The sequence below is a fragment of the Ixodes scapularis genome, unplaced genomic scaffold (assembly GCF_016920785.2).
Source record: "Ixodes scapularis isolate PalLabHiFi unplaced genomic scaffold, ASM1692078v2 PGA_scaffold4__175_contigs__length_147842914, whole genome shotgun sequence".
NCBI classification, from domain to species: Eukaryota; Metazoa; Arthropoda; class Arachnida; order Ixodida; family Ixodidae; genus Ixodes; species Ixodes scapularis.
In genome coordinates this window covers 10,248,373-10,392,551 of record NW_024609879.1, presented here as the reverse complement: position 1 = coordinate 10,392,551, position 144,179 = coordinate 10,248,373, and the positions used below count along the sequence as shown (strand labels likewise).

Here is a 144,179-nt window from a genome sequence, read left to right as displayed (position 1 = left end):
ACCAGGTAGCTATGCTCCAGATTGACCTGGAAAAAGCTTTCGACCGGGTTCAGCACAGTGTAATGTACAAAATCTTAGACTATGTAGGAGTGGGTGAAGTTATAACTAGCTTTGTCAAGATGGCGTACACCGAGTGTACTACGCAAATCATAGTTAATGGGAAGCCGTCTGCGCGCATCAGCGTACAGTCGTCCGTCAAGCAAGGCTGCCCCTTGTCGCCCTTGTTATTTTGTATTTATTTAGAACCCTTTTGTAGAACTATATTGAAGAATAGATTAATTAATGGTTTTTCGCTCCACGGAAACGAAGTCAAACTACTTTCATATGCAGATGATGTCGCAATTTTTTGTAGAGACAAAGCAAGTATCGTACAAGCCGTTCGTGACCTAAAATATTACTGCGACCTGACCGGTGCGGCAGTAAATTGGGAAAAGTGTTGCGGGCTTTGGCATGGAACGTGGGCCACGAAGCCTCATGTATTTGAAGATATAAATTTTATGTCAACGCCTACGCAGTATCTAGGAGTACCGTTGCAGCATTATAAAAGCTCGAAGGTGTACTGGTCAAATGTTGTCAAGGAAACACGCGATAGGTGTAATAAGTGGGGTGGGTGGGAGTTGTCTATATTTACGCGCGCCACCGTCTGTAACATCTTTTTAATTGCAAAAATTTGGTATGTGCTTCAAGTCTTGGCGTGCGCGCGTGTAAATGTGCAAAAGCTGCACCGCGTTTTCGCTGAGTTCATCTGGCGGTCTAGATGGTAAAGGATTTGTAGGGACAATTTGTTTCGTCACGTCAAAGATGGCGGGTTTCATTGTCACACATTTTTGTCAGGCTGGTTGTGTCGCGCTTCATGTTTCTCAGGGACCAATCAAATCCATTTCTTCGAGCTGTAATTCAGACTAGACTGTCAGATGAAATTCCTTTGTTTGTCGTTTCATCGTGTTGTCGGAAACAGCGCAACATTGGTATTTTTCTTAGAGAAGTGGTGGAGGCGTTCCGTTTTTTGTCCGTTCGTTTCTCTCTTGAATACTTGTCGGGTGTCACGCGTAAGCGTTTAACGCGTGATATCATTGAAACTGTTTTCCCCGTCCGTTTGTATCGGTCCATTTTCCAGTCAAGTCCTGGGCAAGACGTGTTATCTCGGGTTAAAAAGATGGCAATCCCGCCTGGTATAAAAACTTTTTTCTTTTACTTACACACAAACACCCTCCCCGTGAAAGTTTGGCTCGAGCAGAAAAACATTTTTGTTCCATGGGGTGTTCATTGTTTTCTGTGCAAGAAATATGATACCATAGAGCACGTATTTTTAGACTGCTGGGACGCTTTTCTGTTCTGGGATGTCCTTCAGAGGACGATCAAAAAAGAGTTACCGTTAACGCCACAAGGCATTAGATTCCTTCCTGTTGACAAAGATGGTGAAACTCCTGTTGATTTTATTATGGTTTTGGGTTTGCACGCGATTTGGCAAAGCAGAATGGCTGTGCGGCACGCGGATGTTGATGCACGTCCTGTGTGGATGTATTTCGTGGAAACGGTCCGCAGACTGAACTCAGTTTATGCCACGCTGAAGTGCCCACCTGACTGTGTGTCAGTTCTGAATGTGCTAAAAATGTGAGAAATTTTTAACCCTCATGCTCGTCGGCCATCCGTCGTGCATGTGTTTTTATCCACATGACTGTGTTTGTGTCCTTGTCTAAACAGGCAATAAAAAAAAAAAAAAAAAAGATGGCTTAGCACCATACCTCGGCATTCTCACTCATGAGTGCGATCACTCACGATCACTCACGCTCACCGTCAGATTTGAGGTGATCGTGAGTGAGGCCGCGAGTCTCGGAAAATTGTGAGTGTGAGTGTGAGTGTGATCATAAGTTACGTGAACTCATGAGTGCGAGTGTGAGTGTGAGTCCTGAGAACTGACGAGCGTGAGTCTGACCGTGAGTGTGATCGCGAGTTCTGGGAACTAATGAGTGTGAGTGCGAGTGTGAGCCCTGCGAACTCATGAGCATGAGTTTGATCGTGAGTGTGATTGTGAGTTCTTAAAACTCTTGATTGTGAGTGTGAGCTTGAGCGCTAAGTGAAGTACTCATGAGTGAGTTTTGAGGTCTCTTGAGTGTAATTGTGAGTTTCGAGGCTCATGAGCATGAGCCTGAATCAAGACGTGAGTCTTAGGGTGGATATGAGTCCGGTGATCGCATTAGTCCGCGTGATGACGTGAGCCTGAGGACCGTGGCCATGATGAGTCGCGGTGAGCGCTAGTATTATCTTAGCTGGGTTGGTCACGTGAGCTCCCGGGCCGTCTTAGTGGGCGAGGAGACTACCGCTTCGCAACTACTGCGTGGGGTTCAGGGCTTCAGAGTTGGTTTGGGTGTCGCTCGCCTGCTCCTTCGCCATGTAAAGCGCGATCGAAACCAACGCTTCTTTTTGCGCCTGTAGGTCGTGCGGCTGCGGATGTGACGTATTTTCGTGACGTCGCGCCGCTTCTTCGCTCCTTCCGGGCGCGCACAAGAAAGTTGGTTGATTTCAACTTCTTTCTCAACGCGCACAAAAACGCGCGGTGACGTATAGGGCGCTCCTGTGTCCCGGCCAATCGGTGGAGGGCAAGCAAGTTCCGGCTCCGCGTTTCTCGCCGTCTGGCTGCCCTCTCCTCCCCCCCCCCCCCCCTTTTATTCTCTTCCAACATGACAACGCGATCTCTCTCTCTCTCTCTCTTTCTCTCGCCGTCTGGCCGGCCAGTCTGTCGCAGTTGCACTTTGCTTGTGCGCTCGTGCCGAAGTTTCGCCCGTCCAAACCAAAGCGCACGGTTCTGACTCAGAAAGCGCGCCCGGAAACAGACAAAACTTCACGAAATGCGTCAGATCCGCAGCCGCACGACCTACAGGCGCAAAAAGAAGCGTTGGTTTGGATCGCGCTGGCGCGCCGGTTCCTGTGGAGGGCGGAGGAGGGGGGAGGGAGGTGCTTGTTCTTGCAGGCTCCTCCTTGCCAGCGCTCTCCGCAATCTCTCAACCAGCTGTAGAGGGCAGAGGGGGTATGGGGGGGGGGGGTCGCTTTCGCCTTTCCTCGGCGTTCGCTCTTCGCTTCCCGGCAGATGGCGCGCGAGACGCCAACGGTCTGATGGCGCCTCGAGGCGGCGCGGTAACGTCGGAGTTGGGGAAGCGCTCCAAACGGTTAGCTCTCCTCTCTCTGTGGCATAGAAAAGCTCATGTGCATTTCGGCTCCTGTTGTCACGTTGGTGTCAGTGGGCGCAGAATTTTATGATTGCGTCAACTATAATGTTCGCACGGCTGCAATAAAATTAAATGACTCGCATTACCCTCATCAGCACCCGGAATTTTATTTTTCCGCGCACCTCAACGTACCTTTCGCAAATGAGTTATCACTCAGGAAGTGCAATAAAGGCGGTGTCATGATCGATCGAAGCTTCAATGAGGTCTTTCACATTGTGCGATATCATGCTTTTAAGTGTCGTTTGGGGCAAGATGGCGCAAGTGCATGACAGCCAGCCGGCAATGGCCAGGCGGCGCCACGAGAGTGCTGCATTCAGCGCCACAAGCGGAGGTGTGTGTGTTAATGGGTCGGCCAGTCTGCCCGTCGGGCCGTGGCGAGCGGCGGCGACCCCGATTTCAGCAGTCCCCGTGTGCACGTGCGCGCCATGTCCCTGTTTATTTTATGCGGTTTTTTAAGACCATCGGGAGCCTTGATAGGTCGAAGTGCTTAGAGCATAATCTGGAGTTGTCATTTGGACACCAGTTTGAACTGTCTTCGTGCACTTGCGGGGTCGCTCTATAATAATCGCTGCCCGATAGGTCTGTGCTTCGCTCGTCTCCCAGGAAGTGACACAACACAACGAGAAGGCAGCGAATGGGTTTACTGTACTTCCCGGTTGCCCGTCTTCGAGAGCCGGCAGTCCGGACGCGCCGACCAGGCTAGTTGTCACCTGTCGTTCATAGATCGCAGTCGCAGTCCGTGTTCACCTCTGCGGATCGTCCTTCCCACGCACTGCGTACGCTAGCTGTTCCGGGCTATCACAGTCAGAGTTTCGCTGCGGAACCACTCCTGGACCGTCATGGCCGAGGCCGACAAGGCCAGGCTCGCCGTTCCCGACGGTCCTGATCCGAAGTTCGCTGGTGGAATGCTCCGGGGACCGACATGAGCCGGACCAGCCAGAACGGCTCTATCGTTCCTGCCCGGCTCCAGCCTCGTGCAGCAGGCTCTTCCTCTTTCCTCGCCGGCTGGACCCCGCTCGCGCCTCGCTCGACCGTCCTCTTCTCCCGACGCCCCCACGACACTAGAATAAAATGTGGGCAATTAGAACCAAACTCTGCGTGCTAGAGAACAGTGCACAAGCCTGGTGTAAAAAGGCGACAGGCAAAAAAGTGTGCGTGTGAGAAGGATATTTACGATTCGCACGAGCTTTTCCTAGAAAAAAAAATGTGCATCCTGTTTTCTTCACGCCGTCACATTTGTTACCAGACTCAGCATTAAATTTGGTAGCCGAAACAAACAAAAATTTGTTCTACGAAAATCCACTATTTGAAAACTTGCATGCTTAAAAGGTCTTGGTTGCGACCGCGCGTGCCGAACGGCGCGCGCGGTGGCAACCAAATGCACGCCTACAACTACGAGTGCCGGAACAGGTCGAAGGGCATCTCGCTTGAAGACCTGATCGCCTGATTCTCGACGTCAAAGCGAAGCAACAATCGGCCCGAATTTTTCTACTGTATTTCTCTAATAGCTGTCTCAGAGACTCGTAAAACAACTTGTATAAATACGGTATTTTGCAAAAGGAGTCTGTCAGACCACTTTCCAAGCCTGCACATCTATTTTCGTTCACTTTAACAATTAATGTAAAATTCACTTACTTGATGCATCGCACTCCAGTAACCCACTTTGTCGCCATGTCGCTTCCCAAGATCTTAAAGGGACTATGAAGGCAGTTTCGAAGTTTTATTCGACGATTGAAATGGATGTCAGTCACGTCTCAGGTACTGTTGACCAAGTTCTAGCCCGAACAGAAGTTTGGGTGCCGCACCAATCGAGCAAACAGGCGCGGTAATAATAGCGCGGGGAACGATGCCTGAGACCCCACCGAGGCGGCGGCAGAAAGGTGAACTAAAGTGCGCCGATGCGTGACGACAACGGGCTCCTCGTTTGGCGATTGGTTCCAATGATAGGCGCGCTCTTGGTTTCGATTTCGGTGGTGAGATGTGATGAAAAAAGTTTATTTGAACGTTGGATAATATTTTGAAGTTGTAGTTGGGAATTAATAGGTTTCATACCGTGTATAAAAGCGTAATCTGAAGCGATCCCTCCGTTTGTCACTGGTTGAACGCATCCCGCACTGCTAACTCGAGCGCGTAACAAGCATCGAGCGACCATGGAAAAAAAAAAAGAAAAAGAGGTTCGAGCGCCGGGGGCGGCGGACTTTTGGCTTTGGTTTCGTGCGTCGTCTCGTGTTCGCTTTGCGAACTGGTGTCTCACCAATCATGCCGCGTTTATGTGCAACAGTAGGTTGCGCGAAAGGTTGGCTAAAGACGTGCGGTCGATCGGGCGACGTTAGTTTGCGTAAACTGCCGACCGACGCAGCAATGCGCAGCATTGCTGCATCGGTCGCCAATCCAGAGTTCTGCGTCCTTAGCAGCATCTCCCGTTCAGTCGGCGTGAGGTCGCTGAACGGGAGACCAAACTCGTTTGCGAGCGCGGCGTTGTCGTCTATTTCTTTCAGCTTTTCTTCACAGACCTCCGTGCACTAGAGCGAACCACGGGAACCACACTGAGTGTGCACTAAATCCTACCGATGCCGACAGTGCTCCCTGACGTCACTTCTCTTTCCAGAGGCGAAAAAGGGAAGAAATCTGAATGTTTGTTTCGGTTTCGCAAATTTATTTGCAGGTACAGAAATAAGAGTCACATCCTTCTAGGAAAAATTGTGTGACATGCCAAGACCCCAATGGTTGCGGAAACACCTTTTCTGAAAAAAAAATTAAATTGCCTTCATGGTCCCTTTAAAGGGAAGCGGTAAAGTCTGACGCTTGGGTAACCTTCGCGACTGTGGCAGTCTTTCACGCAGCAGTAGCGACGTTTATTTTTGGGGGAAAACTCTAGGCTTAGGGGAGATGTCACAGGAACCCGGAAAGGTCATAGAGACGTGAAGTTGACACTTATTTTTTCAAAAAAAAAAAAACAGCTCCAAAAAGGCTCACGCCGATCCAAACTTCCACGTTCACACGCGGTTTCTAAATGCGCCCGCCCGCAGTCCTCGCGACCCGGGCCGTCTTGGTCTACCCAATTTGTTTTATTTTTCAGTCGCTAGATGACGCAACGTCTAGTGCCAAGCTGCATTGCTGGTTGCCTATGGGCACACTTAGCAAACTGTGGAAGCTACGACTGAGTGGGGAATTGGAGCGTCTAGAATGGACGCCTGTGAGTTAGAGTATCTAGAATGGACGCCTGTGAGACGCTGTCACGTGCTTCACTCCAATAAATCTACTGGCTCATCGGGATTCGTAGAATTCGCCGTGTAACGTTTGCCTTCGATAACGGAGGCGCGCGGTGGCCGCAACGTCGCGGCACCTGCCGTGGCCGCAACCCGGTCACGGCGGGGTTGCCGGCGCGCCGGCTGGACGCGACTCCGAGGCGCCAATTGCCCGGGCTTCTCGGGCTTCGTGCATGACGCTGTGCTCCGCTTGGCCGCTGTTTATTCATGTTTCTTTTTTACGTTATTATGGTTGAATGCATAGGTACTCGGAGTGAGGCAAGAATTTCTTGTAAAACAAAAGTAATATATCTGATAACCAACTTTTTACAATTCAATTCTGAAACACTTCTTATCGTTGGAAGGCATATGACACATATTGCGATAATTCAAGTCCGTAATGAATTTTTACAATGATGTAGCAAAGGGCAAGATTTATCAGCGGGTCGTTGAAACGCAACTACTGCGTTGAATGAACACTTGTTAACCGAGCGACAGAGAATCTGTCTCGAACCGATGGTTACAGAAAGGCCGCGGGTTTGATAATTATGCTACATAAATTATAATATATCTTGTGAATGTGCAACTAAATGACTAGAGGAACCGTTTGTCATCATTTCCGCGAGTTACGAAAAAAAAAAAAAACAGTCAACTTCAACTTTTCGAATGTGCTGCTAATTTCCGGGAACTAAATGCGCAAAACAATGCTAAATATTGTATTTAAAAACACCGCCAGTTCGATTTTGATAGGGGCGGAAATTGTGCCCGGGAAGACACCTTGTTATTTTACAATTAGAATAGGATTCAGGAAATGTTGACAAAGTTATAACCTGTACTGACGCTTGTGTGCCGAACAAATCACTTAATACCCCGCTAGTATTCCTACCCGTGGCGACACCTGGAAAAGGCGAGAAGACCGATTTTCCGTGACGCTCAAGCGTACCATCGGAGTAGGCTCGTAAAGGCCGGTTCACACATCTGCGTTCCAAGCTACAGGAACGACAGAAACGACACGAACGACATGACACCGGGACAATCGTGACACATGATTGCTTGATAAAACTGCTCTTTGCATTATCTGTCACGCTCTGTAATAAGAACATAATCGTCCCGGTGTCATGTCGTTCGTGTTGTTTTTGTCGTTTCTGTCGCTCGAAAAGCAGATGTATGAACCGGGCTTGGGATAATAGACCGACCTCACCGCCAGTTTCGCAACGCCTTCTCTGTCGCAATGGTGGTCTTTCCGCACGAGGGTAAACGCCACATTGCGCGTGTCGATCACGAGCCGTCTCGTGCACTACCGCTGCCTCCTGTGAAGTAAAGCTACAGTGTACTAGAATACTTGGGTAGTGTTGGGACCGGAGCGGCTCGGCAACGGGAGCTCGTGAGGACGCGTGTATTGACAGTTCGTGGCGGCGCTGTAGTCAAGTTATCCGGCTCGCGCAGCCCGCGTTTTTTTTTTTTTTTTTTTTTTTTTTTTTTTAACGGTGCATGTAGCGAAAGCTAGGAGCGCGAGCTTATAGCGTTGGCAGCATAGAGTTATTATAATGTACGCTAGAGGTTCAAGTGGCGCTAGTGTGCTGACGCAAATTGAAGCAGACAGCAACCAGTCGAAAATTGACTTCCGGTAATGCATTTCTAAGGGAAAAAGTGAGTGCATTTTCTCTTTGCGCTCGATCATAGGAGCAAATATCCCGAATAATTCGTACGTACTAGTTAGCTTGGAACATTTCTCAGTCAGGCCGACGAAATAATTGGTCAGTTACGGTGTTTTTCTTTCAAATTCATCGCATTAAAGACGGTGCTAAAACAGCTTCGTACGTGTATTTATGTGCACTGTCGGACACTGTTAGCGCGAACACGACGTCGGCGCTTTTCAGCGTGGGGGATATACGTGCCAAACGAACGAAGAACATCTGGAAATTAAGAAAGACGGCAAGAACTACGCAGTAACACCGGATCAGTAACTACACGTGCATATTCGATCAAAATTAATTGAAGGCCACGTAATCTATTCCTATTTTAAATAAGTAAATACCGTTTTATTCTTTCTGCTCTGAGCGAAGCTGCTTGTTCTACGTTCAAAATATCACTCGCACGCTCGAAATCTTTGAGAACAAGTGCCCGATAAAAGCAGCCTGGCAGAGAAAGCAATACGAAGAGACAACTTTTATAGCCCTCGAACTTTATTCTCTACGTTTTGAATGTTTTTATCCGCTCATGCACGACGGGGTCATTTTTATATAGTGACATGACTGGCATATTATCAATATATAAGCGTCAAGAAGCAATGGTGAGGGTGCAGGCTAGCTGGTGTAAATTGAGCACAGTTGTAACCCGAGACTGGGGATACGGACAAGGGACAAAACACAGAACGACAGGGACGAAGTCTCAAACGCAGCTACAAACTTTATTTCACAGGACAAACATATATGTCACTCGCCACCCTCGTCCCCCTCTTTTTCCCTTCCTTTTCCCAAAACTCCACCCCTTCCCTCTTCCTTTTCCCAAGCCCCCGTACATTCCAGTCAAAAACAATTTTGATGGCGCCAACTCCAAGTTGCCGACAGATCCCGTGTCAACAGCCTACACCGCGACATCCCGAGGTCACTCCGGCTCTCCCAAACACAGTCGCAAAGACGCCGACAGAACCCTTGTCCCCCCACACACACCGTGAAACCCCGAGGTCATCCCGGTTCTCTCAAACCAGTCAGCCGCAAAAATTTTTCGGCTTCCGAACTTAAGTGGACGGACGTGTGACTGATGCATTCGGGAGACGTCTTTATTCTAATGGTCTCTCTCACTAATCTTTTCATGTCGTTGTTTTCTTTTTCTACAATCTTTACGTCTCCCCAGGCTGGAGTGCAGTCGGCACATTCATTCAAATGTTTAGCTATTTCCGAATTCGTATCATTGTTTTTTACATTTCTTTTATGTTCCGATAATCTGTCATTCACACATCTTTTGGTTTGACCTACATAAATGACACCACATTTCATTGGTATCTCGTACACTACACCGATCGCGCATACTGTAGACTTCTCTCTGTGCGCCCTTTTACACTGGTTGGGTGTTCTCAAAAATGGGGTCAACCGGTCCAATCTGAAATCCCTCTCAAAAACTACGTCGGCGCCGAACTTCTTTGCGCACGCCTTTAAGTTGTGTGAGATGTCATGGTGGTACGGGATAACCGCCCAACGACCCCGCCGGGGCTCTAGACTTCCTTTATTTCCCGAAACTATCTTTTTTATCTGTCCAATTATGCTATCACCCGAAAACCCAGCATTCCTCAGTCGACACATCTGCTTCTCCACTGCCTTACTAACGTAGTGGGTGCAAGATCGGTTTAAGGCATTGCCTAATAATGATCTAATAATGCCGCATTTAACTGTCCTGGAGTGGCAACTCGAGCGCGGCAGGATAGGTTTCGGCATGAGTTTTCCGTACTCCCAGCATATACCATTTTTCACGTGAATCTGCAAATCCAGAAACTGCAAGCTCCCAGCTTTCTCTCTTTCTAGCGTAAATTCCAATTCTGGTGCGGACTTCCTGACTATTCTTTCCAAATCTCTTCCCAGCTTTTCTTCTGCCGTACACACTAAAATATCATCGACGTAACGTCGGACAAAACCTACGTTCTCTGGCGTTCCTCCTAGAAAACTCAACACACTGGAATCTAGACTGTTTAAATAAATCTCCGACAGAATCGGCGCCACCGCTGACCCGATACATACACCCTCTTTTTGAATATATTTTCGTCCACTGTACTCAACCACTGTTGATTGCAAGTAATAGTCTAAAATACGTAAAAAACTGTCAACCGAAATTCCTGCTCCAGACTGAAATCTTACAAGATTTAGCTCCAGGTGGTCTTTGACCCGTTCCATCAGGAGATTTTTCTCCAAGGAATAGTATAAGTTTTTTATGTCCATTGAGAAAACAAACCGACGCTCATGGTGATGTTCCCCCAAAATTTCGATTAGTTCCGCAGTGTTCCTGAGCGATAACGCGTTCGCCAACGGCACAAAAGAAAACCCCTTCTGGATGAACCCCGATACAACTTTCTGCCACGTTCCATTTTCATTGATTACAGCACGTAATGGCATTTCCGGCTTGTGATCCTTCAGAAAAAATTTGATGCCCAATTCTGAACGCTGTGCGCCTCTGATTCTAGTGACTAATTGGTCGAATTCATACTCCTTAAGTTCTTTGCAAATACCTCCCCTCAGTCGTGTCAAGTTTTTGTCAGATTCATTAAATAGGCCTCTCATGGTGCACTCCGCCTTCTCTCTAAACATTTGAAAAGGAAGCACAGCAAAACTTCCCGACTTATCCGTTTGCAACAACTGTAAAGATTTTTCTTTCAACTCTCTCTCAACCACCCGGACCTCCCGAAAGTTTCTCTTTTCAATTGGATAATCGTCTTTCATTAGGTTTTCCATCCGGTCAAGTGCCTGATCAACAAAAGCAGGTCTTTCATCAACATCAATCGCCCTGGAGACCGTCTGGATATTCGAAAAAACATCAAGGCGCGCTGGCTTGACATTGACACAAAACTTAGGACCCTTCATCAACAGCGTTTTTGCACGTTCCGATAACACAGCCTCACATGGATTGACAATCCCATGTTCCGCTGCGCTGCCCTGGCCAATGTTGCTCTTCTTGGGGGCGAATCCCGTGTTCGATTTGCGTGCACCTATGCCTTCAAGTACAAGCCTTCTTTTCACGTACCAGAGTCTCTCGAAGTCAATCTGCCTGAGTCCAGTCCAATCTTTGTAGTCCTTCGCCTTTCTGAAGTCCTGTCCCAGGACGTTGCCCCACAACTGGTCACACACAACTCGGATGTTGCCAATTAAGTCGCTTGTGCAGTTCCTGTAAGCCTTGAGCAGCCTTTTCTTGTATCTCCACGGGATGCCGGTCGACGAAAGGTGTCCAAACGTAGTCGGGTCTACATGCTTCTTTCTTAGGCAGATCCCGAAGAAACACACATCTGCTTCTAATTCAGCCAAACGATGGCCCAACTTGCACAAAGTCAGCAACGTTTGCACATACACTGCCACTGGTGACGAGTGCCACAACTGGGTCGAAGAAAATGGGACGATGCCTGCCTCAGGAACAAGTAAAGAAGCAATGGTGAGGGTGCAGGCTAGCTGGTGTAAATTGAGCATAGTTGTAACCCGAGACTGGGGATACGGACAAGGGACAAAACACATAACGACAGGGACGAAGTCTCAAACGCAGCTACAAACTTTATTTCACAGGACAAACATATATGTCACTCGCCACCCTCGTCCCCCTCTTTTTCCCTTCCTTTTCCCAAAACTCCACCCATTCCCTCTTCCTTTTCCCAAGCCCCCGTACATTCCAGTCAAAAACAATTTTGATGGCGCCAACTCCAAGTTGCCGACAGATCCCGTGTCAACAGCCCACACCGCGACATCCCGAGGTCACTCCGGCTCTCCCAAACACAGTCGCAAAGACGCCGACAGAACCCTTGTCCCCCCACACACACCGTGAAACCCCGAGGTCATCCCGGTTCTCTCAAACCAGTCAGCCGCAAAAATTTTTCGGCTTCCGAACTTAAGTGGACGGACGTGTGACTGATGCATTCGGGAGACGTCTTTATTCTAATGGTCTCTCTCACTAATCTTTTCATGTCGTTGTTTTATTTTTCTACAATCTCCAGGGCGATTGATGTTGATGAAAGACCTGCTTTTGTTGATCAGGCACTTGACCGGATGGAAAACCTAATGAAAGACGATTATCCAATTGAAAAGAGAAACTTTCGGGAGGTCCGGGTGGTTGAGAGAGAGTTGAAAGAAAAATCTTTACAGTCGTTGCAAACGGATAAGTCGGGAAGTTTTGCTGTGCTTCCGTTTCAAATGTTTAGAGAGAAGGCGGAGTGCACCATGAGAGGCCTATTTAATGAATCTGACAAAAACTTGACACGACTGAGGGGAGGTATTTGCAAAGAACTTAAGGAGTATGAATTCGACCAATTAGTCACTAGAATCAGAGGCGCACAGCGTTCAGAATTGGGCATCAAATTTTTTCTGAAGGATCACAAGCCGGAAATGCCATTACGTGCTGTAATCAATGAAAATGGAACGTGGCAGAAAGTTGTATCGGGGTTCATCCAGAAGGGGTTTTCTTTTGTGCCGTTGGCGAACGCGTTATCGCTCAGGAACACTGCGGAACTAATCGAAACTTTGGGGGAACATCACCATGAGCGTCGGTTTGTTTTTTCAATGGACATAAAAAACTTATACTATTCCTTGGAGAAAAATCTCCTGATGGAACGGGTCAAAGACCACCTGGAGCTAAATCTTGTAAGATTTCAGTCTGGAGCAGGAATTTCGGTTGACAGTTTTTTACGTATTTTAGACTATTACTTGCAATCAACAGTGGTTGAGTACAGTGGACGAAAATATATTCAAAAAGAGGGTGTATGTATCGGGTCAGCGGTGGCGCCGATTCTGTCGGAGATTTATTTAAACAGTCTAGATTCCAGTGTGTTGAGTTTTCTAGGAGGAACGCCAGAGAACGTAGGTTTTGTCCGACGTTACGTCGATGATATTTTAGTGTGTACGGCAGAAGAAAAGCTGGGAAGAGATTTGGAAAGAATAGTCAGGAAGTCCGCACCAGAATTGGAATTTACGCTAGAAAGAGAGAAAGCTGGGAGCTTGCAGTTTCTGGATTTGCAGATTCACGTGAAAAATGGTATATGCTGGGAGTACGGAAAACTCATGCCGAAACCTATCCTGCCGCGCTCGAGTTGCCACTCCAGGACAGTTAAATGCGGCATTATTAGATCATTATTAGGCAATGCCTTAAACCGATCTTGCACCCACTACGTTAGTAAGGCAGTGGAGAAGCAGATGTGTCGACTGAGGAATGCTGGGTTTTCGGGTGATAGCATAATTGGACAGATAAAAAAGATAGTTTCGGGAAATAAAGGAAGTCTAGAGCCCCGGCGGGGTCGTTGGGCGGTTATCCCGTACCACCATGACATCTCACACAACTTAAAGGCGTGCGCAAAGAAGTTCGGCGCCGACGTAGTTTTTGAGAGGGATTTCAGATTGGACCGTTGACCCCATTTTTGAGAACACCCAACCAGTGTAAAAGGGCGCACAGAGAGAAGTCTACAGTATGCGTGATCGGTGTAGTGTACGAGATACCAATGAAATGTGGTGTCATTTATGTAGGTCAAACCAAAAGATGTGTGAATGACAGATTATCGGAACATAAAAGAAATGTAAAAAACAATGATACGAATTCGGAAATAGCTAAACATTTGAATGAATGTGCCGACTGCACTCCAGCCTGGGGAGACGTAAAGATTGTAGAAAAAGAAAACAACGACATGAAAAGATTAGTGAGAGAGACCATTAGAATAAAGACGTCTCCCGAATGCATCAGTCACACATCCGTCCACTTAAGTTCGGAAGCCGAAAAATTTTTGCGGCTGACTGGTTTGAGAGAACCGGGATGACCTCGGGGTTTCACGGTGTGTGTGGGGGGACAAGGGTTCTGTCGGCGTCTTTGCGACTGTGTTTGGGAGAGCCGGAGTGACCTCGGGATGTCGCGGTGTGGGCTGTTGACACGGGATCTGTCGGCAACTTGGAGTTGGCGTCATCAAAATTGTTTTTGACTGGAATGTACGGGGGCTTGGGAAAAGGAAGAGGGAAGGGGTGGAGTTTTGGGAAAGGAAGGGAAAAAGAGGGGGACGAGGGTGGCGAGTGACATATATGTTTGTCCTGTGAAATAAAGTTTGTAGCTGCGTTTGAGACTTCGTCCCTGTCGTTCTGTGTTTTGTCCCTTGTCCGTATTCCAGTCTCGGGTTACAACTATGCTCAATATAAGCGTCACCGGATTGCTGGCGAGCCTTGAACACACTCTACATTCCTTTCGATTGTAATTTTGCTTCGAATCGTCGCTTGTTTTTACACACCTGCTGCGGAACACACGTTTGGGACTGAAATGTAGCGAAGTTAAACATCGGTCACTGATGAAGAAAAATGCGCTAACTAAAGCAATTACACTTTTACAGTGTTAATCAAGGTACATACTATTCGGTACGACCCAAATAACCAAAGTGTTCCGTGTTATTTTCCGGCGAAGAGACAAAATGCACGCGCGCTTTCCCATAGGAATACACAGGAAGACTGGAAAAGTAGACTGGTTGCTGTCTGCTTCAATTTGCGTCACGGAAGTCGCATAGACACTAGCGCCAGTTGAACCTCTAGCGTACATTATAATAACTCTATGGCTGGCAGCTGCCCTTGGTGCACGGGAGCTCGTGCCGCCAAGATGTGCCCCAGAGCAAGGAGCTCGCGCTTGTAGCCTTTCCTGCGGTACAACACAAGGTGAAACAGAGTATAAGGCACGTAAAAAAAAATCGGTATTTTCAAATCTTTTTTTTTTTAATTTTTGCGGTAGGCAAAGGGTTAATGCAATGTTTGATGGACAATGTTGCAATTGCAGCTTTAAAGGAAGCCATCATTAAAGGCCAACGTAATTTAAAAAGTTCGCGAACGAACAACGAGCTTTGAGCGAAAGTAACAAGGCGTTCGTTTTTGTTGTGCTTGTCCGTACATTTTCGTTTCTTCCTCAAGCTTAATTATCTCTACCAACCCGCTCGTTCTGTCCTGAGATATTCATCGCTAAAATTTTGCCTTTCTTCACTTAATTAAAAAAACTGCACGCTGAAAGCGCAAATGAGGTTGTGCTGACATTGATGCGTAGAAGAATGACACAGTTGTTTCTGTCCCCTCGTCACTAACTCGACAGCGTTTCTTCGGTGGACTCGCCGGCGCCACACATCAAGACGACTAAGTTACTATTCTACGTATTATTTTCATAACGCGGTTTCTGAATCAAGCGAAGAAAGGCAAACTTTTACGATTAATTTTGTGAACCTCGTTGCCTTTTCGCGAATTGTCGAAATTGTATTTGCCTTTAATAATGACTCCTTTTAAAACTGCAATTGCACCATGGCCAATTAAGCCGTTAATAAACAAGTTAACTAACAGATCTTGGTTCATTATTAAACATTGCAACGGTTATTCACCCATTCATTGTCCACCGAACCCTACAGATATAACGAAAGACGGCATCCACATATCTGCCACGTCCTTTTTTTGTAATATATGTAAAGTTCTGTAAAGAATAAAACAAAAACACCCTGAACGTCTGCGTGAACCAGATACGCCCCCTGTGGAACCATGGGTGTTTCCCTTCGAATACCCAGCTCAGGCGAGACTTACCTGGTTGTCAGAAAGCAGCTGTCGGTTAAATGTATTGTTCTGAGCTTGTAGGTTTCAGATGGTTTACCCTCAAGAGGATAATGCGCTGCATATTGTAACCATGTATGCGCTGCACATTGTAGCCATTATTTCAATGCCGTGCTGTAAACTATTACAACATTTTCCTTGCCAGATCTACGTGTGCTGATGTTTTCTGCTCAAAATGATGTGAAATAGTTTCTTGTTTTCTTTGAATCTTATAAAGCATTACTTGTTCAGCCCACATTGTCTGAGTTTTTGGACTTAAGTTAAATGTTAAAACGCGTGATAAAAATTGTCACGGCTTACAAGTTATAAGCCATTTCTTACAAGTGAACGTCGGGTGATTCTCGGATGGTCGTGGCAGTCACGAAGAAATAGAAGATTCTCACCCCTTTGCGACCGTCGCTTGGGTGGTTCGTCGCATAAATGGACACGAGAATGAGTGACAAGTGAAGCGAGCTGATTAAGGTCAAGAAAAAGAAGACGGGCAGAAAAGAAGACAGAGAAGTTAACCTGGGGTATTAAAAACATACTAAAACAATCTCGAACTTTAGTATGTGCCGTTTCGTTCCGTTATAAAATAAGATAGGAAAAAAAAAACCGCTTCCGAGTTTTAGATATCCCTTTCAAATATCTAATGTTCGGCATTTGCGACCAAGGAAATGGCCATTTCATTTAAAATACTCACCATCCGACAAACCGAAACCGCTTCTTTAAAGTCGCAATTGTTTTTATGTAAAGGAAGCGCAATGTAGCCTGTACCGTCCAATACATTGAAGCATCATGTTGCTAACGATCGTGCCGCAGCGTAATTGATGCCGCGGTACGACCGCTGGCAGGTCGTAGCTGTATCAGAAATCCTACGTGCACTCCACCAAAGCGGCACCAAAGATTCATATTTTCGCGCGTGCAGCCGCGCATGCGCACACCTTCCGGATAAGGCGCCGGACCTGTCGCGATCAATACCACGCGCTTCAGGCGAGCCCCTTCGGTCCCAACACTACCCAAGTATTATAGTACACTGTAGTACAACTATGGTTGCGTCAGGCACGCTCCAGGCAGTTGGTGAGATCGGTCTATTGGTCAAAGTGAACGACGCTCTCTTTTTTTCTTTCTTTGTCGGGGGTGTTTACAGATATTGCGTTTTCCTGGTTGATAACATTAAACTATTGATCTGTTGGGCCTGAAATATTCACTACAGTACACACGAATGAGCACTATATAAATAGGATTACGCTTCCAGCGAGGGCTCGCGCACGTAGAATAGGTCAGCTGCCCTATGGCGAAGAAGACGACGTAGACGATTGAGGAGTTTCAGCGATGGTGTCACCGCCCTGGCGGCCGGTCGCCGAAAGAGAAAGAGGGGGATAGGTTCGCTGGGCGTTGGCTTTGTGTAAATCCGTTGGCCGCGAACGTAGGGTTATAAACTTCGGCAGCAAAAATATTACGTGGCTCCAGTGTTCCGGTACGAGCAACAGAGCTGACACGATCTACTACGACTAGCTACGACGACCCGCCGGAGCAATGCAGACGTCGAAGGAGTGCAACCTGTGTACTACGCAGTCAGTCGCCGTCGCCCGACGCAGATCGTTTGGCATTCAGGGCTTTCCGCCCCGGATTCTTCGTTTGTACTTGGAACCGAGTATTATTTCCTGTGCTTGCGTATGTGCTCAGCGGTTGGATATGGACCTCATAAAGCAGTTCTTCAGACTCAACAGCGACTCAAAGTTGACGGCGGAGAGGCTTGCAGCAACGCCTTCGATTGGTGCACGGGTGCGACGACTACACGGGTAAATTTTAAGATACCTGCTAGCATCGTGGACCATAGTCGCTTTATGTTGACACGATTTTAAGTTTAAGTACTCCGTGCAAAGGCGAATCTATCGCGTTTCTAATCCACCTTTGTTTTTGTTGTTGTTTTTATGACGCACGACCGACTACTAAGCAAATGCTTCTGTACCGATCACGGAGTGAATGACTTCGGCCTTAGATTGCGGAACGCCCAATAAAAAGTAATGTTCGTTCGGCGAGAAAACTTCCCTTTCGAGTGACCTTCTTTGATTGATCTATAATTTCTCCCGTATCTAGGTGCTTTATTCAACACGATCGATTAGGTTTGCTTCCCTAGTTAAGACATTTTGCTGCCACACGCTTGGCATGATGTATGCCACTGGTGGTATTGTGAACTGGTTTACTTCCAAAGCTAAAAGTGTAACAGGTGGGACCATTCAGTTTGCTAAAAATGTGATGATATGGAAATTTCGTTGCATAACTAGCGTTTTACGTTTAAGATTGATAAGAAACATGCTCATGTGATGATGCATGTCTACAGCATACGCTTTGCAGATCCAGAATGGGTGTGCTCGTGGCTACACCCTCAAGGTTTTTAATGGTCCAAATGGGTGATTACACGGCGATAAATATTGCGATGGAAAACTGCCCATTGACTCGGTGAGTTTTGATTGTGACCATTGGTGTGCTGTTGGCAAATTAGGTAATGGCAGACCTTTTCCCTGACCATCTGGCTTCATGGAACAACGCGTCTAGATGTGCCTAAATATGTTTATATCAAGGTTCACAGTTGACCCCTCTCCATCATTACAGGAAGGCCGTCTCAAGCCGCAACAAACTATAGCGAATATACAATGCATAATAACAAGCAGTGTCCAGGCGTATAGTCCGCAGAAGCCAATTTGAGCCGATATTTTTTTTTTTTTAGGTAGTTTGCATTTGGTTTATAATCCGCAGGGCCTGGTTTCCGCGCCCAATGCATAGTCCGCCAAGCTGGTGCGTTGTGTCTTCGCGCTTTTTTTCCTGGGTGGCATTTTCTTCACAAGTTCTTCGGCGAATGCTATTGAGCCTGAAGAACTGCTCTTGAGGCCCATATCCAGCCACTGAGCACAGACACAAGCACAGAAAATAACACTTAATGCCAAGTACAAACAAAGCACCTGGGCGGAAAGCCGTGATTGTCAAACGAGCAGAGTCGGGTGACGGCGACTGACTGCGTTGCACCGTTTCGACGCCTGCATCGCTGCAGTGGGTAGTCGTAGCTAGTCGTAGCGAGATGATCTTCACTCCAAGCAAGAAATCTTGCCATACCATAGTCATGATATGTGTGCAAGTTTTCGGCGACGTGGGCTCTCTCACGTTGGTGCAGTTGTCACCAAGAAAGGTACATATCAATAATGTTTAGCGTTTGAGGCTGAAACTATGACGCATATTTTATCTAAACGTATATTTACCGGTCTGCGGCTACAAACATTTTCGTTGACGTTGCTTAGATGATGTAACCATTCAGGCCTCACATTAAATGGTGTTGCGAACTCTTCGGTTGTATATGAACACCAATTTTTGCCCTAATAAAATACATTTTCAAAAAAACACGTGCCTTCTGCTGATACATATCTTCCAATTTACAATGAAGAGGCCAAAAAAAAAAATCAACTGTGTACATCTACCACTTAGCATAAGCACCTTTTGCCATCCATTCTTGAGCACACTCAAATATCAGCTTAGGTTGCTCTTGTTTTAGAAGCTTTGCCCTGTTTTACAAAAAGAAAAAAAAAAAAGTTAAAAAAGCTTTACCTTTGTTCTCCTTCTGGCATTTAATACAGACTTGTTTATTTTGCACATCACACACAGCAGATATCACCGTGGTACATACAACTCGAACGGCCGATGAGACTATTTCTATTACGATAAAGCTTTCCACAAAACCCATAAGGAGGCTCGTAGGGGTGCACAAGCACATCGAAATGAGATTGCCGCTTCCGGGGGCTTGTTTACATTATGCATAAAAATAGGACGATCGGCGACCAGCTGATCACAATATAACACCAACGATACTTATGTTTCCGTACATAGAACGCAGGATAAAGACCTCAATCGTCCCTTGTATGCTGTAGTTGTCATACTTTCCATCCAACCGCTTTTTAGCACAAGTAACTAGAACCGAAGAGTTGGCAACACCGTTTAATGCGAGGCCTGAATGGTTACTTCATCTAAGCAACATCAACGAAAATGTTTGTAGCCACAGACCGATAAATTTAGTTTTAGATAAAGTACGCGTCATAGTTTCAACGCGCCAACATTGTTGATATGCACCTTTCTTTGGACCCGCGTACATTCGGTTCAACTTGATGACAGCTGCACCAGCGCGAGAGCTTACGTCGAACACTTGCACACATATCTTGACTATGGCAAGATTTCTTGCCTTCGACTGGCTTGAACACTTCATTTGTAGCATCACGGTAGGTCTTGGTTGAAGCGATGATCGTCACGCACACGTAAGCAAACAGAGAACGACACGCTTTGTTTAATTTATACGCTACCGGTCTACGGGCGTCGCAAATCTATCCCCGTTTTCCGCCATGTTGGATCGATCGGAGCGCCCCCTATATTCGCTGAAACTCCTCATGCCCCGACTCTACAACAATACAAATACCTCGTTCATTGGACGTCTAAAGACTAGAGCACTATATAGCTCCTTCGGGGCAGAGTAGCGCAATCTAGAACGCCATCTCTCGGCGACTAGCGGCGAACGCCCGGGGTCTCCAACTCCGGTCAGAAATGCAAGGGGAACGTGAAAAAATCATTGTTTCCTCAATATTGTGGAGATGTGCGGAACGTCAATAGTTTTTGACATGATAAAAGAGCAGTTTAGAATAATTTGCGCTAAGTTGCGTGCCATGTAAGGACATAATTTAAAAAAAATTGCCTGAGCGGCATTATCCAGCAGACGACGCGGTGACGTCGCACCGTCCACGTGACCCGCTACGGCCAACCCAGAAAGTCCATCTCCGCTGCGTACAAAAATCGTCTGCTTCAAACGCCATTGCCTTGAAAATTGCCTTCTCAAAATTTTCACACGTATCCGATATTATAAAAACTTTGATAAAATGTTTAGTGCTTTACCAACTTCACGACAGACTAGTTTCGAAAAGTGTGAAGTTGGCGTTTATTTTTTAATCAGCCGTGTGGAGTCGATCTCCATGTATTCTCCCATAGGGCGGGCTGCCTCCTGGAACCCCGAGTACCACGTGACTCGCGCCGCGCTGCTCCGTGGGCCATGTTTTCGGCGAAACACGTGGATCAAAGGATTGCGTTACTCTGCTCCGTAGGAGCTATATTGTGCTCTATTAAAGACTACCGAAACCGACAGATTAATCTCTACGTCACTACCTATTTCGGAACACTTGCTAGACGAGAATGCAAAACGGTCAGTTTTCGTATTTCGCGTGCATTGCTGGGCACAAAATAAGCCTCACATGATTCTACAAAAAATTAGCGGTATACTAAGCCACCACTGCGTCGAGAAACACTCCTTTTAGAAAAAGTTTAAAATGATTCAGCATCTCGCGAGCTTTGAGTGTGCACGCGGCCAGAAGCAAGACGGAAAGCAGCAATTACGTCCAGCCGTCTGGCTACCGAGCGCCGAGCCTCAGCTTCCATATAGGGCACGCTCCTTACGTAAACAAATATCTGCTAGACAGGCCAAGTACGCGCCATAACGGCCATACGTGTGCAAAAGGCCGTCGCACCGCACGCACCACTCCAGCAACGTAAGCAACGAAAGCGTACAGCCAACACCACGCACAGCACACTGCACTCCATGCGTACAAAGAGTGAGGAGCATTTGCGCTTCCGCCACCTGCGCCCTGTCCGAAGCGGACACCGTAGTGCGCTGCGAACACGCGAAGAACGCACGATGTCAAGGGGCCAACGCCGCGTCGATGAAGAAGAGAGAAAGAGAAATGTCGTCTAGACGTACGAGTAAAACAAAACAAAAAAAAAGTGTCGACGAAATGTAGTAATATGGTGGCTGAGTAGTAAGCTCTGTCGAGCATCGAATGTCGAAGAAACGATCTTCGGATAACATATCGATGAAGCGAATGTCGAAGAAACGATCTTCCGATGAAACATTGCAGTGTCGCTGAAACAGTCTGTCTATGAAACCTTGTTCGACGAACTGATTGTCCATTATAAAACTGCGTGTTAAGAATGACGCGGCTTGCCGCATGGAAAGTGGCGCGCCCTACATCATCGAGAGCGCGACAAAGAGCCACATAGGGACGGCCCCAAACCCCCGAACCAAACCAAGCAAAGTCATGCCAAAGTCAAACCAATCCAAACGAAATCAATTCAAGGACGGCTGCATGTATCAAGATAATAAATGCTGACAGTATTTTATAAAGGCCGAGATGACTGAAAAACAATGTCGGCCAATGATTCCCTAAATTGTAGCCTATTCCGGCAAGCACGGTCGATCAACAAAAGCAGAAGCAACTCGAGTGAGAAGAAAACTCGGCCACCGCGGCCTCTGTTCATAGAATAGCATACGACTGGCACACATGTCAAAAGGGATTATGGTGAGATTTCAAACCGTCGTCATGTGAAACCACCCTACCTATAAAAAAAAGCTATAGGAACGATGGACTAAAGGCAAAAACTACGGACCGCCAGATCCAATCACGAGCCACTTAGAAATTGCGTGGTCTTTCGCTTCGATGCACGTGTTGGTGCCCGCGTGTCGGATCACTGATGAGGGGACGGGTGGACAGTGATTCGAATCGAGGAGCGCAGAATGACTCAACAATTTTACATCGCAAAGAAAGCCACGAAATCTAGGCTCTCTTGCAGCGTCAAAGCTATAGCAATAATGGGGCGCTTTTGGTTTCGAGCATTATTCGTCCAGCCCTAATCAGTGTTAAGCGTGTCACAGTATAGCGTGGAACGTGATTGGACCTGGCGGCCCGTGGCTTTGGCCTTTAGTCCATCATAGGGTGAGACAAGGTATAATATTACCGCTCTCTCCCCCCCCCCCCCCAGAAAAAAAAAAAAGGTCGATGCATATGTTTACTATGTATACATTCTGCATAAACTTCCGTAGAAGTACGTGTGGGTGGCACAAAAAAAGAAACGGGGGTAATATATGTAGTAATTCCTTATCTGTGTATAAATGAGCGAGGAATGCACAGCGAGGCGATGCTCTAATCACTGCGACGTTGTCTGTGTAACCTGTCGGAAGGCGCGTTTGTGTTTTTCCGCCGCCCTTGACAGTAGGCGAAAGTTAAACACACCCACTTTCGTCAGCTTGCATTTAGTTTCTTTTGCAATTCATCCAGGTTTACGAAATTTGGTAGAAATGTGCGGAGCATAAACATTAACATAGTACATTTCCTTCAAATTGGATTAGTGGCTCAGAAGTTCACCGTTTTGGGGTTGTTTCCCCGCCGCACGACTCACGCGAAGACAAACCAACGGCTTGAGAGAAACAAAAGAAAAGCACAAAGAAAGCAACCGGCAAGTGTGATGACCTGTGAGTGTGAGGACCTGTGAGTGTGATGAGCGTGAAGACCTGTGTGAGGACCGTGAGGACCGTGAGGACCTGTGTGAGTGTGAGGACCGGGAGGACCTGCGAGTGTGGCGACCGCGAGGACCTGCGAGTGTGAGGACCGTGAGGAGCTGTGAGTGTGAGGACTGCAAGGACCTGTGAGTGTGATGAGCATGATGACCTGTGAGTGGGAGGACCGTGAGGAGCTGTGAGTGTGAGAGCCGTGAGGATCGTGATGACCTGTGAGTATGAGGACCGTGAGGATCTGTGAGTGTGGTGACCTGTGAGTGTGAGGACCATGAGGATCTGTGAGTGTGATGACCTGTGAGCCTGATGATTCGTGATGACCTGTGAGCGTGATGACCGTGATGATCTGTGAGCGTGGCGACCGTGATGATGACGGCGAGTGAGTTTTGGTTTTGCGTTGAACCGTGAGGGTGAGTCCGGGTGATGACCCTATTTTGAATAAATCGTGATCGTGAGTGGGCGTGAGTTCTGATTGAGGAAAAAATGGTGATCGTGAGTTTGAGTGAGGACTGCCTAAAATGCCGACCTATGATCACCTCACGAAATCGAGGGTTTGTTAGCCTTTGCAATACTGTAATTTATATGAGGCTTTCATAAAAGGTTGGAGGTGAAGTGGACCCCGAGGTATTTGTATGTCGGAAGATTTTAAATATACGTATTGAACTGTGTAGATGTACGTTTGGTATAAAACTAGAGAAAGTTTGTTTTCTGAACATTAGTTTACACCTGCAACTCTTCACATCACGGTTCGAGACATGTAAGGTTGGTCATCCTGCGAAAGCGCACAATCATCCAGCCTTTCCATTTTTTGATAGACCACGCGGACGTCGGCATAAAATCTTATTGTAAACGGAATACAAGTTGGCAATTCATTCACATCAATAATAAACAGCAACGGATTGATCACAGTACCCTTAAATACACCTGATTTGACATTTAGTTGTGGTGAGTCTTCACCACTATAATAAACGCTTTCTGTGCGGGTAAAATAACAGTTGAAAAAAACTAAAACACAAAGGGCCTATTTTCAATGCACGAATCTTTAACCTGAGATGATGATGAAACACTTTGTCAAATGCTTTCCAGAAACTTATGGAGAGGGTGTGGGTTTTTGTGCCGGAATGCATGTTTTAATGTATGTCATTAGTAAACTTAAAAGGCTGTGTTTTGCAAAACTGTGACATTCTGAATTCCTGCTGGCCTACACACAAGTAGTTGAGCGTGCGTACTGTGTTTCATTATGTTTTAACACACTATATGGTCCACGAGATTATTGGGCACACTTGTCAAATATATTGGTCGATAGTAAAATAACTCATACTTCAAACCACTTTTATAAATCGGATTTACATGCGCATGCTTCCAGTCGTCGGGTATTTCACCAGAGTCAAGCGATTGTTGGCAAATCAAGGAAAGGCGAGTTGAACACCCATTTTTACCAAGTTTGAAAAGCCTCGATGTTATTTTGTCAGCCCCTGGTGCCGAGTTTGAAAGCAGGTCGTCAGTCAGATTTACAATATTATACGCGTAGATGGTTAAGGAGGTCTTTTTGTCGTAAAAAAGAAGGTTTAGATCAAAGACTAGGAGTGGAAACAGGACCCCTGAAAAAAACGTCCCTGAAATACCGACCGAACTGCTCTTATGTCTCATTAGTGCTTATCTCATTTCCGGGCGCATCACTGCAAGGGAAAGATCCTTAATTAATTTTTCTTTTTTCTTTTTTTTTTGGGGGGGAGGAGATTAATAACAGTCCAGAGCTTCTAGCTGTTGGTCCTCATAATTTTACAAAAATCATCATTATTTATTTCTTTTGCGCTCATGATTTTAATTTAGATGTTAGCTCACCATGGTTGTATCCTTACAATGCGTCTTTGGGAAGCTTGGAAGTCTTGTAGAGGCGCCTTTTTTCATTCAGCAGCCTCTCTAACCGTGCCGAAAATCAAGGTTTTTCAACGCAAGGCAGTGATAGTGGTGGACCTAAGATCAACGTACTGAAGACCACAGCTGCGACAACCTGTGAATGCGCGGCAAGTGAGTGACACATGCTAGCAGTGGTGTTGCGCCCTTTGCCCTTCTTGTTCCTCCTGAGCAGGGATTATTATAGTTTCTCTTGGTGCACCTCGCGGCACATTTGCATTAATTTCCCAATCAGCACACAGTATTGCGCCAGTATTGGCTTCGGATCGGATAAATGTGGCCAATATCATTTTGATAGGTCGATATAAGCGCTGGATCGTAAAGATCGGGCCAGTATTACTGTAATGTAGCCGATGTCGGCGGAAGGACACTTGGGTCGGCCAACGCATTGCTGAAATACAGTATCCAGCGCCGTTTTCCGGTAATTTGTCGGGTTTGAACCGGCTATATCGACGGTTATTAGAAATTCTTGACCGTTTCTAAAACGATACCAATAATTTGTAGGGTCTGAACCGGCTATATGGGCCGGTATTAGGGATTCTTGACCGTTTCTAAAACGATACTGAATCGGTCAATCACGCCGGCCAATCGCGGCGGCCGCCGCTGTCGCCACGGGCCGCGCCGAGGGCGTGCCCGGCAATCAGCGCTAGAACTGGTTTTTCTGTACGAACAAACGGGAAAAGAACACGTTTTGTAGTAATGTTTGTTGGAGGTTAGTACAAAACGGGGCGCGCGTGATGTTTTCTAAAATCTGTAGTTTACCAGGTTTTCGGCACAATTAATACTGTTTTTATACAACCATGTCTCAGCGGTGATTTCAGGTAGGGCGTCCCGACCTAGGCGCATCTCAACTTCGGCAGTTAATTCGCGGCGCGTCCGCTTGAGAATCAGGGGTGGCACCCTTGAAGCCCCTTCCTCCGTATCGGTATCGGAGCAAAAATGGCCGATTAAAGCCGAAATAGAAGTCTCCTTCAGTTCCTCGAGTGGCCTTTGCGGGAGAAATGGCGGCGTTGCGATCGCTATTAGCTTAGTTCTCGAGTACGAATTTGTGCCACTTTTTCATAGCAGGCTCAATAGCAGTTTCCCAACTGATCGGTTCATGGTAACGTCGGCTTGGTGCAAGTCTGATGACACCGTCGCGGCCATGTTAACCGATATTCGCCAATCTCTGCCCAGAACTCGAATTTTATCGCCGATTCTGACCCATTTTTAGAGCAATCGTTGACCGATATTGAGCCCGTGCTGGGCCGTTTTGCAAAATATGAAACTGGGCCAATATTGTGAGCAATATTTCCCCGGCGCTAGCCCGATGTCGGCGTGCTGCCTTTGTGCTTTTACATCATAGCCTGGTATGAGCCTTTTTTCCTCGAATGTATGTTTTCATGAATATTCTTAGTGAATTAAACAAAACCTTCGCGTTGCCTCTTTGTGATCTTGGAAAATTGTGCTGGTTTTAAAACCTAATATGATTAATAACTAATATGATTAGTACTGTCGTATTACTCGATGTCGCGAGATGTTTCTTATTTACGGAGTGGGTCCTCGCGACAGAAGGAGTCGCGTGAAAAGTAAAGAAGAAGACTGCTGTTTTCTGAAACCGCTACACGTCTCCATATTGTCTCGTCAGCTCCGGAGTCTTAGATTATAACAGTGGCGACGAGCCAGGACAATGAAGACACCCACAGCGAAGAGAATCCTTTGTCCATTCTAAGAGCGCACCAGTCTGCGGGTTTTTGAAAGACGAATCACCAGCTGCCAGAGTTTGACGAAGACGAGGACAAATGGAGTACGTACCTTATCAAGGTAAAGACCTACTTCGAGGGAAATGAGGTTACAAACGACGCGAAGAGACGAGCATTGCTCGTAGCGGCACTAGGTACGAAAACAGTTCGAGTACTCTCTGGTAGAGTGGCTCCCCAAAAAACTAATGCGCTAATGTATGCTGAGGTGGTAGCAGCTCTAGATGCGCACTACGATCTGAAGCCAAACGAAATATCTGAGAGCTTTAGGTTTTTCAATCGTTGTCAAAAAGGGGGAGAGTCGATTCACGAATTCATAGTGGAAATTTGCAGAATAGCGGATAATGCAATTTTTCTACGATGTTGGACAGAATGCTGAGAGACAGATCGTCTGTGGCGTTCAGTCAAAGAAGCTTCAGAAGCAACTGCTGTCAAAAAGGGTGCTGACATTAGCAGATGCAGAGGCGCTATCCGTACCGGCTGAAGCTGCTGAATTGGACGTCAAAAGAATGACTCGGGATGAACCCTCGGAAGTCTTCAGGATGAAGGTCCAAGGAAAGAGGTCCGAAAATTTTCGGCCACGACGACAGCGCAGAAGGGTTTGTGAGCACTGTGAAAGCCGAGAGCACGAAGGTAACCCCTGCCAGTACAAAGGAACGACATGTTTCCACTGCGGAAAATGTGGTCACTGGGCTCGGAACTGTAAACATCCTGGACCACAGAGGTCATATTCCAGGCCGCATGTACGTGAAAAAAGCACTGGAACCAGCAGAGAGCTCGTCGGAGGAAACGGAAACCGTAGACATGCAGATATGGAGCTTGAAGACCAAAACTGTGGATCTGGTTCCAGCGGCGCGGCGCAAGTTATCTTGGGGCGGAGTCGATCTGCTGATGGAAGTTGGCACTGGATCACCCGTCTGTGTCATCTCGCGGGAGGTCTACACTCAGCACCGGGAACGCTGGCCTAAGCTTCAAGCATCGCAGGTGAAACTGTCCTGCTACCTGGGAAGAATACCCGTGCTGGGTGAGCTGCACATGCAAGTCTCGTACCGAGGCACCCTAGTAGAGTGCAGTTTGACTGTGTTGAACTGGTGCGCTCCATGTTTGTGTGGACGTGATTTAATTTTCAAGCTGAACATGGCCGGCACCTCTGCGTTAAGCCTTACAGGCAATGTCGTGTCGCTGAGTAGCAGACCAGTCAACGTGGAAAATCTGGAGACGGTTCTCTACAAGTTTCAAGATCTGTTTACTCCGGGCATCGGGCTGATCACGGGACCACCTGCTCGACTGCACCTAAAGGAGGGTACCACACCGAAGTTTTGCAAGGCAAGACCGCTTCCTTATGGTCTGAAAGATAAGGTTTCAGCAGAACGTGACCGATTGTTGGAAGTCGGAATTATTTCGCCGGTCACACACTCAGAATGGGCTACACCATTCTCTAAGTGAGGCGCCAAAACAACGAGGACACAAGAAGAGAAGCACACAGAACGATGGGCGCTGCTTTTGGGGCTACACCAATCGTCCCGGTGCTAAAGAAGGACGGCTCGGTGCGCATCTGCGGAGACTTCAAGGCCACCCTAAACCCTGCGTGTGAAGTCGAGCAGTACCCCCTCCCACGCATCGAGGATCTGTTCGCATGTCTGAACGGCGGCGATTGTTTTAGCACCTTGGACCTACGGGATGCCTACAACCAAGTAGTCCTTGACGATGCATCGAGGAACATGGCTGTGATCAACACACACCGTGGGCTCTTCTGCTACAACCGCTTGCCTTTCGGAATATCATCGGCACCGGCGATATTTCAGCGGACGATGGAGACCATGCTTCGAGGACTAAAAGGCGTGCAGGCATATTTGGACGACGTGATATTGTCCGAACGAGCTGATGACAATGTCTTACAGATGAGAGCACTTCTACAACGTTTCAGGGATCACGGCGTGAAACTCCGGAAAGAGAAGTGCAGGTTCAAAGAACAGGAGGTTACGTACCTTGGACACCGTATTGACGGACAGGGCCTCCGTCCACTAGAAATGAAAGTGGAAGCCATCATGCAAGCACCGCGGCCCAAGAACGTAAGCCATCTGCGTTTTTTTTGGGAATATGCTGACGTTTTACGCCAGATTTGTTCCAAACATGTCAACCTTGTTGACAAGCCTCTACAGATTGCTGGAAAAGGGATCAGAGTAGCGATGTGGGCGAGTTGGTTCATGCTTAGAAATAATGGAAACAGCGCGCAAACGACAAGGACGGGAGGAAAAGGAGTACACAGGACGAGCGCTGAACTGACAACTGAATATTTATTGAAAAAGACCCAACGAAGAAAACACCCACAAAAACTCTCATGAACTCCAAGATGGGTTCTGCCTCCAGTATTAAGATTTAAAACTACAGTTCACAGGAAGTCACGTATGTTGGGCCTACCATCTTCGTACGAAAAAGCGACTTCTGCCCTTGGACTCCGCCCACTCAAAGCTCGTCAAACGAAGCATAGCGTCTTCGTGTATGCAGGCTGCCCTTGATAAGTCCTGTCCCCATTCTATGGCAGAGAGCTTTGAACAGCAGACAGTGCGGCTTGCAGCAGGGGGATACCCTTCTTCTGTTTTGCTGGCGGTAGCGGAAACGCTGTTAAAGAAGATTAAAGGGGGACCTCATCAGCGGCTGGATAGACCTAGCAAGAGACCTCAGGTTATCCCGTATCAGCACAGAATTTCCCACAACCTGAAAAAGGTGGCGGGGAGGTTTGATGTCCCTGTCGTGTTTTCGGCGCCTCGTAAGCTGGCACACCTTTGTTCTAAAGTAGCCGAGAGGAGGGGGGGTGGGAACCAATGCACTGTAAACCACAGAAAGAAGTACGTGAATTGTGCGATCGGAGTGGTGTACGGGATTCCGTTAAGCTGTGGAAGAGTTTACATCGGGCAAACGGGCCGTTGCATAAATGAAAGGGCACGCGAACATGACTGGTCGCTTAGTTCAACAGCAGGAGGGCATTTGCCCCTGCACTGCGGAACATGCAAATGTCATCCTGATTTCAATAAGATCACAATCATGGGGAGGGGAGCAGATAAAACAGCCAGGGAAATTTTAGAAGCGTATGGAATAAAGAAGGAGGGGGAACAGAACTGCGTGAGTCAAACTTCTGTGTATTTACATAAGAAGGAGATTACTTTCATGGACACGTGTTAATGCGAGTGTGTTTTTTGTGTGTGTTTTCTTCGTTGGGTCTTTTTCAATAAATATTCAGTTGTCAGTTCAGCGCTCGTCCTGTGTACTCCTTTTCCTCCCGTCCTTGTCGTTTGCGCGCTGTTTCCATTATTTCTATGGAAAAGGGAGCTCGCTGGACGCGGGGTGAAGCACAGGATGCGGTGTTCCAAAAAGCAAAAGAAGCTTTCAGCTCGGCAAAGGTGCTAACACATTTTGATCCAGCGAAAGAACTGCGACTAGAGTGAGACGCCTTACCGTACGGCATCAGAGCAGTTCTTTTTCACCAAGAAAGTGGAGAAGACAAACCCATCGAATTTCAATCAAGAACTCTATCAGCCGCCGAAAAAAATTATTCTCAATTAGAACGAGAGGCTCTCGCTCTAGTCTTCAGCGTAACAAATTTTAGAGACTACCTCTTTGGACACGAGTTCACCCTGGTCACGGATCATCAGCCGCTGCTGGGGTTGCTGAGATCCGACCGCCCGACTCCCGCCATGGCTGCCGCACGAATTCAACGATGGGCGCTGCTTTTGGGAAGCTACCGCCACAAGCTACAATACAAGCCTGGCCAAGAAATGTTGAATGCGAACGCCCTGAGCAGACTACCGCTACCGGCAGTAGCAACAGCAGAAACGAAAACAGGTGCTGAATGTGAGCTTCCCGAATATGTGCTTGCTATGGAGCAGTTAGAGCAGGGTGTCGTGACAACCAGGGAGCTGAAACAACTGACAGCTACAGACTCAGTGCTAGCGCAGGTCAAGAATTACATCATAAATGGATGGCCCAAATGTGAGAAGAGCCTAGACTCGAACCTTTAACCGTTTTACGGAAGGAAACTAGAGCTGTCGGTGGCACATGCCCTGGTATACTGGGGCCATCGTGTCATCGTGCCTGGGGAGGCTAGGGGGCGCCTCCTACAACTACTGCACGAGAGTCATCTGGGAGTGTCGGCTGTGAAAGCGATAGCAAGATCTCGATTTTGGTGGCCTGGCCTGTACAAGGCAATAGAGCACACGTCAGCGACCTGTGACGCCTGTGTCAAAATGTTGCCCATGCCAGCGTCAAAGGCACCAGTAAACTGGCCTGAAACACACGAAAACTGGTCCAGAGTACATGTTGATTTTCTAGGCCCCGACGCACACAGTATGTGGATCGAGGCCGTTCCCATGAAACCGGCCACAAGCGCCAATACTGTGTCGTGTTTGCGAGACGTGTTTAGCCAGTTCGGGATACCCCGCACTTTGGTCTCGGAAAATGGTACACCTTTCAGCAGAGCCGAGTTCTTGAAGTTCACGTCGAAGAACAACATAACGCACATCAGAACCGCACCATTTCACCCACAGTCAAATGGTCTGGCGGAACGCGCGGTAAGAAGTATAAAAGATGGGTTGAAGAAAATACAAGACGACGACATTACAACCAGCCTGGCAAGGCTTCTTTTAATTATAGACGCACACCATCAAGCTCGGGAAAGTCACCATCAGAACTGCTGCTAGGTTATCAAATTCGCTCGCGACTTGACACATGTTTCCCATCACACTCCACAGCATCTGCACAAGACGCAGACTGGACGATTTAAACCGGGGACCCGGTGTACGTCAGAAACTATGGGGCAGGAAACAAGTGGATTCCTGGAAAAGTCACGGCGACAGTGGGAGCACGCATGGCCACCGTTGAAACTCCGTCCAAAGTGATAACACGCTATGCTGACCAACTACGTAAGCGGCCGGCAGACATCAACGATGTCACGCTGGCTCCTCTATGGTCATCACCAGGCCCATCAACCAAGTCGAAGGATCATGGTGATTGCAGCCTACAACAGCCACCGGAGACCTCGAGTGAAGTCTGTGAGAGTGCACCCCAACGACGCTCCACTCGCGTCCGGAAGCCGGTGCAGCGCTTTCAGTGTTAAGGGAAAAGGAATGTTGTATTAGTCGATGTCGCGAGATGTTTCTTATTTACGGAGTGGGTCCTCGCGACAGAAGGAGTCGCGTGAAAAATAAAGAAGAAGACTGCTGTGTTCTGAAACCGCTACATGTCTCCATATTGTCTCGTCAGCTCCGGAGTCTTAGATTATAACAAGTACAAAAGTAATCAATTATACACGAGAATGCATGCATACTTTATGAATCGGTATCACACGAGCATGCTTCCAATCGTTGCGTACTTTAAAAGTGCCTACGCATTTTTTAAACGTAAAAGCGAGGAGATACTTGACAGTGTGTCATGATATAACAGTGTTATTTACTTTGAACAAATGTGTGTATTTCCAAGTAAGGTATGACTAATTCAATTATTTTCTCATTATGTGCAGTCTGGGAATGCCTCATGATGGTGAGATTCCGCAATGGCCTGATCCCGGAAATACGTGGACTCTGTGTAAGCCGTCCGATGAGTACTTAATGGCTCCAATCGATGGCGGCAGAAATAACGGACACTTTTCTCGCTGTTCGATTGCTGCATTTCGAGCCTTTGTTAAGTAAGCAGGCTTTTACTACTTACAAAAATGTTCTGTACCAACCGATTGCGGAAATATTTTTATATAGAGTGTTTTAAATAACTTTGTTACAGAAATCCCTAAATATAGGTTGGCTGACAAAAATGAACTCATTCCGGAAACAAACTGTGCTCCGCGTCAGACCATAGAGGTCGCAAAAAAAACGTTTAAAACTATAAATGTAATTGATTAATACTTATTAATTTACTTTTAAAGTGTGAGAAATGTTTGTTTTCAAATAGAAACCTGCTATGCATAATAAAAATTCACTAAATCAAATAATTTTATAAAACTCAATGACAGATGCGGAATTCTACAGCGCTATGAAAAATCCTTTGAATTGGACACGTTCATACACATCAGTTTTCTATCGGAGTGGATATTTGCGCCATCGGACCTGCCCCCCCCCCCCCCCCCCCCCCGCCCCCCCCTCCACCCCCGGGCCCGAGGCACGCAACTGACCTTCTCCACACCCCCTTACAGGCGGTGGCATCACGCGATCGTGTTGGAGCCTAGTCATAATTAAAATCAGAGCGAAAGTGCCCCTGGAAACGGCCGGGTGTACGGTAGGCTCTAAAGTTCTCTATAAGTCGGTAGGTTCTAAGAAGTTAGAGAGCAGACAAACTGCAACTGGCGAAGAGTCAATATTTGGAGTCAGCCAAACTAGCAAGGCGCAGACTATAACACAGGTCACCGCCTGACTCTTGAGCAAGTGTTGAGCCTTCGTATAATACTGAAGACGGGGTCGGGCTGTGTCGAAGGTTGTTAATGCGAAAGCATTAACTGTCTCATCGAGCGAGACGATGTCATCAGCTTTGGAACCATGCGAAACGGCAGCTTAATGAAACCACACGCAAAGCTAGCCAACGGCACATTTTACACTTCGGTCCCATTGGCTGGCGCGCGTCGACGATGCTCCCATTCGCCACTGCGCGTAAGTTTGTGTGGGGCCATCCTGACTGTGTTATTACGCTTTTGCGTTATCACGGATCACCGCGTTCGCTCGCCTCTTATCGGTTGTACGACGCGTGGCAATATATTAGGGATGCCGCGAACTTTTTTCGAATCGAAGTTTCGATGATCGAATCAAGCGGTTCGAAAGGTTCGAAAGATTTCGATTTTTCGAATTGTCTATATCGTAAAATTCGACGCAGGTCGAATCTTCGAACTCGTTAAGCTAAGAAGTTTGACGCTTTTCGAACCGTCGAACTTATTACGCTAAAAAATCGATCTTTTTCGAACTTTCGAACTTATTGCGCTGCAAGGTTCGATGCTTGTCGAACTTTCGACCTTGACTGACAAAAAAATTCGATAAATTTCGAACTTTCGAACTTATTTATCAAGAAAATTTGAAAAGTTTCGAACTTTCGAATTCTGAAAAGTCAGAAGTTCGACGAACTTCGAACTTATAGGGTAAAAGTTCGACGTTCGTCGAACTTCGAAAGACCGGCGGACGGTTTCATTTGATTTCAAGTAGTGGGGTACATTCGTAATTTTTTTTCTGGAACTTTTACACGCGGTGCTGCGTTCCTTACGAAAGACAATGTCATTTATTTCAATGTTCTGGCATGCTTAGGTTTAAAGAAATAAATCCCCGAAGGGGCGAGGACGGACGACGGGTTTTTGACGATTATCGTTTGTGCCAGATTTGAAGCACGCTGCAGCTGGAGCTATTTATGGTAGATATGTTATACTTTTTTTTAAGAATGATCTATGTATAGCGTAGGTAAGTGCCGTCTTAAGATGTGATTATTGTTATTCAACGTGAGTTTCGAAGAAATGTCCAAACATGTATCTGCATGCAATAATGACCTAAACTTGATATTTATTTTCGTCTAAGTTGTTTGAGGTATCGCAATTAAATTAACACCACAGACAGTACATATCATTGCCATCTGCAGAATACAAAATAATATATTTATTGTTTTTTCACGTTAAGGAATAAATTAACTCATGGCAGAAGATGTCTAGTAGTGTTCAAGTTCGGCACGTCATTAAAAGAAAACTTTTTTTTTTTCGCTTCACGTTCCTGGGACGTGTTTCTTTTAGCCTGTACACATTTTTTAGTTTTTTTTTTCTCCTGCTTTTTATTCCCGCATTTATTCTTTTTTTTTTTTTTTTTTTACTATCGGCACAGGTGTTTAGGTCGAAAAGACAGCTTTGAACTTCCGAACCACTAAGCATGTGACGAGCAGTGCCTTCTGACAACGAGTTTCTAACAATGACCATCTACGCAACCTTTTATGCAGTGAAGAGCGACAGTAGCTATAGATATGCATAAATAATTTCAGATTAAAATAAGCTCGACCACGCCCTCTTTCCCCGTATTGTTTTCTTTAACAGTCCGAAATACCTGCAAGAAGGAGAAGGAGGCTGAAGCCCCCCCCCCCCCCCCCCCCCCCCCGCGCTACCCTCTTTCCCCACGTTTTTCCTCTTCCGACGCCACTTGCATGGTAGAACGCTCCTCGACCTCGAGTTGTGTCGGCTTTTGTGCTTTTTGCGAGGCGATTCCTCCGTCCCAGAAAATAAACCTCCAGTACAATTATAAACTTCACCTGATCGGATTACTACCAGCGTGCAAGGGGTGGCGAGCTATAGTTTGCCAGGTCGCTTCAAGGTTTCTCTGAGCCTCAACCTCCTGCTCGCCTCTGGCCGTTTCGAACTAGATGAGTCTCGTAAAACAGTGTGTTCGTGCAATCACTACTGCGTGATAAAGACCCCCCCCCCCCCCCCCCCCCGGGGGCTGGCGGTCACAATTCTGCACTGGCAAATAAATATTCTAGCACGTCCGGGTCACTCGTCGTCTCATTTAATTGCCTTACCAACTTCGCAGAATCTAGATATCACACCCTAACTTTTCTAAACTTGATTTTGTGAAAACAAGTGAGTCGTGAAAACGTTATTTGAAACTGAAACTGTAGAAAAAGTTGAAAATCGGACTTCAAACTTTGAAAACTTGGATTAAAAAAAATTCAAAATCTTCAGGTTTTTTTTTTTTTTTTTTTTTTTAATTTAGGGTTAAAAGAGAATCGAAACTTTCGAACTTTTCGAACTTTATGCCAACAGAAATTCGAAATCTTCGATTTGTTCGAACTTCATGTCTATAAAAATTCGAAGCGTTCGAAGTTTTCGAATTTTTTACAAAGAATTTCGAAAACTTCGAATTTATCGAACCTGAAGTAAAAAAATATTCGAAATATTCGAATTCGAAATTTTAGAAACCGTGAAAGCTTCGAAATTTTCGAATTCGAAACTCCGCTGTGGACAAAAGTTGCGAATTTTTCGAAATCGAACCTCGGTCGGTACGAAAATATCGAAATTTTTCGAAATCGAACCTCAGTTCGCTTCGCAAATATCGAAACCTTTCGAAATCGAACCTAAGGTGGTTCGCGACATCCCTACAATATATACGGCGCATGGAATGAAACAAGGGGTTCGTTTTGCTGAGATCTACGTTGCTCTCTGTTCCTTCCTCGCGCCGCAAGGCACACGACAGTCTGAACGATTGCTCTCCCGATGGCGCTGCGAGTCCGCGAGGCAGCCTTTCCACCGTTCCATACCCAATGTCAGCGCGTTGTACGGCATAGATTAAAGAAGGGAGCGAAGAGCGGCGTGCGTGCTTTTGCATTCACAACTCATAAGTGCTTAGGTGCACCTTGAGCCTTCTGTCGAAGTGCCTGTTTTCGATTTACTTTCGCATGCAATTGGATGTTAGCTTCCTTGAATACCAGCTGAATGTAGAGGAAAAGCAAACAGGAGAAAACAAAGACACACTGTTTTCTTCTCTCCTTCGCTTTTCCTCTACGTTCAGCTAATATTGAAGGAAGCATGTCAAAACAACCAGCTCAGCTCCAGGCTGACACAGATGTTAGCTTTTACTCACCGATATTTGGACTGTGCAGATCCGATGCTTACAATAATTGGTCAAAGCAACCACCCTTTGGTGCTTGGATTCAGTAGTGAGTGCAGCAGTGTTGCGGAATGGGCACCCCCATTCCATTCCAATTCCATTCCGGGGAATTAGAGTTTTCGATAATTCCATTCCTTTCAACTCCTAGGAATGGGGACACTGGGCCCATTCCCACTCCTGGAATGGCTGAATCCTTCCATTCCATTCCTCTAATTCCTAAAAGTTAAAAGTGTCACTTGACAGCTGCATTACGTTGCAGAGTTCGGCAGAAATATTCAAAAATGTATTTGGAAATACAAATACTAGGATAGATGAAAATAGTTGCTGAGATCTACTGATACTCAAGTCAAGTCTCAAATGTCGCTGTAAAAATGTACCGCGATACGTATGGGAAATACATTTTAAAAAGAGGCAAAAATCTTTGTAAATACAAATACAGAATACATTTTAGGGAAGGCTGAAATATAAATACTGATAATGCAATACATTTTTCAAATTTCTTTGAGACGCCAACTGAGATGAGGCTTTAAAGGGATGGTAACCGAAAAAGGCGGGACGCCACAATCTTTACAACACTACTCGTAAGGCTATATCTCGAATGGACGGCCGTATTTTTGTAAAAGAGGTCGAGATTGAACCAGGCCGACGAGGCACGTGACGTGAAGATACCTATAGTTTTTTACCCTCTTCACTTCGCTCCCTGAAGGCGGCGAGGCGGAGAAGCCGCGAGGCCGTTCCCTCTCCTTCTCGGAGAAACATGACGTCAACATTCCTGCCAAATGCGCCTACTTTTTAGAAAAAATGTTGACATCCGTTCGAGATATCGCTGTATGAGTGATGTTTGGGTGTTTGTAGCATCCCGTTGTACGCTTTTGCCGCGTGTCTTGGGGAATCCAGATTTTGATTCAGTATCCCTTTAAATGTGAAGGGGAAGTTTTTTTGTTTTTTTTTTTTGGTCTCGAAATTACTTTCCCGCAGGCTGGGCACTTCGCTTTGAAGGTAGTGGTTCCGGACGAAGAGTTCTCAATGGGTTTAAAAAACGTTCCATCAAGGATTGACCGCGGTCCCTTTCCTGGCATCCTTTCTGACTGACTAGTGATGCGAAAAGACTTCGACCTCTAAATTAATTCCTTCAAAACACCACCACTTCCCTGTCCAATAAGGGCGCCCCTGTCAGCACTGATCACTAGACGTCATGGTGGGATGAACTAGTATTCTTGAATCTGTAGTTGTTGCCTTGAACATGAAACTTTACCAACGCTGCTGTATGAAAGGACAATACGCAGTTTCGTTGTAGGTGACCTCGTTGAAGACCACACAGGCAGTTCCATTTGAAATTTTCGGTTAAAGTTGACCGCCTGAAGCATCCTGAAGCACGTGTCTTATCTTCTGTTACGGTTGAAAAATCGATACGGTGACTTCCCTGTTGTGACGGTCCTTCCTGCCGACTCTCCACCTTTAACGTGTGATTGGCACTCTTCAAGTTCCGCCTAGCATCACTCAAAGAGTGACCTCGTGGATTGCGACCTGAGATGGCCGGCACATGTGCGAGCTCTTCGAGAAACAGCGCGCTCGAGACGAGTCGCAGGTGTACGAAGTCTGGGTCCGCACAGCGAAGCCACGTCTGGCCTCCTTCCTGGGTATCAGATCACCAGAGCAGCGGGTCACGTTCACGTCGGCTGATGACTTACCCATGTGCCGTGCAATATTACAGGCGCAGACGCATTCGGATAAGTGTTCAACTTCACTGGTGAAAGGCGCCACCCCCCCCCCCCCCCCCCTCTCTGTTCTTCGCTTTGACGCTTGTTTTTTGTATTGCATTTTTTGCGTATAAGTCTGTTAGGGCCTTACGCGGGTTCGAAGTTTCCCGCTCATTTTATTTGAAGAACCGACTCCCTGACTGGCTCGGTGTAGCTAAATGTAAATATATATATATATATATATATATATATATATATATATATATATATATATAAAGAACCTGGCCCATTCCATTCTGGGCAAAAGGCACCTAATTCCATTCCCATTCGATTTCCCTGAGCGATGTCGCCATTCCATTCCCATTCCATTCCAGGGTCGCGAAAATGCGGAATGATTCCGGAATCATTCCAACTCCGGAGTGGCAACTCCGCAACACTGGAGTGCAGTCCTTTCGCCTAGTAAAGCCTTGCCTTCAAAATTATTAATCTGTTTGATACATATTTTCAACCTTTCTAGATGTCATCCGCGCCGCACCCATAGATGCAGGCGCTGAATCGGGGAAGTAAAGCGACTCCACAAAAAAATCTCTTTGCGGGTTCCAATAAGTCAAAGCGGTCGAAGCACGAAGAGTGATAAGAGTCTCCCAGGATATTCTTTTTACATCTCCTATTTTTGCGCCGGTGCAAAGTTATAAGCATTTGGTATATATTTCAGATGCATGACGAATGATGTTCTAGTTAAAATTGCAAATGCCTGAACAACTTTAAAAATTATTCTACCCGTAGAAAATAAAACAGCAACGAGATTGCGCTTCAGAACAAACGATCCTTCGGTCACGTTACTGGACTAATATTATCCGATGGAATCAATATATAAGAGTTAGCGCAAATGAACAGAAGCTTGAGACATACGTAGATATCTCAAAACGTCCTCTAGGTGTGTCGTGTATACGTGCGCTGTCTAGATTCATAAAGGGCGAAAGAAAACGGTCAGGGCCCTAATTTACCTTATCGTTCGAGCTTTCGGTCTATCTGATTCTCAGCTGACGCCTCCCGGTCGAGTATTCAAAGCTCAGATTGCGCAGCGTTTTGGGTATATGTTCCCACGACGCGAATGTATGAAAAGAGCGCGTTTTTAGTATCATCAGTCCCACTTTGCATGTTCTTGCTGCAGTCGACAAGTACTGGTTTATAAAATGAGCAGCAGACGTCATAAAAACCCCATCGCCCCTTCGCGCACTCGGCCACTCTGCTGCTTCGTTTTTCGTCCGTAAAAATTACCAGAATGACCTCGCTGTCTAAACCGACCGGGAATAGGTTAGTTGCCGCGTTCCCACATATTCCGATTTTCTAAGCATTTGACAGACTGGAAGCAGAGGAGGTTGAATGATAGGTAGCTTCAGAACATATAGCCTTGCGGAGGCTAGGCTCATGACTTCATTGCACAGACCTGCTTCTTTCTGTAATACGTGGGAGGCAAGGTGGCAGCTGCGCCACTCCGCCAAGGGGGCACAGTACCGGTTGCACAAATACGTGCTCCGATAGAAAACCGTAACCAAGACACGCGTCCAAATTTAGGGTTCCTTAAGTATGTAGAGTACTGCACATGCCTTATAGCTTTCAAAAACGGGTTGATTTTCTTTTTACAACAATGCTCATCATATGTATAACTGCAACCCTAGAGCTGTGTTCATTTCACTAATTAAAAGTTAAATAGTACATTTTAGTTAGTTATATAGCTGATTGTTAGGTTTTTGCCATTCCTGACGACTACTTTGGCTGGCCGTTTGTTCATGGAAAGAATTCATCTCTTTAATTGTCCTACATTTAGTGATTGCTCAATCTCTTTTCTGAAACACTTATATATTATATTCGAAAAGTAGCCATTGTATAAGATCCTGAAGGCCCAAGTGCGGATGTAAAATTCGTAACACAAATAAATACACCTACACATACTTAATTAAAAACAATAATGGAATTAGCAAAGAATAACATATTTCACAACGATTTAGCAGGCTTGGTATAGCTCAATGTAGCACGGGCGTGTCAAAACGCGCTTTTCTAAATGACGGCTCAGACACTCAAATTTGGTAATTGCTGAGTCCGCATATTCATCATTCATGTTCGTGCACACATACAGCGCTTCATTATCCTTGGGTTTTTAGTAATGGCTCAAAAAACGCCCTGATCTTGCTAATGAAGCGCTGACTTCGTGCCATACAAATATTAGTATGTTAATGATACAGCGCTCATACAGCGTTGCATCAGTGCTAAGTTTCGTGCAAGTCAGCCACGAATCAATGACGCTCCTAGTGTTGGCTTGGATCTGCGATGTATGTGTGAACCGGACTTAAATTTGAACTCAAAGGGATTAAAACAATTATAGTAGTTTTTTTAACAAAATATATTTTGAGAACTATCAAGTAAGGTAAAAACAATATTTTCTTTGTGGTATAAGGTATGACTAAAATTATGGCAAATTGCAAGGCATCTGTTGCAAGAGTGGAACGTATTAGCATCCCCAACGTCCAGAGATATTCTGAGTTTCCAGACACCAGACGCCTAAGCTCACAGCGCTCTTCTTCTGATAGTTTACCGCGTACCATGTGTACACCTCATAGTTGTTTCTAGAATTAAACGATACTACCACTAATCGGGCTCATAAACCTGGCAAGCTTCCGGAGCCGTCTATTTTTTTCGAGCACCTTTCCCTCCGTGCACACAGCTGGTCGAGCTCCTCCTCGCCTACCCCTCTGTTCGCATGACATACCCGTCAACCAAAGAGCGTCGAGGACCTTACTCCTCCTCTTCCACCTGTCAAACAATCAGTGTCCGGCCTCGCGGACACACTTTTATTTAGGGTTCACTTTGGGCTTCACAAAATGCCAAACTGGCCAAAGAAAGTTGCACGTTAAAAAATAAAGGACAAAGCTCCTCCCCTCCTCTCCTCGCCCTCCCTCCTTTCCTCGCCCTCCCTCCTCTCCTCCTCCTCCTTCCTTCTCCTCCCCTCTTTCCTTCTCCTCTCCCTCTTCTTTCTCCTCCCTGTCTCCTTCCCCTCCCCTTCTTCCTCCTCTCCTTCCTCTCCTCCTTCCTTTCCTTTTTCGTCCTCCCCCTCCCCTCCCCCTCGTCCTCCTCCTCCCCGCGCGATGCCTCATGAAATATTGTCACTGGTGGTGACCAAAAGAACAATAAATAAACAGAAAGAAATAAACGTTTAATGTGGCGTACTTGTGCCAAAACTAAAAGGGTACAAAGATAATAACAGAGCGTCGCGGGCGTCGAAGTCGGCGAGGCGAAGCAGCACAGTCGAACGCTGGGGCGAAACTGACTCCTGCTTGCCAGGCGGAGCCGCTTTTGTACACGCGTTGGCTTCTGGAGCATTCGATGTAGAAGGTTCGACGCGTAGAACATTCTAACCTCAGTCAGCTAGACGGTTCTAGAATTCACCAGAACATCACATTACAGTGTAAACAAAAATGCATAGCCGCGGCCAGGAATCGAACCCTGGCCCTTCGCATGGGAGGCAAGCGCGATAACCGTTAGGCTACGGCCGCGCTGCCTACTTGGCGCGCGGCATTACTCCCCCCTTAAAAAGTGCAGCGCCCCGATGCAACACAAAACAAGACAAAGCACATAAAAGGAACCGCAAACTAAAGAGTCATTTGAAACATATAAGATCCACAGTCCTATCGAGCGTCGTATGGCTTCAGGCGCACGACGTGGACGACTTCAGGTCGTGGTGGGCGGCGTGATGATGTTCTTGTTCTGTCGGGCATCACCTCGTAGTTCAGCTCGCCGAGGCGACGAAGTACCTTGTATGGTCCAAAGTACCTTTTCAGCAGTTTCTCACTGAGGCCGCGGCGACGGATGGGCGTCCACACCCACACCCTGTCTCCGGGCTGGAAGTGAACGTCCCTGCGACGAAGGATGTAGCGGCCCGCGTCGACGCGTTGCTGGTCTTGAATCATGAGTCGGGCGAGCTGACGGGCTTCTTCGGCGCGTTGAGCAACCGCCTGGGCGTCGTCGCTCTCATTGTCAGATGGCTCGTGGGGCAGCATTGCGTCCAGCATGGTTGTTACTTCCGACCGTGTACCAGCTGGAAAGGGGTGAATCCAGTGGTCTCCTGAACCGCCGTATTGTAGGCGAACGTGACGTAGGGCAACACCTCGTCCCACGTCTTGTGCTCTACGTCGACGTACATAGAGATCATATCGGCGATTGTCTTGTTAAATCGTTCGGTCAGCCCGTTGGTCTGCGGGTGGTATGCAGTGGTTCGACGATGGCCAGTGCCACTAAGACGAAGGATCTCTTGCGTCAGCTGGGCCATGAACGAAGATCCACGGTCTGTGATGAGGACTTCAGGGGCACCGTGCCGGAGGACAATGGACTGAATGAAAAACTTGGCGACTTCAACAGCCGTGCCTGCTGGAAGGGCTTTCGTCTCGGCGTACCTTGTGAGATAATCGGTGGCGACGATAATCCAGCGGTTTCCCGACGTTGACGATGGGAAAGGGCCAAGTAAATCCATTCCGATCTGCTGGAACGGCATAGACGGGGGAGAAATCGGATGCAGAAGTCCTGACGGCTTCGTTGGCGGTTTCTTGCGTCGCTGACACTCGTGGCATGATCGAATGTATAGGTGAACGGTCTTCGGTAGCCTCGGGCAGTAGTACTTTTCTCGAATCATGGCGAGCGTCCTGCTGTAGCCAAGGTGTCCAGCATTTGGGTCGTCATGGCATCCTTAGAATATTTCGTCTCGAAGGCTGGCAGGAACAACCAACAGCCATGCTGTGTTGTTGTTGACGAAGTTCTTCTTGTACAGCACCCCTCGCCGCATGGAGAATGTATGCAGGATTCTTAAGAAAGCACGGGGAATCGAACTCGCTTGTCCCTCTAAGTGCTCGATGAGCGCTCGCAGTTCAGGGTCGTCTCGTTGGAGTGCTGCCATGTCGCTGACGTCCAAAGCGCCGAGGAAATACTCATCGTCGTCGTCTTCGATACAGGCAGAACCGGCCTCGACAGGAGCTCTTGACAGGCAGTCGGCGTCATGGTGCTTCCGGCCGGACTTGTACACAACGGTCATGTCGAATTCCTGCAGTCGTAGGCTCCACCGGGCGAGGCGTCCGGAGGGGTCTTTCAGGTTCGCGAGCCAGCAGAGCGAGTGGTGGTCCGTGATCACGCGAAAAGGACTTCCATACAGATATGGGCGAAACTTTGTTATCGCCCAGACGACAGCAAGGCACTCCTTTTCAGTTGTAGAGTAGTTCCTCTCCGCCTTAGACAGCGTCCAACTCGCGTATGCGATGACTCGCTCTGCCCCGTCCTGCCTTTGAACAAGCACCGCGCCAAGTCCGGTGTTACGGGCGTCCGTGTGGATCTCTACATCAGCGAACTGGTCGAAGTGGCCAAGAATAGGGGCGTCTGGAGTCTTCGTTTCAGCTCATCGAATGACCACTGGTGTTCGTCTTTTCGTTCTAACTTTACGCCGTCTTTCGTGAGGTGCGTCAGCGGTGCGGACAGCTTGGCGAAGTCCCGAACAAATCGTCTGTAGTAGGCACAAAGTCCGAGGAATCTTCTCACGGCCGTCTTATCAGACGGCGGCGTAAATGCAGCCACGGCGCGGGTCTTCTCAGGGTCAGGGAGAACACCTTTGTTGCTGACGACGTAGCTAAGGAACTTAAGTTCACCATAGGCGAATCGACACTTTGTTGGCTTGAGTGACAGGCCGGCGGTCTTGATGGCTTGAAGCACGGCTCGAAGTCGTTTCAGGTGCTCGTCGTAATCTCGTTAAAATACCACGACGTCGTCGAGGTAGACGAGGCAGCTCTGCCATTTCAGACCTGCCAGCATGGTGTCCATGACACGCTGGAAGGTGGCTGGCGCAGTACAAAGCCCGAACGGCATCACTTTGAATTCGTACGGTCCGTCGGGAGTGACGAAGGCAGTTTTCTCCCGGTCGCGTTCGTGGACTTCAATCTGCCAGTAGCCACTCTTCAGATCCATCGACGAAAAATATCGGGAGTGGCGCAGTCGGTCAAACGTATCGTCGATGCGGGGGAGCGGATAGACGTCCTTCTTCGTCACAGCGTTCAGTCGACGATAGTCCACGCAGAACTGCAGGGTTCCGTCCTTCTTCTTTACAAGGACGACTGGGGACGCCCATGGACTTCTTGAGTGTTGAATGATGTCGTCGTCGAGCATTTCTTGGACTTGATCCTGAATCACCTTTCTTTCCTTTAAGGAGGCTCAATACGGCGACTGGTGGACAGGGAGTGCGTCGTCGTCGGAAATAACGCGATGTTTCGCCATTGGAGTTTGGCGAACTTTCGAAGACGTGGCAAAACAGTCACGGTATTCACCGAGGAGATCAACCAGTTGCCGGCGCTTAGGAGCTGGGAGCTCGGGGTCAATGTCGATCGGCGGCGGCGGCGTGCTGTTCTGCTGTGACGACGAGGTTTCTACGGAGATTGCGGTGACCACGACTGGCGCCTAAAGCTCCTCAATGTGGCCCACAGCGGTACCCTTCGTTAGGTGCTGCGGCTCCTCTCGGAAGTTTGCCACTATAACAGTTGTGCGTCCTTCTTGGAGATCCGTTACACCTCGTGCGACGCCAATTGCTTTCTCAAGGAGCAGTTGGACGCTGCCTTCCAGAAGAGCTTCACCGTGCATGGCTGCGTCGGTTATGACGGTGACGAAAACACTCGACCGCGGCGGTAAGTTCACATGGTCGGCGATAACTCGGATCGCGGTTGACGTCGTGTTGGTCTCCACCGGCGGTAAAACAGGCTTTCGCAGCGTCAGCTGGTTTGCCCCGAGGTCGATGACGGCGCCATACTCGCAGAGAATTCCATTCCGAGGATAACGTTCCTTGAACAGTGTTGCAGAACGACGAACTTCACAGGGCACGTCTCACCGTGGATCTCGACGCGAGCAGTGCATCTCCCGACTGGTGTGATGAGGTGCCCTCCGGCGGTTTGTATTTGTGGTCCATCCCACGGCGTGGTGACTTTTCGAAGGCGGCGTGAGAGCCTCCCACTCAAGACTGAGTAGTCTGCTCCGGTATCCACGAGCGCTGATGCTTCGTGGCCGTCGGTGACGACGTTTAGGTTATTGGACACCGTCGCAGGGGCGTCGGTCGTCTTCGGCAACTCCACCTCCAGGGGTTGCCGCGCCTAGTTTCCCCGGCGAGGAGGGAGGGGTGACAGGCTTTCACGTCCGGGTCGGTGCATCGGCGAAGCTGGACGTCGCGGTGACGGCGAGCGGAACTCTCGGCGGGAAGCAGGCTCGGGGGACTGGGGTCCTCGCAGGTACTCGTCGATCTCCCGAGGGCGTTCACCATACCGGGGGCGCGGGTCGCTTGGGTGGAACCCGCGCAGCCCGAGTCGTCGGTATGGGCATCGGCGGTACACATGGTCAGCTTCCCCGCAGTGGTAACACAGCGGGCGTCGGTCGGCCGTCCTCCCGTCGTCTGTCTTCCTCGGCGCAGGTCGCTCTGGGGGAACGTGCGCCTGATCTTCTTGTCGTCGGGGGTACTGCGGCGTTGGGGCGTCTCTTCGGGGCGGCGCCGTGGCTTGGCGGGAAGCTTGCGGCGGTCGTCGGGCCATGGCGGCGTAGCTCAACGTCGGTTCCTCTGGTGCCACCGTGGTGACGGGAACCTCTAATTGGAGCGCCCGATGCACTTCTTCTCGGACAGCCTCGGCAATGGAAATGGTTGGCGGACTGCTGGTGGTTGGCAGCAACCTTCGCAGTTCCTTCCGGACAACCTCCCGGATAATTTGGCGGATGTCCGTACCAGGCGCGTTTTCGCCGCTAAGCAGCGCGGTTGCAGTGACGCTTGGCTGCCGCTGGTAGTGGGAAGCCCGCGCTTGGAGGGCGCGCTCGATGTTTGTCGCCTCGCTGACGAAGGCGTCGACGGTTGCCGGTGGGTTGCGGACGAGGCCTCCGAAGGTGGCGTCTTTCACGCCCCGCATCAAAATGCGCAGTTTCTTTCCCTCGGTGGCCTGAGGGTCGGCGCGGGAGCTCAGACGGAGCACGTCTTCCACAAAGCTCGTGACGCTTTCATTGGGGCCCTGGGTCCTAGTTCGCAGTAGGTCCTCGGCTCTCTCTCGGCGGTGGTGGTTGACGAACGTAGCCTTCAGATCGGTCTTGAAAATGTCCCACTACGTCAAAGAGGACTCATGGTTCTCGTACCAGTGCTTGGCGGTCCCCTCAAGCGAGAAGTAGACGTTGTGCAGGCGCTGCTCGTCGGTCCAGCCATTGTGGCGGGCAACGCGTTCATACTGGTCAATCCAGTCTTCGACGTCTTCGTAGAGTTCACCGTGGAAGGAGGCAGCCGTCCGCGGTGCGACGGGCATGTAGATGACGGGAGAAGCGGCGGGGGCTTGCGACTGGTTGGCCATCGTCGTCTTCTGTGGCTTGGGCTTGTCCAGGAGCAAACCGTACTCAGGATTCTCTCCCTTGGTGCGGCGGCTGGTCCGAGTTTCAGGTTCTGCGGTGAGTGGTCTTCTCACCTAGCCGGGAATCGGACTTGCACTACGGGCCCTTGGAGGGGAACGCTGCACGGGCATGCGGTACCCCGCACCTCCACCAAACTATCACGGGTGGTGACCAAAAGAACAATAAATAAACAGAAAGAAATAAGCGTTTAATGTGGCGAACTTGTGCCAAAACTAAAAGGGTACAAATATAATAACAGAGCGTCGCGGGCGTCGAAGTCGGCGTAGCAGCACAGTCGAACGCTGGGGCGAAACTGACTCCTGCTTGCCAGGCGGAGCCGCTTTTGTACACGGGTTGGCTTTTGGAGCATTCGATGTAGAAGGTTCGACGTGTAGAACATTCTAACCTCGAATCAGCTAGACGGTTCTCGAATTCACCAGAACATCACATTACAGTGTAAACAAAAATGCGTAGCCGCGGCCAGGAATCGAACCTGGCCCTTCGCGTGGGAGGCAAGCGCGATAACCGTTAGGCTACGGCCGCGCTGCCTACTTGGCGCGCGGCAATATGTCCCATAACGCACCGCACTTAACGTCACACGTGACGTTACGAGTGACGTCACAAGGGTCACGCCCGGTGCATTATGGGACATTTCCCATAATGCACCGCGCGGTTACGCCGACGCCGACGACGACGGCGACGCCGCTGAAACCGGAGACGGGCGACTATGAGCTGCGCTCTAAAAGCGGGCGTCCAAATGATGCACAGACATTGCGTAGGCGTATGTCCAATGTAGACTACAAAAAAATCAAATCCGATATGGTGATGATAGTGGTCACGTGCATTTGGCACCAGAAAACAAAAATGTGTGCAAGAGAGCGATTGACCTACTAACGACAAAACAACCCGTGTCTCCAGGGGTGTAAACACAGCGGGAACGCGAGAGTGCCTGGTAGGTGCTCTTCTTGCCATATGGATAAGACTGGCAGGCAGCAGTCGTTCGTAAGGTGGGCTTTCGAATTGAAACTTCACTTCCAAACTATTTCGCCGGATATGAATGATTGTGCAGATGGGGTTTCGCCCGCTCGTTGAGAACCGCTATATCATCTATTTTATTTATGCTTTTCCGACATTTGTGGATTTGAAGACTTTGAGCTCGAAATTACGATATATCACGGAGTCACTCTAAACAAAAAAGTTATTTCCCAGCAGTAGCACTTTGCTGAAGCACACCCAAAATATTGGAATGTGGGAAAAGCCTTATCATACCTCCCCTTAGTGTGTTCGTAAACGCGCAGCGCCACGTACGTCGACTTGTCCTGGTAGTTAATAACTTGTGCTAATTATTTTAAAGTACCGATTTTATGTTTATTAAATTTTGTGCGCGAGGAAATAGCTTGACAAAACGCTTCGTTTGCAACTGAAAAAGGCGATTCCCATGAAACTTCATATTTACGCCGCCAAACGCTATTTACATGGGCGCTGAAGGAACGAGTGCGCCGAAAGCGGATCAGCCTCCCCGCGCTCTTCTCTTCAGCCCATTTTGGCAGCTAATTGTAGCGCGCCGAGAATAAGTGTCCTTTTCCTCTGTGTTCCTTCTGAGCAGTGATTGCTTACAAGAGCAATCATATTTTGCGGTTGATCTTAAAGGTGAATTAAAATAATTATTTTGGAACCAACGCGTGTAAGGAATCAAATTTGCTTAGAATTCCAAGCACAACTCGGGGGTAAATATTGCGTTAACTTTTTTTTTCTCTTCGCTGCGGATGTTTTTTTTATATAAAAATAACTTTGTCTAACGTGGGATCATTACTGTTAATCACGCTTGAATATTACTCCACTGCACGCTGACACATTTATTTCGATATGGTCATTGGAGACCCTCCAAGTTTAACATATTTTTCCGCACTATATATACGATATGTCGAAGACAAAACTAATACCTGGGATTCATTTTGTTCATACTTTTAGAGTATAATCAATGGTTTCGGTATGAATCGTACACTGCACAAAGATAACGATTGGGGCGCGCCGGCAACGGAATCCTAATCGCCAAGCCTCTCGAGAGCCACGAGAGCTAGGCGGTCGCTGATAGCGGGAGTAGTAGAAATACTACGTGTTTGGCGGTGCAGTCAATATTTACAGGAATACAACGAACCGCATAGAAGCTAAAACAAACTGCATGTTCGCCTGCACCTTTAAACATCCAGTATTCAAAATCCACAATGTTAGCTTTGTGACTGATAGGCTCGCGCTCCATAGTACAACACAAATAACCATTACTTCAAAACATGTCACACTGACTAACTGATCGCATTCTATGTGCCCTTTAAACGGCCTGTGCGGAATTTTTGCCCTTTTTCAGATTTCGCACCATCTTTGCCGCATCCTCAAAACAAACGGCTAGTATGAATATAGTGTTTTTCTTTTTTAATAAATGGTTTTGATAACCCATGGCAATTGGAAAAGAACGTGCGCAATATCCTACGACAATCCTGTTGCGTGCACGCTTCACACTCCGAAAGCACGGTCTAGAAATATGGCTACATACGTCCATGCGTTGAACGTTTTTCTTTTTTTTTTTCAATGTTTTCTTACTAACTGTTTGTTAGCACTGTTCAGTTGTTGGGTTTATTTCGTCATGGCGTAGCGGCCTGGCGGTGATGTAGAGAGCGTGTTCGCACTCATTTGGTTGCGTCCCGTTTAGGGAATGCCCGGGGGAGTTGGTTGACTTCTTGACTTCTTTGTCTGACTCTCCACCAGGCGTGGACCAATCGCCTTGCCACCGCTCGAACCTAAATACTTTATTTATTTTTTAACGCAATTTTCGTTAAAATCGGAGTTGGGCAATTTAATTCTTATTTATTTATTTTTCTTTCCTACCCCTCTCCATGACACACTCTCTGTGTGTCTCGGACCGTTTCTGTGTCACCACTTTTGTGTATTACGGAAGTGAAAGGACATTCCCTGGTGACCTGTGCGATGTGCGGTGAACAAGCCCCAGTGTTTGGTTTCGTAAAGAATTGTATATAATATATCGACGATGTGGTGACGTTCTTTGTCTTAGCAAAATGACAGCTAATCGCTAGTCGTGCTAGTTTACTTTGAAAGGTTTATAAATCGAAACAATACAACGTCTGTGCCGTTTGGTTTTTGAAAGTCTACTAGGCCTGCTGATTTGGTTAGGTATGTATCTCATGGTTCCCGCTCTTATCAAAACATACATAAATATTCAATACCACAAAATCCGTTTATAATTGATTACAAAATTGAGAAGAAAATTCAAGAAAACTTTTTCACAATTCATAGAGACGCATGGGTCGCTATGTCCAACTTAGGTCTTGCAAAACAAAGACGTCTTTTTCTGATATTGAGGCCTAAATATAAAACATGGAAACAAAATATACACTTTCTAAGCTTGATTTTCGGGTAGACAACTATCATATCTACACTTTAACAAAAAATAAAAAAATAAAAAAATGGCTTTTTTGAGAAAATCAATTTCAAAATGGTACTTTTTGGTTTTTGCATAATATTAACGTAAACGTTCCGCAAAGGATATTTTATACAGCCAAGGCATTTTATAATAAGTATAAAGAGCGTGGTTTGGGCTCTCCGTTGACATAAGAAATATCGCTGTAACCCAAGTAGATCGCCAGTAATTAATTGTCAAAGTTCGTCAACAATTGACCGAGGAGGCGTTTTTGACATTTTTACAGAAAAAAAAGCAAAAGGCCAAAATTATTTCATGGTATTGGAGCCTTTTAAATGTGTCCACAGAGGGCTTCAAAAAGGATAATATAATGTGGACTGAAAATCCATGGCGGGAGATCAAGCGAAACATCCGACCCACGACGGTTGTGAAAAACACTGCTTTTCGCCGCGGCCTCTTTAAAAATTCATAAGTCGAGAACAAAAAATCCGACGAACTTGCGGTTTGTGTCGACTGAGGTTTTAGAAACGGCGCCATAACATATATTTTTTGATTGAAATTAAAAATTCGACCCTTTAAGCCTGCACGATTTGAGATGAAACCACCCATATATATATGGAAGGTTGAATTGACATATTTCTACTTTGGATAAAAAGTCACGCCCTGAACCTGCCTGGTACATGGAATGACATGTCGGTACCGAAAATACATTTTCGATAACGTTGTCCGTTAGAAACTTACGTGTCAGAGTTGACAAGTAATCAAGTAAAAAACGCGCGTAGAAAACAACTTGCACCAATCATTTTTGATTAAACATTGGTCGCGACAAAAAGAAACAAGAATAAACAAGTTTCTTTCATTTTGCAGTCTGCTCTGAATTACACCACGAAGAAAGGGAGTTATAGGATCTCTGAAAAGTGTATAACATGGAAAAAGGTGCTCTTCAAATACGTGGGATAACGAAAGTCCTCTTTACTAACGCGACGAAACAAGTTGTCGTCGGATACTCTTTGCCACTTCGACCGCCAGATGGACACAGCGCTAATACACGATGTGACTTCTGCAAATTTACCCTCGAGTACTGCAAAAGTTGTAGCACATATCAGAAACTCCCAACGAGAAATATATTGCTGACACTGACCCGCGTAAAAAGTGACAATTCTCATCCGTTCTATTTACTAGCGTTATCACGTGTTTCCTGAAATACTGTCGACCAGTGCCCGTTGGATATTTTTAGTACTCCAACGGTACGCCGATGTACTTGGCTGGCAAAGTAACGAAATTTACCTCTTGAAGCACGGCTCGCTAAGCGGCCCATGTACCGTGCCAAAGGCCAACTTGTGTCAATTTGCAGCCGCACCCTCCCCCCCCCCCCCCCCCAGTTCACAATAACCTTCAACTTCACGCACGGATTTGGATACACTCTTTCTATCTTTACAAAGTATGGCTACATTGACCGCGCAAGACATTAAATTGACTTCAATGTTTTGGAGTGAAAGTCGAGTTATGCAACAATTTTCGAATACCATTTTACAAAAACGTCTCTAAATAGGCACTACATAAAAATTGCAACAACTGACACCCTTCCTTGTCGGATGATTACACACGAATTCGCGCAATTGGATCCCAATTGATTATAAGCTGTGTGGTACATGCAGCATATGCCATTTGATCAAAACTTGGTAGGACTTTGCCTACCTCGACATTTTCCCGTATTCTATACTTCACAGGACGCTGCACACGCTAAAATGCCCTGTCCATATCGATCTGAAGCATGGCAACTTGATCGAGGTCGTCGTCACTTAGCTCAATTGCATTCCTCGCTCTGTGGACGTTTGTTAAGTTAGGTCCTTCTATGATGCCACAAGTCTAGGTCTTTACTACTATTTCGTTAATAACGTTTTGTAATTGCTGGACTAAACATTGTTGAAACCTTGTAATTAACGTTACCAAGCGAAATATTCAACCTGCAATTATCTTTGGTTTAATATTATCTTGCGACTGAAACAAAAAAAAAAATATTGGGTATGCCGGAAAGTGGAGGCTGCATTGCACAAACGTGAGCTATGCGGAGAGCAAGTCGTCTACTTTGGTGCAGAAGTTGCGTTGATGTCAGAACGACGCCGAGCTTTAATTGGCTTTGATTGAAAGGATAGTGGGTAGACCTCGAAGGAAGCTGCCTCGAGGTCTACCCACTATCCTTCATTCAAGACTAGACAGAGCTCGGCGTTCTGACGTCACCAGAACCCCTTCAAAAGAAGCAGCCGAACTTACTCTCCGCATTCCTTTGGTGGCGTCGCTTAGCCTAGTGTATGAGGCAAGAATTATAAGTGATTTAGAGTTACAACAATTTTCAACTCCACGTCACTGCAACTGAGGCATTTATCGGATGTTACACGGGACTCATACGCGCTGTGTTTATCAAATGTCGAGAAAGCACACTCTCAAAGCTTTCGCGCGGCTTAATGATAACAAGCCCACTTCAAACGCACGGAACCCAGGGTTGAATCTTGAGAAACCCGCTGCAGCGGGATTTCACTTTCATGCATTTGTCCATGTCGACAACGGAACTACTATGCCCTACACCCTTCCACCCCGACAACGAACGTTATTTCCAGTGGTGGGAAGAACCATAACACTCATTCATGCAAAATATCTTAAACGAACGGCTATAAGGGATAGGCCTTTCACCAAATTATGTGAACACCGGGCACGTAGGTACACGCTCTGCAAGCGCTCGTCTTATCAATATAAAAGTTCTGAACTAAATAATAGAATAAGGCAATGGCGAACGCACGTGCCATGCGATTACTTTTTTCAACTGCCACTGTCGACGGCATTAGCGCGTGCGCGTGTACGTACAGGCATAGCATGCTCCACAGTCCTTGGCATTTTGCGTAAGGCAGCCAAACATCCACTGAAAGTAAAGCATTAACCTTTTATACTTTTTTTTTTTAATTTTCGTACTGCAAGTTTATCCATAAGCATTAAACAGTTCTGCGAGAAATAATATGACTGGTACCCAAGTATAACCGAACATATCTAGATGTCAGCGAAAGACCAAATCAACAACTAAAGGAAGCCGGACATGTGAAGGTTAAGGCTGACCTCCATGGAACGAATTGTGTGACGAATAACTGCCGAACGCCGCCCGAGGGCCCGCTCGCTTTGCGCGCGACGTAGCAGCCACTGTATTCATTCCACGCGCAGAGCAAAAGCCGTCGGGCGAAATTGGTCGGTCATTCGCAGCATATTCGTGCCATGGAGTTCAGCTTTTAGACCTTTCTATCCTGAACTTCATCATTGTTTTGTATTTTCAGAACGGCCCTGCTACATTTAACAGACACTGAGCTGCATAAGGTCATTGCAGGAAAGGGGAGGTTTGATTGCTGTATACTTTGGGAGTAAATATGTGTTGGAATGGCGAATATAAAGGTTATCCACAGATTTGTGTACGCCAATGTAGGCCCGTATCTTTCTATCCGGTTTCTTTTCGACGTGTGCAGTCCTGTACCTGCGTAAACAACACGTGTCTCACAGCGGAAAGATCATATAGGAAGGGAAACGCATTACTCAACTCATGTTTAGTACAAAGAAGGACCGTTTTTTATGTGTGTTTTATTCGTGAAAACAAACTTTCGTTATAGCTTATATACATATACGTGCTTCTGAAGATAATATTTTATAAAACCTAAAATAATAAAAACATAAGATATTTGTTTTCCTTTACTTTGATGATATGATGATAACACAGAAGAAACCATTTTGACTGTTCTGTAGAAACTGATTTGGTACAGATAACATATTATAGAATATCTTTAAATACGCGTAATATTTAAAGGCAGGCAGTCCTAATCTCACTACTTCTCTTTTTTAGTGAAATAGTGTGCACTTCCCGCAATTCTTGTTTTCGCGAAACTTCAGAGGAAATCCAGTGATGTTTCTTTTTACATAAGTCACAATAAGCGCATTCATCGTGCTGAGGTAATATACCTTTGCTTGTTCATCATCTATTTACAATGAACAGCCTGTATCACATGATTAGTATGGCGGGTACTATGAAGCCTAATATTAATACCGCAAATACCTCGCGTGTTCAACATGCACAGGAAACAACTCGGCGAAGTGTGTTCAGTAAATATAAACTTTGTTAAAACATGACACTTAAAAGTCGGGACCACTTTCTGATGGTGGCTCTAAGTAAGGAAATTGTTTTAACTGCATATCTTTAGGCTTCAAATTCTGGATACGTCCGACGTACCTTTAGACAGAGCGATACAAATATAAACGAATTGGACTCCCCACTGTACGAAATTGCTCAAATTGATTTGTTATCGACTACTCGTCGTAGAGCGATACAATAATTATTACACAGTATGTTGAACTTTGAATTTAACATGAACACTACAAAGTATTTAACTTGTCGACAGGTTCGTGCCGCGAGAAATTGTCATATTAAGGCTCTTGCTCTCTTTGTGTATCGAATTAGCTCTTTTAAATTGTCATTTTTCTAACGCATCTTCAAGGAATATAATAGACGTTGTGAAGCACAATTAAATTTGATATCAGCTGAATAATTTTATATTATTTTTTAATGTTGTTCGTGAAAAGGATTATTGTTGTATTCCTGTATATATTTCTACTGAGCACTTTGTATTTCCGTTGTTTTTTCAATACCTTCTTTTGCAATGAACTATTTTAACCCTCCTGCCATAACCTCCGAGAGGAGGTTGGCAACCAGCAAAAAAAATAAATAAAACATTAAATGTAAATATATTGTAGGTAGCGCGATGAGAATCTTGGGAGTTGTTTCACGGCTGTATTTGAATTTTAGGAACCCTTATAGCTTGATTAATCTTTTTATCTCCATGAAATTTGCATCTGTGATATGAAATTTGTCCCTAAATATTTGGCATGAATATTGAACATGTTCAAAAAATTACTTTGTACTGTGTATGACAGGTATTTATAACGTCGAATTTATTGTGACTGAATATCTGCTAAAAATATCCTCTTTCACTTTTGTATGAAAAAGGGAGGCTCGTAACTTCATTTTTTACACATAAGCTTGAGAACAGCGTTAATCGCTGGGCTCAAATCACCTGTAAAGAAACTTTTTATGTATATTTTCGCTGTACCAGGCATTTAATATTTTCAAATATTTACTGCCCCTGCAACATTCAACCCCTTTCTAGAATCCAGACTCGTTACAAAGATGCAAGGCGGATCTCGACATCTGTGCACCAGCCTGGGTTCCTTTGCCTGTTGACAAATTCGGCATTTTTTTAATTTATATTTTTTGTTTGTTTTTGTACCTAATCTAATTAGCGCTTTCAATGTGATCATGTATATATTTGTTTTTTGTGGTGCTTTTGCGGATGTGCACCAAACTACAGACCGTTGTTTTGTTTTTGGGCACTTTAAATAAAAAAATATAGCACTATTAAACATTCTCACATTAGCGAATGACGCAACAAGTTCAACATACTATCGAATTGGAGACCTTTTGCAACGAAACTAAAGGTTGCGTTTTGACATTCCACTGCAACGTGGAAGTAAGTTTGCAGAATTATTTGTTGACATTTTTCTTATTGAGTAAAGGTCCCCTCCTACACAGTTAGGAAACAGAAAATTCTGTCAATAAACATTTTAGAAATATGATAAGCTTGTATTTTTGAACATATGATATCTGTTAATATTAACGATTCTATGAACATTTATTTTTCGCTTGTGATTTTGACCACTCTTAAAAATGTACTGATAACCGTAAAATCAATGTTTTCAAACAAAAGACGACCAAATATTACGTTTTTTTTCCATATAATTACCCTTCGCGTTCCTACTTGTCTCTTCTAAAAAGAGCATAATGTTGTTTCATATATAGCTATTTATCACGATAAATGTATTAAATTCAGAAAGATCATTTTTGCTAATCTAGAGTCAATTCTTAGGCCAACGCAGTTGCCCGATGTTATTCAGGAACTTATTTTTCTTTGAAATGCAGCAGTGTCTGAGAGTGGACACTACTGTATGTAATTGTAATGCATCGATAGATCTCACGGTCTCCCCTCAGGGTCACCTACACTTGTAGGGGTTTGGAGAGTGGTGTCACTACGTAGTCTGAGACATACGGATTCACCCGGCCACGTCTGGATGTGCGTCGCTTTCCCGTGTCCGGGGAAGATGGCCTCCAGGTGGTTGAGCCTTGCCCAGGAATTGTTGGACCCTTGGGGGCCCCCGGGTGAGGCAACACGCACCTCGGTCCCCACTTCTCGTAGACTGGGATCCTGTTTTGGCCTAGACAGGAGGATTCACTCCATCGCCTCTTCTTCTACTTGACGCCACTCGCTCTCAGAGCGCAAAGGGGTCCTTTCCTTTTACTTCGCAGCTGGAAAAGAAGGCCATGGAGTCATATACCGACTCCACAGAATCAGAGCCACCTTCGAAGGGAAGTACAAAACCTACCACCGGAAAAGGGGACCAGAAGAAAAACAACCTCCTCGTGTCACTCTCAAACAAATGTAACTTAGCATTTGTTCGCTTAGTTACAGCTGTACATCCCACGTTTTGAAAATGATATTCATTAAGCTGTGTGATGGTTCAGTTTAGTTTCATGCAGTGAAACTGTCGGAGTCTCCTTCACAATATAGATTACGTTTATTTGTTACTTTATTTGCAACGTCTAATAGTTCAGGCATTGAAGGGTACGGACCGTCTCATTACTGTTGTTTCACTGCACATTCTATCATACACTACCCTACACATCCATGACCTCCAAGAAGTTTGTTACTCAACTTCCACAACCTTTTAATCTTAGACGATTTTAATGCTCAGCACTCCATGTAGGACACTGCACAAATTGATTTCCGCGCGAAAATCAGTGAGCGGATTTTAATGTCTTTAACTTTGTCTTTTAACTAACAAAACCCCAAATTTTTGGGCAGCGCACAACTCTTTCACCCGAATCGATTTATATATTTTATTGCCACCAGAGCTTTCTTACTTGGAAAGTTTTAGAAAGGTTATTTGGGCATAACCACTTTCCAGTTCTTTTACATAGTGTTATCGATGTCCTCAGAGTTCAGAGACGTATGTCCAACATTTCAGGGACGTATGCAAGAAGAATAGGAAGCCAGCTGGTCATTCAGAATCGTATCAATGATGAAGAGAAAGCCAGCTGGGCATAAGGTGTGTTTTTTTTTTTTCCGTCGTCAGAGAGCCGAGAGGACCATTGTCACCCACAATGTCTTCGACCGACAGGGTGCTCAAGGTGCTCGGTTACAAGCACGACCGCAAGCTGAAAAACATCAAGGCTTGCTTCCGCGAAGACCACCGCCCGGCCAACACTGGTGCCAACTTTCGGATTTCCACTACAGGGCTGCTGGACTCCCTGCGTGTTCGGAAATTCGGCCGGATCGTCTGCGCGTTGGGCAAGTAGGGAGCCCTCACCAGGCGCTCGAGCCTGGCCAGCTAGAAGTCAGCAGTGTAAGGACGCCCTGCCAAGACCAGTGTCGCGAAGACTGCAGCTAGGCCCGACGCTCTTATTCAGACTGTTTATCATCCCATCATCATCGTCATCATTCCCACTACCAATTTGTATTATACAGCTCTATCATCTTCAGAATTGAAGCCACTTGCCTTCAAGGAAAGTGCGATTTCCTTCCTGCGGCGCCGCGGCTCCCGCCGAGATGAAATAAATATATCATATATCACTCCATATGTCTAGGTGGAAACTATGGATAGCGGACTGAAGGTTTCAGCCTAGCTGCTACTTTTGATACTTCAGATTGGCCATTCCGTCCCCGAATGAGGCTACAACACATGGTTCTCAGCAAAGTATTCAATGCTGCTGCGCACTTTACCCTACGTACTTCGGGCAATTTACCAAAAAAAAAATCACAAGCCATGGCGGAACAAACATTGTTCAACCACCCTTAAAAGACAAAATAGAGCGTGGGATGTTTTCCGTAGCTACCCCATTCTGGAAAACAAGATTGAATTTAACGAACGAAAAGCGCGAGCACGCTGGACAAGGAACCCGGCAAAAAAGCCGTCTTGGTTAAAATATATTTACTCCATAAGTAGCTCTGTTAAGGGTAAAATGGTTTGGAGTCTTGTACGGAAAATCATAGATGACTATCGGGTTTTTATCATATAGGTACTTGATCTGCCTCTGGGGCACATCGAAGATGCAGCTAATCTTCTTGCTCAGCATTTTCCTAGTTTATGTGGCTCTGATAGTGCCGAATTTAACCAGTTAAATTTCGCGCAAGTTGCTTTATTACGTTGTTTTTTGTTTTTGTTTTTTTTGTGGAGGGGAGTTGTTAACTCAAAGCCATAAAATGGGCCCTTCACAATGTGTGAAGTAGAACAAGCTCTCAATGTAGATAAAGATGTCTGTACCGGGGCCAGGCGCACTGCACTATGCTATGCTTCTAAGGTTGTCACAACCCTCGCTCACAAGCCTCCTACTTTTTTCTTAGCTCTGGGAAAAGCATGCCTTCTTCAGGCATGAAAGCAGACTCGCATTATACCACTTCTGGAACACGGCAAAGACACTATACTCCGTTTAGATCACAGGCCCACTGCACTCAGTAGCTGCCTGGGGAAAACATACGAGAGACTGAATAACAGAGGGTTAATGTACCTTTAAGGAAAAGAAAATCTCTTTGCAAATATCCAGTGCGGCTGCCGTCGCGGGCGCTCTGCGGTGAATCATTGCGTCCTCCAGGAAACAATGATCTGTGAAGCATTCGTGCATAAATAACGTTGCGTCTCTGTCTGCTTTTGTGTGCTGTCAATACCCGCCGATTAAGTCAAGACAATCCACTTTCCAAACATATTGCCATGCCGACAATTATCGCGTTCATTTAGGCTAAGGAATGGCTAGAATCGAAAGACTACCTAAAAAATGCGGCGAGGTCATTGCTCATGCATTGCGATTAAGGTGAGTTAAGGCAAAGCCAAAGCCTCCTGCACCATTCGTTGCTGACTAACGCGCCCGATATTGCAGCTACAACGACATATTATGGAGTTTTAGCAGGTTGTTTCCACACGAACGGTTCGCCCTCGAACGCATCCGCGACGCCACTGCGCATGCGCGCGCGAGTCGTTCGGGGAGTCGGGAGGCTCTTCTCGTTCGTTTCTCCCATTCCGGCGGCTGGAGTCGTCACCGGAACGCAGCCAGCACCGTTCACGACTCGGGTAAAAAAAAGATGGCGGTCGGTTCGGCGACCGCCTTCGCCGACCCATACGAGCTTTGGGCCTAGGGACAGCGGGAGGCGATTTGCCGTCCTGTTAGTCCGCTTCATTTGAGAGGTTGAACCAAATCATTTCGAGGACTGCTCAAAATCGTAAGCGATCGTGAATGCTGTAAACTGCGCATGCTAGTAAATTTTAGCGATCTGCGGGCAGACTAGCTGCCATGGCGACAGCGAGCAGACGAAATGATTTGATTCGATCGCACACAACGTGAACTATCGTTCAAGTTCAGATGACGGAGACACACCATATACCTTTACGGTCGTTCAGACATGTTTTACTCTATCTAGCTTCGCAGTTCCTGAAATTCCGACCGGCAAATGTTACATCGGCCTTCTTGTTTACATCAGTCTTACGCCGGAAACACGAACCGCCACTGGCGTAGACTCCACCATGCATCGGGGACGGCCGCTCCTTGGAAGACGGTGTAGGTGGCGGTTCGATCCTCAGCTCCGTTAGGGTGCCTCTATCGGCCGGCAGATAGAGGCAGAGTGTTTCAATTGTTTACTAGAAGATGGCACCACCGTTAAGCAAGATCATCATCATCGTTTACACGGTCGCCACTTTCACGATTCGCTAAAGTATGTTAAATTTGACGTACGGTTTCGCGGAACGGACCAGCTGTACCGTTCGTGATTTCGGAACCGTGTGCGTGAAAAACGACTCGCTAAAACTCCCTATTAGTTTTAAAGCGAGCGGCGGTTATTCACCGGGGCACCGCCATGTTTCCCCGAATCCCTACCGGGCCAATCACGTGATTTCAAAGTCCCTCTCCTAGGTACTGCGGCTAACTTTAGCCATGGTTAGTGCTTCGAGCAAACGGGCCCTGATGTTTACTTCTGTAAGCGTTACAGTAACTCTCGATTAATCCGCGAATGATAAAAGCATCTGCTGTGGAAATGGACTGGACTGCAGACCCACTTTGGTGTGAAAAATGTGTGCCACTTTTACAGTACGGGGAAGGTTAGCCTTTAGATAATGAACATAGCCACCAAGAACTGGACAAGGATAATCCTGGTTGCTTCATCTAGATTCCGCACTTAAACATGCCGTGAAAGTAATTAAGAATTGCTGAAAGGAATTTGTAATTAGAATATCGTTGATAAGGTCTATTCAGGAGACCGACCTGATATTTTTGAGATTCAAAATGGATATTACAATGTTTTATTCACTCCGTCTAAAATGAATAAAGATCAGCTCAAAGCAAACATCATGCGTGCACGTGTGCTGTATCAATTTATTTTTGTTTCTGTTCTCGCTGAGGGATAAGAAGACAAAGCAAAAACTGTTTTCCATTCAACTTTTACAAAGCTGACCTTAGTATAGTCATGTTGAGTTGTTTCATAATAAGAAAACGTTTATTCTGACATATAATATTTTATGTCGGCCTTCGTATTGAGACCCGATCATATCTATGAACGTCACACATTGCTAAAACCTTATACAACTTCGACTATAAGGAGCTGGAGCAGATGGGAGTCTGAAGTGCTAACGAAAACAACAGGTCTACCGTACGAATGTATCATCTGGTTATAAGAACCGTTAGGATTCAGTCCAAGCGCTCTTTGGTAATGAACAGAACACATAAAAAAAAATACAAACACGATGGTGGAAGACAACTAATATAAATGCTAGTCTGAGATAAACAAAGATATGTAAATATGCACCCCGATTCATGTGTCCTAACTTAAATAATAACAATAATAATAATAATATTAATAATAATAATAATAATAGTGATAATCATCATCATAATCATCACCATCATTGTGATCACCATCATCAGCATCATCATCATTAAAAAACATGGTTTTCCAGTGCCGTCAGAACAGCGCCGGAGTAGGGGCAGACGTGCTCTGGTATTGGGGGCACGTGGGCCCATCTCCACCACAATTAAAAAAAAGAGACAAACTAAGGACGCAGGAGTAGGCGCATTGCAACCCATGGGCTCGTCGCAACAGAAGAAAGGATTTCCCATTTTATTGATGGATTACATAAGATATGGTAGTCATCTCCTTATCTAATCACCTAATCAACCCTTGTAGTTCCTTAAGCATAACAAAAAAAAAATCTCGGCCAAGGCAGGATATTATTTGATAAAAAAACAAAAAAATACATGTTTTAGCTCACTCAGTCTGTGGCTGCTTCACCTCTAAAACACTTCCGAACCAGTTCCCTTAGCACTCTAAGGCTAAAGGCCTTGCACTAAAGCCAACTTGCGAAACCATCCTACAGCCGATTCGGGTGAATGCGTGTTTTCGCACATGAACTAAAATACAACGAAAAAGGGGTAATTTCGATTACCTGCTCAAAAAGATTTCTGCAGAAATAAAAGAGTTCTTTTTTAGATAATATATTCTCGAAGTATGGCTACATCAACGTTATGATAAAATTTAAAAATGTATAGTTATTATTTCCTTAAATAAATTTAACTAAAATGATAACTGTCGATAGCATATGTATAGGCGTAAAGGCATATGGTTTTTAGTAGGCAAAAGTTACAATGAATCCAAAGATGCAAGGCTCCAGATTTTTGCAGCAAAAGGTCAAAAATGTGTGTTTTTCCTTCTTTTAAATTTTTTGCATGAAATACGTTAAAGCGCTTTGGTCAAACGGCCGTGAAACTTATGATAACAAAAATAATTACTGTGAGTGATTCTCTTTTACTCTTTTATCAGAGGTGCCAGAACTGAAAAAAAACCTAAACGAAACGTTTTACCTAGCTTTATTCCAAAATATTTGTGGAGATATTAAAACAAAATAAAATAACCGGAGTGGTTTAGTTTATAAGCAAAATTGGACTAAATACATATTTTTAAGCGAATAAAAGCACGCACTTCGACACGCATGTTCGATTTCAAATAAAACCACACTACAACTAAATCCAAATCTATTGTAAAAAAAAACTTTCAAGAACGCAACAACCGCCGTTGACCGTTAAAGAAGAATCTATGCGCTATTTCAACCTTTTTGCTTAATTTTCCGGTGTCCTTTAGCACCAGAAAATAAAAATGTCAATACTGAAGGGGTCAATGTATTGAACTAACAGGATGTTCATTTTCTATAAAAGCTCATGGTAAAACAGCTAACACCTTCTAGAGAAGAAAATGATGCGGTATAATTTCCTATGCGCTTTGTTGGCTTTAATCCAAAATGCCACTGCGAGAGGTATGTATAATTTTTTAGTACAACTCCTTGGTTTGTTCCTGACAAACCACTTTATTTAGAACTGTTTTAAGTTAAGCTAATATCATATATACTAGTGCATATGCGTGCTTCCGTATTTGTCAAAGCAATTTTACAGAACCACCATTAAGCTTTGTGCCCCAAATGGTTTGTTGGAACTGAGTACAAAATATTATACACCATGACAAAATGTACTAAAGTTTGTTATGCAGACAGCATTTGGAGTGTTTTTAAATATTGTATGACACTTTCTGTAATCTCAGGTTCAATGTCGTAGTAATGCGGTTATTTACATGAAGAAACAAATGTGTGTTACTGACACAACCGTGATTTCTATGAGGTTTTATTGCCAACCCATCCAAGGTGTAACTTGTCGCACAGCATACGACCCGCAAATGTTCGTCAATGCACAGCTTTAGCTCGACGTAACTTAGTCAAACATATTCACACGATGCTTTGTAAACTAACCCTTGCGTGCTAGCTAGCATGTTGGAGTGTACTCAACAAATGAGCGCCTAAATTAAAACCTAAGCTGTTCAAAATCTGTTCGAAGATGCAAGTACCACTTTTCTAGTATTGACACACCTGAAAAAGCAAGTTTTGATAATCGAATCAATGAAGACGAGCAGTAAAGATGAGACGACGGTCAACAACTCCTGATAACATGGTCGTCGTACTGATTTTTCCTCATCACTTACTGATGGCCAGCACAAAACAGATTGGGCAGAAAGGCTGCGTCGGCGTTCAGCTGATACTCGTGTTCAATTATCGGCGACGGCTTTTGGTGGGTGGCGTAGAAAAATCTGCTCTAACGTTTCCCTATCCAGGAAGTGTCAGCGAAGTTCATTAATGTTAAGTGAGCAAGGTTTTCAATAACCGGATAATGAAACGCTATTGTTTCTTACAGTAATTACACCATCCACAATATCTTTCGATACACTTTGAACTCCGTGTTTCCCAAGTGTCTGTTTTTATTTCAATTATGGAAGGAGACTACCATTTTGTTACGCTTCAGTTATGTTGAAAGGATATAAAGTTTTTTAGAATGTTTGCCGCATACAAATTTCACAAAATAAGTGTTGTTGATTACACGCTAAGCCTTTTTAGTGATACTACAGAGACTTCTAAGCAGTCGACAGGCTTAACTCTAACACCAACATCATAAATTGGAAATTTAGTGAAACTAAGTAAAGGTACCGTGCACTTTATGTTCTTTTAAGAAAGTAGTACTGGGTCTGCGGCGCTGGATTGTTCCACTGACCAGCACGTGGCAAGATAGTGAAATGGCTGTCTAATTGTGTGCTTTACAAATATCTTTATGGCATATCGTTCACTCGAGGTGTTATGATAAAATTAGATGGAATTTGAATTTGAGATCTTTCAAATTTATTAATATTATGACACTATACTTGTCTAAAGATAGTCCATTCTGTGTCTTTCGAAGCCTTACCCCAAGTAGGGCAGAATACGGTAGTCTATACTTTAGTTTACTATTGATTCCCGGTCCTCTGGTTAACCATTTATTGAGAATTTCGTTTTCATGCGCATATCGTTGCTGAAAAAAAATCAGTTTCCTCAATCATTTTAATCGGTTCGGCTACTAAAATAAAGACGCAATATCCGAGAATTTTCATTAATCGTGTGTTATTTTATGCTAGCTAGATAAAGACGCCAGTCTGCTATTTCTGTAGGGTTATAGGTCATGTTTAAGCAACACTTAATTATTTTTTTTCCAAAGAGAAAAGCCTTATCACTGAAGCGAGCTGCATTCTTGCCTACTCCTATCGCAAACTACAAGCTTTCACTGATTAGAATTTTCCACGCCTGATATAGACCAGTGTCCGCGCCAATTACAGGGCGCTGCCATGTTTATCTACGCTCGCGCCACCACGCGGAAAGAACTGGCAGGCAGGAAGGGGGGCGGGGGCTGCGTTGGCGGCGTTACTTTGGGGAGCTGAATCCGGCAGGCTGTCCGAATGCACCGCCATATCGTGAAAGATATCTTCACCAGAAGCCTCCGCGGCCCGTTCTTCAACAGATAAGATGTCGTGAACATTCGAGAACTCATCTTCATCAAGAAAACAAGAGAAAACTTTTCTTGTCTTAGATGTTCTCGGAGTCTGCTGACCCTTGACATCCGCGTTTCAGTCCGGGTTCATTGCGTAATAAATATTTCGCTACCGCTTTCTTGTAGCTTTCAAATGCTTGATTGTTGGCTCCTTGTATACGACATTACATTCGTGGCACGTTTGAGACCGATTTTCGCGATCTACTTGCCTTTCTGCGGCAGCGCGGCTCTGCCGAGCCGAAATAAGTGGGAGGCGTTCACTTGATCGAACGACGTTTTAGCGAATGAAAACGAGACTACGATGTTTCATCGAATGACTAGCGAATGGCGGCGTTCATATTAGCGAATGGGTCCAGTTACATTGGCAGCTGGAATTAGCTTTCTTTTGTAATGTGCCGCCTTGTCTGCCGCCGCGAAGCGGCGTAAACGAAGGCTTCGAGTATGTTAACACGCGTCCCCCGTCCCTCCCCCCCCCCCCCCCCCACACACACACGCTGCGAGCGTCTAGGTTCGAAACTATTAATTGCCAGTTCTAAAGGTTGGTACTTACTTGAAGTGGGAGCTGTAATTCTACGAGGTACCAGGAGACACTTACTATCGGGCAACAAAGCAGGGTGCCTGTTGGGGCAGGGTCTAGGAACGCAACTGATTAATCTTGTGACAGGCGATCAGTTATGATAACAGACGAAACTTCGACTCGTTTGTTCAAAAGTTCGCGGTGATATTTTATTAGCCCTCGTTACAGCACGCCAAATATCTTAGGCAGTGAAATTCACATCACGCAAACTCGTGCGTCGTAGTCAAATGAGCGCAGTCGACGACGAGGTGTAATGAGCTACTAAGCTTCACCAGGAAAATGCCCGTGAGAAAGAGTTTTGAGGAAGTCCAAAACACCGATCCAGCAGACGCACGTACGTACGTTTACTCCGGACTCCATGAACCCGACGGCGCAAGATCAAAGCGATCAAAGAGCACCGCCGCCATCGCCACCCGGTTTCTCTGCACTTTGCGCGACAACGGCACTGCAACGGAGGGCACTTACCTCGGCGTTAACAATCCGCGAAATAGATTAATTTCCCACTCTTGAAGCCATTCCAAATGATAAATGAAAGTACCTCGGCGTTGTAGAGCATCTGACGACACAACGGTGCCGAGCGCCTGCTCGGCATCGTCGTTGCTCGTGAAGGCCTGCTTATTTGTAGTTCAGAAGATGATTCCACATCTTTCGTGCCACTCGTGGAGCTTGCAATAACTTCGAAGGCCAGGGGAATCTTCTCGCGAGGGCGTTGAAGACACGCAACACCGGAGCCACCAAAACAATCGTACAAACCGTCGCCATGTTTGCTTTTTCTTCGTCACTCGCGGCGTGGTCAAATCGTCGCAAGATGTTATCTGGCTGGGCTAGATGGAAATCAACAGCGGCAAAGTGGCGTATGGACAAACGGCTCTCCTATTACGGCGCTATACTCACATACTGCGGTAAACAGGACCGATGCCGGTGAAACAGCAGTCGGCACACCAGCGAAGAAGCCCGCGGCTGGAAGCAGCCGACGCAGGCCGACGCAGCCCCTCCCCCCCCCCCCCCCCCCACCCCCTCCCCTCCCCGTGAGCGCCTGGGTTCGAGATTATTTGTCGCTTTTGTTCCTTGCGGTCGAGGCTAAAAAGAGCACTTGCGGACGAAGGTCTATACGGGGTGTTTTCTATACAAGGACGAGAAGAAGAAAAACAAATACAGCCGTGACTAACGAAGCTGTCGTTTTCTTTCAGAACAAAATAGATTAAAACAAAAAAGAAGGAAAATATTTAAAAAAACTGTACAGAGATTTATTTTATTACAGTCACGGTCACATAAATGTGTCAGTCTGATTAAAAAGAGATTAGTCACCATCAGAAGGGTTAATTGATTCAACACCGACACAAACCTCACGTTCAGAATCCTACACTGCCACATAAGACAGCTTCAAAAAGCAACCTAAATTACTCGGGCTGTCTTTCTGTGATATGCAGACAGTGTTTCAATATTATATAACTGCGGGGTACAGCCATATCCATTACAATCTACAGCGAGAAGTCCCGATGCAGCGCTGTCATAAAAGAGAGTGCTTACGAGGTCGGTCGCTTATACATCTGCCCGGTTGTACTATAGACTCTTTGCACATGTGTTAGATTACAGCCGCCATCGCTGACCTTCTCTTGTCTTACGGATATGCGTAGCCATTGAAGCGGGCGTCTTGTCTTACGGATATGCGTAGCCATTGAAGCGGGCGTTGACGAACCTCCGCAAAGGCCGATGCTTGGGAGAACGACAAAAAAGAAACTAACACGGCAATAACCTTCCCTGCTGTTGTAATGACGAAGTGAAGCAAACGCAAAATGTAGAAGCAAACACGGAAAGTCGCTTATGGCGGCGCCCATGCACAGCTGCTGTAAAGCGTCTATATAAATACTTGCACAGGAAAAAGAGATTGTGTAAATCACACTGACTGCAGTGCAGACGCAACTTATGTATTGTGGTGTATTACCCCAGATAACAAACGTTTTTGTATTCCTTTTTTTTCGATTGCGGAGTGTATACAAAGTGTCTCCGATAACTTTTACCACACTTTGCCAAAAAGAAAAAAGAAAGGAGCGTTCGGCGAGAGTTAATTTAGCTGTACTTTTTGGGAAGTCCACGATTTTTTTGGTGAGACTAGTGTTTGAGTTTATTAGTAATATTTAGCTAATTTATAATTACTCGTTTAAGAGCCAAGGTGTGGTTTGGAAACCTGTAGAGCCCACTGAGGTACACTCAATGAGGATGTTTCTAGATGGTATACATTGCGCGCTTGTCTTTGTTAACGTGAAAAGAAAGCCCGCAAAATTAAAAAAAAAAAAAAAGAAACCAAGGTGCCCGCGCGTCGCGATTGCAGCGCTCTGATACGTGCTCTGAAGAAAACGGAGCCCACCTTATCACTGTCACCCTGTACGAGACAGGGCTTTGTGTTTGTGTGGGCCCCGAGATATGCTTCAGCACCTGCTGCAGCATTGTGGAAAGGGTAGAAAGAGAGCGTGCGCGAGTTCTACCCGCGATAACGTGTTCACTGGATGCAACGCGTCTCACCCGAAGCGCAACGCGTCTCACCGGAAAAAGTCACGGGGACTATTTATTATGTTTTCCCCAAGACGACTTGGAAGCGAAAGCCCGCGCACCGACGTAAACGTGATAGCGAACCTCCGAAGACAGCACGGTCTCTGACGACGCAGTTTTTATACAGTTTGGGCGTGTTTTCGTCGTTATCGTGTCGTCGATGTATTTTCGCTCAAACACTTTCTGGAGGTTGACTGAACGATGCGACATATAAGGCTCGCCTTACTAAAAAGACAAAGAAGCAGCGCTGTCCTTGATGTTGACATCGTTCTCACGCGGAGATTTAGTCATAATGGCATCAAGACCGCGTCATGAAGGAGGCTCCACCTTTAACGTTAAACTGACAACGGTTCAAAACACTTTTTTTAAACACTGTTGGCTGCCTAAAGAATGTGCCTGAATTAATGCCCACCTGAAGGGATGCAGCACTCACATATTTTTTAATACATCCGCTGTTGCACTCCTAATAATACACCCAGGAATATCGCGTCAAATTTGCGTAATTCTTACCTTCAATGCGCTTGGCGTTGTGGGCTTGGTGCTGTAGACACGGTCTTTCACGTACCTCCACAAGAAGACATCGAGGGGGGTCACGTTCGGTGACGTAGTAGGCCAGGCTACAGACCCGTACTTCCCGACACACTGTTCTTGCAAGGCTCCGTTGAGCCAGGCTCGAGGCTAGCTACAGCTGTGAGCGGCGGCACCGTCGTGCTAAAACAGCAGGTGTAGAAGGCGCGCAAATGGAAGACTACAGCGAAAATCATCCACTCACCTGCAAGGATCTCGTTCTTACGGGTGTTTTCAGTTGGCGTCAGGCCAAAAAAGACGAGACAAGCGATGCTGCTGTGGGTGATTCCACACTTGACGTTAAGGGACAACTGGTAGTGATGTCACGACTGCGCCAGCCAGTGGGGATTTTTCTCGCTCCAGTAATGGGCGTTGCGGAGGTTTACTTGGTTGTTTCGCTAAAAGTTTGCTTCAAAAAGCCCACAGCACGTTGTTGAAAAACTCTGGTTCTTCTTCAGATTTGATCGTCATTCGTTTAGCGAAGTCAACACTGCTTTGAAAGTCACTAGCCTGCAAATTCTGATATAGCTGAACGTGAGAGGGGGAAGCTTAGATTCCTTCAGAATCCTGCAGACGGACGGTTTTAGTACAGCTACCTGAGCGCTCACGTCACGCACGCTAGCGTGAGGGTGGGCTGTGATGTAAGCCAATATGTCTGTGCTTAAAGCACGGTATATCACTTAAAGCACGGTCTTTCTGCCGCTTCTTCGTGAAGCATCCAGTCTGATTCAATTTATCGTAGTTTCTGGTGATTGTTGATGGGTTTGGTCGAGGTCTACTGTTCCATGTTAGATGTACCCTGGCAGTCTTTTTTTAACCGCCCCCCTCCGCTTTCAAGGCAAAGACCAGATTCGCCTTTTCCTCATTCGAAAAAGGCATCGTTGGCGTGTTGGAGAACAAATGGACGCCTTGGCACAAGTTGATAGCCAGCACGACACAAGTAAAATAAATTACTCGCACGAAGACATCCGCTTAACCGCGACGACGTGAGAGACGGAAATCGAGCTACGACATCCAAGCCCCCCCCCCCCCCCCCCTCCCCCCGCCTCTTCCAGAAAATAAGCAATATCTTCCCTCGGTATGATGTGGTCTGAGGACTAAAACAATTATTTAATACTAGGGCGGTGCAATGATCTTGGATCTTCCCCATGACAATGAACTTCTACGATCAGCGAAGAACAACTTTGGCTTTCGTGCGCCAGTCATCGTGGGGAGAACTAGCGCGCGCTCTTTTCGCACAATCAATGCGCCGATCTCGGGGCCTACGCTAACACGAGGCCCTGTCTCGAACAGAGCAGCAGTTATACGGTAGACTTCGTTTCTTCGGAGCACGTCTAAGAGCGCTGCAATCGCGAAGCGCGTGAGCGTCGAGATTGCAGCAATTGCAGCTGAGGAAAACCTTGATTGGGTATTTCTCTGTGCGCTCTACAACTTTCCTATTCACACCTTAGCTCCTAAATGAATATTTGAAGAAAATAACTACATAGTCTTAATTAACTAAAACACTAGGCGCACAAAGAAAAATTGTGCACTTTCACAAAACGTATTCAATCAACATACAGTTGATTTCACTGTCGCAGAACTCTCTGTATTTTTTTTTAGTTTGTAACGTTTGGTGCAAGTTACATGGAACACTCTGTAAATACATACCATTTCGGACAGGATTAATACGTGTTTAAATACGTTTGATGGAGCTCTTGTCTTCTCCGCACCGTACAAACTGTATCGCTTATGTACCGCAACAGAAAAAGCAGGACTACAACGCGTGTTATATGTGGTAAAGCACCGTTGTAAATATGGGGCGGGTTACAAAATTTACAAGGTCTACAAAACACCTCTGGCCTGTACAAATATTTAGATAGGTTAGCCAGGCAGATGCGTAAAAGCCCGGTCTCGTTGGCAGCCTCTTTACAGAGCGCAGCAGAGTCACTACATCTCGCCGTACATTGTAATTGATGTGGCTGCATTCCTTAGTTAAATAATATTCAAATACTTGCCAAACATCTCAATAAGACCGCTAGAAAATTTTATGACGCTTTTTTATTAGACATTATGAACCTGTCGCTTGTGATAGTGTAGGATCAATTCCTTTTTCTGATGGTGAATGTAGTTCTTATTATTCAGACTGGCACGTTTATGTTACCGTAACTGTGACTGTGATTTGTCATGGTTATGGTCGCGGTCATTTGCAGTCATTGTCACGATCTATGTCACATAGGTCGGGACCATGACTGCCAATGTGATATTTACTGTGATGTAAAAATGTCCTGTATAGTTGTTTTTTTCTTTTTGCGCAATTAATTTCGCTGTGAAAGAAAACGGATGTCGTTTGTCAGCGCTCTGTTTGTCTGAGTTTTCTTCTTATCCTTTTGTTCATTTTCGCGTTGTTTTTATTTATCTAATTTTATCTTAAAAAGGAGGCGCGAAAGATAAAATAATGCGGTTTGTGCAGATGATCTATACGGCCAGAAGGACATAATGTAGTGGGCGCATTGTCACAATAAGTCAAATAATGTCCTAGTCTTAGTTAATAAACTTTTTCAATTAGTGTACATAAATATATGGTTTCAAATAAACAGACATCCTCAGCGTCACCTACAAGTAATCCAGGCAACTTTAGAAAAGATTTAAGCACTTGATGAATTCTTGGGTACGTGTGCATCAGGCGCAAAGCCGGCTGTTCGAAAACAAGGACGGGAATCTTTCCAACCACGGCTTCGGAATGCCCGCGTTGCGCCTGCTGCACGAGTGCAAATTTCAGGGCACCCACAGTTGTAGGTGACCTGAAGGTAAGCGTTGGGCACCCTTTGCCTGGCTGGTAGTAGACATCATGCGAAAAATAGACTCTAACCAGAAATTTTATAAACATTTACCCGACGTTTCGGGACCAGTTTGGTCTCTTGTTCACGGGTGAGCGACGAAAAGAACACGCGTCGCTTAAATGCACATGCGTTCAGCGAATCTCTAATTGAAACCATATATTTGTTTTGACTAATTTCAGAAGCTAATGGCCAAATTTGTCGTAAATATTTTACTTTTCTCGACGACAATTTTATATTATGATGACCCCTCGCTGTATAACTCACCCTGTACAGACAGCATTATTCTACTCGGCATGCCTCTTTCCAAATTATTACTTTCCTATTAAAATCACATAACTTGTATATGGATATAATGTTGCGGGTCTGTTTGCACCCGCGTCGGCCCATTTCCAGAATTCGCAAAGTTAAACATTCTCCAACATCAAATGTTGATGCAAGAATTATGCATACTTGTTTAAACCAGTATTTCTGGCTGTTGTAAGTGAGAAAACAAAATCATACACTTTTTTGCCTAATATGCAGCATCTCGACAGTTCTAGTTTTAATGAGTGCTGCTTTCGTTTATATGACAATATAAGATAATCCACGTGACCTGCCAGAATAATCACTTTAGTGCTTCATATAATATTGTGCTCAAGGCGAGACTTCTTGCAGAAAAAATTAAAAGAGAAAATATAGCTACTACATTTGCGCCACGACCGAAAAATGTTGAAAGTCTGTGTCTGTTACCTACAGCAATAGTTACAAGGGCAGTGAGCTGAGGATGTTGGTTATTCATTTCTGGTAGTACCAGTTTAACATAGGAAGGTGTCAAGCAAGGAGTGGCCATCACAGTCCTTTCAGCATGACTAAAAAAACCTGTCCATACCAACTCAAGCAAAGCCTTAAAAAATACATTCCTAGGCCTCACAAAGCTGGGTATTCAATACCAATACTGACCTCTATATGAGAGAAAATCTGCCGCGCCGTCAAGAGGACGGATGATTGTAATCAAAACACCCAAACAAAATAAAAAAAAAAACCTTCGAGGTGGCTCTATATATTTATAGGGTCGTCCATTCAACTAAAAAAAAGGACGCGAGGCGGCAAAATGTGAACGTTATGCTCGGCGCCCAATAACGCTTATTGAATGTGAAGGAAGATCAACAAGGCACAGACGAATAATAAAAATCCATGTGGACGCAGACATAAAACAAACTATGTTCTGTGCACAAATAAAGCCATTTACAACATAGGTGTGACATGTGGGAGCTGCTGTATTGATGCTAAAGTTGAGGCTCGGGCGAGTTGGTCATACTTCGGGATTAAAAACAACGCAAAAAGACGAAGGACAGGACGCAAAATAAACATGGGCGCAGCATTGTTTTGGGTTTAAAAACAGCGCAAAAAGACAAAGGACCAGACAAAAAACTAACACGGACGCAGCGCTGCGTCCGTGTTAGTTTTTTGTCTGGTCCTTCGTATTTTGCACTGTTTTGAATCCCGAAGCTGCTGTATCGGTCAATCGGAGTGATGTATAAACGACCGAGCACGACAACCTGCAGCCAACCTTAAAAACTTGACGGCACCCGGGCGCCCAGCTGCTCATTGTCTATCATGCAAATGCAATGCAAACCTCGAGCAAGTTCACATCCTCGGATACCAGAAAAATGAGATTGCCAAAGAGATTGCTTGCTAGAGAAGGAAAATAAGATCCTTGCGTGAGCTTCCCTTCAATCACCTTGCAACATAGAAAAAAACTGTTCCAGCAGCACACTTGCTCAGTAGATATAAGAGGAAAGGAACAAAAATGATTAAGAAACGGCAGAAGAGAGGAACAAAATTAACAGAAGAAGATGACTATACGTTAGCTAGTTGGTAGTTCAGCGGTGGGTAGTTTTTTCTCATCTACTCCTCCCTTCGTCTTATCAGCTGGTTCCACCCGGTAAGCTCTGGTTAATTTATAGCACCCCCTTTCCGTACGGGAGACGAGCTCAGCTCGTCAGTCATTTACTTGCGAAAAATACGGAAGACGAGCCCAGCTCGTCCAAAATAGTTTCGCTGGTGATATGAACCTAAAGACGTCTTGAGCTCGTCCGTTGCCCTGCACTTGCTGGAAAAGGCACCAGAAGGCGTAAGGAGCCCGTAGAAAGAATTTTTTTTTTAACAGGGGCTTTTGTTGTTGCGCTGGCTACCTTTTGCTTTAAAAATGGCAGCCCACGTAGGACGAGTCGACAATTCCTCACGTGGGCCAAAAATGAAGAAAAACTGTGGACTCGGAAACTTTTTCGTCTTCTTCAAGTGGAAGCGATGTGGAACTGGACTCTGACTCCGGTGAGTCTTGGATAGACTACCTCACTTCCGATGAAAGTGAAGACGAGAGCACTGACGACATAAACTCTTCACGTGTTTGGTCGAAAATTGACATGAATAATATCCCTCGTGCACCCCCTCAATTTCCTTTCACTGGCTCTCCTCGTATCAACGTCCAACTAGACGAGGGTGGCGGAGTTGTGGAGTATTTCCTTCAGTTTTTTGATGAAGAGCTCGTTGATCTCATCGTCGCCGAAACCAACCGCCGCGCGACGCAGTTTCTTCGGTCGCACCAGCGCACGGCTGGTCACAGAACAGCTTGGAAGCCGACCGATAGAAGAGAGCTGCTGGTGTTTCTTGCACTAATCATTTTGCAAGGAGTGATCGACAAGCCTGAAGTGAAGTTCTACTGGTCGACGCGAGAGATCCTCCGCACACCAATTTTTGGCGACACAATGAGCAGAGATAGGTTCTTCCTCCTGATAAAGTTTCTGCACTTCACGGACAACGAGTCACCGGACGATCAGCACCTTTATCCGAAACTTCGGAAGCTATGGCCTGTCCTGACTAGGCTCGTTGACAAATTTCAGGCACTCTACACGCCAGAGCGGGACGTGTACGTCGATGAAAGCCTGCTCCGTTTCAAAGGAAGACTTTCCTGGAAACAATTTATGCCCTTGAAACGTGCTCGTTTTGGCCTAAAGTTCTTCGTTTTATGTGAAGCCTCCAGTGGATACATTTGGAATATTATGTTGTACACTGGAAAAGGATCTGTCTGTGGTAACGAAGACGAAGCCATGGGAACGCGTGTGGTCACATCACTCATGGGTCCGCTGTTGGACGAAGGATATTGTGTTACAGTAGACAATTACTACAACTCCCCGGAGCTTGTTGACAAGCTCATCGCACGCAAGACTGATGTCTACGGCACAGCCAGACACCATCGAAAGGAGATGCCGAACTTTGACACAAAACGACTTCAGAAAGGTGAGATAGAGGCGTTTCAAAGAGGCAAGTGTCTATGCCTCCAGTGGAAAGACAAGAAGCCTGTGACTTTCCTGAGCTCTGTACATTCAGCAGGGAGCACTGATGTCACCAATCGGAAAGGCGAAGTGATTTCAAAGCCGATCATCGTCATGGACTACAACAACACCATGGGCGGGGTGGATAAAAGCGACCAAAACCTCTCTTACTACCCTAGTGCACGAGATGGCCAAAAGACCTATTACAAAAAGTTGTTTCGCCATTTAGTGGACATGGTGATTTATAATGCATTTGCATTATACACGAAGAGCGGAAATTCTATCAGTCGTCTCGAGTTTAGACTGAGCTTAGTGGAGGGAGTGATACAGCAAAACTGTGACAATGTGGGCCCACGGAGAAGAGGTAGTGCCTCTGACCACTCCTTGACAAGGCTTACAGCACGACATTTCCCGGACTACTTACCGCCAACAGAGAAAAAAACGAACCCGACAAGACGGTGTGTCATTTGCACGAAGACCAAGTCAGCTCGAAAAGAAACAAGGACATGGTGCCCTGATTGCAGCGTGGCCTTGTGCGTAATACAATGTTTCCGTGTGTTTCACACAAGCGCAGACGTTTAATTTTCTATGAAACTCTAGTTCTTTCTTGCACAGAAGCTGCCTGTTTTTGTGGAAAGCTGTGAGACAGTTTTTATTCCCTGTTTTGTTATACACGTTTTTTTGTTGTGCAGTGAAGCCCACCTTGTGTGTGAAGTGAAGCCCACCTTTTGTTATTCTGCTATGCTAATATTAAATCATGCCTTTTTCACGAAAATTTGACACGTGGCTCTGGTTTATAAACCTTTCTGAACCATTTGCAGAAGTAAAAAATTTCAGGATTTTTAGCAAGTTTTTAGAAACAAAAAGCCGTCCTGAAAGGGTTAATGCGAACTTGAAAGGCTCAGAGGAGCAATGCGAGTTGCAGGTGTTTAAACAGCTGCGACAAAATTATATATTTATCAAACATTGGCTTCTACAAATAGCAGATGTTTTATACGTATACTCTGCGCATATATTGTATATCATGAGCGCTGGGCAATTGATTAATTAACTGACCTTTTATTGGTCGAATGCATCAGTATCAGTTAATGTTTTACCGGTTAATCGGTAAAATTTGGCGAACCAAATCAAATTAAAATGGAATGCTATCTCAACACAAACGTCGACGTGCACACCTATATGAAGGACAAACTGTGTCCAGAAAGTTACACGCCCCCCCCCCCCCCCGTTTAAGCTCTGCAAGGTCAGCTTTGTTCTAAAAAAATCTTGATATACACCAGCCAAAAGTTTAATTTTTGGTGACATAGCAAACATTGGGTCAGCAAAATAAATCTGGGCAACGTTTCAACTGTAACGTCATATCGCATCAAACTCCTGATCCTTCCTCGCCTCCTCTAGCCAAATACCTAACCCCCCCCCCCCCTTCCCCCCCCCCCCCCCCCCCCCTCCAGGCCTGACCCATAAATCAGCCCCTACGGGAAAGAGTGTGCGAGCACAACATCGCTTCGTCAACAGCGCGGCATCGCCGTGAGTCTTCGAACTGGCCAAAGCGGAAGTAAGCTACGCCTCTCGGACGTAGTTGAAGAATTCTGTGAAGGATTGTGCCACTCGTGCTTGAATCGGGACCGGGATAAAGCGAGTGGTGCGTTTTCGACGACGAGTAGAGAGGTTCCTGACTGGGGACAAAGCCGTCGCCATGTGTATGATTATGGCGCTTGTTTCAGGCAAAAAAATCAAGTGGCGTGCTTTCGACGACTATACTTCGCGACAACTTTTCTTGGCAATGCAGTGGAAGGTACAGGCCCGCGTCCCCTCTCCCATTTTGAGCGTACGCAGGCTCTTCTCCTCCCCCATTTCCGAGGAGAGGAGGAGAGCCTGCGTACACTAAAAATGGGAGAGGGGACGCGGGCCTGTACATTCTACTGCATTGCCAAGAAAAGATGTCGCGGAGTATAGGGGAGATAGCGCGATTGTTACAATGTCTATCTCCTGCGGAAATCTCGTGAATGATATTCATTGGGGGGGGGGGGGGACAGTCTTTGACGGGGATGTTGACAGGCTTTTTTTTTCATATTCTAGAACCCAGGCGATAAGCTTAGAAAACTAGTTTCGCGTCCGATTTGTTACGATTACGCGACACTCTCTGATATATATCTAGGGCTCTCTGTTTTCGAATAAATCCGAAAAACTCCGAAAAACACCCGCCGGCAAAATTTTTGGCGATTCGGATTTATCCGATAAACTCCGAATTGTTATGTGCCCATGCCACCCCCCCTCCCCCCTCCCCTCCCCCCCCCCCCCCCCCCCGATAAATTTTTTTTCTGCTTCTTTTTTTTTTTTTTTTACATTTTCGGCAGCGCAGGCTCAATGGTCCTGGGAAAAGGACACCATAATTATCTTTCAAGCCTCGGACCGTTGCCAAAAGGGGGTCTTACGGCTTGTGTCGTCAAGGCATGGTTCAGGGAAACAGGTCATCGTACCATTCGTGTCAAGACAAAAGCCACTCTTTTGGTTTCCACTTTGGGCCATGGGATTTGGGATTTAGAGAAAAGAGATGGTATGTTTTTGGGGGTAACAGTGAAAGCAATGGACCATTGAGATTGCATAAAGTAGGGAAGAAGGGCGGTTGAATCTTCTCTATTACATCCACCTCGCGCCGCAGCGGGATAGATTGATGGGATGACTACAAGCTTCCTTGCGGCTCTCTCTGGCAGTTTATTGATATTAAGGTATCGACGTTTATCAAAGCAACATTTGTGTGCGACTTTTGTGATGGGACAAATTAGTACTGTCAATGACCACCAAAGTCAAATTCAACTAAAGAAATCTTAATTGATGCAAGCGCGTTTTATTTTTTATCTCGCGTACGTTTGCATCCGGTTATTATTTATTATTTTCAATAAAAAACACTGCGAAATTAATCTCCGAATTTCGGAGAACTGGGGATATGGTGAAAAATAAACTCCGCTAAACACCGACTTTTCTCTAAAATTTAAACTCCGAAAAACACCCTCCGAATTTCACGAAAAATAAACTCCGAAAAAACGGAGCCCTAGATATGCCCCATTGTTTCAAACAATATTTTTTTAATTTAATTGTTTTGTTTGGCGACGTGAGCGAGTGATAAAATCGAATGGATGGCACCAGTGGTATTATGTCATGTTTCAGGTCAGGCTTGAATCGTGCCACGAAGAGACGCTTTATTGCATACTGGATAGAAAAATTAAGTTCTCTAACTTCAACAGTGACGTGTCTGAAATTGACGTGGAACTGAACTTGGGTTTCAGTTCCACGTAGCGCACACAATCTCCTATCATTGACGTTGTTTTCGTAGTTTTACGGTGGATATTGCTGGAGTTTGTTCAGAAATATCGCGTAAACCATCTGTTCACAAGCTTAAATACACCAACAAATTAACGACATAAAATGATTCTTCTCTAAAAAACAAAAGCAAAAACGAAAACTAGTATTTTATTTCTTAAATATTTTATGCAGTACCATGTTGGTCTGTGTCATAAACGTCTGGGTTCAGTTCATGCAATAAAGTTCTATTATTCGACGTCCGTATGCTCTAAAGTGGCGAATATTACTTAACCTTCGATTCAATATTTTTTTGCATAAGAATTAAATTGTAATTCGTTCGATCAAAATTCTTCGCTGTCCAAAAGAGTCGGATGTGTGCTTTTTTTTATTTTAAAATTAAGCCAAGATGCGTAATAGAGTACTCAGCGTGAAATCGTGGCGCGCGTTGAAGACCTCTCGAGCCCGAAGGCGGAGGCTCGTGACATCTTTTCTTTCGTGAGGATCTTCCACAGTTAAGTTGTTCTGTCAACTGCTAAGCCTAACAGTACTCAAAAGCCCAGTAGATGCGTAAGCATATCAAATGAAAGATTTAAATGCGAAAATCACGAGCAGTGATGTTGCCCTTTAAACACGTGCAAACAATATCCTAACCGGAAGTGTCCCCTGCAACATATCATGGCGGCGCGAAGTTACCCGAATACCATGTATTAAATATATTCGCGGGAATATTTATGTCACTATTGCTGTAGGACGGTAAAGAGGTTTTGTATTTCACTATTAAGTTCAGCTTTATTGTTGTTTTTACAGGTGAATCCCGAAACTTTGAAGTTGCTTATCCGAAGCTTCTTGAAAGCAGAGGCCTTTCGAGTGAAAAAGTGATCCACATTAAAGAAGGCTTAAGACTTAATTTAGAAAAAAGTTGAATACTCTCGGAAAACTTGGTTCTAACAGACCTCAGTGGCAAGGAGCCAGTTGTAACTCCGGTAAGCATTGTATTTTAAACATTTCTTACAATTGAAATAGAGCCGTGAATCATAATTGCACGTCTTTAAAAAAAATAACCCCACTTTGCAGGCGATGCACTCCACGCGCAGCGCTTAGGTAACAGAGTTCGCTTAAGAAGACGCATGCTTAATTTTATGCACTGCCATAAAAAAAAAAGAAAAAAAAAGCAAGGGCGACAACAGTTTTTAAGCAGCCTACATGGGGAAAGGATGTAATCATTCAATATAAAACAAAGAAAATGTTTAAAGCTATATTTACAGCGCGAAGGAATTTGTAGTTGGTGCCCGCTGGAGCCGCCGCTAGTCACGTGGTAGGCCTGTGCGCCGCCGCTCTGCGCCACCGCCGCAGAAAGTTAAGCATGGAACACGCGAGCGCTGAAACTGGGCGCAGGGCGCCACTCGCCACTCGCCGCTAGGCGCACCACACGCGCACCGAACAGCTTTATCTGTATCGACCAGATCCGAGCGCCGCGGCGCCGCGCGAAAGTTACGTAGGGACGCCTGCACCGGTTGCTATGGATACAGCAGTGCGCTGCCGCGCGGCGACCCTTTTTATCGCTGCTTCCCCTGCCTTAAGCATGTAACACATGAGCGACGAAATTGGACGTAGCGCGGCGCTACGCATGGCGCACTACCTGGCTACACAGGGAGATGTATGTGTATCCAAGACACATGCACGCAAAAGACCGTCGCGCGATCGGTACATAGTTGCTGTGCCACCATTGGCACCGATCGTAGAGTGACTGGCAGTACGTCGCATTAAAACAAAAATGACCGCATCTCCACGTGGTGAATGATGTTGATTGGGGCGAAGCTCTGGTGTTGCTGACGATACTGGTTTTGTTGTTCATAGGTAGTGCTGATGGTGCTGGTTTTTTTCTATTGCTCATAGGTAGTGCTGAGTTCCGGGTTGCGTTTCGACTTCATTATTACTGCTTTATGGTCGGTGAAATGCAGAGCCACTGGTTGTTCGAGCGGATCAGCTCGGATCCGCTCGAAGCCAAGGGAACGCATCTCCACCGCTTAAGTCAACGGTCCATGTCAGAAAGAAGATGGGTGGTATAGAACGTGGTTATATAGGCATTTGAACATTTGACCGCAGCGCCCTCTAGTCTATAAACGTTGAGCCAATGCATGCAACGTTTAACGCGATTATATACGCATTTGACCGCAGCGCCCTCTCCTGTGCAGACGTTGAGCGGCTACATGGAATGTTCCATTCATGACAGAAACCCCAGCTCTTGAGTTGCTTAGAACCCTGTACTCGTCCCGAAGTCGTGGCCGAGTGGTTAAGGCGATGGACTAGAAATTCATTGGGGTCTCCCCGCACAGGTCCGAATCCTGTCGACTGCGCAAATTTTTTTTTTTTTTTATGTGAGCACGGACGGACTGACGGACGGAGAAGGCTAGACCGTAAGAAACTTCGCCCCTAACACATTATTTATGGTCAAAATGTAAACTAAAATATTCAGATTAAAAGTAAAAAAAAGAAGGCATAAACGTTCATGTGCTACCATTATATCACTCTTAGAGCAATAATGTCGAAGAAAACATGACCGAAAAACTTATGTTCACAGCACTGCCACCGTCGTGTTTGCTTTTTGGTTTTACCCGATCAACTTCAAATAAAAAAAAATAAAAATCGTTTTAATTAATAATTGTGTAGACTGCATAAACATATATTTCAAAATTGATGGCAACGTGTCCAACTTCGCTGAGACAACTGGAGGCGCAGGGCGGGTCAGTCTTGAAGAAAATGCACCGCAAAAGGTATACGGACCCCAGAACGCCGCCACGAAGGCATTCAGGGGTCCGAAGAGGCCCAGATTGGACAAAAAAGGCTAGCGCAAATCGCTTGTATGAGACACGACCGGTTTTCATGAGAGTCTTGGCGCTTCTGTTCGAAAGTACACGGAGAGGCTTCATTGACTTTATGCCAAGGAAGTCACACCGAATGCAATAATTATCAGGTGTTATGGCAGTGACAGTCAACTGAACAGTTGCGAAGCGTTATTCCCGTGCATCATAACAAACATCATGCATGAGAGTAAATACCTCCAACGCACTCCAAAGTACTCACGCAGCAGAGAACTTCTGAACCACAAAACACGTTTCTTCGTTTCCCGGTGGCATCGAATGGCTGGCTCGACAAACCTGACATCGCCAAAGGTCTTTCCTGTACAAAGTGCATCGTGTAGGCATTCCTTTCTATGCCCCTTGTGTTACCTCCTCCATCGGCTGTGGCAGTAACGCGCCGGCAAACAGTTTCCCCACCTTCAACTCAAGCCACCAGCACCAAACCAATCTCACTGGGAGTCAAACCGCCGCTTCTCGCCTCCGTCGTTGTCGTTCGTGAAGATTGGTCTGTTGCTAGTTGAGATGGTGATTTCACAACACCTTCCGTGTCACCCCCGGGAGTGCAAATAACTTCGCAGGCGACTACACTGTTCTCACGAGAAAGTTTGCGACGCACGCAGCACCAAAGCCCAAACGAACCGATCAAACAAACGGTCGCCATATTTGCTTCTCCGGCGCTAGCGGCTAGGCGCACCGCGCGTTAACATCCGGCCGACCAGATCGGAGCGGCACCGCGCCGCGAGGTGCGCACGTTACAGCGACGTACAGACTCCAGGACCTGTTGCCATAGATGCTGGTGCCCGTTTTCACCGCTTATGTTTGTCCCCTGCTTTACGCCGGAGTCGTTCAGCGCCGCCAGTGAAATCACCGGAACCCCGGCGTCGCCGCCACATTTTGGGTGTGGAGCGTCTGCTGAACGCCTCTGTCCACGCCGCTACCGGAAGGGTACACTGCGGCGCACCACCACCGTCAATTTCTGACCTGCGCACAGGTCTATCACGTGTTGCTTGCGATCTTTTGTTGCATTTCAAACGAAGTGTATTAATTAACTTTGAGATCCCATATGAAGCTCTCGAAAGAGCGCAAGCACCACGTCACTATAGCAGCCAGTCACGTGACTATAGCGGCCACTTTTCCGCGGGCTCCCGCTGGCGCTTACGACATATTCGTTTCGAGTAGTAAATAGAGCTCTGAAAATATTTGTTGCAAATTCCCTCCTAAATTCGTTTTATGACATCCTTTTGCCCATCCCGTTCCGCTCCCCCAAACACCGCGGAAGGAAAAAGCTAGCTTGATTCAAGTTTGGCATATCAAAGCACATAAATTGTGTTGAATAGTGTTTTGCTCCAGGAGGCCAGACATGGCTTCGGTACTTTGCATTCGCCCTCACTAACCGGAGGAAAGCCACAAATGGACTTTTCACTAATTTACCTTAGGAGCGATAACGTAACATGCATAGGCCAAATCAGCCATATGAATACAAAACCGCAAGTAATGAAGCTTAACTCTAGTCCCTGCTCGGTGATTGAGGCCGAAAGATACAGGTGAACAACTGAATAACCAGTCAATGAGGTCCAATTTGGGCACTTTCTTGAGTTTTGGCACCAGAATGTTCAGATTCGTGAGAAATATTATCATGTTTATTTTTACATCAACTTTGACATCTCTTGGCTGCAGAGTCCTTATAGACCAGATAAATATAAAAGTTTGAAGAATAGGACTCCACTATCAGGGTTAAATATCTCTTTCAGCAATTAGAATAGTGTCCACATTCTTCTCATGAACTGTACTTCAAAAAGCAGCATTGAATGCATGTCATAAACCATATTAATCTAACTTTAATGTTCGTGTACATCAGCTCTAAGCGATGAGAAAAATACTTGATGCACCTAAGTCTGTGTTGTGTGACATACAGTGAATGATTCAGAATCAGGGTTATCTTTGACAAGACACCCGTAATCTTGATTAATGCACCGTTTGTCTAACTAGAAGGAACGCGTGTCACTACATTTATTTGGATACCAAGAAAACTGTTAATTAAAAATTACGTACGGAAGTCTTCTTCAATACCCGAGTACGCAAGTACTTCCCGTAGATTTTGTTTTAGATATTGCGTCATTCAGCACTAACACATTTGGTCTATAAGTGTTCAATTTCAAGCTGTTTCCTCATAGACAGTTGGCACCCCTCGCAAAATTAAAATTTCAAATGTGTACAAACCTGAATTGGCGTACGCGAACGTAGTTTCGCAAGGAGTGCAATGTGTATTTGTTTTAGAGCTGAAGGCAGAGGTGCCAAAACATTAAACAAATAGCAAAAACGGTGGTCGTGAATTTACTATGTCCTGCACTAGATTTTCGTCTTTTGCACAGTGGTTTAGGAGCATAATCCCAGGTGGTCATTGCTAATATATTTTGTTAAAATTATTATTGCCTCGATTATTTTCCCCATTGCTAGTTCTGCTCCTGGTTTTTAGCGTTTTCGCCCTTCGGAAGCCATTCGAATGCGAGCTCATAAACCAGTGTGCAGATGACAAATCATCATCATCATCATTTATTTTCCTTGAGGGCCCGTGGGGCATTATACAAGGGGGTGGCAATAGAACAAAAACAAATAGAACAGTAAACACAATTATAACACTGTAAGCTAGCTAGGTAGGTTAGATAAAAAGAGGGTAATGGCTTCAACAAATTTAGTAGTATCATTAATACAAACGATGTTATGAGGTAGTGAATTCCAATCCTCGATGGCCAATGGTAGTGTGGAAGTCTGGTGAGAAACAGTTGATGATCGAATTGGACGTAATTTACATAGGTGATCTAGACGCGGGAAAATACGATGGGGAGGTGATAGCAGTGATTCTTTAAGGTGGCTATTGTGATAGAAAATTCGATGGAGGAGAGAAAGGCGTGATACTCGGCGGCGAAGGGAAAGTGAATGAAGGTTAGCTGATTGGCGTAATCCTGATATGCTGGTATATGGTGAGTAGTTGTTATAAATAAAACGAAGGGCTCTGTTTTGGACGGATTCTAGATTATTTGCAAGGTAGGACTGCCATGGGGACCATATAGATGAGGCGTATTCTAATTTCGATCTTATAAGAGTAGTATACGCTAGTCGTTTTACGGAGGGTGTAGCAAGTTTAAGGTTACGGCGCAAGTATCCGAGAGAACGGTTAGTATCAGAAACAACAGAAGTTATGTGAGTAGTCCATGATAGGTCAGAGGTGAGATGAACACCCAGGTACTTATAAGATGAGCATGCTATTACTTGAGTGTTAGAGAGGTAATACGAAAATGGTGTGGCACGCGAACTGCGGGAAATTGATAGGGATCTACATTTATTGAAGTTTAATGTCATCTGCCATTTTTCACACCAATGGATTACAGACTCTAGGTCTTCCTGGAGAGCATGGTGATCATGGTTTGAAAGAATGGGTCGGTAAATGACACAATCGTCGGCGAACAGCCGCACAGAAGAAGCGATATTAAGGTGGAGATCATTAATATAGATTAGGAACAGAAGGGGGCCCAGTACGGTTCCCTGGGGGACACCTGACGTTACGGTAGAGGTGGGAGATTTTACGTTGTTAACGGAGGAATATTGCTTACGGTTAATTAGGAATTCAGAAATCCACTTAACAACAGAGGGATGAATATTAATATCGTTAAGCTTTGTTAAAAGACGTTGGTGGGGTACTTTATCAAATGCTTTGGAGAAGTCAATGAAAATGGCGTCGGTCTGAATATTCGAATCAAAGCTTGAGTAAATATCAGTAAGGAAGGCGGTTAGCTGGGTTTCACAAGAGTAAGATTTACGAAATCCGTGCTGATGTTTAAAAAGAAGGTTATGAGAGTCAAGAAAGTTTATTATATTTGAGTAAAGTATATGCTCCATGAGCTTAGATGGAACACTGGTGAGAGAGATGGGACGGTAATTACTTATTAGTTGGCGATCACCAGTTTTGTGAACAGGTATTACGTTAGCCATTTTCCAGTCACGTGGAATTATGGAAAGCGTGAGCGATTGTGAGAAAATGTCACAGAGAAAAACAGAGGAAATATGTTTAGTGTTTATTAATACCTTCGAATTAATTTGGTCATCTCCAGAGCTCGAGGAAACCTTTAGGTTTTCTATTGCTTTCAATACACCTGCGTGGTCAATTATGATAGGATTCATCTGGGGGTGAGTTAATGGGCATGAGTCGGGAACGTTTAGCAAGTCTTCTTTAGTAAAGATTGATGTGAAGAAATTGTTAAGGTAAAGAGCGCTATCTTCGTCTGAAAGTGGGATGCCGTTGTCGTTAATGAACTGCAATGGAAGAGACAGAGCTGGGTTGACCACTTTCCAGAACTTTTTGGGTTTATTTGTTAAAATGTTGGGGAGGTCGTGAGTATAAAACTTAATTTTAGCATCAGCAATGGCGGTTTTGTATGTTCTAGCACACGCATGATATGCATCCCACGAGGCTGCATTGTTGACAGATTTCGCTCGTTTATAAAGTCGCTTTTTCTTGTTAGCATGACTATGCACCGTTTTGTTATACCATGGGTGACAGTTATCTGATATGATGCGGGTCAATGGGATGAAGCGCTCAACTAAGTGGGATAGCTTATTTTTATAGAGCGTCCAATTTTCATTGACGGTTCTTTCCTCGAGATTAACAGAGAATGATTGGTAAAAGTCTTCGAGGCATGCGTTGATAGACACATAGTCGGCCCTCGCGTAGTCACGAATGTATTTGCAATAATGTGATTTTCGAGGAACAGCGAGAGAGAGTGTTAGGTCGATGACAAGATGGTCGCTGATTCCTGTTAAATAGGCGTGAATGGGACAAGGAAAATGCACGGGCTCCGAGTGATTTATCTTTAATATTTCACTACCTCAGACCTTAACTAATAAACGTAAATCTCCAACCGAAACTGCGTTCGGGTCAGTGCTTAAAGTCTCCCGTAAGTTGAGGAGGGTCCCTTCAAGACAAGTGTGTGTGCGTGTGTGTGTGTGTGGGGGGGGGGGGGGAGGGGGGTGTTCTGACGAGATGTATTAGATGCAGTGTTGTGCCCGTTACGTAAAAAAAGTAACGAAATAGCGTTACTCGTTAGTTTGGTAAAAAGTAACCCGTTATCGAGCTACGTTACTCTTTTACAAACGTAACGATATAACGGTACCGTTACTTTTCAAAAATAACGGACGTTACTCTTACGTTACTTTTACGTTACTTTTCTATGTTTGGCAGAGATGTATGTGGCAGAGACATATGTTTGGCAGAGATGTATGATAAGCCACCTTAACAAGCTTGGATAAAGATAAAAATTTACAGAGTGGTTTCATAGTGTTTTGATGCGCGAGGCAGCTTAATTTTCGGCGTGCAGATTAGGCACTGAAACTGTAAATTACCTGATTTTGTCTCCTTTAGTTGATACATTTCATTCCGACCTGCTGGCCATGGTGACGGACTTTCGTTATTCTTGCCCATCTCACGCGCCGAATGAGTCCAAGATGTTAGTCAATCAGCTTTTATAAACTACAGCATGCGAACGAGGACTGGTGGAACACAACCAGCCAACCAACACCCCTCACCTGTAAGCCGCTTTTAGTAATAGTCCGGTTCATTCTATTACCAGAGACTGATTTACTTCACTATCTGGAACAGGACACCGGTTACCAGCATGCTGGATATATCACTTGCTGTCTCTTACGAGCAGTAGCTCTTAATTTTTCTGTGAAAAAAAAGGTTCGTGTTTGTAAGTTTTCTTTCCAGGTTTAAAACTTTTTTTTTATTTTTTTATCATAACCTTGGGAAATTAAAGACTAATCAAGCAAAAGATTCTTCTGTGTTCAAAAGTGGGTCAGGAGCTTTCAAGCGGCGAGGGGGAGCGCGAGGGTAAAATATTCCACAAAGGTGTTTTTCTTTTTTTTGTTTTGAAATCAGAGAAATGACAAAATTGCTTCGCCACAAGTTGTCCACTGTTGTAAACAAACGTCTCCCCACGGCTCCCCCCCCCCCCCCCCCCCCCCCCCGCTGTCCACGTCTGCTGCACAAAGCAGAGGGGGCGGGAAGAGGAGGCTGTAACGCAGTCGTTCGTTCAAGCCTTGTAAGTGGTGACACTAAGACAAAAAAAAAAAGATGAACGGAATTAGCTGGTAGCCGAAGGTTTCTTTCGCCTTCGAGAAGCGAGTTTTTTGGGTTTTTTTTAACTTTACTATGACGGATGCTGGTTCCGTGCAGCGATAAGCTGGTGCAGGATTTTGAAACAAGCTCGTACAGGATTTCACCATTTTTGGTCAAAAGTAAAGAGTAACGGGTAACGAAATTCGACAGCCGACAAGGTAAAAGTAACGGAAATACTTTACTCGTTAGTCGTTCAGAATACTAACGTGTACGTTGCTGCGGTCGCGAAAAATGTAACGCGTTACCAATAACGTTGTTACTAGTAACGTGTTACCTCCAACACTGATTAGATGCACATAAAATAAACCCCACTGCTTGCTCTGCCCACGTTGTACCTGCAACCCTCAAATTGCTAATCCCCAAATGTCACATTCCTGAAAACAAACTATTTTATTCCAAAATATGATTATGATTTCAGTAATGCTGGGCTGTGGAGGAGGGTCCCAGACCATCCGTTAAAATCGGTGGGGGGTCTGAAACCTCCTGGGACCCCCCAGACTTTAAACAGTGGTTCGCGTGCCCAATTTAGGTATGCAAGTTTGGAAGTCGATATGCGCAAGGCCGGTCAAATGTGTTAGCCCTCACAGCCGCACCCTGTAGGCCACCTGTAGAGCTCATTGCTGTAAACCAGTGGTAAAGAACCAACGATGTTTCGCGGACCCCTTGTGGATCGGCGGAGATGATGGAGGACCCCGTTCCTGGCGAGGGAAAGGGAAAGGCATAGGTTAATTATGCTAATGATTTATTAAATGGGTATGACTAAGGGTTAGTATGAAGTAGAATTTTCTAATTCACATGCAGGACGAGAAAACTCTCCCGAAAATTGGAACGCTTCATATCAAGCTCAAAAGAGATAAAACTTTTAGTGCCGAGCTTAACTAATAAGGCAGGGCTTCACGGACCCCCAGAATGCCTTCGCGGACCCCAAAAGGTCCGAAGACCCCCATTTGAGAACCACTGCTGTAAACAATCGGGGGTGCCAGTTATTTCTGTACTGTATAATTTTTGTTCTCTATCAACTGCCGCGGAAGTTCGAACAGCGTTCGCAATTTACACAATATGCAAAAACTACCTAGCTAAAATAATGCTTACTTATTTCAAATATAGAAGGACATCGCGGCCACATTTATTATGTATAACAAATGAGGTGAAACTAAGCAGAGGCGACATATGCAACTGACTCCTAGAGGAACTCACAAATCAAAAACGTACTTAGGAAGCTAAAACCGGTTTTCTCAATGCAAACGAAAACCGTGCTCTCTCACTCCAAAAATAAACTCTGCAACTATGAGCGCCCGGTCTTTGTCCAAATGTAGCGCCAGATTTTGAGTTAAGATGAAAAAAGTTTCAAGGCTTACAGACCTTTGATTCCGAAGTTCGAAGCGATTTTCGGAAATATGCAGCAAAACAATAGCAGCCAGAAAAACCCGGCAAATACGTAGGTATAAATGGCATCACCTACGAGAAATGAGCCCCATTGCTTGATTGTAAACCGAAACACTAGTCGTATAGTTTTGTCCGTTTAGAGTAAATTCAGAAACTTTACTTATAATCTCATATGCTTATGCTATATTTGGTCAGAAACTGGTCATCCGGCAATGCCAAATGTAGTGACCACCATTATTTTTTTATTTAAACGACTTGTACATCGGGCAGTAAGTTCTCGGGGTATTTATTTTGACGGGAGCGCGTCAGCGAAATTAAATAAAATTGAAAGAGTAAATATATGGACAAACATGACCGCACATCTTTCGACTTACAACGCAGGAAGCTATTTGTATTGAAAGTCGTAAGATGTGCTGTTCTGTCCATCCCTAAGTTTATTATTTCAGTTTTATTTTAATCCTCGGTGCACTTGTCAAAATTCCTTTGACATAGATTACAGGTGCCAGCTAATTTCGGGAATGGGCATGTTTTTGCAAAATAAAGCATTTTAATCAAAACGTCCCGAATAAATCAGTATCATATATGACAAATTGTTACATGCATTTCCTAAATAACTTATAATTCGGGGTGCATCGCATACCACGATAAAAAAAACGCCTCTTATGGCACGCATGATGACTGAAACCGGAGTCTGTTGTTTGAAAAACGGTTTCAATCATCATGAATAGCTTCCACCAGCTCACCTGCACTTAACCGTTTTTTCCTTATGACATATTTTATATCAATTACGGCCCGCTGTGCATATCAAAAGGAACTTCGTAGGCGTTAAATCGTTTGCGAAAAAGCATTTTGTTCAAACTTTAACCGTGCAATCTTAAATGTGCCTATATTAGGCCGAACTATGAGGACCGACAACGCCCTGAGGGTTTCTTCGTGCGTGTTGTGCAACTTGAGAATGCTCAAGCTCATTGCTTGTCCGAGGGAATGTTCAACCATATACATAAAGAGGATTTTTTTTCTTGGTTTCGAAATATTATTTTGCTTAGATTTACAGCATACATTTTATTTTATAACCTCAAACACGTTTTTTTGTCGGAAGGTGTTAGCGCAGTTATGTAATTTATCTTCGCGTGGAGAGCCCATTTTTTTTATCATTGTATCCGTGGAATGTCATTTTCTTAATAACGTTACATGCTTCATTTTAGTATAAGATACCAACGCTATAAAACTTTACATCAGGTATGAACATACGACTGTTTAAACAAAGGTTACGTTCATACAGGAAAATACATAATCAACATATGCCCGGTTCTTCAGCTTCTATATTGCGACTCCCGATCCGTGACACGTGCTAATAAACTTTAGGGAAGGCACACTTCACATACTTAACAATAGATTGGTGTTTCTTATTTGACATGATGTTATTAAATGATAAAAAAAAAACTTTCGCGTTTATTGACATAGAAATTTATATTTTTAGGTGACAACTCGGATTTTTTTTAAAAAAAGAAAGAAAATCACCAGAAGTAATGCGATTTTACTTTTGTCTAACAAACTTTTCAGACATCAGTTTTTTTCAAAATTTACTGTTACAAAATGTAATCGAATAAATATTTTGCTTTGTATTACATTAATTTGTCCATTGTGACATAAATTATGCTCTTTTTAAAACCACATTTCATCTAACAGTTCAATCTTCAATGACAATACTTGGCGCCACCAAAAACTGTTTGGTGTTCTACAATATTCGACTATACTTCGATTTCAGCTTCGGTCCGAGCGCGGCCGATGTTATCAGCCGAAGGGCCAATCCAACAGCGAAAGAGGCACAAAGTCGTGGCGTGCTCTGCAGTTAATAGGACCAGCCGGTATTCGCCGTCTCTCTGTGCGTGCTCCTCCGCCGGCTAGTCTTATCAAGTGCAGAGAGCACGCCATGACGCTGCGCTTTTTGAGGTGTTTGATTGGCCCTTCGGCTCATAACATCGGCCGCGCTCGGACCGAAGCTGAAACGAAGTATATTATGCCAGTGTAACATCCCTGCCGTCGACTTCGTTGTTTGGTAGTAGGCGCGCTTGTCAGCGAAATGACGGATGAAAAGATGTCCTTTTCATTTTTCTGCCCGCGAAACACCTGAGGGTGTTTGCGCTCTGGCGTAGAATTCGTAAGTGCGTGAGAGAGACACGGTGAAAGAACAAAAATAAATTATTCGCGGGTTCTACTTTTGGCGACGCGGTGGGATCTGATTAGAGATTCCAATGTGTTTACATTTTACTGGAATTGTTCGCGGCACCTATTTTTCGCGAATCGTAAGCGATTCGTGAAATTCGCGAAAAAAAGGTCTTTTTAAAAATTAAATTGTTTACAATATAACGTTTCTGAAAATTTGTCATACCTCATTCAGTTCCCGTTGGGTGTTTTTCAGATGAACGGAAAATATATGGAACGTAACCTGTACCACGACAAAGAGAAAATGGCGGCGGTTGAGGTGAAGGAGGAGAATGGAGCTGTGGAAGTGGTAAGATACTTCTAAGAGTGATTTCAATGGTGCACAACTTTGAACAAGCAGTCTTCGTTATGAAATTGGCCACATCTAATATTAGAGATATTTCACATGCCCTCCTCAAAACTCAAACTGATATATTCTCAACCTACCGGTTCTGTGGAATAAAGAGAACCGTGTTTTTTTACAGAAAAGTCCTACTACTAACAATCGGTAGTACTCAGCATTCATCCAGATCGAAACATAAGGAAATCATGCATGAACCGAAGCTTGATGACATGCAGTTATTCTATTCAACACTGTCAAGCGATTGATTTTTGAAACCACCAGATTTGTGCGCTATCAATACAAAATAAAACTTCGAAGTCTGAAATTAAATTTACCTATTGAACTAAAATTTAGTTTTTAATGCGAAAGCGTTAACCACCCCACGAAGCGGAGCCGGCGCCGTATGTAACCACGAAAGAACATGAAAGGAATGCCCATTTTCCCATTGGCTGAGCGAAACGGCTCCTAGGCAGCCATTGGCGGTCGCTTCACGAGAGCGCGCGCTCGGCCGCTCGTGTCAGGTGTTGCCGGAGAAGGGGGGGGGGGGGAAGCTGCAGCCGCTTTTGCTTCTCTGGGCGCCGCGGAACATGGCGACGCCTGAAGCATCTACGTCGCCGGAGGCCGCAACCTCGGCAGTAGCGACACCTGGCCGTCCACGCCAGTATACCGCAGACCAGCTAAGGACACGGAAGAATGACATTCATGCTTTCGCATTCACAACTCATAAGAACTGCTTAGATATACTCGAAATCTATTAACAACAGTCATTAAAAATACTTGGTCTTAAAATATATGCTATGTTTAACGTCTGGTAATAATTCCTTTAGTTGCCGTCCGTATCCCTTATCTATTTTCTTAAGGTTGATTAAGTGTTTGTGTATATTATATATTTCGCTCTAAACAGTTAGAGCGAAATATATTGGCAAAAGTGCTTTTACGTATCATCAATAACACATTTAATTTTTTACATGGAATTCATGAGAGTCATGTGTTTTTCACCGTTATCAAAATGTAAGATAACTTATATATTGAAATGCGACCTTTAGAGCGCAGCTGTTAGGCGCCCGTTTCCGGCTTGAGCGGCGTCGCCGTTCGCGTCGCCGTAGGCGTAACCGCGCGGTGCATTATGGGTAACTTTCCCTCTAAATCTAGAGAAAATTTTCCCCGCTAGATTTAGCGAAAAAATTTCCCCGCTAAATTTTCCCGCTAAAAATTTCTCTGGGGGTCACGTGACCTCGGCGGGGGGCCACGTGACTCCCCAGTTCACGTGACACTCCAGAGAAATTTTTCCGCTAGATTTAGAGGGGAAACTTTTCCGCTAAATGCAATGGGGAAATATTTCCACTAGATTCAGCGAAAAATTTTCCGCTAAAATTTAGCAGGGAAATTTTTCAGCTAGATTTAGAGGGGAAATTTTTCTGCTAGACAGCGGGAAAATTTTTCCGCTAGATTTAGCGGGGGAACTTTTCCGCTAGATTTAGCGGGTGAATTTTACCGCTACATTTAGCGGGGTAATTTTTCCGCTAGATTCAGGGGGAAAATTTTCTGCTAGATTTAGCGGGGACGTTTTACGGTTAGATTTAGCGGGGAAATTTTTCCGCTAGATTTAGCGGGGATATTTTTCCGCTTTTCCGCTAGATTTAGCGGGGAAATTTTTCTGGTAGATTTAGCGGAGGAATCTTTTCGCAAGATTCAGTGAGGACATTCGTTCGTTAGATTTAGCGGGAAATTTTTCTGCTAGATTTAGCGGGGAAATTTTTCCGCTACATTTAGCGGGGTTATTTTTCCACTAGATTTAGCGGGGAAGTTTTCCCGCTAGATTTAGCGGGGAAATTTTCCGCTAGATTTAGCGGGGATATTTTACCGTTAGATTTAGCGGGGAAATTTTTCGATAGATATAGCGGGGAAATTTTTCCGATTTTTCGCTAGATTTATTGGGGAAATTTTTCCGCTAGATTTAGCGGAGGAATTTTTTCGCTAGATTCAGTGGGGACATTTTTTTGTTAGATTTAGCGGGGAAATTTTTCCGATAAATTTAGCGGGAAAATTTTCCCGCTAGGTTTAGCGTGGAAATTTTACCGCTAGATTTAGCGGGGTAATTTTTCCGGTAGATATAGCGGGGAAATTTTTCCGGTAGATTTAGCGGGGCAATTTTTCCGCTAAATATAGCTGGGAAATCTTTCCGCTAGATTTAGTGGTGAAATTTACCCATAATGCAACGCACGGTTACGCCGACGGCGACGCCGCTTAAGCTGGAAACGGCCGTCTTACCGCTCATTCACACTGGAAGCGGATCCACGTTCGCAAAGCGGTTGCGAACGCGGTTGTATAAAGATTCAGTATAATTGGACGCGCACTCGATATCATCGAGTGCGCGTGCAATTGCACTGGATATTTATACAATCGCGTTCGCAACCGCGTTGGGAACGCGGATCTGCTTCCAGTGTGAATGAGCGGTAAGAGCTGCGCTCTAAGGGGCGGCCACGTGACCCCCCGAGGTAACGTGACACTTCCAGGCCACGTGACCCCCCGATGTCACTTGACTCCCACGTCAACTTGTGGAGGGGGTCACGTGACTTCGGAGGAGGGGTCACGTGACCCCCCGCCCCAAGGCCGCGTTATTCCACCAAGGTCACGTGACCTCAGGCGAGTCACATGACACCCCCAAGGTCACATGACCATAACCCCAGGTCACGTGACCCCCCCAGAACACGTGACCCTCATACCCTTCCCTCCTTCTCCTCAAGAGCTGCGCTCTAATTCGGCATTACAGGGCTTTCATTTTTTACTTTCTAACATAACTTTATTCTCGCGGACGGAAAATAGTAGGCAAATATAAAACTGAAAATGAAGCTTTCACCGACGAATGTTTCCCGAAACAAAAAGAAAGGTCGAGCGTTGAAAAAGCAGAACTGAGCGTAGGGGCCTCGACGTGACAGCTCGCTACCGCGAGAGTGCGATAAACAGTCGGCAACCCCCACGCTGGGATTCTTATCATTACAATCACTGCCTAGAACATTCAGGCTAGAATGCTCGAGCGTCGAACACTCGGGCGACTAACTTGGCAAAGTCGTGTTCGCCTCCCTATCAATTACTTCTGGTATCTCGACTTAGAATCTTCGAGCGTCGAACATTTGGGGTAAGCGTAAACCCGAATATTTTAAAATTATGGAATGACTTTCCGGCTATTCACGTGGCATTACTCTCCCTTAAAACGAGCGCATCATCTCGATTCAGCCTTAAAAAATCAACACATGGCTACATCAAATGACAGTAGATGGTAAGGTACGGGGCCTTCTGAATCAAGAGGATTCCTCAGTCCTGTCGTGCATATTATGGCTTGAGGCGAACGGCGTGCACTAAAAAATAGTCAGAGTGCAGGCGAGCTGGTGTAAGTTGAACATGATTGTAAACCTGAGACTGGGGCAGGAAGAGAACACAACAGAAGGTAGTAAAAGAAGAGGCAACGCGTGCACTACTTCGAGTGGTTACTCCCGGCATCCTGATGGTCGGTTTCTGCTGGGAATAACCTCATAATTCAAGTCGCCAAGGCGGTGAATAACGTTGTAGGATCTAAAGTACCGTTATAACGATTTCTCGCTGAGGCCGCGGCCAGCGAATGGGCGTCCACACACACACCCTGTCTCCGGGCTCGAAGTGGGCGTCGCGACGACGAAGGCTGTACCCGGCGGCGTCCAGATGTTACTGGGTCTGAATGCGAAGGCGCACCTCTTCCGCCCGCTGGGTGACACCTGGGCGTCGTTAATGATGCCATCTGCGGGGCAGTGGAGCAGCATCGTGTCGAGCTTCGTCGTCACCTTTGTACCTTGCACCAGCTGAAATGGGGTCACTCGGGTGGTTTCTTGAACCGCGGTGTTGTAGGCGAACGTGACGTAGGGTCAAACCTCGTTCCATATGTTGCGCTCTATGTCCCCTTACATCGAGATGATTTCGGCAATGGTCTTGTGGAGCCGTTGTCTCAGTCCTTTGGTGTGCGGATTGTACAGTAGCTCGACGATGGATAGTGTGGCTCAGCCGAAGAATCTGCTGAGTCAGCTGGACCATGAACGCTGACCCTCGGTCAGTTATCTGGACTTTGAGGGTTCAGTGCCGGAGAACGACGGATTCTACGAAGCAGTTGGCGGCCTTTGCAGCAGTGCCAAAGGCAAAGGCTTTTTTCTCGGCATACCGTGTCAGGTAATCTGTGGGTACAATTATGGAGCGGTTCCATGACGCCGACGCTGGGAAAGGTCCTAGTATCTTCATTTTGATCTGCTGAAAAAGAGCAATTGACGGCGCATTCGTTCACAGGGGTCCTGATGAGTTTGTTACACGTTTTTTGCGGCGTTTGCACTCAAGATACAATCTTGTGTGCTGGAGAACTTTATTCGAAAGCTTGTGCCAGCAGCACTATTTGCGAATTCAATCGAGTCCCGCCGTAACCGAGGTGTCTGGACGTCGGCTTGTCATGACAGGCTTGGAAGGCCTATACTCTCTAGCACCTGAAGGAATCACCAAAAACCACGTCGAGTGTCTGTCTCCGAAGTTCTTTTTCCAGAGCACGGGCTGTAGAATGGGTAAGATTAGTAATGCCTTTCAGAAGATACTGGGAACTGTACTATCTCGTACTCTGAATTGCTTGATCAGAGCGCGCAGCAGAAGATCGTGTCACTGAAGTTTTAAAATTTAATTGGCATTTACTGCTCCAAGAAATATCTCGTCATCGTCGACGTTGGAGCCGGTGGGAGCTAACTCGAACGGTGCTGTCCACTGACTTTTTAGACTATGGTCACCTCAAAATCCTGCAGCCGTATTTTCTATCGAGCGAGGCGTCCTAGTGGGTATTTAATGTTGGCGAGTGAACACAACGAGTGGTGGTCTGTGACCACTCGGAACGTGCACTAGTACAAGTACTGGCAGAGTTTCGTTATTTCCCAGGTAACGACGAGACATTCCTTCTCAGTCGTGAAGTAATTTCGCTCCGCCTTCAACAGCGTGCGGCTAGTGCAGGCGATCACTCGCTCGGCTCCCTCTTGCTGTTGAAGAAGTAACGCACCGAGTCCTGTTTTGCTTCCGAGCGTGTGAACTTGTGTTTTCACTGACTGATGCAAGTGGCAGAGGATCGGGAGCGACTAGAGTCTTCACTTTAGCTCCTAAAATGCCTGTCGTTTTTCGCCCCATTCGAGGTTCACGGCGTCCTTCATGAGATAAGTCAGCGGCGAAGACCTTTTTGCGAAATCCCGTACAAAGCGTCAGCAGTATAGAACAGGTCCAAGAAGTCTCTTTACTGCCTTTTTGTCTGATGGGGGTGAACACGCTTTTACGGCGCCAGTCTTCTCAGGGTAAAGGGTCATCGACGAACCGTACCGGGAGTGGCACAGCCGTTCGAGTGTGTCGTCGATGCGGGGAATCGGGCAGTCGTCCTTCCTCTTCACTGCGTTGAGCTGACGGTAGTCCACGCACAACTTATGCGATCCGTCTTTCTTCTTAACCAGTATAACTGACGAGGCCACGGACTGCTTAAAGCCTGGATAAAGGTGTCGTTTAGAAATTCCTTAACTCTACTTTATGACTTCAATTTTAGAGCGAGACCCGGTACGGCGGTTGATTCACGGGGAGCGTGTCATTGTTGGTAACGATGCGATGCCTCGCAAACGCTGTTTGGCACGCCTTTGACGACTTGACTAGCAGTCACTAAAGTAGGCAAGAAGGTCTCTCAGCCGTCAGCGATACGAGATAGGGGAGCACCGGGCTAATGTTGAGTTGCGATAGCGGCTGGGTGTCCTGGCGAGATGGCAATGTTTCTACATTAAAGGCGATGACATCGGCGATTTCGTGGAGTTCCTCAACATGACCTAAAGAGGCTCCTTTAGTGAGATGCTGCGTATTCTCTTGGAAGTTTGTAACGTGGATCACATTGCATCCATTCTGTGGTTCTGTAACTTCTGTTACGCCGCTTGCGGCGGCTGTTCCTCTTCCTAGAAGCGAACGTTGCCTTCGATATAAACTTCGGCGCAGGTAGTTGTGTCGGTCACGACGGGTACGAAAACACTTGAACGCGTCGTCAGGTCCATGTCGTCGGTGATAATTGAGACAGAGGCTGGCGTCGTTCTGGCTTCCTCCGGAGCCAGGACAGGCACTCGTAGCGTCAAACGGTTCGAACTAAGTCGATGACTGCTCCGTATTGACGCATAAAGTCCATCCCGAGTATGACGTATCTTGCACAGTCTTATAGTACAATGAATTTCACGAGGCACATCTTATCGTAGATTTCGACTTGCGCAGTACACCTTCCGATGGGCGTGATCAGGTGTCCTCTGGCGGTTCAAATTTGCGGGCCAACCCACGGCATTGCAAATTTCCCTGGGCAGCGTGAGAACTTTCCACGCAAAATGGAGTAGTCCACGTTGAGCTCCACAATGACCAATGTTTCGTGACCACTGAAGATGACGTTGAAATTGTTTGGCATCTTTCCAGAATCGTTGTTACTTTGCCTAGCGTTTTTAGAATATGCACCCTTCAACGTTCGTGGAGATTCGTTGCGTCGCTGGTCTTCGGCCACACCTGCACGGGTTGCCGCGCTTAGTTTCCCAGACGAGAGGCGAGGGGCGAGAGGCTTTCGCGGTGGGGCCTGTGCATTGGCGACGCTGGACGTCCTGGTGATGGCCACCGGGACCCGCCGCGAGGGGCAGACGGGGAGACTGAAGTCACCAAAGGTACTCGTCGATTTCCCGCAGTCTCTCAGCGTAGCGTGGGCGTGTGTCCTTCGAGCGAAAGCCGCGCAGCCTTACTTGTCGATAGGGGCAATGGCGGCAGATGTGGTCGATTTCCCTGCAGTGGCAGCATAGCGGCTGACGGTCGGCTGTTTGCCACATGTCGGTCTCTCTCGGTGCAGGTGGTTCCGGGCGAGGGTACTGGGCCCGGTCGTGCAGGCGTCGAACGTTGTCTTCCGTCGCGGTGTCCCGTCGAGGCGGCGCCGAGTACTGACGCGGCACCACTGGTGGCCTCCTGTCGATTGCGGCGTACGTCACTGGCGGCGTTTCTTCATGTGCTGTTACTGCGTTGATCTGAGTATTCGGTTGAACGGCTCGCTAGACTTCCTTTTATACTTCTTAAGCGATGAAGAGGGAAGCCGGGCGATTTGCAGCGAGCAGCAATCTTCTGTGCTCCTCCCTGATGACGACGCGGATCATCTCTTCAATGTCCGGGAGGAGGCCAGTTCCGGCGTCAAGGCTATAGGCCACAGGGGTGCCGGGTCGTCGGGCAGTCGCTGGTAGTAGGTAGCTCGCACTTGGAGGGCCCGCTGGATCTGTGTGGCTCTGTCACGAATGCCTCGACGATCTCAGGTGAGTTTCGCGCGAGGCCCCGAAGATGTTTTCGTTTACTCCTCGCGGGAGAATGTTGAGCTTCTTCGCTCCTGGCTCTTGAGGATACGCGCGGTTGAATAGTGGGAGGACGCCTTCGACGAAACTGGAAACGCTTTCATTCGGTTCTTGAATTCTCATCTGAAGTAGCTCTTTGACGGAATTCCGACGCTACTGGCTTGCAAAGCAGTGGCGTAACTGCTGTTTGCACGTTCCCAGGGGGTGACTGACGTTTCTTGATCTTAGAAGTAAAGACGGGCCGTTCCATCCAGTGAGAAGTAATGTTTTGGACGCTTTGATCTGGTGTCCATTGGTCAGTCTGTGCCACCCATCCGTACTGCCGTAGCCAGTCGTAAATGGGTTCGTGAACTTCGTCACGGAAGAGCGTCGGTGTGCGAGGTACGACGGAGAGGAAAACGACGGGGAATTTAGCTGCAAGGTTCTCGGTCGGCTGGCCCTGGGGAAACATCTCTGGGTTCGTCAACTTATTTCTTGGTTGTTTCACCAATAGACGTCTTCGTTCCTCGCACCTCCACCAGGAAGGTCATATATGAAACAAAATCGACAACTGTAGCAGGAAAAATAAATAATCAATCGGCGAACTTCTTCCGTTAAGAAATGAAAAAACAAGCGTCCAGAAAGTAGCGAGCATCGGGGCGTGGGCGTGACATCTCACTAGCCCGAGAGCGCGTGAGTGAGTCGGCAAGACCACGCTGTGCTTCTTATTTATCACACTCGATATCTCAAAGATTCGGACTAGAATGTTCGGACGTCGAACGATCAGAGGCTGACTCGGTAATGTGTGTTGGCCTCTTTATCACACTTGGCATTATTAATATTTATGTCGCTGATATGAGTGAATTAGCACAATCACGTATTATCAATTGCCAAAGTATGCAGACAAAATTTACACACTGGCGATCAACATATAATGCTGGTACCGGACATTTCATCGAACGCCAACTCATCGAATAAGTGGACATCTTCTCGAACTTTGACTGAACGTCGTTTCAACAAATCGCTTGACTGTGTTTCATTGCATTTCGCTTTATTGCATGCTGGAGCTTTACAGTATTTCTAGACATTTTACACTGGTTTCTCAAATTGCAATGACACTGGTCGAATCTCCGAAATTAAAACTACTACCCTGGTCGCTCCTTCACCAATTCTTGAGCGGATATGCCACTTACTGTTTTCTGATATGATTTGCGGTTGTTCTACTCTATACTCCTTGTTCTCTCTTCGTTCCCCATTTGTTTACGTCCGAAAGGCATTTCCCAAACATAGGGTACGGATTTTTTCCACTCCGCTTTTTAAGTTTGTATTAGTACGTTTACTTTTGCTTCCATTCAATTCAAGGAAAACAGTTTTTTTCCAAAGATAGAGGTCAAGACCCCGGCTCGTTCAAGATTGTGCCGATTACAAAACATGAACAAAAGGGAGATAAACTTTATGTTATGCGACATAAAGACAGTTATCTGCTTCTAGGACGCTCTGTCCTTGTAGCAGGATACCTTTCTTTGACGACGGTGAAACACCCTTGAAGTTGCATACGTTCGTCATTGCACCCGATGATCACGGTTTTATAGACAGGCGACTATGTGCTTCCGTATTTATTGGCCATATCAACAGCAGAAGTCGTCAATGACTACAAAATGAATATCGAAACTAAAAAAGCACACAATAAAGTTTCCTATTATCATAGCCACTGACAAGTTAAGGGCAGCAGGAGAGGCTTCAGTTTTGCTACCTCCAGAGCGACCTTCCAAACTGCGAGAACGCTTTGGCATCTGGTGCACATCTAGCGCGCGCAGCGAAAGCACGGCGGAAGGTGTGGAGCGCGTGCAGGAGTTAGGGCGTACGAAAAACACGCCCTGCCGTTCTCACTCTGGAAAGACGTTTATAAATTATAATTATTATTACAACACTGCTATTATCCCGGTGATAAGAAAAAACTATTTCCTATATCCAGGATTCCGATTGCTCAACTGGGCAATGTTCGACGGCAGTGCTTCGATGAAACAGCGTTCGACGAACACGCATTTGTTGAAATGGCGTTCAATGACAAAAACGCGTTCGATCATACGGCTTCCACTCTACTTTAGCAAGTATATTTGTGAAGTTTTTGTTGATCCAATCCTTTCTGCGTCACTTAAATTTGTTTGTTGACCTGGATTAACAGGTGACAGCAGTTCACATACACACCTTTCTCCCACTGGTGGCGCCTTTAATTACACGACTCATTTATCCAGTTTTCACTCGTTGTCTACACACTCCGAAATTAACTTGTTTATATGTTTTGTTGTTCTGTTATGTTTGTTGTTGAACATCAGCAATTTTCGAAAATCTACCAAAAGAATACCGACTACTCGTGTGCACTGTTTGTTTTTTTCAAGTTTACTCGTATTCTATTACGTGATCTTCATAGCACACGAGAGTGTTTGAAAACCTCCGGAAGTACCAAATCAATCCAGAAGATTGCCGAACTTAACACAATTAGTGTCTCACTTATTTAAAAAAAGTTATCTTCTCTGTCCTCCGCTGCGTCCATTGTTCTTACCTTAAAAAAAGCACATTTCTTTGTTTATGAACCTTAATATATGTTGGGCAGGAGAACAGAGTCGCATCATTATCACGAAGCAATGTACTAACGAGTTCATATCTTTCCTTTTTGTTTTTTAAATTTCCACCACTCTTAAATGTGAGTTGCATTTCAAAAGGTATACATATATATATATATATATATATATATATATATATATATATATACATAACCAGTAGTGCTTCCGTTAGCGTGCGAAGATATCTGTTCTTAGTCCAAGTTTTGGTGCTATAACGAAGTACGTTGACGAAGAATAAAAACTTTCAGCACAGTTTTAAGGAAAAGAAAATTTCCGAAGTTTTTGGAACGTAACTGTCCCTTGTTCACGGGTGACCGTCAGGTGGAGAGAAAAAGTGCTGCTGATGTAGGTTGGCTGAGTGCTGGTTTTTTTTATGATGTGGCAGAGTCCTAAGAGAGTTTCCGAAGTTATGTTAATGTTTTCTTTTGTTGTCTGGAAGGAGCAGGATTCCAGGTGCAGACGTTTCCGTCAGTGCCGCCCTATGCAGGGGATTTCGCTTTTGTCGAAACACTCGCAGCGACCTCATTTTGCTTCGTGTTCGGCGAGGGCACTTACCTTGAACGAAGACTTTTTCACGTCGTATTTCTGGCTGTTTCGGGAAATATTTGGTTTCCTCCACGTAGGATAGCAGGGCAGTCCACGTACGGGATGCGGTAGACGAGGCATCGAGACATCTCCTTTCCCTGTCTCTTTTTGGGGAGATGGAGTCGGTGACGGACGGGTGGAAACCGGCTCGTGAGTCACCGCGGTCCTATGTTTGCAAAGGACACATCCGATGGTCTCCCTGACGTACCTCACGTACGACAGGCAGACACGGCTGGAATGAGCCGGGAGCTTGCACATATGAGGTGGCGTAGCTTCTTGTGGATACTGTTGATGAAACGCTGGGAGTAGCCGTTGTTTTTTAGAACTATTGTGTTATTGACAGTTCTTCAAGTCTAAGACTAGAAAAAACACGGCGCTGGCTGGTTCGTGCTAACAGCGTCATGGATTGTAAGTGTAACCGCAGAAAGGAACTGGGAAAGTTGTATCTTTCAGTGCGTTGTACATCATCTGTTAGTGAGGACTGCTAATAATGTTTGTATAAATATCGATAGGTAATCATTGCATGTTAAGTTCACAGGTTGTTTAAATGTACTTCCCGGCACCGTTTTTCCTTTAGCGCCCAGGTCAAATTCGAGAATGCCGTACGTATGTTGCTAGAAGAGAAAACTCTGCTAACGAATGTACCTGTGCGCGCTTAGAAGGAAGTGCGTGTTTGAACACCGATCTATCACCTGCCTCTTTTATGTGCGATAGACAGCATATATTATGTAAGTTACCATTTTGTATTTTTCACTATTTATGGGTCTTTCAAACGAGTGCAGCAATGTATAATAAATATTTAAATAAAGCCGAATCTTTTTTCAATATTGTTGGGTACTATTCGCCATTAATTATTTATTTTAGATATTTCTGCTTCAACGAAGTAAATGAAACTCGCTTAATAGGTATATTTTGCCTATTTTTTAATTCTTGAACTCACTAAGTAGTTGAAAAAGTCCGCTTTAAGCTTGCAGAGTAAATGGTATTTCAGTGCGTCTGGAACGCCAATCGCCGGGCAAGTATCAACGTAACACCCTAAGGAATGATTGAAAACGAGCGTAGTGGTGAAGAGTAACGAATACTTGAAAAGCTAAAACATCTAGGACCGGGACAGAAACAGGATTCTGAAAGAAGTCCTGTTTTCATCCCCGTCCTAGATGGTTTATTCTTTGAACTATTGGTACCCTCATGATTATCGCTAAAATGTTACCACCTTCGAAGAAAAACACTTACATTTATTTTTGTTAATCATAAGGTATTGTTTTTGTGTTCTTTTTTTACAAATTTGCATTATTTTAGACGTTTTATGAAGCAACACTAAACACAATATATATTTGCCTAATTCCTTTTCCAGAGTGGTGTCATCAGCGACACTCTGAGGATACTTCCTCTTCCCTTATGGCTCGATCTGAAGACGGGTCTATCGCACACAAGATTTTTGAAGTGGATGCACCAGCCGACCGTGGACATGACTACGTTGGTAATGGGCCGAATCAATTCATTTATGTATCTTAATATCCGTGCGTATAACCTTAACACATGTGCTTCAGACATCTTGGGGTGCGTGTCTTAAAATATAAATGGGTTTATCGTGCTTTTTTTTTTGCAATTTGACATTTTATTGGTTAGGTCACTCTCAAGTAACAAAAATAATCAAGCACTTACTGAATTATGCGTGCATAAAATGTTACCCTATCTGCACTAGTATGGTATTTTGAGTACTTGGGGTAGTTGAAAGACTTACAACGTACTCACCTTACGTCTAGCTTTGACTGAAACCATCGACGACATATCGTGACCAAAAGCGTCCTATGATTTCTAGCTTCAACTGGACTTCTGAAACACTCTGTCCGATATATTTGTTTTAACTATTGTTGAGATGATCACAACCATTTTGAGCAAGTTCTGGATGTACCGTAGCAGAGAAGGACCATAAGGCGACGCCACCGAACTATCTTTCTTTGAGTTCTCGAGCAACTATCTTTTCACCTTTCGCGTGTCTAGGACTCACATACGCATACTACAAGTCTGTTAAGACTCGCTTATGTCGTTAAGGACAGCAACTCTAGTACGTTGGCATGAAGCTTCATGTTAAGTATTAAGCGACTGTTATTTTAGTTACGTAGCGAAAGCAATTTAGATATCTAGTTTACTAAATGATTATGACCGCGCCGAAAAGTGCATGATAAGGTCTTGTTTACCCATTTGCGTTATGCAACCCAGATTAGGAAGTTAACACACACTCAACAAAACTGGCTAAAAACATGGTAATACTGGTTAAAAATATTCTTCGCACTACTAAGCGCTAGATTTAAAACAATTATAGCCTCCAGTATAAGAGAGTAGGTCGACCCACTAAAATTAATATATATTTGACGTGCTAACCTCCACATATTTGAGGCAGAAAATGTCCCTTCATGTAGACTTTGTTGTTTTAAGTATATTCAAGATTAACAAAATATATCACTTCACTGATGTGTTTTCTTGTGTGCGTCCAATTGAATGACATTGTGTGTCTCGAGCATTTAACTGTAAGTCTAAATAGCGAAAGCGTTTTAATGGAGTCGTTTCGCTAACGGACTCCAGCCTGTACATAAGAAAAACAGGTTTCAATGTGTGTTACCGAAAGAGACCAATAATAATTAGTTTTATTCATTTAATAATTTTTTTATTTTATGTAATCGTGAACAGCTGAAGCCGCGGTAATAATGCACAATATGTGTATTAGGTATTAGTAAAGAACGATTTAAACGCAATAAAGCAGAGGTCAACAATATCACACTCTGCTACAGCACGGTTGTTATAGAAGACTTGAATGCGAGATATGAGGCTAGCTTGGATACCTTGATTCTCATCAAACGTCACAGAGATTCGAAAAGCTCATCTCGAAGCATGAATGTTAAAAGATAACATTAGATCAGGAAATTCAATTTTGCCTTGCAGACACTTATACAAAAAAAAAATAAAAAAGGTGGGTCGCAGCGCCGAGAGGTCGAAGTATTCTAACTTCGTTTGTCCACGAGTCTTTGATATTCGTAGTAAAATGTATAACACACGTGACGTTCTTAAAATTCGAAATAAACGCTCCTGACCCTTCTCTTTTCTCTTTTTGTTCGGGCGGCCAATACTAGTCCAGCCAAGATGAAATTCCGGCGTGTTTCGAATTAGCCAAAAAGAGTACCGGAATACACAGGATGACGTAGTGTGTACTTTTTTAGATTATGCTGCGCCTATTTTAAACAGAGGACAGGTATATACATATATTTTGATATGTTGAAAAGTGTATGAAAGAGTCGGTCATGAATTGTTATTACGTCCTAAAATGTCGAACACCGTTGGAGTCGCTGGCAGTTTCTCCGGCATATTCATTCGACATCGGCTGTTACACAGGGATAAATAATCGGCCCCTCTTGATTTGGATATTTATTAGTAGTGTAATGCATTCTGTAAGTTATTATAAACTGCTACTTTTTGTTGCTGATATTACGTTGTTCATGAGCCTTCGCACGATTTTAGACAGTAATATACTACAAAATTGTGTCTTTAATTCACTAGTGGTATAAGCTAAATCAACTGTCTCTCAACCCCCAAACAACAAAGGTGTTACCTTTCTGCCAATGGCATACTGTTGTTTATTTTATATATAATCGTGACGAGGAAGGCCAATAGAGCAGGTGTCAATTACAAAATTTTATTGGCGTTTGTGTTGATAGTGGTTAAACTTTTAGAAACCAAATATGTTCTATCGCGTGCAATGCCTATAAAATGCTATGAATAGTATCTCGATTTACGAAGTATTCATGAAACTCCGCCCCTTTATGTGTATTTTAATTATTTATAAGGGTCACTACTTTAATTTACGTCTGTCACATGAAACTTGATATATAATGTGCAGTCAGTGAGCATAGAAAATCTTCAAAAAATGTTATTCGGATTGTATATCATAGATTCTTTTAGCACCGCTTTATAACTGTTAATATATATTTAAAAAATTCCACTTCCACTTTTGTATCCCAGAAGAACTGTTCGTGGCTTTTTATTTCTGCATAAACGTATGATTGGGGCAATTATACTGCGCAGCCTCTGGGGAAAGTTAATCTTTATGTTCCTTTACGTGCAACGAGACATTTTGTTTGTTTTTATGTTCACTCGCGGTGTAAAACTTCACCACTTCCTCGGATCCTGCCAATGTATAAAACCACCGGTTAACCTCCCCTGGACATTTCGTTATCAACTACATTGTCCCGCAGCAGATTGAATGAGCACTTATCTGCCTCTTTATTTGTTTGATTTGTTGCTTGGTAAAAGTCTCTTCTTTTTTAATGTTTTTTTTTTTTCTCGATTGCCTGTTGAAGATGGTTCGAAAGTGAAGACAATCTTGGTTGTTTTTGGACACCTAAATAATAATAATATTAAAATATTATTATATTTTTTATCTAGCGAAATAATGTAAGATATGAAATCAATTTATTTTTCTTTAGATGCGTCTCGCATGTCACCGCAACGTCTAAATAATAGAGTCTCCATTTTGCGCAGGAGAGCTGGGTGCTTCAGCGACATATATAATTGATTTTCTTAATAGTGTAGCACGTTTAGAGAAAATATGGCATTCGATTATTTTCACCTGTCGAAAAACAAAATTGCCTGTTTGAGATTAAGCACAAAACTTCAGGTTTGTAAGTGCTTAACAAAATTCAGTTTTATCTACTTTGAAGAAGTTCGTTGGTGAATGATCGCGCCGCTCTTTTTTGGAGGGAGGATTACTGCACGAAAGTAGAGTTAGGGGACCCACGCATATATATGTGAGCTCATGTTTTACGAAGATATTCAACATTTAATTTATTCTAGTGCAGGAATGGCTACTCCAGGCATAGCTCAGAAAGCAAGCGTGGAATATACCAATCAGACTTATTTTTTATATATATATTACCACACTGGAAGTCGTGAGACCAAAGCAGGTTTGTAGGCATTTTTAGAAAGAACACGCACAACTAAGTTTAAAAAAAGTTATAAAAAGCCGCACACATTTGACTATTTACAGCATTCGCGGTTACCCAGTTCCATTGATCGACATATCAAACCAATATTTTAACCGAGTCAGTATTAAAGCGATACGGTGAAAAAAAAGTATTATATTTTGTTTAGCTGGGTCGTTGAAGTTTTTATATGAAACATATTTTTGAACGTCAATAAAGTAATAAACTTGCAGATATTTATCGTTATTCTGCTCAACATTATACTGGCACTTATGTGCAGAAGGTTCGCATCGGACTTTATTACGGAGACAAAGTCTGTGGATTGACAGCGATTAAAGATAAATCGGGCAGCTTTACTTTGTGTGCGTTCTATTTCGTAAATATTTTGTTGCGTGAATAGCTTTAAACTGGGCTTCTATATTCAATATTTGGTAATATCAGTTACTTACTTGGCGTTAATTTATGTACTGGTCTGGCCAATCTAACTTCCGGCTACGTGTCCAAATTTTGTTTTAGCCATTGATTGGAAACATTTTCGATGTGCAAATTCCAGTTCAGATTTGATTAACGAAAAATGCCTGTAGTATATTGCAGGTTAAGAACGTTGGGCGGGGGAAAGGGAGGGGGTGAGAAGGAAGCGGACGTAACGCTGGTGAGGCGAGGGGGATTTCTCCTCCTTTCGTCAGCGTTCCGGCCATTTCCTCCTCTCCGACCTTTCTTTTCCTCGCCCTACCTCCTTGAATCGGCCAATACTATAGGTATTTGTACTCCTGTCAATGTTTTAACGGCGTCTTCCAGCAGTATAGGTTAACAGTGCTGCTACTTTGTTTCGCGTTGTGTTATCATATACACAAATATTTTTGTTGATTTCCGTTTGGCATTCGTCCCACCAGTTTGTCAACTTCTGTAAACGATCATATATTTTCTTCTGAGCATCTCATGTCTCTATCTCTGAAGATGTATTTCCGTTGTAGTAGAGCCAACCGCGTCACGGTTTTCAAAATAGTAATATAACTTAAAACACAGAAGGGGGCGAAGACGAAGTGAACAAACACAAGGCACCTTGTGTCTGTTCACTTTTTCTCCTTCTATTTTGTGTTTTCGGAGCTATTATGTTTTGAAAACTATGAGCCAACTAGGACGTTTATTCACTTTGGTGTCAGAGTCACACAGGCTGTAGAATGCACTGGGCTCACTGTGCCTACAAAAATAATTCGAGCTGCGCAGCGCCGAGCTATCGTAGGTTGAGCTGTCGCGTGAACTTCGAGCCAGGCAATAAAATAGAAAAGAGGATGTTTATCTAAGCAATATTCCGGACACCTAATGCTTCTCTCATACTTTCGAACACACCACCGGCAGCACAATTGAAAAAAAAAAACTTTTAATTTTGATATTTGCTAAACATCTTCGACCCATGTTACTACTTATAAGATTAGCAGCAGCTGCCCAAGAACATATCATTGAGGCAGACCTGAAGGAACGAGTGACTTTTTAAGCAGCGTCATATTGAACTGCGGGAACCGTTTTCAAAAACAAGATAAAAATGTGCTGGTATGCGGGGGGAACAATACAAATATTCGGATCATTTCAAGAGAAAAGAGCTTTTTCGATGTGCATTTTGCATCCTTATTGTTGGCGTCACTTTACACCTGAGAAATGTATAAAGTATAAACCACATGTAGGCTGTTTGGCAAGCGATGAGACGAACGGCGCTGACCCCCTTCGCTGTCGCTCGGTCAATCGCGTGACAATGCAAACCGTATGAAAGCAACGGAAACAAGTGACCAAGGCGATGAACGACGTTTTCTAGAAATTCAGAGACCAAGCCCCGCGACGAGCGACAGTGAGAAACCTCCGCATCTTGTCGCTGTCGCCGTCGCTCGTCTCGTCACTTGCGAAATCGCTTACGTGTGGCTCAGCCTTAAGGGTAAACAAAGTCGAACCAAAAATCCAAGAGTCAAAATATTTAAGATTAAATTGCAGAATAAATTACAACCTGCCCTTTGTTTATACACTTCCACAACGCCCCCCTCCCCCCGCCAATTAACTCAGAAAGCCTGGGTTGACAAAAAAAGGCACTAGACCAGGCGTTTTCCAGACCGGTTGTGCAAATACTTGCTTCTCGAACAGCAGCAATTTTCGGTAACATAGATGCATTTGCGTTTCTTGAGTCTCTATGAATAATATAAAGACTGTGTGACTGTGACACTAAATAATGCAAGCCTAATATTTTGTATTATCTCTATCCTCATAAATGTCGTCGAAAATAATATAAAACATGTGAATGATAAATACCTGAGTAGTGACGCTCTATCACATATTGAAGCTACAGCAAGTGTGCCTGCAAGCTCATTCATTACTGGCATTTTAACCCATGAGCTAGAGAAAACGAGACGGAAAGCACACAGCTCCAAACACCTAATCGGATTTTTATTCATTTATAGGGCCGGGCGTCATTTAAAAGTCCTACCCGATTAAACGCCACCCTTCATTTGCATAATTGTAGTCGATTAAATGTTCTCTTTATTGGCATATATAATGACGAAACAAAATAAAAACATACATTTTTGCTTAACCTTTGCTCAATATGAGATAAACGTAGTAAAGTACATTTTCGGACCCTACACCAACCTTAATGTGCAGCTGAAAAGAGTCAAAAGGCACCCATAGTCACAGAATATTAATTCCGCCGCAGATTCAAAGAGGTTGTTCCTTGATATTCTCCGGCAATGGCGAGCTGCTTTGGTTGTTCACAATAGCCTCTGCTGCGGTAAAGGGACACTCGCGCGGCGTTAAAGTGACTGGGTCACGTTAGCCTTCTCCACTTGATTAAAGTTACCAATCTCGCCCGTACCATTCACTTTAGTACAATACTTCACGTAAGGTTTGCCTTGCTACTGGTGCACTCGGCCACGTCTGCTTATTGAAAGCGTTGAATTTATACTTTCGATGTTTCTCATAATTTAATCGATTAACCAGTTAGAAAAAAATATTCGCGATTACGACAATACTTCATTAATCGGTGGGTTAATCTATCAAGTTCCCAGCCATATTAATTTGTTTAACCATCTAGTGTTCATATTAAAATAAATAATTTCTCCACATGTTGCAGAAACAAGGAACATTCAACTGGAAGAGCGATCTAATAGACATAATTTTAGTAAGTTAATTTTATGAAATAATTAAATGACTCTCTAGGACTTAGAATGTTACACACCTAATGGGGTCTAAATGTGCTTGAGGTGTGCTAAATTCGACAGCATCATTATCTAAAAAAGTTAAACAATGTAAAATATTTTTTTCATTGATATATCTCTACATATTCGCATGGCGCTGTCCCATTAAAGATCTTAAACGAAGACTTGATTTTTTGTGTTTTTTTTTTAATTTCGCGTACACTACTTACAATGCTACCAACTTCGGACTGAAGGCTGTATACAAATGTATGTTGCTTCAAAGTCAATATTGTTATGCAGTTTCCGTCGGACGGAGGGTCATTTAAAAAAGAAGAATTTTGCATAACAATTAACTAGATACAAATGTTGCGAGAAAAAAGCAACGTAAACCAAATATCGCATATCTGGTATATTCGGAGTCTTGAAAAGTAGATTTCTCCAATATTTTACGCTTCTACCTATTCACCGACAAGTACATCGAAACCAGTGGATGTATATACTAGGCAGCTGATAAAAGAAACCATATCTTCGATAGACATATTAAGATAAACACCTAAAACGGCTACCAGGTTTCTAAGCACTTTGTTAACATTGATAATACTAAACTCAGTGATGCAACTTACCATATTTTACTCTTCCAGAAATCGAAGTAGCGCCAAGCGTAATATAGAATAAAATTGCGCTGTGTTTTTGGTTTTCACAGATAAACATACTACTCCACACTGACTTGTCTGGCCCAGTTTCACGATCTGCAGTTTGCGCTTTAGGAGTGCCAATCGTGTATACAACATTTGGTGTAACTCATTTCAACTTTTACAGGCACTCCGAGACAAGTACAAGTTCCAGACCCATTTTTGATTGAAACACTAATTGTCGTCGACAAGTACTTTTACGAAAACTTTGATAACGATACACAGCTTGTAACATATATCGCCACTTCTTTGGCAAAGGTATGTATTCTGCGTTCTGATTTATTTTCCATTTTTTTTATTATTATTATTATTTTCCAATTGGCTTTCCCATTCAAGTTTTCTACCTGGGAGTCAATGTATGATTTAGCGCACTGAACAGAGTGCTGCAAAATCAGCGTGCCGGCGTCGTTCAGTCCGGGGCGCAACAAAAGTCCTGCGGGGTGCCCAAATTAAGTTAAGGTGTCGAAAAGTTTCTTCGAATAAACTACGATCCGCTCTTTTCTTGCAATGTTGAAGTTCGCTTCATAGTATACCGTGCCGGAGGCACCCCAGAGAGGACTTTGTTTGATTCGGCAAACACTGAATTGGGTCAGCTTAGACTGCCGCAGATTGTACACCGCTCACCACAGTTTAGGCGACGACGGCAATAATGTGTTTTTTTTCTCACCTTACTCAGGTGTTATATCGTGAAACCAAATTTGTATAGATTAGTTAAATTGCTATTGCTCTATGCATCTCTATGGTAGTCTTGATGGGAATATTTCAATGACACCAAAAAAGGGTAATGACTTGTCAGTACAAAATTGTTATGATATCCTCATAGCCCATATGACCGCAAAGGGTTTAAAAACTTTATTCATTATAAATGGATTAGAAAAAACATAGACTATAAATTGTGTCTGGCAGGTCAATCTTTTATTTATTACCTTTGTTTATCCAGTACTGGAAACATTTATAGGGCTTAAAACGCGAGAGTCTAGCTCTAAACAAACCGTCCAGGTCTCCTGCCTCTGCAGGAGTATGAAGGATGGATCGCTTTGGAAGAAAAGCAATGTACTCTGAATATTCAGTTATTAACTAGCAAAAATAAATGTGAACGCTTTAATTTACTAACCGACCGAAGGTAGTGAAAGCTTAGCCGAAAAAGGTAAACACATTTATCGATTCCTCGGTGCCTTACCACGGGAAACATACTGTGTATACTAAGTATGCGGTTGAGCGTTCGATCGTGGCTGATCTTTAAAGAATAGCAAAAAAAGATTATGCTAAATAAATCTTTAAGTTCAATTTCTAAATAAAATTATATAATAAAAGCTGTCATTTTTGCTTAAGGTGAACATCAGATATTCAAACGCAAGCAACCCGAAAGTACAACTGCTCATCGTAAATATAACTAAGGACGTGGTGGGTTTCATTTGATGACCATATTTCTTACATTTTAAAGCAGTGTGAATGAAATCTAATCGCGCCTTCTATTATTTTCAGGGGACAGACTTTCTGCGACATATTTTAGTTTCAGATCCAACCAACCGCGCTAATCCATTCAAATTCTATACCTCACCTCAAAAAACATTACCCCAGTTTGCTAAGAAATACTGGAACGCGACGTGCGACGCAGCGATGCTCGTCACAGGGTAAGAAAACTAGTGAAATATATGAATACGTTAAAGAAACCTATAAGAACATATATAATGAATTAGGGCGGCGATGCGGGCTAGTCGCATTATGCTTAGTAGATTCGACGCAGCCCACAAGAAACGAAGTAGAAGGAGGTACACAGAATAAGCGCTTACTTTCAGCTGAAAATTTTATTCAAAATAAACACCGAAGTAAACAACAGCATTCCACACCATCATGGCCAATTTAGCCCATGTCCAGATGACAGATCTCTTTGTTATGTAGGACGGATGTTTGCCTTACACATTGCCCAGTCCCTTCTTTTTTGGTCGTCTAGACTTCTAAAATTTCCCTAGTCATTTCATCTCCCCCCCCCCCAATCCCAGCAATCTTGACGTGATGGAAGTTGGGCTGGCATCCACAAACTGTACAATGAAGCGGCAAAAGAAGCTGCTTCATTGAGCAGATTATGGATGCCAACCCAACTTCCATCGCGTCACGATGGCTCGAAGGGGGGGAGATCAGGCGACTAGGAAACTTTTAGAGACTTGCACAATCAAAAAAGAAGGAACTGAGCGATGTGTAAGCCGATCATCGGTCCTTCTGTATAGTAAAAAGATCAGTTATGTATACACATGCTGAGTTGACCATGATGACGTGGAATGCTGTTTTTTACTTCGGCGTTTATTTGCAATAAAACTTTAGTTGAGAGTAACTGCTTGTCCTGTGTTACCCGTTCTACTTTGTCTTCGTTTGTTGTGCGCCGTGCGGAGTCTACTAAACATAATATGATATAAGAACTATATTCTACGTGATTTGCATTACATCTATAATTATATTGTACAAATTATATAAGAAATAAGTATGATCCTTATAGAACATGAGTTGGCCACACCGAAATATAGTCTCACATGGTTTCTAGTAAAAAAAACTACATAAATATACTATCATGAATGCAAGAAAGAAATTATGTGGATTATTTGAATGTAAGTGAAAAGTAGCGCGGAGCAAAATTAATAATGTGTATGAGTTTAATACATGGGAGTTGGCTTATTTTTGGTCGGAGTAGTTCCGGCCGCTAGTTTGGCTATTAATGATCACATCGCAAATAATAATAATTATAACGTCATAAAAGCGTAAAACAAGTTTGAACATTTTGAAAGTATTCGAAAATGTTTAGACCTTTATTTAGTTTAACACGAAATTTTAATTTTGAGATACGCCAACGACAAACTAATGGGAAGCGAACATATTAAATATTTGACAAGCTAATAAAAATTGCATCTTGAATACTCGGAAAACGTAACAGGTCGATAGATTGTAACATTTTATCAACTTAGATTGGACTACTCGTATTTTTTAGATGTTCATACGAAAGCTGCAATTGAAAGAAAAAACTTTCAAGCAATTCTTTGAGCATCCATACATATAAAGGTCAGATAGAAATAGGCAGCCAGGATATATTTTCTTTGATGGCGCGGGACATATAACTACTCGTATTGATGAAGCACATAGCCAGTCCGAACGCATGATAAGTGGTTTGCTTATTAATCATTTATTGCGCTTGCTTCTGGCTAACTATACACGCTATACATTCTAATGTGTGTGCTATTAGCTGGTTGGCAAATTTTGTAACAATTTTTATAATCTGAAAAGTGAAATAAAATAAAGAAGCATCACTTCCTCGTAAACCTGCGAACTTGCGATTTTAAACGTTAAGAAATGTTTGAGAGTAAACAAAACATCCATTTGTGCTTTCAATTCATATGGTGTCGAGCTGTCCCCATGTATATATTAGTATGATTTTGCAAAACAATTTCTTGACGGACTTAAGGATAGACTCAGTCGTGAGAGAAGTTCGATTGCTATAAATATGAGTATGAACAGCCTGTATTGGATCAATACTCTATCTGTAAGATTTTGAATGAAGGTATCGTCCGGATAGCAAAATGTTAAACTTTAGTTTAACATTTTGCAACAAGTCCTTGTCGACAAGTCGTGCAATGACAAGTCCTTGTCGTTACATGTCTCTTATCAAAAAAAAAATACTAAGGCTGGTAAAATCGCAGCCCCAACACAAGGCCAAATTCAATATTGCAACTCATATTGTCCGGGGTCAAGTAAAGTCCGCACAGGAGACCTGAATATAAACTTTTTTTAAAAAAGCGCCAATAAGAGTTGTATACTGCCCAAAAAAAGGGAAGAGTGGGAGCTTTTGTCACACTAAGATCAAGGTTGGAACTTACCTTCTCACGAGGTATCATGGTAATATGATGTTTGTTTGATTTTCGTTTGTTTTTGTTATACCAGTTGTCGCGAAATCTAAATGGTACTGACTAGAGGCGACACAGGAAAAAGTAAAGTGCGAAGAATCTTCGTCATTCTGCATCAAAACTAACCATTGGCCGAACACGCCGAGGAGTTTCAGTAGTTACCGACGAGAGTGCAGCTTCTCAACGCGGTCAAATCCCGGCTCGCGTGAAACTGCACGCCCGCTCCAAACTTGTGTCTAACGGCTTGTCTCGGCAGGAGTGTCTCCTGGAAGAATTATTACTAATGCTCCAGATTTATGTTAAAGCACATTACCATACTGGATCTCGTCGTGCAAATAAACCTCCTTAGAGCCCCACGTGCTTGAATTTACAAAGATTCCGTATTACTACGGTCTTCAATTGTCTTCAAAATGCGGGGTGTTTTTTTCTGCTTGGCAAGGGGGGATATTTGTTTATATGTTCGATGTTTTTTGGTGTTAAAATTTGGTGCCGCCCAAACATCGCCGCTAAGCAGAGCCCAAGTTAAAAAAAGAAAACAAATTTAATGAATGGGATTCATGCACCCCTAGAAAATATGGATGTAACACGAACGCTTCCAAAAAGTCCTGGCAGCGACAAGAGAAAGGAAGTCGGCAAAAGTCGTGCTTCCCCAAGAAACAGGCACCCCAGGGGAGAGTTTAGTGGCGCCCTCTTCCGGGTTTACACAAAGCAAAAACTGTAGATCAATATTTCCTTCCCATGAACTTGGGGTCATTCTGATTCAATGACATCGCACTTTTTTTTCATTGATTCTTTTTGTTGAAACCGTCTCGGTGGCTCATTTTTTTGTTTTGGTTTTCTCTGCGTTCACCGTAAACATGGAACTCTACTTATTACTTTCCTTATTTATAAACACTAGAATCCATTCACTTACTTATTTACCAATAAGATCTTACCTACCTAGTTAGTCCGCTCCTGTTCTGTTCTACTCAGCTCACATTTTGACTAATTTTTGAATAATCCGGGTGACAATTTTTTTCTGTATCAGGAAATATTTTTTTTATGTTGAAAATAAATAAAGTAAAAATACGTATTGTTTTTTGTTATGAATGTAAGAGAGAATGGCGTTCCTGTACATCAAGAATTAAAAAAATGTTGCTAACCAAGCTTAAAAAATCATAATAGAAAATTGGTCGAAACTGCGCTATACAGCCACTGTGGAAATACATTGCACTGAGTAGATTATACAGTATTATTTGATTCAACTGTATTCTTGAATAATGACTATTGCCTTTGCACAACAGGTATGTTTATATAATTTAGTTCATAAAACTCACGCTTTAATTCAATTCAATTTCCAACAGGTTGGAGCTCGCCAACAAAAATGGTGCAGATGTTTTTGCTGGTGTTAAAGGTTAGTAAAATCAACACTGGCACTTTGTGTACTACGCCATAAACAATGAAGTGAACATAATGATGAATGAACTCGCCTCTAAAAAAAAGAACGTGTTTGTGTGGCAATTGTCCTTATGTGGTGATGTGCCTGAATTTTTACCTTCTTGAAAGACAACCAGTGGCACAAGCACGCAATTATGACGCTTCGCGCAAAACTTACACTTGAACCAAAAGCTATGATTGCCCATCTGACCACTCTAGGAATGATAACTTGTTTTACAACATAAGTTATTTTTATCGGAAGCCTCTTATGCCATAGAAGTAGACGCTCATGTATTTCATACTAAATTTATAAAAGAAACAATTGACGCCACGACTTACAGGACGCTTTCGTTTCCCTGGTAAATTTAGTGGGAAAACCGAGGCCATGTGAGATTATTTCACATGAGCTACAAACCTCACGTCACGTGACGACGCCGACACTTCCCATCTCCTCTTCATTCCTCCTCTCTTACAGTGCCCTCTTACAGAGCAAGCAACGTCAATATTTCCCATTGCATCAACCCAATCAAGTGATATTGCATCTTCATTTAATTTGACGGAATGTCCAAGTCAGTCTGCAGGAATTTCCTTGCTACTATCCGTCTCAGAGAATGATACAACTCACTGGTTTAACAATACGCAGAAATTTATTGACTGCTATCTCCAGCGCCTCGATCCCAAGAGCCCCCGCGCATACGCTGCGACGGCCCTTCGCCAGCAGCGGACCGCCACTCGCGTGGCCAAATGCACTTGTACCGCAGTAAAGTTGACATTTGGGCTAGTTGGTAGTCTAACAGATTGAGGTATTTAGCGCACAAAGTCGAGAGAAAAAGAAGAGGACAGAAAATAGCGCCATTCACAACACCATGATTACTGACAGGAAACGAAAGAAAAAGAAGGCGACAGAATGATCCACAGCGGACACCTGCACCTACGACCAGCACCGTGAATGATAGTGGCTCGTTCTTCCAGGCTCGTGTGGGCCCTTCATTTTCTTTTGAAGGAATTCTCTTTCCTCGGAGACAGCGTCAGGGGTCCAGACTTATACAGTTCCTGTCCTCACAGAAGACATCGAAGGCCACCAGCACCTCGTGGGTCAATTTGTCGATGTTCCTCCCCAAGATGTTTTTCTCGCCGAATGATGGTGAGCATGTGCACTCCATACAATGAATTGGGAGATGTCCTCCCACTGTAGCCTTCAAGAACTAATCATGCTCACGGAGTCAGTCAATGAGGCATCTGCTCGTTTAGACTACGTAGCTCTTGCCACTCAAAAGTGGGATCAATCCTGAACTGCATTCAGTATTGCTGTAGAGAAACTATTTTATTCGTTACCACATGGCCAGCTCTTGACGTCGGTGATAATATGTAAAAAAGCCAAAGGAGAGCTCGCATTCCGAAGTTCCAGCGGGGTACCCATCGAGAGCTTTATGGAGCTGTTACATTTCTACTTGATGTCTATGATAGTTGGGTGGCGGGATTGGTGCTATCTGCAGAAGTCAAGAGTATGTATCGGCTCCTGCATCGCAACAGTCTTTTGTGACATCCGCATGGGGGAAGTGGTCTGTGCCATAGAAAGTGCGTTTGAAAGCAAAAAAGTGAACATGGTCGCCCGCTATATTGATGACTTTCTGGAAATTCTTGAAGATGTGGAACGTATGGACATACAAGTCGCAGGTATTATGGCGACCTTTGCTCAGAACGGAGGGGGCCTTCGGTCCACCTTTGAAGTACCCAAAGAAAGGGAACTTCAGTTCTTGGATTTTTCCCTGTAACTGGGTGTCACCCGAGCTTGTTGGTCGTACTGCCTACGATCCAAGGAAGGTATCCTAGACTATGGTCCGGCTCACACACAATACATCAGGAGGGACATAGTTCTAACCGCTCTGCATTACAACGGTCCTGCATTCATTATATGGCAGCCAGATTCAGTTGGCAAGCTGAGAGGCTAACAAAAGCCGTCTATTCGTTAGCCCAATTGGCTGATGTTGCAAATGCTCTGGTGAAGAAAACAAAAGGCTTCCAGGCGAATCAGACCAGTGTAGAGAAAACAAGGTCAGTTCTAATACTGTACCTGCATAGGATGTCTCACAATGTAACAAAAACACTGCAACCAGCTATGGAGTCAAAGTAGTTTTTTCACCACCGCAAGAAAGAGTAAAAGTTGCCCTGAAACGAATGCGCACGCTAATGGTACCCCAAAGCGCAGTGCGCGAAGAAGCATGCAAAATGATTTCTTCCATGTGACTGGGGCGTCGTATATAAGAGACTGCTTTGGTGTGGCAAGAGCTATATAGGACAAACGGGCAGATGCCTCAATGATCGACTCTGTGAGCATGTTTACTCTTTAAGGGATACAGTTGGCGGTCATCTTTCAATCCATTCTAGGGAGTGCACATGCAGACAGGTATTTGGCGAGACAAGCATCTTGGGCAGGAAAGACGACAAATTGACCCGCGAGTTGCTGGAGGCCTTCCACATCTTCTTGGGGATATGAACTGCGTTAGTGTAGAATCTGAAACGCTGTCAAACAACGAAAGATAATTCCTTCAGCAGACAATGAAGGGCCCACACGGGCCTAGATGAGCGAGCCACTATCATGTACGGGGATAGTGATTGATGCACGTTTCCGCGGTAGGTCATTTTCTCTTTTTCTTTCTCTTTCTTTTTCTGTCAGTAAACATAATTTTGAGTAACCCTTTTTTTTTTGTTCTCTCCCTTGCGCGCTAAATACCTAAATATGCACTTGGACCCCTCGCGCTGGAAATGACTATGAACGATTTGGCATGCGGGCCAACTTGTCCACGCTTTGGATGCCCAAGTTGCTCCACACATCTCCCCCCTTCTAAAAACAACAGGAAATGTCTTAGGAAATCTTAGGGTGGCCTTCCCCCTGGGCCAGCAAGGGTCTCCGCAGATGGGCCGAAATCCGGTCCGAGTACTTCCAGGCGGTACCGGTGCGACTGTGGCGGTTCTGATGATGGGAGCTGCGTCTCCGCCGCGACGTCTCTGGGCCGATGCTCTAGAAATTAAAAGCAAACTGAGGCCATGGCGCGGGAAGAATAAGTGGCTGCGCCCGAGGACGATGCCTGCCCAACAGCAATGCGGGAGCAGGGCTACTTTCTCTTCTCCCCTCCAAACAAAATACCAAAATGGGCATGGACCGTACCGCCCGCCATCTTTGCATCCTTACTCGCAAGCGCTGAGGCCTTCCTATTCTAGTAGGTGTTGAGCAGGGCCGGTCACCCCAATCCTTGATGAGGAGAGGGGAGAAAGTGTTTCGGGGCGCCGCCCATTTCCTCTGCCGTCTCGCGCTTTGTTTCGTGGACTATCTTGTTGCCTTCAAATTTTCTCTGAATCACCGATATTCGGGTCCCATGCGAAGAGGTTCTCACTGCAGCATTTGCCTTCGATGACGAATTGGTTGTTTCAGCTCCTATTGGTGCAACCGTCTGACTGGAAACATCAGCTGGCAACTTAGATTTTTTACGAATTAGCAGCTTCCTGTGCGGCGTCCGTCCACCGGCCTTAGTGGCGACACTCGCTTGCGTGTCTTCCGTGGTCGCCGTTTTCTCCGCTGCCGCGGCCGAAAGCATGGTAAGGTCGTCTACATTTGTTGCCTCCATTACCTTGTGGTTCATCATCGGTATGTTTGCAGTTGAGATCATGAGCCCTTTAATCTTGTTCGTGTAGCTTGACAGGTAGTCCTCTTCTGCATGTCCATCCTAACGGCACTCCCGGCACCGGGGTGTCTTACATTGACGGCCTTTGTGTTCCAGCTGCTAACGGCGGAGACCAAGAAGCGGTCAAGCCGCCACAAAGAAAAGAACCCAGTAGCCGGTGACTCTCACATTATGCGGCAGGCGTCTCCATCGTAAAGAATGAGCGTAAAGAATAGTGGTCGAAGTCTCGATCTCGTAATCCCCACCCGGCACCCGCCATTTATCCCAATGGGTGTTCTTACGCCTGCCAAAGGGCTGGAAGGCGCCCCTCGCCTCCTCGTCGTTCACGTAGGTTGGCAGTCAATGGAATCGAAGCGATGCCTCCGTCACATTGGGGTACACGATCACGCACTCCGTCTCTTTGAAAAATAACTTTTCGAGGGAAGTCAGGCAGTCGCACGACGACACATTATGTTGCGTGAACACTCACGCGTGGTTGAGATAGAATGCGCCAAGTGCCGCCACGTTGTTAATTTCAAAAGCGGCGCTTAGAAAGTTCCCCAATTCGCCTATCTGGTAGAGTTTTGCCTTGGGGTGTCCATGAAGGAACGCGCCCGTTTTCAGTTGCTTGCCGGAAGAGAAAGCCTGGAGGGTCATCCGGCTATCTTTCCTCTCCAAGTGACAGGTTTCAGGCGACGCCACCGCGCTGTTCTAATTCATGTTCCTCGGTTTGTCCCACAGGAGTTCGGTAAACACCTAACTGTCGCACACAATTGCGTGCACACTTGTCTCTTTCAGCATATATCTTCACTCCCTGAAACGACTGCTAAAAATGTCTCCTAAACAAATATAAAACATCGTTCCTGAAATAACGCATTTCATACAGTATGTAACTTTGGCCGGCCAGGCGTGAAAGTGTCGTTTGCTACTTTTTTTTTCTTTTCCCGTTCCATTAATTCTCTCTTTTTTATTTTTTTTTTATTCTTTTTCTATCATGTATATACATATTTTCTTCCCTTTCTTTTTTTTAATATTTTCTTGACTTCACGCGTGGTTCTGTTTTCGTGGCTTCTTTTACCTCCTTTCCTCCTCTTTATAAATAAATTAGTTGGGAGTCAGCGTTCTTTTGTACTACTACTTGTCTCTTCCTCCGACGTTTTGTGCTCTGTTTTATCTTAGTAACAAGGGATAGAGCAGATCGCATGTAGCGTCACTACTTCAGACAACAGTCAATAGATACCGTAAAGAGCACGATAAACCTCCTATCTTCGCTATTACTTCAGTTACAATAAGACGTTTCATGAAAACGAAGAGCACAAATAATTTTCGGACCTACACGCACCCACAAAAAAAGCAGAACGCGTAAAAAACTTCTTATGAAATGATGCCCATGACACACTGCACTAATGAAAAAGATTAAAGTTGCCTTGATATTTGATGAGCCCGGGGAGCACGAGTGTCTGTTTTGAATGGAGCGCGTCCGAATCCACTCATAGCTTCCGGTAACCATACATTACAAGTTATAACGTGACGCGAATGCACGAATGACATATTCTGTGTTCCCTGGGTTTACTAGAATGAACAAAGGAAGCTTACATTTTTAAGAAAATTGGAAAATACAAGTGTGGGAAGCGTTTCATCAGACAGTTATAATATAATTATTTGTGACTGTAACGTAAGTAATGTAAATAATAGAATTATTAACGTGTATGTGCCGAATTATAATAACACTAGAAAAGTGTTTCTTGAGAGTATTCTGCCTTACTTAGAATGTGAAAGAAAGTTGTACTGTTGTGTGACTTCAATTGCGTTTACGAAGCGACAGTTAGGGCCATCAATATTCAGCAGTATGATAATACGCAAAATATTTAAAACCATTGATATCATATTTTGTATTCATGATGTGGCAAACAATCAAAGAGCCAGTGTAAGTTTGCGCTTTGCATATTTCCATTGGACGAGTGATTCTCACCTTGACAGAATTTCTGTGTCGATCGAAATATTGACTGGACATGAGAAATACGATATGTTCTCTTTTTTATAACGCTTTAGTTTCCATTTTTATTGGTGGGCAGCTTAAAAAGTCCAAGTTTTACTGGGATGTGGGAAAGTTTATGAACAGCATTCCGGAGGATGAGGTTAACGATGAAACCGTACAGAAACTGATCAGTATGACACAGGAGGGCGATGGAAGCGCACCTGAAAAATTAATCAATCTTCAAAATGCTCGTTAAAACTTCGAGCGTTCGAGCGTTCCGAGGGTTAGTTCACTGGAAGAAAATTGACGATAATCTCTTTTCTGAAAGATTTTGAGACAGTCCGTAAATTCGAATGCGAATATCAGGGAAGGTTATTGAACGACATTAGGTTAGTAAAGAACAATGTTGTCACGAATGACAAATGATGAGGCGGCGAATAACTGAAGAAACTAAACGTCTAATGGGGCGAACTTCTGCTCAAAACAAAAACAGGGAAAGGATAGCGTCGCGGGCGTCGACGTCGGCGAAACAGCAGGATCGAGCGCTTGGGCGAGACTAGCTTTGGCTTGTCACGCGAAGCCCCTTATGTACACGCGTGAGTTTCTGCAATAATCGGCGTAGAACTTTCGACGCGCAGAGCATTCGGACCTAGAATAAGCAACAATGTTCTTGAATTCACCAGAACATTAAACTGAAAGAATAAATAAAATACCAGTAATTCCAGTAATCGAACCCTGGCTCTTCGCCTCTTCGCGCGGGAGGCAAGCACGACCACCGTTAGTCCACGGCCGCGCTGCCTACTTGGCCAGCTGCGCGCGCGGCAATATCACGCACAGAGAGCGTAGAAGTATAGACCCTTTTCGCGTGACGATTGTCTTGGTAAAATAAGACGTAGTTGGGTTGGCCGGCGAAACCGGGAGTAAACTTTTTATGCATAACAACAATAAAAACGTATAGCCAACGAAAAATATAACTATTGGCACAAACCCATAGATGCCTTGCGCCTTTCCATCGGCAAATAAAGTGATTTGCTGCATCGCCTCAGCTCAGCTACATCAAAATTAAACATAACGGCCACCAAAAAAAAAAAAAAAAGGTCTCTAGAGGTGACTTTGCATGCGCTTGTGCCGAAAGATATATATACTTTCGATGAGCGTCCCACTAAAAAGCATTAAGGTCTTAGTCTGGACAAGTAAAAAAAAAGAAAACTTGAAACCAAAAAACAAAAAAAACAAAAACAGAATGCATTTGTCATTCGAGTAGCGTTTATGAAGTCATTCAGAGAGCATCCCTTGAATGCTACACCAATCTCTTCCAAGAGAAGGGACATAAAAATGTCGGAAAGCTTCAAGAGTACCTGGCTGTTATGCGTATTCTTTACGGCGAGATAAAGGAGGGGCTAAAAGGGCCACTAGGCGTGGCCGAAATTTCACCCGCAATCCAGGATTTCCCGACTAAACGGTCTCCAGGACCGAAGGATTTGGCTGCGGAAATATATTAGCGTTGCAAAAACGCCATGGTTGGTTTCCTTCTTACTATGGTACTTAAAGCACGCAAGTCAAACCGCCAACCTCATTTATAAATAAAAGCGTACTGCGCTTATCCCAAGTGTCGGTGATAATGAAAAGATACAAAACTATAAAGACCTAACGACCAATAGCGGCCAGTAAAGTGGATCGTAAAGAATTGATTCAAATTCCTGGCCAGATTATTACAGGAGGTTATTTGTGAAATAATCGGAGAGCACCAGACCTGATCCATTAAAGGAAGGTGTACTGTAACGAACATTTAATTTGCTAAATTTATATTAGAACTGTGTGAAGAGTATCTAGATCAGGTGGCATTGCTTCACACCTTTAACCTTCATAATAACTTTAACAATAACTTTATTTATTTCCATCGATCATGATAGGTGCCCCAAAAGGAAAAAGAAAAAGCTGCCGTAGGCAGCTTGACTTCTTCTCGGGCCCTTGACACTGGTCAAGCACAAGCATGCGGATAATTTGCAAAAGACAACTTATACAGTAGGAGCATCGTACGCACTGTGTATTGTATAAAACAAAACGTTTAATCGCTTACAACACTTTTCTCAATCTCACCTTCAATCGCGTACAACAGTGTGTATGGTATAAAATAGTAAAACGTGTAAATGTGGGCGAATTTATTATGTGTTTTCTTCAAATGGCAGACACCGGATGTATCGCCCAAATTAACGGACGTACAACAACGCCCAAAAATGTATTGTTTGCCGGGAAACAAGGCTCCGCAATATCGCCCTTATTATTTAGAATTTTTTTAGAGGCTTTTTGTAAAAATGCTCTTAATAACAATATATAGACAGATCCAGGCTCCAGAGTAGAGAGAGATCAAACTGGTCACATATCCAGGCGTCGAAGCCTTATTTTATAATGATTAGGCAAGCATTTCAGCAGTGGCGAAGAAACTAAAATCATTTTATCAGCTATCAAGTGCGGCTGTCAAATAAGAAAAGTGTTGTCGTCTTTGCCATCGCGCGTGGGCTATGGAAATTAATATTTTCAATGGTATCACTTTTACGCCAACGCAAACTGAATATTTGGAAGTTCCGTCGCTGCGGAGTAGAGAACCAAATGTTTAGTAGTCCACTGTTTTCCAGAAAAATGAGGGAGGTACGATTTATCAATATTTTGGTGCGCTACTGCTTGTAGCGTCATGTTAAATGTTAGGCATTGGGATATGCTTTAAGTCCTAACGTGCACCACTGTGAATTTACAAAAGCTGCAGCGCAACTTTGCTCTTTTTATCTGGAATTCGGGATGAAAAAGAATTTGCCCCGGCACTTTATCTTATTGCGTCAAGAAAGGAGGGCCTTTTTAGCATGTTTTTTTATCATACGCATAACAGATGGGAGCACGTGGAGCGTAAGCTCGCGCTGCAGAACCTAAGATTCCTCGGATCAATCTCCACCCCTACCCGCTTCGATGTGGATGAGCATCGTACCGGCGTGCGGTCGTGCTTCACTACTGCGTGGTGCACGTTAAATACCCCAGACTAGCTGAGACACCAGAAGACCATTAAGCTGACTAACTTCCGGCTGTATAAACATACTCAACATTATTATTATTATTTTGATCAAACCATCCCCTTTCTGCGTGCTGTAATCCAGACCAGGTTGCCAATAGAGATATTTTCGTTCGTTCTTTCTTCGTGCTGTCGTAAGCCAAAGCAGGATAGGTCGCCTTCTCCGCGAAGTAATTTATGCATTTTAGTTTTTTTGCTTGTGGGTTTTTGTCTGGTGTATTTGTCAAGCGCCAAATGAAAGCGGTTAATAGAGACCTTATTGAAACCCTGTTTTTTTTCCGGGGTACGGTTCAGCGTTTCTAGTTGGCTCAGGGGATGACGTCCTGTTACGTGTTCAAAATACGTCAATTCCACTTGCCATAACTACATTTGTCTCTAAACTACACACGGGTACATTCCTGTGAAAACCTCTTTTATAAAAAAAATATATGAACGTAGTGGGGTGTCCACTGTTTTTTTTATGCGAGACACCTTAAGCCCTGAAACGCATATATTTCTAATGCAGGGACGCATTTCTTTTTTTCTGGGATGTCCTCAAGAAAACTACTAAACAAACAACCTTCCAACGACACCACACAGAATTAGGTTCTTTCCCGTAGAAAAACACTTTGAAATATGTATTGATTGTTCCATAATCCTGGGCCTACATGCCATATTCTTAGTAGATGGCCGTACCTATTGCTGAAGTAGATGCGCTGCTCGAGAGGCTGTATTTTACTGAAAGTGCAGGCAGAGTAATAAGTATGTATGCGGCCTTATTTCGCCCACCTGAATAGGTACACCGTTTGGGCAGCGTCGAACTTCTTGGAGAAAAAAAATATCTTCATGTGCGCGTTGTTTGGCGCGAAAATAACGTTATCATTTAAAGCGTTTAATATTTTTGTAAAAAAAAAAAAAAACTCTATGCGGGTTTGCATTTCGGTTGAGGTGCGCAATCTGACGGAGGCTAATTGTGAAGGTGTAGTGTAACCGAGATTTTGGTTGCACGATCGTAAATGTTCAAGTGTTATTGGCAAAACTGACCCAACCTTGTACCAAGTCTGCGTAACGCGTACCGTGGAACAAAATGAGTCAGCGCATTAGATAACAACCGAACGGAACTGTGAGAACCAGCCTTAAGACCACGTCAGTCGCACATTACTGCAACGGTAACTGCACTCTCCTATGTGAATAGCCGTCGAGTAGTGTCCAGAAAGTGTGAATTTAATGCGCAACCCAGGCGTTTCAGTTCACGCCATTGTTTTAGTTTCTTTCCCCGAGCAGTGAAAATTTACGATTTTCAAAAAAAAAAAAAACATCAGATGGACATGGTTCAACGTATCCTTAGTACGAAATGCTCTTTAAGCTTTACAGATTAGTATTGAAAATATCCGCAAAACCTACACTTATGCGGTTTCTGCAGGTGAGTAATACGGCTAGGGGGACATAGTACAGGGGGCTAATCGTAGCGTTCAGTCGGTTAGTTAAGCAAGATTTGTTAATTACCTTCTTTAATTCGTGAATTTTAATTAGGCTCCACTTAGAAACTTGCTGAGCATCATCGAAAACAACTAAATCCACCCTTTTTAGAAGGGCATAACGCAGGGGCATCGTATTACGGCGTTCCATAAAAACACTCCATTTGCACGCACTTCTAGTTGTCGGCTTCTTATTGGAGCGCATCTTCCGCCCGCGTTCCTCCTCTCCAGTGGCTGCGACGCACAACACACGTGCGCCCAACCTCCCCCCATCCTAAGAGGGAGCCGAGGGGGTGGCTTCGCGCTGCGACCACTGGGGAGCAGGACCGCGGGCGCAAAGATGCGCTCCGATAAGAAACCGAAATCTAGAAACGCGTGCATATTAAGTGCTTTTTTTTCAAAACGCAGTGAAACGCTGCCCCTGTCTTGTTTCTTCCTAAAAAAAGTTGATTTAGTGGTTTCCGATCATGCTCAGCACGATTCTGATTGGAACCTTATGTCTAATTTCACCCTTTTAAAAGTTAACTAACAAATTATACTTAATTAGAGGACTGATTGTTACGATTAGCCCCCCCCCCCCCCCCCCTACGTCCCCCTTGCTTTATAACTCACCTGCACATAGAGCGTAAATGTAGCTGTCACTGTTTTTTTTAAACAAATCTGTAAATTAAAAAAAAACACCCCCTATTGCTTCTTACATCTCACTAAGATGATCGCTGAAATATGTTCTGACTCGGAGCCTTGGCAAACAAACTTAAGCAAACCTGCGTTTTTTTTTTTCTATTTCTTTTTTTTTTTCTTTTTTGCATAGGTCTTGCATACCTTAACGGACTCTGCGAAGAACTATTCCGTTTCGGTATAGTGGAAGATGTCGCCAATACATACTCCATGGTTTCCACCGCTGCCCACGAAATGGGACACATGTAAGCCTTTTTACAAATATTACCTTAGAGTTCTGTTCACTGGTAAATCATTCTTAAAAGCAGAGTTTTCTGAATGATGCATAAGAACAATTATTAACTAGGAATAAAAAGTGGTATTTTTATATTAATTGTTTATATACTTGTTTTCTATACGAAATTGAGTATTCCAGAACCCACCTTTAGGTTAATTGAAACGGTATGCAGAAACTTCCCTACCGGACGAATTTAATGCACCGGCGAGTCGCATAGTCGATATTCCTATAAGACAGACTTCTATGAAAAAAATATAAAAATCTTGTAGTTATATTTGTGGACTTACCAATTACAAATAGGTCAAGACAATCATTTTTGATCTAATAAAACTATTGTACATACAATATTTCAGGAGTTTAGATGTATAAAGAATATAACATTTATAATATATTGAACCAAAATATCGCTACACAAAAATAATAGCCAAAACAAAATGTCCTATATGAGCCAGCTGAAGGCACACCATGGAAGAAAATCAAAACGAAAGTCAAAATAAAAATTAACTTAGAGCGGGTTGATAAAGATGATATGAAAAAAAAAAAAAACACTGAAGATTAAAACATGTAGCAACGAGGACGAACAGCAGGGTTCTTTAAATCAGCAATAGACATTTAATGATTGAACGATCCTTGCCGTAAGCCCTTCTCTTCCCTGGCATGCGAAACTCCTGAGAAAATGAAAAAAAAAAAGATATCCTTCAGAAAAAGAAGAGACCTGGGAGAAATAAGAGTCTGTTAATGCTGAAGAGAAAAATGAGGATGTAAGCAAACTGCTCAGTTATCGAAATAAATGAAAAACGAATAAGAACACAAGAAAGATGTAAAATATCACTTGAAAACGAGCGTGTCGGTGAATTAGATGCGAACACGTCAAAGGATAAAAACACAAAGGACGGTGCAAAAGAGAGGACCTCTTTTATTTAGTCATGGGGAATGTCAACAAAGATATGTTTACACCTTTATTATCAATGGGAGACAAAAATCGAACTCTTAAAACCAAAAAAAAAAAAAATGGCCAGACTACTAATACCTCGTCGTGAAACTTGTGCTTCTTAAAGCTCCTACATTTATAGTAAATTTAACTTTCCTTCACTCATCGCATTTCTTTCCCCTTTCAAAACTTTGACATCTTTAGGGGTGATGATTATATTTGGTGTATTTTATTCTTTTGCTAAGTGAAAGGAATTGTGTTTTCGTCCAAATTCTCTGTTTTATTGCTTCATGTATTCGTACAAATCGAAAAAAAAACTAAGAAGAAAAGGAGTGGATTACTTTACACCTGCAAAATAAAATGTATTTCTATCTTGGATAACCACAGAGGATGCGAGGCAAGCGTCAAATCATCCCCGGCCATCCTACAGAATCAAATTATTTATCTTCCCAAATATGTCCTTGTATTTCCCGATACCTTCGGCTCATATTTCGAACAAATGCTGCTCTAGTCTACAATCGGCTGAAGAGTGCCACTGGATACTCATTTTACATTAAGAAAGTGGTCTCTGAGACGAGTGTTGATGCATCTGCCAATAGTGGTGGGACCACCATTCTCATCGTGTTAATGCCTATAGACCATTTTAGTTGTTTACAAACATAAACTGAAGCTTACGTTCCAAGCAACTTCCGGTTCCTCCGTTTTTTGCAAGCCTGTCGACCTTGCTCACGTTCCCGCTGCAAGGAAGCATTACTTCTAACCGGACAACAAAGTCAGAGAATATTGAACCAGGGCCTTCGACAGTACAATTTAACATATCGGAGGACGCAAGTTGGTCTACAAGCACATTCGAAAACTTTCACCTGATCTCACGCCTGTGCGTTTTCTCTTTTTGGCGTTTTCTTTTTTTTTTTTTTTTGAGAATTGGTGGTTTAACGTTTCATCGACATTTCGAGCAGCGGTGCTAAGGTGGGCTTTGATCATTCTTTTCGTAAACCGGAAGTTCTCTGGGACGTCAAAGACTGGAGCACCGCCTGGTGGCGTCTGCCATGAAAAGGCTCCATACACCAATGCGCGGTGCTGACGTCACGGCGCTGCGGTGGCACTGCTATTGGCAGGGCGCATGCGCAGACGCTCCACTTCACGCGACTCTGGTTTCTGCGCACGCGCAGTGCCCACACCTCGCGCGGACTTGTTCGGAAACTGCGCGTCGGCCTACACGCGTCTTGTGCTTCTCCCCTCTTTGTACCCTCTGTCTTGGGTTTTAGAAACGTTAAAATTTAACCATGTCGCCTGCTTCAGTACGTTGCCACCATTCCAATATTTACGAGTACTCAGCACAGCGTGCGAACTCCTCAGCCTAGCACGCGCATATTCGTAGCTTGGGAATGCCAGCGAATCACGCGCAACACGCACAAACACTGAAAAGGGCCAGAAGCGATGTGTGATCTACGATGACCGCACGCAAAAAAGGGATGAGATAAATTTCAAGTGAAACAGGTTTGTTTTCATTGTTCGTGATTGATGTCGATGTGTTAGATATAAATATATAAAACAGTTTTTAAAAAAAATAAGGTGGCAGAGATAACATTTTAACCATGCACCACGGCGTAACGACAGCCGTCTTGGTGCCTAATGAGAATAGAGCAATATCTATCTGTTTAGAATATATCAAACTTCTATGCTTTGGTGCGATGGACATGTGGAAATGTGGAAATGTATTTACTAACATATTCTTCCCTCCATGCATCTGCTTGTGAGTGTGAATTTTGTGCTGTTCACACTTCACAGTCCTCAGCGGCATTTGTCATTCACAGACTCGGAATGCCTCACGATGGGAAAATTCCATCGTACGTTGTTCCAAACGTGACATGGGAACGGTGTTCGGCGTCTTCGGGATATCTCATGGCACCTTCACTTGGCGGCAGAAATGAAGGTTTTTTTTTTCACACTGTTCTCTGCAACACATGAGGGTTTTTGTAGGGTAAGTAACGTTCCTCTTATTGGCATACGTTTTAGAGAATGTATTTTTCTCTACGTCCTAACACTGCCTTCGCTTAAAAATTAAAATAAAATCTAAGAGCAAAAACTATCAGAAACATTAAGGCAGTGGATCAAAAATATTCGAACCAATGTGTACGCATTTTAAGGTATTTAGCGAACAACGTTGGGAGAAGAAGAACCGGACAGAAAAGAGCGCCATTCCTTGTCCTGTTCTTCTCTCTACTTTGTGCACTAAATACTTAAATATGTTAGACTAGCAAGTAGCACAGATGTCAACTTTACTATAATGTGTACGCCACTTGAATTTTTTTTTTTTTTTTTGTCTCTGTCTAGGATTTCGCGAAACGTAGCCTTCTATCTATACTTCATTTATTCTCAGGTTAGAGCGCAGTCAAACGCTAGAATACAGTAAACCACAGACGCGTACACTTAACCGGTAAGTTGATGCGAAGTCGCCGAACTCGATTACTTGAGCCGGGAAGGACATGGCACAAAAAGGGAAAGAACGGCGTGACGTTGCACTCGTTGCGTTGTTTAAGTGGCCCTGTAGACTCGTGGCGTCGACTTCGCTCTGACCTTATGTCAAACGATGTATAAAGATATTTTAAACACACTCATCACTTTGATCCCTTGTTACACGAGGGGAGTATAACAGAGAAAGTCAAAAGTCAGCGCTAAATGAACAGAAGTTGGGGTGTAGGAATACAGCTTAAAATCGTATAGCACTGCGTTATACCAAATTTCAACACTCAAAAAAAAAAGAAAGCAGTTTATTTCACCACGCAGCCAGTGGTCTCGGGTGCTGGTGGACACCCCCTGCCCGAGGGCAGAGACTTGTTGGGTCACTGGTCTGACTCGCGTGCAAAGTCGTAGCAAGCCACCACGTTTCTTTACGTGACGTACACAGGGAGTCTGCATAGTAGCAGGTTGCTCACTTGCTATTGAAAGCAGGTCTTGCGAAGTATGGGACATGATAACCTCTTTGGATGCCTCTGGCCCATGCTCATTCTTTTTCAAATCTAGTACTCAAACGCAACCAGAATTAACCTTTTGAAATAACCATCTGCATGTATGTCGTCACTGTGTTTCCCTCTGACAACTCCGGTGCATTTGTACGCCCTGTAATAATAATTAACATGTCAACTAAGGATATGCACACGCCCTATTTGCCGTACTGAGGTGGCCTCAATTTGCTCCGATTTCTCACTTTATAACTTCAAAGTCACAAAACTGAGGCAACATGCTTTTGAAGGTTTTGTTAGTACATACACATCATAGAAGAGTTAAAACATATTTCATATGACTTGTAAAATAATCCGCATTTAGTAAAATGGCGCCATTTCAGCGTTTATTATTTTCTTACCGTTAACCAGGAAACCAATATTTAGAGCAGCGATTAAAAATATATATATGTGGCAAGACGCTGGCAGCGTTTGAAAACCCTAGCATGTATAGATGCGAGAAAAAAAAAAACATCCGCATGATTGCGCATTGTGCCGTATTTGCGAGTAGTTTTTGCTAACTCACAGCGCCAATACTCCACGCAAATTAATTTGACTCAATTTCTTCTAAGCTTAGTTTGTTATTAAATATTTCTGGACCCGTAGCCGCAGCAGTTGTTTTGGGGGAGTTGCCCAAAATGGCAAATTTGCCAAATCCGCAAAAACCGCTTCGGTTTGAGTCCGCTTAATACTTTTTTTCCGAGATAAAATCAAATGTTTTTCGCAAGACAAAATTTGTTTTTGTTTTTTTCGTCATTGAATCAACCATATATATATATATATATTTTGTTTTATTATTTTTTTTTTATTTTTCCAAAATTCAAAATTAGAACCGCGCATGGTCGGCCGAACTTATCTGAAAACAATCTATAGAGAGTTTGGGAGGCGCGAAGCTGAGAAAAAGTAGTTATTAAAAAAAATTTTGCCTCACTTTTATATCAATTATCGTTCAAGAGAAGGTAGCGTTAAATGCAAAGACAAAGGACACCGAAGTCCAGTACTTCGCCTTCTAGTTTGTTCAAATTATTATAGAAAATGCTGATATCTCTTCAGGTTCACCATTTGTTTTCTTACTTTAATATGACATAAAATTGGCTTAACAAACCAATAGGTTTGGCTGCTAGTAACTGTAAAGGTACGCCAGAACATTTTTTTCCGGATTTTTGCAGTGAAACTTTTAATCTTGAATCTCAGCTTTTTCTTCAAACTGAAAGTCTGTTCTAGCAACACTGAACGTGTGAAATAAACGGCAGGAATCGTTACCCTCTGTAGATTGGAGAAATATTTCTCGCCTGATTAAAATTAAATTAACTTATTATTGTGTAAATAATGCTGTCGAAGCTCACTCCATCTCCTTCTCAGCAGTAGGAACGATTATTCTCAACATACTGTCTTTCATATACAGCGAGTTCAAGCTTACCAGTGACTTTATGCCACTGAGAGTTGGAAAAAATTTTTTAATGCTTTAGCATCGGCTTCAGTTGTCATTTTCTCAGAAGCTATTTAGAATTTAGAGATACTAAATAGCATATTTGAAAGAGTACGTTTCTGGTATATAGAAAATGCAGTTAGTTTCAGTCGGCTGCGTAAATTAACTGAATGAGCTACAATCAATGTGAAAATGTTTCAGTCAATGTGCAGTTGGTACAGAAAGTAACCCTAGTGTTGGTACAGCGTTCTTAAGTGTCTGTGGTTTCCGTGTATGCCTTTGGTGCAGGACGGGGATTCCACTCTTCCGATAACCCTGGTAAACACGGATCATAAAAAAAAAACAAAAAAAACATTAGTTTTACAGGCTGTAGTTATCAACCCATGAATATAACTTAACCGCGGTGAAACGTACTGCTGAGGTAAATAATATTTCCACGTAAAGGTGAAGCAGATTATATGATTTGCGTTTTTGAAAGACACGAGTGATTTTACGGCGCTATGATAGAGATAACATTAAGCGCTAACTTCTCATTCTACAGCGCTCTAATTGCAGACATAGCTTAAAGGGGCATTCAAGTGTTTTTTGAGTTCGTGTTTTGATGATGACAACTGAATCTAGACACCCTACGTATCCCTAAAACCAAAAAAATATTGTCACACGGTGAATATATCTTTAATAAAAATGCAATTGAATGCCGCCAAACCTCGGATCCATGCGAAAACGAAACCACTCTCATTGGTCACCACTCGCATATCAAAACGATCTCGGGCCAACGGCGTTAGACGATGTTCCGTCGCACAGTGATTCCAAGGTAGCCGCACCGGTCGAACCTCTTTGTTATTCGAGCTTCGATCATGAAGGAGTTCTTTACGCTCGAGGACCTGACGCCGTTAGAGGTTGAAATTCTTCGGCGGACAGCCGACCTAAGGATGATTTTCTATGACGCCACTCCGACGTGCGATGTGGACGATAGCAGCGCTTCAGAATCGTGTTCGGGTTTCGAGGACGACGAAACGCAGACCTTTTCGGGTATTCTTTGATTTCCGGTTGGGGCAAGTCGTAAGCAAACCAACATTTGGCATCGCAGCGTAACCTCTGGTGCGTGATGTCAAAGGATGTCGCCACGTTGACTTTCGCCTCGAGAGGACGGCAGGCTGGTTCACACATGTGCAACGAGCGCGTTACCTACGACTGCGTCCGTTGCAACCGGAGCGACCGGAACGACCGCTCTGCGCCGTGCGTACACACACCTGCAACCACTGCAACAAGCGCAGCGGGTCGTCAGCACAGCGACCGCTTCTATGCCGCCGTCAGCTGTTTCAGCGGCGCCTCTAAAAAGGGGACGCACTGCCACTCAATGCCGTAACAGAATATAGACAGACAGTTTTCTATAGCCTGAAGCTTTATTATTTTTTCGTGATAGACTTGCAGGGTACAGTGGATGAAAAGAAAAAAGAAAAGAAAACGATTCAGTACGCCGTCTCGGACGATCACTACTCTAATACACGACTTTGCCAATAGTACAAATATCGCCACACGCCTTTTCTAAGATTATAAAAGACGATGTAATCTTAGAAGCGATATAGCAACGTAGAAATATGATTTCGTGATCATAGAGACGTTGCGATCGTTCAGGATTGCTAACACTAATCACTTTTCTCCGGTAATGAAAACGCGTGAAAATTCGCATCCTATATACGGTACGCGCCACTAATACCTTAAACTTGGGCACACGCATGAAATGCACCAAATAAGAAATCCGGTCGATGTGCGAGGAAACAAATGCTTAGAAAGCACCACTGTAGTCGAGGTAAACAAACACGACGGCACGTGCGTTTCTGCTGTCTTGAGAGTGCCGCCACGACATCGTCGCACGAGTAGGTGGATTTTCCCTTCTAGTACGTGCTGTGTTATAATAGCGACACAGGACGACAATTCACAGTCAAATATAGCGTTTTTACGCGGAACGATGAGCTTTGGCCACGCCGTTCGCGTCGACGATCACCACCGACGCTATGTTTGCAGATAGAAGGAGCCGGCTCGGCGACCGGCACCACCGGCATGCAACGCGCGCAACCAGTTCTCCTGGACCTGTGATTGGTCTGTCGCTGCAATTGTTTCCAACGCAGCGGGAAAAGTTGGGCTCGTTCCAACTCCTTGCGTCGTGAACGACACATGCGTGCGTCCCTCCGTCGCTATGGCAATCGACGGTTGCAGACCTTTGCAACCGTCGGTGGCAACGGTCGTTTCGGTTGTTCCAGTTGTTGTGGTCGCTATGGACGCATGTGTGCGAACGGGCCCACGAACACACTTCCCTAAAACACGGAGGGAGAGAGTTCACGACACGGTGCGCTTCCGCGCATCCCGAGGGAACGGGAAATTCACCCCCCGCGGAGGAAGGCTAGGAGAAAACGTGTTCCCTTGTTTGTGAAACGATAATTGCAGTATCGCGTGTTCTAAACTAGAACTATTTTACGTCTTGTGAAATTATCATGCACAACATATCTTAACGTACTGAAAATTGTTTCTTTAGCGAAACTTTACAAAGGGCGCCAAAAATTTTCAAACATACGATAATTTCATTGGTCGGCGCAGGAAGAGAAAGGAATCCGCACATATATTGATCCTGCGTGATTAATAGGTGGTTCTGCCTCCTTAAATTTGAAGATACTCATTCACTGACACTTCCTTAACACCATCGCACCAAAAAGTAGCTTCCCAAAAACCACTTGAGTGCCCCTTCAACTGGTGAAAAGAATCTCCCGCCCACTTATGGCCACAGTTCAGTTAGAACAAGAGAGCAAGAAAAATACAGATTTATTTGTAACAATTGGTAGCGAGTTAATTAAGCTTTCTTGACTTTACGTGTCCCAAACATATTTGACATGATGTGAAATGTTTAAAAAAATAGGCATCTCCTATAAAATGAACTCTAAAACGAATGTAGGAATGTGCTTTCGAGGAATCACGTTGCTTCGGTACTAGTGTTCCTTTGCAATACTAATTATATTGAAAATCAAAGTAAAATTAAAGCACAAATTAAACTTTTATTTCAATTCAAATAATGGATATTTTCGTCTCTACAAGGGTGCATAAAATACGCTTGGATGAATTGCCAACATAAGTTGATTAGTCAAGGCCCACTCACGTTTTGGCGAATATCTAGAGACAATTAAAAAAGTAAAATAAAATTAAGTGCAGTCGCCCAGATTAATAAAAATGCAACCACAAAACTAGCAAATGTGGGAACAGGTCGCGATTACCGCGGGTCGTTTCGATAAATTCCTCCGTCGATGCCGATGATGGACTTCCTTGTCTCACTCTTGAATATTGGCGAGGAGATCGAATTATAAGGGGTGCTCTGACCCGTTTGTTGTCTCCACACCTCGGTGTTTACCAAACAAAAGGTCCGTGGACATGCCCACAGGCTTTGTGGGCATGCTCACGTTTTAACGCAAAAATATTAACAATAGACGAGGTGCCGTTTATTCTTAGTGTCAGATCTCTCCCGAAGAAAGTCGCCAGAGAATGCGAGCTTGACCCCTTTCGGCTTTTGTGCTGGGCATACGCACCGTGCATTGTTCATGCAGGCCGGAGGGGTAACAAAAGAGCCCCCCTCCCCCGGAGAACACCAATTCCAGACGAACGCTGACTCGGCGTTCGGTTAGTTCACCCGACGTCTCAGTGATTGTTATTGGTTGTCCCCATACGCGTAGTTCTAAAGTTAGCTGATTAGGGGGCCACGGTCTGATCTCCTCCTCAATTGCGGAAGAAAGGACACAGGTAAGGGCAGATTCCAAGAGCGTCCAATGGACACTCTTAAATACACTCAGCTATATCTCCATGCCAAATTCCACCCTGCGCCGGTAAGCTAAGACACGGCGTTCCGGAAAGCAAAAGATCAAGGAAGTATCGGGGAGGTCACCGAAACCCTTCCCCTTTCGATGTCGCCGGACGAGTCTCCCTCCCGAAAGCGGGAAAAGAAGAGACGAAACCTCCTCCCCTGTCACGAGTCATTCGCATCCGGAAAAGAGTGAGAGGGGGCACTTCGCTTTTCGAAACAGTCGGAGCTCACAACGAAGGAGGTCGAGCGTTCCGACCCGCGCCCGTTATCACAGCCATCGGGGAATGGAGGTCAAAGGAATCCCCAAGAAGTTGTTTTGGGCATACCACATCAATAAATGCTAGACAGTAAAACGTTACAATCGTTGTACGCAAAGAGGCGAAGGTTTACATTTCGTTTAGACGCGAACGAGGCTGGCTATTGTCTTAACAGGACATCAGCAATCGGGACGGTCAATATAAATGCATGGAACAAATATCTATATCCCTAGAAAGCTATTTCAAATGCTTTGCCACCTCGATGGCTCCGAAACAAGCGCCGGTCTTAGGTACTCCAGGTGGCTGGTTTAATTCCCGGCCGAGGTGTCCGTAATCTGATAGAGGCTTACAGCGGAAAAGGAGCCGTGCAACCGAGATTTCGGTTACACGCGACTTTGGTATGTCAACAACGCGTCATGAAATCCCCAGTTGGTCAAAATAGTTCTTCAAACATCTATTTTGGCGCGCCAGATATCCTTCACTACATTAGCACAGAAAAAAAAAGAGTTCATTTCACAACCAGTGTATCCCAGGTAGCACACCGCGTCGGCCGGTATCGGGACTACGCCGGCCGGTCGCGGTAACAGGATGGCGGCGCCCGGCCATTGGCGCCGGTGAGCTACCGGCCACGGCCGGCGTCGGGGTTTCGTCTTGCTCACTGGCCAGTTCCGCCGAAGAAGTTACAGTGACTGGCCGGCATCGGGTTTTTGCTGTCTTTCCTGGCCAGTCTTTCTATGGAGGTTCCAGTAACTGGCCGGCATTGGTATTTTGCTGTCTTTGATGGCCAGTATTTACATGGAAGTTCAGTAACTGGCCGGCATCGGCACTTTGCTGTCTTTGATGGCCAGTATTTACACGGAAGTTCAGTGACTGGCCGGCATCGGCGCTTTGCTGTTCAGGCTGGCGAGCCCCGCCATGGAAGTTCCGTTTACTGACCGACATCGTTTTATCTTTTTTTTCTTTTTTTTGCCGTTTTTACTATGCAGTCAAGTCCTCCAGATTTTGACGAACTGTGGCAATTCATGAATAGCGAGTGGAAATATTTGCGTAGATCAATCCTTCGCAAATAACTGCCGACGCTGGTGTATTTGATCCCAGCATGGCAGGGCTGACGTGTTTTATCGCGAAAACGCGAGAAAAAATAATGCGGCGTGGAACATTTTCGGTTTAGGATTCGAGACTCTGACCACCTACGCTATGAAGAATAAATTACACAACACCGAACGACACCTTTTCAGGAAGCTAGTTTAATTTGATGCACTATACTTAAGGTCGGTGGTATACGCGCGTGTTTGGCACTGATAAGAAAAATAAAATAAAAACGGTATAGCGGAGAATCCGAGTGAAGAACAACAACCACAATTAACAAACACGTGGCATGATTGAGCACGCGCTTTGAGTTACAAAAACAATAATTTGCATTACATTGCAGAATCTGGACAAGAAAGAGATGTGTGTTTTGCTTATGACGCTTCGAGATGTACACAACTTTCCTGAGATCATGTTATTGGTGATTTTAATTGAGTGTGAAAATATGCTATTTCAGGCAAGAATCGACTATTTTCTGTGGTAGCTACGACCATCTAACAGAAATATTTCAAATGTTCACATAGCCAGATGATCTGTCCCCGATAGCTTATGTTATACGACATACCGCACCTAAAAAAAGTAAATATAAAAACATTTTTTTTAACACGATAAAACGGGAAACACAAAGGCGTTGTGGGTGTTTACACTGCCGGGTTTGTGAATGTGACCCCTTGGCGCTACAAAACATAAATGTTATCACACCGAACGATACCGTTTCTGAAAACTAGTTTATTTATCCGCACTGTTCTTCGATCTCAGGAATAAAAACATTATAGGCCTAATAAAAAAGTAAAATTGCGGAGCACAACCTCAATAATTAAAACCAGGGGGCAGGCGATGGATATCCCTGATGTGCCAGAACAAAATTAAGTACTACTTTCCGGAAGTCAGAAAATCAAGAGATGTGCTCAATACGTAGCGCGCTATGAGCTCAGGTAAATAACTGCCTTAAAATAGCGGTATTTTTGTTTTAATAGTGGCTAAAAGTGACCGCCTTCAGAAAAACTTCGGCTGCATCACTGTGGCAGTTTGACCATTTACATACACATTTTCTCATTTTTCTCCCAATATTCCCATTATTATTAGCTTCTTTACTTCGTTGAAAACACTTGCGCTGTTTGCGTACTACACCAACCAACCTATTAGCACGGAGGGAGCGATTTATCCCGGCAAGCAGGAGGGCCACGGTTTGTGCATTGCATCAACCCAAATTTGGGCTCGCACTTTCTATTTTCACATTCTGCGTGACTTTTACCCTAAAGTAGGGGGCCGGCGACTGCAAAAAACACAGCAAATATTTAAAATAATAAAAACAAGAAAAAAACGCGATAAAAAAAAATAGAAAACTTCCTCTCTAGTGGGATTGGAACCACCGACCAGTACGTTACCAGCAGGACGCGTTAACAACCAAAGCCAAACCGACATACAGAACGTTTGCTGTTTTAAAAGATTATACGTCTGCTGAAGTCGGTTGGATACATTGTGCGGTTAGTTTCGTATTTAATTTTTTGCTACGTGTTCAGGACGCATTTATATTATTGTGGCAATGTTTACATGCTAAATAAGTTAATATTACTGTGTATACTAATGTTTTTTTAATTTGCATTGCTGGTCGTTTTATTGCAAGCGTGTTGAAGATAGTTTCCGTAAAGTCGCTAGATATCCATTAGAGCCAACCAATGCAATCCAATCCAATCCACAGCCCTTTTTTGCACGTTTGGCCGGGCGTGTGGGACTTCATATCTCTGTCTTCAGGTCAATTCACCGATTAGTCGTGATGCGTGGAGTTTATCTTAGTTTCAAATGTGTCTAAACAAGAAGGAAGAGACTGTGAGCCGTGGAACTACGTCAAATCTGCTCAACAGCCAAGATCATGGTACGGTCGTTCCAAAGTAAGTTCCTTTCTTTGTCTGTTAGGGCTAGATTATTCTTTCCTCCGTTCAAAATCCTTGTTATTGTCTAGATCGCTTGCTTTTACCAGTATTACTAATTGTGCGCGAATGGGGTAATGCGAGGCTGTTTTTCTTCGCTCACAAATAGGCTGCATACTCGCTCGAGGTCCATCAGTAGCGGCGGAACGTTTGGGGAGATGGAGGGGGGGGGGGAGGGGGAAACCGCGGCAGCGCTTGGGCAGCGGCGGGCGCGCGCGCGGGGGGGGGGGGGGGGAACCGCGGCAGCGGCGGGCATGCGGGGGGGCCGGCCCGCCGGCGGGTGGAGGCGGAAAGGGGAAGGGGGGTTGTTTGATTGCCTCCCTCCACCGTATTGTTCACTGGTAAACTAGAATGTCTGGAAGAGCGCGGTGCCCTCCGCCTCTATTATTTGTCGCGGGCGTTGGCCGTTGCAGTGGGACAGCATCGGCGACATGGAACTTTGTGGTGTCGTCGGACGAAAATCGGTGTTTGTCGCTCTAGTGGGACGAGGCTTTTAGAGAAAACGTGAATAATTAGCAGATACTGTGAAAACCATACAAGGGGATTATTTGAGGCCTTTATTATTCTTAGTATGGGCGACCAATGTGTCCGCACATCCGTCCGTTACCTGAGCTGCCAAGAAAATTGTGTTTACAGTCTTATGCATATGGGTGGGGGTTAGCACATTCCACTTGGACCTGTTAGAACTTTTGCTAAAGCTCCTTTCGCATTCTTTATTTTTTTTCTTCTCCAATTTGTGAGTTGGGAGTCTACACTCGTATGTAGTGTATGTATTCCTCTCTTTTTATTCCTTGTTTTTTGTTTGTTACTTTTCAGGATGTTCAATCAGAATGAACTCACCACCTTATTACATGGAAAGGCTGTTGTTATTTCCAAAGTGTCTGTAAAACAGTCTACCTGACATCTTTTGCTCACGCCCTGGTTTCTGAAGCTCGCATTCTCCGAACACAGCCTTTCTGATTTCTCTGATCCTTTTTCTTTTATGTTCAATAGATCAAGTTGTGAGTGTGCACCAGTCTGCGTCCTATGTGTTCCTGTCCTTTTGTCCTTGTCTTTTTGTGCACTTTTTTCACGTTGGTCTATGATATTTTTTATCGTATATTCTAATCTGTGTTTTCATGTTTATACTTACTGCAGTCCTTACCGAGTAGAAGTTGGCATTCACTTTCGCCATTTTGATGTGAGTGTCCTGAGACGACACAGAATGACAGCATCCTCTGCTGAAGGCCAGGCTTCATGGAAGACTGCCAAGGCTGTTCATGGTAAGGTTCTTTACATATTGAGCAATATAATAGAAACTTATTGCTGATAGGATTGTTTTTAACGCAGGCTGTGTTTATGGACTGGCCTTTAGCAATTCGAATGCCATTCACGTGGAATGAAATCCTGTAGGAAAATTGCGCTTCCCATTCGTAAGCGGAATGCTGAGTTTACAACGGAAGTGCGTCTCGACTTGCTGCCAGTATTGCTGTGTGTGTTGTGTTTGCATTTTTATTTGTTTATTTAGTGTTCCCAATAATGGCTGAAGCCTTCCCATTGGAAGTGGCAACACACAAACACAAATGAACGGCAAGAGAGGTGAACAGCGCCACTCACGCCGTTCGCCACCGCACCCATTGGTTTTCGATGAGGTTTGCAGTATTGGTCTCTATGGTATTTGGTCATATATCGCACATGAACACAACCAGGGCACTGTGCCTACAATTCAGCACTCACGAGATTTGCATTAATACACCCTGCAGCTGGTCGCACTTTCAGAGTCATTTTAATGTTGCAAAAACGAATAATGACATTGGCATATTTCTCGTGCCAAATCCTTCATGCCTGTTCCGAACTCTGATCCCAACGAGATCACAGTAGAGTCGTTTCTGTTGTACAGTAAAACCTCGTTAATTCAACCCCCGCTAATTTGGAAATTTGGATAATTTTAACTGCCGATTCGGTCCCGTCAAACGTATGTATTAGTCAATGGCAGCAAACGCTCATTAATTCAGAGGGAACGCGGCGCACTATCGTAAATTCGGCAGGTGGCGCTATCTACCGTCTGTTCCAAAAGGTATAACCGATATCCATCCGAAGTGCGCACGTGATTTTTCCGGTTTTCCCATGGTTTTTCGGTTCTCCGTGTTTCGCACCAGTTTTGCTTTGGATCGCCGTGCTTCAGCGCGTTACTCTCCTGGCAAGGAAGCAGCAGAAGCATTGCTGCAACGGAAAAAGGGTAGCACAAGTGACCGACGACCGGAATGGCAAAATCGCGACACGCGGGGCTATTGTTCCCGAGCGTGCCAATAGCGAGAGTGACAGTCACGTTTTATGCCTCAACGCGGGGATCCTAAAGCCCGCCATTTTAACAACTATCCTATCCCTCAATTTTTCGCTGGCCACCCCCGCATTGTAAATTGCAACGTGACTGGCACTCTCGCTATCGGTGCTCGGGAAAAATGGCGCCGGGTGTCGCGATTTCGCCGCCCCGATTACTGGTCAGTTGTGCCACTCGTTTTCCGTTGCAGCTGTACTAGGCTAAGAATTTAGCTACGAAAGTGGAAATACTGAGGGCCTTGGAGGGCGGCGTCTTTCGACAAGTTATGGAAAGTTACGACGTCAAGAGAAGCACTTTGGCCACGTACGTAAAAATTTTGGCCGATATCCTACGGGCTTTTGAGAGCGAGAAGTTCAACGCGAAAAGAAAGCGGCCTTGGAAGGTGGTGCACCCGAAACGAGAAGAGGCCTTGCTGTGCTACATTGTCAGCGCACGGGATGCATAGCTCCGACAGTGCGACTGCGGTGGAGCACTCGACTGCGCTAAGGAAAGTTGCCGTCTTCGCCCAAGTGTCGTCCAGAAAGCAGGCGGTAATAGCAGATTTTTTCTCAAAATAAAGGTGTGTCACAGGGCAACGTTTTCGCGCAGCTTTCTTTGTCCTTTCGATATTTCTACTTTCGGTTAATTCGGACATTTTTGCCGGTCCCATGAGATCCGAATTAACGAGGTTTTACTGTAGTGGCACGGCAAATTCTATACTTGTTTTGCTTCAATCTTTGTAAGGGGGACGCTGTAATCCAATTCTACTCATCTCTGATGTACTAGATAGCACCATATTTGCAAAGATAGTCTTCAGATTTTGTAGTTCCAGCAAAATATATTTCAGCTTATAAAATATTTGTTATTTGGCTTGCAAATTTTCAAGCAGATCTATATTGAAGGCAGCAAATATCTTACCTGCAGTCATGGTATGTGTCCGAAGTATATTGCACTAAAATAATTGACCTAAACTCTTATTTTTGTTTTCAGTGCCTCTAGCGAATTGTGGGTGCTAGGATTGCTTTTGTTTGTTTCACATAATCTACAACACTTTTTTCACCTTTATACTCAGTGCAGCCCTTGCCGAACGGAAGCTAGCATCGACTAGGCCAATTCGTTCCTGCATCATCAGCCAAGCCGAGGATCAGGTCCATGGCAGTCTGCGAAGATTGTTGATGGTAAGCTGCCTTATATATACAGCTGTGTAATAGCAGCTTGTCCTGGATGACAATGTGAAATGCGTGTTTATGTTTTAGAAAGTGAAATTTGCATGGGCATACTTGCAACGTGAAACCTCACCAAGCCTGCTCTGATCTTTCATCCTTTTGAGATTTCAGTACAGCCGTTTCTGCTGCACACATACTGCCTACTTTGGCCAAGTAGAGACTTGATCCATATGAAGGTAAGCAGGTGATTATCAACTGCTCAGTGCTGTCCGTGGTGACGTCCTGTCCTTATCAGATGACTTACCATGCTTGGTTCGCAAGGCATTTTAAAAGGAGAGCAAGTCCGCTGGTGCATGATGCTCCCAGTACTGAATAGTCGACGATCGCTTGTTCACACTCGTAAAGATCACGACTGTACTTCAAGCTCGGCAAGTGTGACACTTATGTGATTCAGCCAGTGGCTGTGCAGTATAAAACGCTCCCAAATGACAACTTTAATGCAGTCTCGTGTAGTCCCATTGATGTTTTCTTTTGGCATGCATGATATGTGTTCACGCTTTTTTTTCCCTCGCTTACCAATAGTCCTAGCTGTCTGCAGAGAGTGAGTGCGAAACATGCCAACAAGCCTCTAAAGCAGTATGCAGTGCAATTTTGGTCTATTGTGCAAGCGAGGAAGAAGACTGCTCGTTTGGCTGTTGAGGCTGTGACATAGACATTAGATAGTTTTATCTGAGCATTGTTAGACCCGCTCCACTCAAAAGGAAAGCACCTGCATGCACACAACGCTCAGCCAGCAACGACCAACCGGAGCGCAGATGCCGATGGAGAAGACAATTCCTGCACCCCAATGGCCACTGCCGACTGAGCGTTACGTGCATGCCTGGTTAATTTCCCGCTCAGTGGCTGAGCTGAGCGGGCCGTAAAAAGCGCCCAGCTAAAACTTTTTCTGATAGGGGGTGGCTGACGCATAGATATTTCAGACACAGGGATGGCCGACACTGCTCCTATCAATTCTCAGTGTGAGCAGCTCTCATCGCAATACGGAAATTATGATTAAAACTTCCTCTACCCGTTTCTGAAGGTTTTGGGACATGTGCTCCAGGCAGTATTGTCGGGCTAGACATCATTACACCCAGATCCACTCTAATAAATTCTAAGAGGATGAAGTCAGTTGCCACATAACTTGTGCAAAACTAAATCTGGAACTCGCTTCTCCTTCCTGTTTTCCACTGTATTGAGAACCTTGTCCCAGTATGTGATGGGTGTGTGAAGAAAATTGACCAGATAAACAATATCACTTAGAAAATAGATGTCCCATACATATTAACCTGCATCTACCAGCCACTGTACACTACCTCACTGCTGATTTGGTATCTTTCAATTGATATTCCTGAACTGTTCGCACCTGTAGACATCTTAATGATGATAACGAGGGAATGTTTCATCTCATGAGATGTCATATGCTTAAAGTAAGTGAGGCTTGCGGGCATTTTAAAGGGCTAGGGCATGCCGATGGAAAACACTCAATGTGAGTTTGATGGTGGACGCTGATAATATATACTAGTTTTTGTGTAAGTCGCTATTTTTTATTTCATGAAGTCTGCAGATGACTTTTAGTCGTCAAGTTGCCATTATGTGGGAACCGGGGTGTCATACTCTGCAATGCATTACATGTTTACCTGTGTCTACCCAATCTCATTAGTATGTGTACAACGGTGAGCTGTATCGTCAAGGATATGATTTGTCATTGTCTCAGTAATGCTAATGAATCGCTATGTTTACCTAAAAATGCTGAATGTGGATATCGGGGACTGCACAC

The 144,179-nt window shown here is 44.6% G+C and overlaps 1 pseudogene; it reads left to right on the top strand.

Moving 5' to 3' along the window:
• The first annotated feature begins 62,326 nt into the window (after window positions 1–62,326).
• On the top strand, window positions 62,327–129,271 carry LOC115317506 (annotated as a pseudogene).
• The last annotated feature ends 14,908 nt before the right edge of the window (window positions 129,272–144,179 follow it).